The sequence below is a fragment of the Sorex fumeus genome, unplaced genomic scaffold (genome assembly GCF_029834395.1).
Source record: "Sorex fumeus unplaced genomic scaffold, SorFum_2.1 ptg000047l, whole genome shotgun sequence".
Classification (NCBI taxonomy): domain Eukaryota; kingdom Metazoa; phylum Chordata; class Mammalia; order Eulipotyphla; family Soricidae; genus Sorex; species Sorex fumeus.
Window position 1 is genome coordinate 15,285,712 of NW_026606104.1, and position 124,031 is coordinate 15,409,742.

The window sequence follows — 124,031 nt, forward strand, 5'->3', positions numbered from 1 at the left end:
TAGCAATAACGCTCTTAGTAAGCAGATGGCGAAAGACTGTAGGCCAAGCATGTCCGTTGAACTGCCAGGGGTGGTCACCGGGAACTCTCGGGCCGCTTTCCTCCTGTTAGGGGACGCTGACCACAATTCCACCAGCCCTAGGGCTTGAGACTTGCTCTTGCCCTTAATATAGCTTAATGCTACGCGGGAGACGCCGTAGCCGGCGTGGCACAACAGCTTTATTAAATACTTAGCATTATACATTAAGTACTAACTGTTAGATGCCAAAGCTACAATAGGGAAACAATCAGATGTGCTTTCTGTTTTCAAGAAGTTTCATACAAGTGGCATTTAACAAAGTTCTGTGCTATATTTAGAGGAAGCATCTATGTTAAAATCCCATAGTTTCATACCTAATGTACATAGGGTGTCTACCAGAGGAAGTGATCTTTTTCCTTCCTTGTTGTCTGACTGTAAGTGTAAAATAAGAAAAGGAAATCAACTCACAGAATAGAACCAAAATGTCCCCAATAAGATTTTCATTCCACCTTTTCAATATTTTTTGTTGCATCTTTTCAAATGGGAAAAGTCTCTACATATGTACTCTGTAGTGATTCTAAGAAATATAATTGTTTTCTTTCACTTGATGATAGCCTAGGAACACCTACATTAATAAAAGAATCACTTGATCACTTGACTTCCCGTTCATTGTCGATTTGCTCGAGCGGGCACCAGTAACGTCTCCATTTGTCCCTGTCGCGTACTAGTGTAGCCCAATGACGTCTGTTTGTTCTAGGAACACGAAGAGCCTCAAACCAATCATTCATGATCTTGATGAAGAAGTCTGACCATCTGGTAGGAGGGTGGTCACGCGGTCTTTTGACATCCCGTGGAATCCAGTCGGTAACGGCTTTATTCCAGCAGTCGTCTCTAAATCTCATTACATGACCAGCCCATCTGATTTTTGAGGCCTTGGCAAACGAGACAGCGTCCCTGATTCTTGATAGTAGATGGAGGTCGAAACTCCGGGAGAACTTCTTTCTCTCATTTGAGTGAAACTTCATATTCCAAGAATAGCTCTTTCGATTCCCCAGACAAGGTCAGACCTGAACACCTGAAGAACCTGCCGTCAGTACTCATCAATAAAAGAATAAGGAAGGAGAAAAAAGAGGGATAACAGGTATTAGTTTTTAAAATTATACTTTAAAATGTTATGTGACATACAGGCTCAATGATACACAGCCTCAATGAACTGACTCTATCTGATTTCAAATAATTCTACATGTTTCAATTTTAAATTAATTTTTGTTAAGGAACCATGATTTACAAAGTTACTCATAGTTGAATTTCAGACTTACAGTTTTCTAGCAGCAATCCTACCACCAGAGTCAACTTCCCTCCATCAGTGTCCCCAGGTTACCTCCCATCCTGCATTCTACCTCCTTGAAAGGCTCTTTTTAAGTCTAGTTGTTTTAGTTTAGATCTTTGTTGATTCTGTAATTCAGTTTTACATATATATTGTAGCTCTTTCCTCCCGTTGTTCATCGATTTGCTCGAGTGGGCACCAGTAATGTTTCGCAACAAATTGTGAGACTTGTTGTTACTGTTTTTGGCATATTGAATATGTCACGGGTAGCTTGCCAGGCTTTGCTGTGAGGGCAAGATACTCTCGGTAGCTTGCCAGGCTCTACTTTTAAAAAATATCTATAACAATATAGGGAGCTGGAGAAATAATACACCACTTAAGGCATTTACCTAGCAGTGGTTTTGGTCCCAACTCTGATGTGTTTTTTTTTTGGGGGGGGGGGGTCACACCGGCGATGCACCGAGGTTACTCCTAGCTCATGCACTCAGGAATTACTCCTGGTGGTGCTCGGGGAATCATATGGGATGCTGGGAATCAAACCTAGGTTTGAATGCCCTGTCCGCTGTGCTATCGCTCCAGCCCCCAAACTCTGGTTTGAATCTTGGCACCAATAAGGTTCCCCGAGCATCACCAGGTGTGGGGTCTTCCTACTCTCCAAAAGTACTATAAATATTTATCCATTTAATTTTGAAATTTTCCTTCAGTATTAAACTATTGAAGAGACATGAGTTCAATACAATTGTAATTTACACCTAAACAATTCCATTTTAATAAGATTACTGTGGGCTGGAGAAATAGTGCAAAGGCTTAGGTGCTTGCCTTGCATTTGGCTGACTTTTATTTGATCCTCATAATATAAAATATGTATATATATCACAACTTTATACCCCCGATGTGCCTGAGGACCTGACCTCTTCGAACTTCTGCCTCCCCCCACCTCACCCTCTGCCCAATTTGGTTTCAAGTTTTTGAGGAATTGTCAAAATATTTCCAAACAACATGCTTTCTAAGAACGTTTGTTAGAATTAATTGTTAAAAGAATATATGTGAAAAAATGAAGACAAGTCAGTAAAACTATGTTCTAAATGTTTACAGACCTATGCTCCACTACCATAGACATGTAAGCTCATCTAGTAGATGAGCCTTGTTCCAGAGACTCACAAATAAATCTTGAGAGATCAAGTACAAAAAATATTTTTATACAGTCATTCCCATCTGAGAGATCTGGGGTGATCTTGGAGAGAGGTGTGCCAACTGTCCCCCAAACACAGCTCTGACAGTGGCTCCCAAATGCCAAAGTACCCCATGCTTCAGGCAAAGTACCCCATGCCCAGTTAAATATCCTGGATATTCTGGAGGACGTGGCCACATTCACATTGTGCAACATCTCCAAACTCTTCAACACTGACTTCTCAGTAGCAGCACACAAGATTGGATTGGATGTAAGACAGAAGCCAACCAATCTCAACGAACAAAAACATTAACACAGAAGGCTTAACTTGAAACAACAGTTTAGGAAACTCTCAGGCAAGGATCTAATGTCCCCATAATGAGATACAACAATTTTCACAAATTTTCTTCTACAGAAATAATTTTTGCTCATTCTGTTGAGCAAATGAGTTGAAAAGAAAGCAATGACCTTGGTTGAAGCAGTCATCAAATATGAAGTTTATCAAAAAATTGAAAGTCGTGTCTTATCTGTAGGATAACATTGGTTTGTCCTTTCTCCCTTGCTGCAGAGAGTTTAGGTGTATTGGGTTATACTCATCACAGTGCGCCCGAGACACTCCCATACCTGTTTATCTTTAACTTCTATACTCTCTTCCCCTACTAATCACCTAGATTCCCCAAATCAGACTCTGTGACTTGTTAGATCAGATCCTTTTAAGGACTCTGGATTTTGTATCTGTAAGTGAAATATTAGCACAGCGGTAGGGCATTTGCCTTGCGCACAGCCAGCCCAGACGAACCCAGTTCAATTCCTCCACCTTTTGGAGAGCCCACTGATCTACAGAGAGTATCAATATGCCAAACACAGTAACACCAAGTCTCAAAATGGAGACATTGCCTGGCCCGCTGGAGCAAATCAATGAACAACGAGTGGGACAGTGTGACAATATGACAAGTAAAATATTGCTTTTTGTTCTGCCTTATGTCCTTTGCATAGTTTACTTTAGAGCAATGCCCTATTTTATAGGCACAGGAAGACAGTTAATGCTATGCTTTTGTAATTTGAGAGTTAATTGATTCTGAATAATATTCATTCCTGGGCATTTGTCATATTTACTTGACTCAAACTTTAGTTGCCTTTAGTTCATAGCACCCAAAAGCAGGGTCCTGACAAAGGGACTGAATGGACTCAGGGAAAGCTGTAAACTGTCCTGGCATCAAAATGGACAGGCCAAGCACCATAAACCTAATACTTAAGTCATGGACAAATTCTTTCATGATCCAAAGAGAAACAACTGGAGAAGGACCCTGCTGGGGTTAGGTAGGACTATCGGCCTATGCACTGTAGTCTAGAAACTATAGTGAGATGTCTGCAGGAGAGTCACCCTATAAGCTTAATGTATCTCTTACTGTATCCATACAAAAGGATTAATATTATTAAGAAGTAGAATTAAGATGAATGTTTAAATGGTTATTCAACTAAGGGAAGGAGAACTGCACCCCTAGACAGTATTTCACCCTTAGGCAAATCACCTTGCTGGATGAGAATTTGTTCTAGAAGAGCTTCCCCAGAAGGAAAGACTATATATGTTGCTTGTGCTATCTGACCTAGGAGTAGTTGCTACCCCGATGCTGGAAGGTACGGGCTCTAGACTAAGGCGGCAGATGGAGTGAGGAGAGAGTTGCATGGGGACAGGAGGAATACAGGAGCAGGTGAGATTGGAAGGAGGGAGAGAGAGACAAGGTTGGAATAAACTGCCACTGATCACAAACCAGCCTGGTAGTCCTGTTCCCTCCTTCATGAGTTTGTTGGTTGCTGCTGCAGGCTGAGGTGGGGAAGCGGCTCTTGGCCACCAAATGTACATGATGAGAGAGCACACACATCTCGCTTATTTATTAATTAAACAATATCAGTGCTATAGTAAATAAATAACTCAGAGGACAGTGTAGTTAGAACAAATTCTGGATTTTAACATGTCATAAGTAGAAGTGTTTTAGGTCATTACTATTTCTAGATTGTAACCTTGGAAATACTACGTCAAACTATGTGGAATTGATATGATTAGGTACTTTTATAATCCAATATTAAAGTTTAATAGAGATAGGGTCAATATCAAGGAGTTTTGAGGCTAAGATGTTGGCTGACTCACTCCTATAGATTCTGAAATGGGACAAAGTGATTTTAGAAGTTAAAGTATTATGATTCAGGTTGCTTGTCTTGAATCAGGTCAGTAGATGGCATTGAAAGGAAGGAATTAAGAATGGAATATATTAAAAGCATAAAACTGAGACTTAAAACAACAACAACAACAACAACATAAGATTACAAGAGTAATTCCTAATTTGGAAAGTAGGATGGAAATGTAGAAGAATGTCTCCCTACTAGCCCCTGACAACTGGATATTGAGAGAGGGAGTAGCGCTGTAGTGCTGTCCTCCCATTGTTTATCGATTTGCTTGAGCAGGCACCAGTAACATCTCCATTGTGAGACCTGTTGTTACTGGTTTTGGCATATTGAGTATGCCATGGGGAGTTTTCCAGGCTATGCCGTGTGGGCGGGATACTCTCAGTAGCTTGCTGGGCTCTCTGAGAGAGACGGAGGAAACACAAAATTTCTCAAACTGTGGCTCATGGGCCCTTATGTGGTTGTGTAATTTAATGTGGGGATTGCAAACCAAAAAAGTTGGCAATAATAATGATCTCCTCAATGACCAAAATTTAATTAAAATTCAGCCATAAATCTGAGATGTTTCTAACAACTTTTATCCATGAAGTCTTGGTATAACATGTCTAATACACAGAGAAAATGGACATAAGTTGTAGCTCCAGATAAGAAAGAGTTGGCAAAACATAGATATTATTTGAAAGTTCTAAATTACCAATGTCTAAGATATATTCACCAACTCAATCTATTCAATACTAAAATAAACAAATTCAGATTTTTGTGGGGGAAGTAATGGTCTAAAGCAAAATTGTGGTTTAATGTATTATGTATAACAATCTAGATGCAACATGTTCCCCTATAACTAAGTTACCCTGTAACTAAAGAATTGTTTTCTATACTATTCTCTACTTTGTCTTAATCTGCATGATGGAATTTTTTTTTCTGAAATAACATCATAAATCTACTGCAATTCTCCACTGTCTCACTGTATCATTGTAATCCAGTTGTTCATCAATTTACTCGAGCGGGTGCCAGTAATATCTCCATTTGTCCCAGCCCTGATATTTTAGCAGCCTCTCCTTACTCGTCTTTCCCAATGATTGTAGGCTCTTTCAGGGTAAGAAGAATGAGACCTGTTATTGTTACTGTATTTGGCATATCAAATACGTCACAGGGAGCTTTCCAGGGTCTGCCGTGCAGGCAGGATACTTTCAGTAGTTTGCCAGTTTCTTCGAGAGGTGTGCATATATATATATATATATATATATATATATTTCCCGCTATGATTTTATGGAAAATGGGTAGGGAGTGTATTATGATGTCTCCAGGAATATGTTCACTCATGTGTGAGACTTGGCCCGAGCGTGTGGAAAGCAACCTGGAGCTTGGCAGCGGTTGGGTAGTGTAGGTCAGCTGCCAGGGCTAGGTCCCTTGGGGCATTGAGGGCTCTCACCTGCCCCCCTCTGGGGCACCCCGACTGAAACCAGCCTGGCATGGAGTCTGGTGGCATGGTTATGCAGGCCTCATTTTATGCTCCCTTCTGGAGAAGCAGTTGTGAGTTCTGGAGGATTATTAATGAGGAGATTATCTGGCACCTGCAGGGGTGTGACTTTTACAGCACAGCTATCTATACACTCTATATAGCACAGCAGGTTGGACGCTTGCCTTGCACACAGCAGAACAGTGTTCTATTCCTCCACCCCTCTTGGAGAGCCCAGCAAGCTACCGAGAGTATCCCACCTGCATGGCAGAGCCTGGCAAGCTCCCCGTGGCATATTTGATATGCCCAAATCAGTAACAACAAGTCTCACAATGGAGACATTACTGGTGCCCACTCAAGCAAATCGATGAACAACAGGAGGACAGTGCTACAGTGCAGATTTACTATTGGCATGGGATATAGTTGACAGTTGATAACTGATTGCTGAGCAAAGTTTGCGTAAGATAATGATATAATACCTCAATAGATTACATGTTTCAAACTACAGAATAAATATTTCTTAATTACTTTCCCTTTTACTTCCGTTTGAAGTCACAAGAATCTGTGATTTGTCCTTGACATGGAAATACATATATATTTGCATATATATAAAATGTATATGTATATATATAATTCTCCCTTGCATATTCTGCCAAGTTCACCTAAGTAGAAAATTTACATCTCAGAGAGTTATTTCTAAGAAGTTATTAAAGGTTAGATGCATGGAAGTTACATCCTATTGGGCTAAGTTGGAGGCTTCAAATTAATTAGTTCACATGGAGCAGATGAGGGTGTCTCAATCAAACCTGTATCCTAAGTATGTTATCATAACTTTCAGAATACTTTAAGTCTAATCTACTTTTTGCTTATCAAAGCACCTTGATGCACCCTTAATATACAATACTCGTTTTAGGATATTTAAAAATTCTGCTCTTCAGTTATCACAGTTTTTGCAAAAAGAAAAAGGCTTATCATAAGAGTAACCTAAAGAACATGTAATCCATTCACTGCAAATTATTTTTGAGGCAAACTCAAGAGCCAATTGCTAGACTTGTGATATATGGTGTACTTATATAATTGCCTTTTATACAGTTATGTTGGTGTGTTACTCCACTGTATAACTTAGTGAAGTGTAATTACAGTTGTGGATTTTGTGATCAGCGTCCTACTAAGCTTTTGGTTGTTAGATGAGGATGAAATTTTTGATTAGATAGTACCCTAATTTGTTGAATCTATGTAGGTGAAATTTTACATAGGTTTAAACTAGGAAAAGCGAGACACTTCCAAATATATGCTTTTGTTTTACTTTTTTTTTCTATTGTGGACTCTATATTTTGCTATCCTATATGTCTCCTTTATTCTACATGCTTGGAAATTAAAAATGGAATGTGTGACTGGTCTGTAGAAATTATATAGACATTTTATTAAGCAGTGATTGTGCTAAAACTTACTTTATTTTTAATATTCACTCCACTTCTCTCTTAATTTTCTGTTTTCTGTTTATTGTATGAATCTTAGTTTCCCCTAATCCTATTCTGAATTATGGATTATCTAAAAAGAAAAAATTTAGTTTAATATCAATATTTTGTTTAATAGTTTGTTTTTAGTATGGACCCACCCACATATTGGACTTATTATATTAATGAAATGACAACTGGAAGCACCTTTTACAAGAGTATTTTCTTTTGAAGGAGCAAGAATCTGTGATTTGTCCTTGATGAAGAAAACCATACTGCTGGTTGTATTGGACTCATTTATTCTTTTGTTCTTATTTCCCTCTCATTTGCCATGCCCCTAATATCTCTTACTTTAGTGTAATCCTCAAAGACTTTCTTTTCAATCATAATTCTAACATTATCTTCCTCTTGGTATAATTTTTGAAAGATTTTTTGCCATTTGGAAAAATATCAACTCATTCATTTTTTATGATCAGGATTTAGTGTTGGCCTGGGATATAGTTTACAATTGATATATGATTGTTGAGCAAACTTTGTGTAAGATAATCATATAATGCGTCAATAGATTACTTGTTACAAAGCACAGAATAAATATTTCTCAATCACTTTCCCTTTATACTTGTCCTAAACCTTTCCCATGTCATCTTCCACTAATGTAGCTTAAAGAATCACTGACTCTTATAATTTAAGGAATACCACATACATTTCTATGTCTAAAAAACCTTCCTCTATTATTACTTCTCGTGCAATGTCTTTCTTTGAGTACATCATCCTTGCACAAACAAAAGGAAAAAATTCATCTTCCTAGAGATGTTGGTCTGATTTTCCTCTGCAGTAAATTTATACCTTTTATATTTAAGTAGTTTGACCTGATTAGGCATTTATGGAACATCTCATAGGTTCTTACATATTCTTCTTAGCTGAAAAAGCTCCTGAAAAGAAATGAAAACATACTTCCATTTGCTGATACTAGCACCCCTTCTTTCTAATACTCTAAATAGCAATGACTGTTTGAATTTGAATGAATATATATTTTCACATACGTATTCAGATGTTTAGTTTTTTATTTCATTATGTCATACCTATAAGAAGTCTAGGATGTTTTAGAAAATTTTGTAATCAAAAAAAGAATGAAAAGTTTATTATTTATTTTTTGTAAATTTCAGTGCAAATCAACTGAGAGCTGTAATTCTCCTAACCATTTCCACATAACTTTTAAAATATGGATGCCAGGAATGGTGCTATTGATATGAATATCAGGGCAAGGAAGAGGAACAGATGTCTCTGGAGGAACCTCAGGGGGAATATACACAGAAACTTGTGCAATGTTGGATATTTCTGACTTAAGTTCAGCCTTATCAATAGCCTGAACAGCAACGAAAATATTGGTGCCATTTTCAAAAATGATGTTTTCTGGTTTAAACACAAAGACTTCCTTGGAGTTAGCTTCCTGTGGGATGAGATCTGAAGTGTTCACTTGAAGTGATTCATTGAACTTGTCTCTGAGGTCAAGGATATTTGTACTTATTCCAATGATATACTTGTAGGCTAAAAAAAAATCAAATAAACAAAAGAAGGATGTGATTGTAATTCTCAAATTTTAAATTCTCAAGAAGTTCTAACAGTCTATTAAAAACTAAGTCACCATCTCATAAGGTTTTAAAGAATAAATGTAACTGGTAATTCATATTTACAAGGACTTTATCTTTTCATATTATATTTTTGTTTCTTGACACAGTAATAAAGGCAAAGCTGAACCTGAGTGACTTAGGCCTTAGTCAGTACTTCTGAGCTTCATGACTAAGAGAGGAGTTTGTATAATTACTGTCTATTTTATTGTTTATAGAGAAGTATACTTAGTATAGGTGTATCTCAAACTTCAGTGTACATACAAATCACCCAGTAATTGTCAAATTCAGATTCTGGTCTGGGATGGGGCCCAGGGCTTCTCCACATTCTAACAGGAATGCATATCATATCCTTGCTGCAGTTCTCTGACACTTTGAGAAGAAAAACCTGATCAGAACTAAAAGGATGGCTCCATTTCATAAATATCTGTGTTGTGTTTCAGATCCTCTCCAGAGGTTATTACTTAAAAATGGGCTGAATTAAAGAAGAATTTGGCAAGATTTTAGAAAAAAAAATAAAGTACAATTGAGGAGTACCTTTTGATAAACTTTCCAGATCGATAGGTCTCACATCCAAAGTTGTCATATTTCAGATTCTAAATCTGTTATTTAAAAATCTTTACTTTTCCTTTCATTCATGTTCCTGTCTGCCTTCTGCCATCCAGGTTCATCACAGCATACCTGCCTGCCTCACCCCTTCTCTGCTTTTGGTGGTAGGGGGACTTTTACACATTCTGTTTACCTCTTCCATAGTCGTAGTCATCCCCCGGAGCTGTCCAGGTCAGATTAATTTTTTCTCCTTGGATTCTTGCCTTCAGGTCAGTGATTTGACAAGGTGGGAAGAGATCAGGTATGGGATTCTTTGGGACATCAGAAGCCACAAATGAGCCTCCTGAGGATGTCCTGCTGAAACACACTTGTTTACCTTGATGATCTGTATTAATTTCTGGTTTTGGTGGATTCCATTTCACTTCACCTGCATTACAATGCATTATAATACAAAATAAGCATAACAACACCACAAATGAATCGCTATACTTTTTTTTGTTCTTGGAATATCTCCATTACTGTGCCCTTCTTTCCTTTCCTTCACAAAATTTATTTTTACTACTTGTTATAAAGTAGGTCCTCTGGAGCTAAAAACACAAAGAGGGAATTATTGTTCTTAATTTTGTATATATTTTTTAGATATTTAGTGAAATCACTTCCATAAAAGATTTGTATTACATTTATCTTGAAATTGTATTTCATCTTTTTGATTCATGCTTTTACCCATTGACAAGCTCAGCTTAAATGCTTCCTGTTGCTAATCTTGGACTGAGTCAAAAAAGCTCTTATATCTAGATAATACTGTTGAACCTCTTATATCTGCTATTTATTTGCCAATGAGTCATCTGAACCTTAAGGATTAGTCTTGACTACTTTCTCTGTTCTTGTAGCAATCCCAATTTCCCTTACTTTCTTAAACACATTCAACCTAGTGATTTTCAGTTGGGGGTTATTTCTCTTTACGAGACAACCAATGAAGTTTGGATGCATTTTGTTTGTCTGTTTGTTTGTTTTCTTAGTTTGTGAGCCATACACAGCTGTGCTCAGGGTTTATTCCTGGATATGTGCCAGGAGTGACCTGTTGATGCTCAAGGACCATCTGTGGTGTCAGGGATGAAACTGGGTTAGCTTCAAGTAAGGTGAGCACTTTATCCGCTGGTGCTCTCTAGCCCTCGAGACATTTATGACTGTTGTGGCTATGGAGTTGCTTTTAATAGTTAATAGGCAGAGCCCATAGTTGCTGCTAAGTACTCTACAGCATGTTGTGGAAGAACAGAATTCCACAACAAAGCATTATTTGACCCAAATGCCAACAGTGTCAAGACCAAACATTCTGGTTTAATCCTGTACTATCTCTCACCACATCTGCATCATTTTATAAGTTTTCTCTAGCTCCTAAATCTTTCACTCAAGCTTGGTGTGTTATTACGGATCGCTTACCATTCTCAATCCAGCCAGGAATATACATGGCTCCATTCTGCTGGTGCATCACCTTTTGTCTGGCTGTATTTATTCCTCCCATAGCTCGTATTTTCACACTGTACCTACCATTTTCATTATAACTTGTAAAATACCTTGAATATATGCCATCATCTTTGTTAGCATCAGCACCTTGATAGGGAAATGAAAAAATTAATGATTATTCTAAAGGTAACTGTGTATTTTTGTATTTCCAAATCATATGTGCTTTAAAAATGTCAAAGCATGTATAATACAATATTATATTCAAGCTAATGTAGGATTCAATTATGTTTATAGTAAGGTATACTACTTTATTGTATATATGTGAGTGTATGTCTGTGTGTATAGTTGTATGTATTGTCTTCCTGAATTGTCTTTCTTTTTGAAATCAGGAATCATGTGTCTCTGTTATACTTAACATGTGTTATGACTCAGTGTTATGACTCAGTGTTTCAGGTGTACTGAGTTTTACTGTAAGCAATTGGGAGGAAAATTGTTACATTTTTTTGAATTCTCCATTTCTCTCCAGAGTAGCCTTTGGTAGAAAATTTATTCATAGAATTTGTTCTGATGTGGTTAGAAAGCAGATAAGTTTCTCACAAAAAGAATTGTAGAATTTTCTCCCTATTAGAGCTCTTCAATGTAAAAATAACAGCTTGATTTTTTATTAAACTGGGGTGAATTGGTGGGTAGTGGGGGGAGTAATAAATTCTGCAAAGACATTGAGAAGTCATGTAAAACTTTGCATGAATCCATCCTTGCTGCTTTCTAAATTTAGAACCCTATATTTCTCAAATTGCAATTTAAGGATAACAATATCTCAAAAGTACATGGCAAAGATAAAAATGATAGTACTATAAGTATATACATAAGTATATGTATAAGTATATACATATATACTTATATACATATATACATATATATATACATATACATATATACATATATACTTATATACTTATATACTATATAAGTATATACATATAAGTATATGTATATGTATATGTATATGTATAAGTATATGTATAAGTACTATAAGTATATACATAAGTATATGTATAAGTATATACATTTATGAAATCTTCACATACACAAAATACCTAAGAACTATTAATTTTCCAAGCCTTTTTTGTGGGGAGGGGGCAGGTATTTCTCTCTGAGTTTATTCAACTTGAGCCACAAATGAGTTTGAGGCTTTGCCAAGGCTAAAAATAAATTCTTCCTTATGTTTTCCAACATTTTAAAATTTAGGAGTTGAAGAGAAGCAGAGACCTCTTTCAACCAGACTCTCAGAGCTGATCTCCCTACATCCACCTGGTTTTACACACCGTGTACTACTGTTTCCTAGTTATCTCTTGCAAAAGGAAGATATGTTTTTCAGTTTTTTTGGATGGTTACCTGCTCCGTTGTCCAATAATTCCAAGGTAACTGTTTTGCCACTTGCTGATTCTATCAGGGCTATGACACTGGCCCTGAGAATTGGTTTAGCTCCTTGGTGAATCTTTGCATAGACTACCATAGGGCTGGGGAATTTTCCCGTGTCTTTGTTCATTTTAGGGCTGACTGTTATGGGAGGCAAAGTAGCGTTCGCTGCACGGGAGGTAACAGTCAAAGTCACGGTTTGTGAGCTTGCTTGCAGGCTGTAATTCCAAATGCCAACCTTATCAAAAAAATGTGAGGAAGGGAGAAGACAATTCAATTAATATGCAGATGACGCTGACTTGATTTCAAAAACACTTATAGGAATAGCCTGCCACTGTTACTGTCCTCCCATTATTCATCAATTTGCTCGAGTGGGCCCAGTAACGTCTCCATTGGAGACTTTGTTGTTACTGTGTTTGGCATACGGGATCTCGGCAGCTTGCCGGGCTCTCCGAGAGGGGTGGAGGAATCAAACTCGGGTAAGCCATGTTGGCTGCGTGCAAGGAAAACGCCCTACCGCTGTGCTATCGCTCCAGCCCAGAAATAGCCTATGTGGTTCAAATATGTTACAGTCATAGCTAAGAAGATTTATGGTGCTTTAATGGCCATGGAAACTTTTGGTATATTTGGGCTATACTTCTTATCGTCGAGAAAATCATAGTTGAGGAAAATGTGATCTGAAAGCTATGTCCTTATTGGTTTCTCAAGAGCAAGATCAAATTGATGGGCTTCTTAGATAGAGGAAACCATTTTATGAGTTTGAAACTTCAAAAAATAATTTTGTATTTGTCTGTTTGTTTTGGGGCCATACCTGGCAATGCCTAGGGGTTACTTCTGGCTCTGCACTCAGGAATCACCTGGTGGTGTTCATGATACCATATATAATGCCAGAGAATGGAATTAAGGTTGTTTGGGCATGTACATAGCACCTTACCCACTGTACTATCTCTTTGGCCCCATGATTTTGCATCTTGACTGTTAAGCAGTTTGATTGCACTCTTCTAGTATCTGGAGAAACTATCACCCTCTTATTTTTCTTGATTTGCTACCATACTAGTAATATGCACTCTATGGAGTATTGTGCTTGCTTTTTCTCATCCCCTCAACATTGACTCTCCTTTTAGCAATTACTCATTATTGTAAATCATGGTTCCCAAAGTTAAATTTTAAAATATAGAAAAATTTGAGAATACTAAATTAAAAAATTGGTACAACTATGGGCAGTTTCATGGTGATAGTGTGAAGTAGCTGCGTATTAAAACTATAAACTTTAATGCTTTGATAACTATATTAAATAAACTATAATTCAAAAATGGATATGATTATTTTGTGACAACATTTTTTTAAAAAAACGGCATAAATTGTTAAGTGGGAACAGATTGACTTTCCTACCTTGGCATTATCTGGGATCTGAAGGTAAGCCATTTTTGTTTGTGTGTCCACTACAAAGCCTTCTTGTTTCTTTCCACTGGGATCCCAGATAAAGATGTTGGGAGTCTCTGATGTCCAGGTGACAAGAAACAGCGTGTCCTTTCCCACAGTGCTGTCCATAATGACTGTGCCATTCATCCACTGATTATTCTGAAGGGTCAGTCCTTTGCTCTCAAGCTGTTAAGAAAAACACTCTTTAGTTTTCTGGAGAATATTGCCCCTATCACAGAGTATCTTCCATTAAGCTTCTACTACTCTCTAAAAAAAAAGAATTCACAGATGCTTCTGTTCTTAAGTTGATATTTAAGTTCTATCATGATCTAATTATAACTTACTTTTCAAGCTTGGCTTCCAAATATTTATTTGTACACCTAAGTCAGCCTTTCCCCAAATAATCCTCATAAATCCCTCATTCTATGACTTCATCATATTCTGCTTTTTCTAGAAGCTTGTACATTCATCTTCATTTGTTTAAGTATTACCTGTCCATCAAAGTTAAAATTCAATATCACCTTTCCCATAAATCTGTCTGTTGTACATTCTTATGAACTATCATTTGTAAATAATTTCTCTGTTTTGTGCATTCCCAACTAGAATCTTACCTTTGTTTTATTCTTATTTTTACTTTGTATATTCTAGTATATATAGCTCATATCATATACAAGAAAGTAAACTAAGGGTACTTAATGGGGCTAATTTTCACCTACAGTTAGGTTGTGTGAATTGAAAATATCTAATTGTAAGGTCAAGCATTATCACAGTTCCTACCTCAATGCCAAGGATAACTTGTTTGAAAAAGAAGGAAGAAAGGTGGAACAGGGATTAAGGTTATAAAGAACTTTAAAAAGATTTTGTAGAAAGTATAGTTTTAAAGATGATTTTCTAGATAATATAATTCTAGAACTGATAAATTTTAGGGCATTAGGAGACTGGTTATAGTGCTAGATTTTATAATTTTTAGGTAGATTATGATCTCGGACATGGAAAAGGTCAAGGACTCTAAGATATGATTCTTTTGGAAGATGAGTAAATGAATACTGCTCATTTCTCAAGCTATTTTCCTATTTTGTTTCTTAGAAAACAAAAATAATAAACAGAAACTTCCTATAAAATTTTGTCAGCTTTTTTTCTAACACACAGTACTCTCATTTCTAAACTGGCTGCTGTATCTTTCTTTTCTGTCTTAACTAGGATCATCCAAAGAAATATAAGTTTTTACATCTCTGGTTCAATGAATACTACATTGGTAAACAGAAAGTCTACTATTTTAAAATCGATCACTATTTTCCTTTGATGCTAGATTATTCATTTACCTTCAAACTTTCACAGTAAAAGTTCTAGTTAAGTATATATCAGTGTTGCTTATTAACTCTAGTTAAAAATTTTCTGTGTTATTATCATTAAATTATATTTAAATACGTTTGTTCTTTTAAGGAAGTCCCAAGATTTTTGAAATACATTTTTGGTTTCTTTAAATTTTAGAAACAGAAACATTCATAAAACTTTTATGGTTTATATCTGGCAAATAACAAGTTCTTTTCCAAGAAGTAATGGCAGACCCACAACAGGATCCAGATATCTGAACATACAATATTGGCTTTCACCAGTACAAAGTACTTTAAATCTATAACTAGAAAATATTGGCAAATCTCAGGGATCTGAAATAATGGAAAAGTAGGACAAGTAATCCCTGAAGACTTGTCCCCAAAATTGTATTATGATGGTCTATTCTAAACACAACTTTGAGCCAATTACACTGCTATGAGTGCTTATTACCAGATGTTTAAAAAGATTTCTTGAATTCATTACATCTTGCATTGTTGATTTCCTGAGGGCATAACTTACTGTCATTTTCAAACAAGTTAACACTAATTTCCTTGTTTAAATGATTCATATTGCACTTTAGAAATGACGCCTAGTACCAAGCTAGAACCTTTAATTCACTACTAGAAGAGTGTAGAAACATTTTAGCCATTAAACTCTCCATCTTTGCCGTCATTATTTACCAACACAAAAAACGTAAGAAGTAACTCTGACCTGAATGGAACGTTGGGAGACAGCTCCATTTCCTGAAGTAAAGGCGCCAAAAGCATCAATAAGACCATTGTTCTGAGCCTGATCTGAAGCATATGTCTGTATACCACCTAAAATGCAATTACATAAAGATTATCTTCAAGAAAACAAAAGCAATTATTTGCAACATTTGACTCAGTATTAAGATAGCAGAATACATGAAATAAATAATCATTTGTATCATTGAATAGATATATCAAGCATACATTCAGATTAGCTCAGAAGTTGGTACTTTTTTTTTTTTTTGCAGGGTCACTCTTGATGATGTACTTGGCTATGTAGGCTTAGTGGTTAGGAATTCAAACCCAGTAATGTGGTGCTATTGGTCCAGCAGTGCTAAGGCTAGCAGGACTTTCCCAGTGATTCTATGGAGGGACAGAGGAGTACATGGTGTCAGGAATCAAACTCAAAACCTCATGAAATGCAAGGCATGTGCTCCACTTCTTTGCATTATATTACCAGGTCAATGCTACTTTTTAAATCCTGCTAAATAAAAGCTCCATTCTACTTTAAACTCAATTAAATGTGGTATACTACTGTTGGAATCAACTACAGATTTCTACTGTGTTTTTCTCAATAGGATAGAGTCTAAGAAGGGAAATTTTAGGTAAATTTGTGCTTACATATTTGCTGTTTGGTAAATTATGTCAGGCCTACTTCCAGAAATTTATGTTCTAATCAGCTATAAATGAAAGGGCTCGTTCTCCTCACAAGCTTTAAAGTGTTGCATATTTTCATTTCTTGCCAATAAACTGACCAGTAATTTTAATTTGCATGTCGGGATTACTAGTGAAATATGAACAATTTTTCGTGTATTTGTTATTAAAATGCATGGGCTTTTTAACTTTTTTTTCACCTAATGAACAGCTAACTGCTGCTGTTTTGATTCTTTTTTCATCAAACTCTTTCCATTAACTTGAAATCTGTGTGTGTGAGTATACAGGTCGGAAAGAGATATATGTGAGTGACTGTGTGTGTGTTTGAGAGAGACAATGTGTTTCTGGGAATTCTGTCTGGTCTATTATCACTTCCATTCCTATGCCATATATTTTTAATTGCTAATGAGAGCATTCTTCCTGAGCACTTTTCCTTTTTCAGATGATCTGAATTTCAGTTCTGTTTTTAATATCCTTTGGTATTTTTATTTCCACTTGAAAAAGAGAGGTTTTTCACAACATTGGAGCTTTATCCAACAAGTCAGTGTGTTCCTCTGTTACTCTGATCTTTTTATAAAGTTTTTCAATGAAGCATCATTTAGTTTGGTAAACAAAATTATTTAAAAATTTCATTGATATCTATCAACTGACCGATTATCTGCAAAACATCCATAAATGGTGATAGAGTGAAATTATTGTGTTATAAAGGTCATGCATTTGTATGTAAGGCATACAAATCCATCTAGCACTACCTCTAGATCTAGATCTAGTAACTTATTCTTATTTTTGACACAATTCAAGCAAGCTGAAATTTTGAATTTATTCCCACATCAAAAAAGCATGTGTATGAGTGAATCTGCAGAAAAACCCAGGTATGCGGGAGCCGTGACTTAAATCTCCAAGCTTGATCCAAGAGGGATCAAGAGGAGCCTCTTACCCCCATATCCCATGTTTTCCATTAGCTTGGCAGTCACACCCACAAACTGCCTCTGGAGCCATACAATCTCATCAGTGAACTTGATACAGATACTTAGAAATAAAACTCCCCGAAGAGAGCAACATAGGCCTCATCCATGAGTGAATCTGCTGTATTATAAATTTTAGAATTCTTGGAGTGACATCTCATACTCTCCACCACTGATGTACCAAAAGTAGCACACAACACATGACTGGGTTTTACAAACATGTTAGTAATCTCTTATACAAGGGATTACTTGCTACAGGATGAAATATAACAATCTTCACACACTTTCTTCTAAGGAAACTTTACTGAACCATTTTAGCTAATTATTCATAACAAGCAATACAAAATTAACTGGTGTGGTTCTGTTTTGGGGTCATGGTTTGGGATTTTGGGTGGAAACATTCAAAATATGGTGGTAGATTGGTGTTTGAATATTAAATGTAATGCATTATTGTGAACAACTTTATAAAAATAAAATAAAATTTAAAAATGCATGTGTGTACAACATTAGAAAACACATCTGACAAGGAACAATTATACAAAAGAGTAACATATAGTGAAATAAGATTATAAAGCAGACCTAAAAAGTCATAGGCTAAATAGAACAGGTGAAACTAAGATAGTTGATGTGAAAGTACATTTATACCATTGATACCATACATGTCCAAGTAAGTTTTCCCATAATCCAGTCTGTGTAATCTCTGAATGATAGACACAGTTGCACAAAAGCCCATCTCTCTCTCTGCATATCTCTGATTACAGATACAGAGCTCCTGAAGTTATGATTCAGCTAGACTCTGAACAATTTCATACCAATACTTAGTTATTTTCCTGCTCTTCCTCCTTCCCTTCTGCCTAAGAGCTTTCCTTCTGTAAATCACATGCTCTCAACTCCCATTTTCAAGCTTTGCTTTAAAAAACCCAGCCGAAAACAGGTTGTATTTGGAGAAAACAATTTAAACGGTGCAGGAAGAACTTCAACTAATAACTAATATACTAATACTGTTTCTAAAAATTTGAAGTGACTACCTATTCTGTTAAAGGATGCTATGCTTTATTTATCTTCACACTGTCCTAATTCTAGAGCCAAGACTTTCAAATAAATGGGTAGAGTCTGCTCTACTGGTGATTATGAAGGGAGTTGTTTGGGTAGAAAGATTCTGCCTATATCCTATCTTCTACAACTCCCCAGATTACTGGAGCTTCCATTTCAATGCCAGAGAGGAAGCAGTGGGACCCAACAGATCATCCTTTACCTGTCATTTTAGAGAGATCCTCTAGTTCTTTGGCTGCAGAGGGTCCCAAGGCAATAGTGTGGATAATGGCTCCACTATTTTTCACTTCACTGAAGCATCCACTTATAGTGTTGTCCTCTCCATCAGTCAGTAGAACTATTTCAGCCCCATCTGTTGGGAATTTCTTCCTAATCACCTAAGGATATAATGTAGGGCATGAGTTAGAGAAATCATGGTGCTTAAGGGGGAAGATATTTAGGGAATAAGAAAGAAAATTGCAGAAGGTATAAAGATGTCTGAGAAAAGTCAAATGTATCTCTTTAATATATTTTAAGTCAGCAACATTCATGGAATTTGACAGTGTTCTTTAGTCTCTTTTCCTGCAGAAAGTGTAATGCTGGTCAGTCTCAAGGATGGCAGCCCTGGGAGAGCAATTAGGAAAATGTCTACGGTTTTCCTCACACAATGCCTACCTCATAGGCTCCCACAGCTTCTCAGATACCTTGTAAACTAATGGCACCTCAATGCAAAATAAAATTTTATTAAAAATGTAGGTGGTGTCTGTGATAGGTCTTAGCAGAAAAGGTGTGATTTAACATATAAAAGGAGAAAGTACATTGAGAAGCTAGCACAGAAATGAAGAAGAGGAGACAAAATTTAATTAAATATAGGGTGCCTTTAAGAGAGCCCTAAGGAAGGCCTGAAAAGGTATGTAGGGGGTCCATTGTGAATGGATTTTTAATATAAGAGATTTTTATTATTAATTTTGTTAACTATGCAAAGACATTGATATGTGACTTGAAGAATAACATAATTGTATGATAAATGAGATTACAGATACTCCCCCAATGAAACCACAGTTACACCCGGCCAAAGATAAGGTGGAGGCCTTAAATGCAGCTAACCAAGGTTTGATTCCTGGTATTCCACATCATGTTCCAAGAACCACTAAGAGTGATCCCTGAGAGTAGAGCCAGAGTAACCTCTGAGTATCACCAGAAGTGGCCCAAAAACAAATAAAATAAAATCACAGTAACATTTGTAAGTCATCCTTACTTAATAAGTAATCTGTTAAGTTTGTCTGAAGGAGATCCTCTCTACTCAGAAGCTAGGTATATTTTAACTACTTCAAAGGTTAGCCATTTTTCAAAGTTCTTTTTTTCCTTACAAAGGATACTCTTGTATATCCCTAATTGACTTTCCTTTATAGCACTCATTTCATTTTATGATTTCACAATTATTTTTATAACTATGTTATTAAAGTGTTGCAAAACTATGCCCCCCAATAAAATTACAAACTCCATGACGTGAGACATGATGTCTATTTGACCTTAATGGAATATTTATGCCTGACACAGAGCCTGGCATGTAGAAGAGACACCATGAATAAGAATTTGAATGGAAACTTGCAAAAAAAAGAATGAACACAAAGATACAGAAAGGCACACCAATGTGAGTGAATTGTAATAAGAGTTTTGTGAGTAAAGACCTTTGAATCATTCAAACCATTGCTTTACCTTTGATTGTAATTCAACCAGACAATAAACTGGTTGAAATTAGTAGGAAATACTAAAAGGGAGTATTTGGGGGAAACAGACACTGTAACATTGGCAAACATGGCAGTGAAAATTGTCTCACAGTAAATGCTGATCGAAGTCCAGTGCAGATGGATGTTCCTCCTAAAGCCACAGTGGGCAAGCTTTTGATTAGTTTGTCTCTATCAGTGCCACTGTTGATCTGTATGAGCTCACTTCCCACATAGGCAACACTGTCAAATGTGACCATTCCAACCCAGGACCCTTGCTCAATTGTCTGCAGCAGGAAAAGTTTGCCTGCTTGAGTCAGTCGGTTAAGGCGGTTATCAACCTGAATGGAGAAGCAGAAGAAAGTTAGTTAGGTGGGGTTACTACATGGGCAGACTAAACAGAGAGCAGGTTAGAGAACTTTGGGAAGTGGATATCTCAATAATAAGCTACTCAAATCATAACCTTCCATGCAGGTAAATTTCCCCTTTGTATTGCATATTTGGGTAGAATTCTAACGGTCCTAAGATATAAAGTTAGAGTTAGAAATCATTAATACAATACAGTAATTGTTCTACAGACCTACATAATGCCAGTGAAATAAAAATCATTAGGACTGTACTTCATCAGATGTTTACTCAGAATTTGAAAGTAAATTTTATCTGGCTAGTGGGAAAATTGATGGAATTTTTGTTGAAAAAATTGAAATCAACACTTTGATGGCAATGATATTGTCACTTTTCTGGCTTGGGTTGGGTGGGGCTGTTTATTCCCATCCAGTTCCACGCTACAGTCCAGAACTTAGGTTTGCAGTTGTGAGACCAGCCTGCAAACAGCTAAGATTCAGTGAACATACCTTCATGCTTCCAGATTTATCGAGAACCAAGCACACAATTCTTTGCCCAATCTGCAGCAATGAGAAGGTGGGCTTGGGAGGCTGTGTTGTCATAGGAGTGGTTTTCTTAAAGTCCTCAGAATCACGAATCACTTCCCATGTGCTTCGGAGATTGCATTTTTGGTTTTGCTGATTTGGGGCTTCTTTATTGTGGTTTTTTTCTGTACAAAATTCCACCACCTGAAAATTTCAAGAAAAAGACATAAATATAAGCCAGTTACTTGATAAAAATCTTAACTAACTTGCTTAAAATACTGTATATGGCTTTTTAGAAATCCACATTTGAATTAAATTCGTAAATTAAAAAACATAATTTTGGCCTCTTCTTGAAAGTTTCTGAATAAGTTTGGAAATGTCAGAAAAAGCAAGGATGGCTCAGGTTATCCATAGACCTGGCATTTAAATTTATACCACATGGGTATTTATAAGCTCTTGCAAGCTATTTATCTCTATTTCAAAAACTGAAACAACTTTATGCAAGAAGCTGGAAGAGTGGCTTCCTACCATTTAAGTTTGTAAAAATTTGATCAGGTATATATTTAGCAAAGTTCATTTTAGAGAGTTTGTCATTTAAAAAATATTATGATGTACTTTTAAATTCGCAGAGTCTTCTGCCCCCATGCCTGGCTGTTTTCACTGGGGTCCCTCAGAGGAGGTGGGTTGAGTTTCCCTCCCCACCCTGAGCAAAGTCCTGGCAGACGAAGACCTCTAGAACCTAGCCACAGCCATGCTGAAGGCCACTCTCCACAAGCTCAAATGAGCCCCACGCATAAAGGAACCAGCAGAGAAATCCAGGTGTGTGGGACCTGGAACTGAGATCTCCAAGCCTGCTTAGATCAGGACTGGGCCTCCTCCACCCAGATCCCCCATTTTCCAGTATCTAGGCAGTCACACTCACAAACTTCTCTGTCTGCTATGTAATACCATCAACGGCCAAGATCCAGAGACTATAAAACAAATTGAGCTCCCATTTGACCCAGCAATACCACTCCTGGGAATATACCCCAGAAAGGCAAAAAAGTATAGTCGATGTGACATTTGCAATTGTTTGTTCATTGCAGCACTGTTTACAATAGCTAGAATATGGAAAAAAACTGAGTGGACGAGAATAGATGACTAGTTAAAGAAACTTTGGTACATCTACACAATTGAGTACTATGTAGCTGTTAGAAAAAATGAAGTCATGAAATTTACATACAAGTGGTACTACATGGGAAGTATCATGCTAAGCGAAATGAGTCAGAAAGAGAGGGATAGACATAGAAAGATTGCATTCATCTGGGTAACATAAAATAACAAAATAGGAGACTAACACCCAAGAACAGCTGTGATAAATATCAGGAGTTTCACTCCGTGGCTTTGAAGTCAGCCGCGTACTCTAGGGGTAAAGGCAGCTCAGATAGAGAAGGGAGCACCAAATAAAGGGTGCTGGGAAGATCCACCCAGGATGGGAGATGCATGCTGAAAGTGGATTATAGACCAAACATGATTGCCGCCCAATACCTCTTCTGCAAACCACAGCACCCGAAAGGAGACAGAGAACAAAAGGGAATGCCCTGCCACAGAGGCAGGGTGGAATGGGGTATGGGAGGTGGGAGGGATACTGGGATTTGTGGGGGTGGAGAATGGGCAGTGTTGGTGGGATGGGTACTTGATCATTGTATAACTGAAATCCAAGCACAAAAACTTGTAAGTCTACAACAGTACCTCTTGGTGTTTCACTAATAAAAATAAATAAATAAAAATAAATAAATAAATAAATAAATAAATCAAAGCTCCTGGAAGCGAGTGGCCGCATTTGCAGCTGTGTGACATCTTTGAGTCTAGTTCTCCCTCTCAGAGAACCTGGAAAGCTACTGAGAGTATCCTGCCCACACAGCAGAGCCTAGCAAGCTCCCCGTGTCATATTTGATATGCCAAAAACAGTAACAATAATGGGTCTCATTCCCTTGACCCTGAAAGTGTCTCCAATGTGGCACCGTTGGGAAGGACATGTAAGGAAAAGCTGCTAAAATCTCAGGGCTAGGACGAATGGAGATGTTACTGGCATGTGCTTGAGCAAATGATGAACAACAGAATGATAGTGATACTTTTAAATTATTTGAAACTGCTAAACAATGTCCAAACTCCCTAACGGTGCCAGTACTAATGCTATTTAAAAGATAAAAGATATACAATCTCAATGAATAAATAAAAGCATAAGCAGGCCAAAAAGAACTCTGAAAATTAAGCTAAAGTGACTATGCTTTTATTAATCTAGTAATAACCTGAGAAAATTTCCTCACAGCGGGTAGGGCGTTTGCCTTACAAGCGGCCAACATGGCCGACCCGAGTTCGATTCCTCCGCCCCTCTCGGAGAGCCCGGCAAGCTACCGAGAGTATTCGATATGCCAGACACAGTAACAACAAAGTCTCCAATAGAGACGTTACTGGGCCCGCTCGAGCAACTTTAAGGATATTTAAAGTAATTCTAAGTTCTTAGGGTTCTAACTACCTGCAGGTACCAAAATCTTAGAATTATCACTAAAAATAAGCTAAAAATTATTACCAAGCTAAAAATCATGCAGAGAATAGATCATAAAATACAAGAATGAAACTTAAAAAGGACTAAGAGAAAGATCTGACTTTATCCTGATTTTGTACTTCCATACAGCTCTATCCCATAAAAAATCAACTTCTCACTGATAATTTCCTATAATGTGGTCCTCTCATAGTATTGGGGATAAATGCTTCACTACGTACATGTCAACACACATCCAAATAAACATAAGCAACCGGTGTTGGCACGGATGTGGGGAGAAAGGGGCTCTCCTTCACTGCTGGTGGGAATGCTGACTGGTTCAGCCCTTTTGGAGAAAACAGTATGGATGCTTCTCAAAAAATTATAAACTGAGCTCCCATTTGACCCAGAAATACTACTTCTGAGAATACATCCTGGAGATGCAAAAAAGTATAGTAGAAATGACATCTGCACTTGTATGTTCATTGCAGCACTGTTTACAATACCCAGAATCTGGAAAAAACCTGAGTGCCCAAGAACAGATGAAGTTAAAGAAACTTTGATACAACTACACAATGGAACACTATGAAGCTGTTAGAAAAGATGAAGTCATGAAATTTGCATGTAAGTGGATCAACATGGGAAGTATCATATTAAGTGAAATGAGTCCGAAAGAGAGGGACAGATACAGAAAGATTGCACTCTTTTGTGGAATATAAAGTAACAGAATGGGAGACTAACACCCAAGGATAGTAGAGACAAGTACCAGGAGGTTTCCTCCATGGCTTGGAAGTTGGCCTCACATGTTGGGGGAAAAGACAGCTCAGATAGAGAAGGGAATACCAAGTAAAGGGTGTTCAGAGGGTCTGCTCGGGATGGGAGATGCATGCCGAAAGTAGACTATAGACAGAACATGATGGCCATTCAACACTTGCATTGCAGACCACAACACCCTAAAGGAGAGAGGGAGTGAAAGGGAATGTGCCTGTCACAGAGACTGAGGGGGGAAGAGCCAGGGGGATGGATAGGAAGATGGGAAGGATACTGGAAACATTGGTGGTGGAGAATGAGCACTAGTGGAGGGATGGGCACTTGATCATTATATGACTGAAACGTAAGCACGGAAATTTATAAGTCTGTGTCTCTATTCCATGGTGATCCATTAAAATATATATACATGGTAAAAAAAAATAAGTACTTGTCAAGAAAGGAGAAAGAAACAGGGCACTTACAGACATCAGGCTTTGTAAATACATTATGGAAGTCTTATCAGTCTGATCGGCGTGGGGAAGGAAATGGCATTCCTTAGTATATAATCCCGTGACTCTGTCGGGTCTGCATGGTCTGTCAAAACAGCTTCCTCCTGAACATTTTTTTTCTTTATTTTCACCAGTAATAGTTGATGGACATCTGAAAATATAGTCTGGTTAGCTGTTTAGGTGATGTAACTGTTTCAAAGTGTTAGAATTAGAAGACAATATGTCTCAAAATTTCTTTTCATATGTAATCCAAGAAAAAAAGTCTCTTAAATAGGAAAAATAGTCATTAGATTTAATAGACAGCAAAGCCTGGCAAGCTACCCGTGATGTATTCGATATGTCAAACACAGTAACAAGTCTCAAAATGAAGACTTTACTGGACCTGCTTGAGCAAATCGATGAACAACGGGAGGACAGTGACATTGACAGTGACAGACTTAATAGAATCATTTCAGTTTGCCAGAAAGTGCCAAAGACACTCGCAAATGCTGGTGTGATAATTAAGATCAAGGTCCCAAAAGACCACCCATCTAGTTCCCTCAGTCCCACATTAGGAATCAAGTCTCATTTCTCACAAAAAGCTGAGTGGTACTTTCTACCCATTTATATCAAAGAGTATTTTCTTCTTGAATTTTCAGAGTTACTTGAGATTTTACTGTTTTCACTCGGGGCACCCCAGAGGGGGAAAGGCAAGAGCCCTCCCCGCCCCAAGGGACCCAGCCCCGGCAGCCGACCTTCACTACCCAACCGCCGCCGCGCTCCAGGTCGCTTTCCGGACCATCATAAGATACTTCCTACCCATTTTCCATAATTACCACACCATGTTTGATGGAGTTCAGACAGTAGGCAACAAATCATCAAGGAGAGCTGGACAAGTTACCGAGAGTATCCCACCCGCCCAGGCAGAGTCTGGCAAGCTCCCTGTCGCATATTTGATATGCCAAAACCAGTAACTATAACAGGTCTTATTCCCCTGACCCTGAAAGAGCCTCCAATCATTAGGAAAGAAAAGTAAGGAGGGGCTGCTAAAATCTCAGGGCTGGGAGGAATAGAGACGTTACTGACACCTGCTCAAGTAAATCGAATAAACAGGATGACAGTGACAGCTAAATGCTTACAAATTTCAGTGTCTTTTTTTAGTGCAAGGACAGGGTTAGGACATACCTGGCACTGTTCAGGGCTTATTTCTGGCTCTGTGATCATATGTCACTTCTGGTGGTGCTCAGAGGAGCACCATGTCATTTATTCTTCATGTAATTCTTCTCCAGACTCTGATTTTATGTTTTACCATTAATGGGTTTATTCCATTAGGAAAGGGTTTGTTATTTTTTTCCCAAAGAGTTGGGGGAAAATTGCCCAGATATTTTTTTAATTTCAAGCATTTTAGAGACTTTTATTTAATTATAAAAATGAAATTATTACATAATTAATATAGCATTGTAGTATATTTAAAATTCAATGAATAAAATACCCATTATTGTTATTATTTTATAAAGGAAAGTTCTTAGTTGTTATCTACTAAATGAACTTCAGGACTTGTTTATAAGTCAAAAGTCAACATACTGTTATTAAGTTAGCGTTTCATAAAAATTGTATATTTAGGTTAAGTTTACATATCATACTAATTGAAAATCTCCCAATTTATCTGAATTATCATTAGGGTACTTTAAAGGAATTTTATAGTTTTAATCAAATATGATTTCCCATAAAATAGAATTTGTCATTCTATTTTATAACTGCTTTCTGTCTTGAATGGATCATTTTTTCCATTTTTTTGACCAGGTATTTTTAACATATGTAAAGACAATTTGAATCTGGTTACCTATAGCCTTCCTTCCCTTGTCAATTTTAATTTCTATTTATTCCAATGGACTTTGTAAGAACATACACCATTTGTATAAAGCAGTTTTCTTCTCTTATTTTCTAGTAGTCTTCTCCTTTCTTTCTTTCTTTTTTTACTTTTTTTTGTTTTGGGACTCCACCCAGCAGTGCTCAGGGGTTATACCTGGCAGTGCTATGGGACCACAGAGAATGACAGGAATCAAATCTGGCTCAACTCATGCAAGGCAAGTGCCTAACCCTCTTTACTATCTCTCTGACCCTTTCTTAAGCTCCCCAATGGCTTGTTGCAGAGGCTACAACTTTCTAAATAAGATTCAGTAACTGCTAATGTATCCCTCTTTTGCTTATTCCCAAGAATGCCTCTAGTGCTTCACTATTAAATATTATATAGGCTGTTGACACTTTCACTGGATGCGATTTAAGAGGCCAATCTAACATGATCACATTAGGGAAGTGACCCTGGTATATGATCTGTGTTGAACAGAGGAAACAAATAAACCAAGGGAATCGGGGACTTTTGTGTGGCTATGAGGTAATTGGTATCTATTTAACCCTAAAGTGAGGTAACAGTGAGAAAAACATAATGACAGTTGGCCAAGCTCAAAGAGCTTGATTTTAACAAATAGTAGAGGAAATGGAAAACAGTGATTCTCCCATGAGAGAAATCAAACTAAGGCTGGACTATGTAGCCAGAACAGTTCCCCTCGAAAACAATTGTACCAATAGAGACAAAACCAAAACTGAGTTTATCTCTTTAAAGAGCAATGAGTCATGCAGAACTGTAAGAATTCAAAGTAGAGAGATGTGCTGTATCAAATTTCTTTTCTAGAAGTTGTATTTTAAACTCAAATGTACGTGCGCAAAATTATCAAATTCCTTATGATTGCATTTCACAAGTTCAAATTCTTATTTTGAATCTATTGAAATAGTCATTTATTTTTCTTCTTAATAGAGGATCCTAGTTATTTACTATCTGCATTTTCAGATTTCTGGAAGAAGCCTTCACCTTAGTATGTCTGTTATTCCCTTAATTCTGCCAAATAAAATTTTCTCTAATAAAATCTTTTTTTAAAAGTTGTTATCGATAACAAATATACCTCTTTTTCATGTTATTTGTTCAAATTTGAATATATAGTACCCTAAACTCAATAGGAAAGTTCTTTATATTTTATGTTTGTATGAAAGCAGTTTATATTCACTGAAATTGTGGTTTGCAAGAATTTTCTCACAAAATAATAGTGGCCAAGAGGAGTTTCTAAAGCTTAGTTTGCTTTCTACTCACACCATTTAAGGTTTACTTGAAATTGGGAGAGGTTACTATTTTATTTTAATATTCAGACTGTGTTTGTGAAAAATTCCACATTCCCTCCCAGGTACACTTGCACCAAAAAAGTTCATGAAGATGTGATTCCACCTTTAAGGCATCAGAAAATTCCACTTGTTTTATGTCACTTAACGTAATACTGGATTTGAACATCATAAGATATATTTCTTATGATTGTCCTTACTGAAAAGAGGCAAATGATTTATAGTAGTAGTTGAAGCACTTATGAAGTAAACAAAGTTCGTTTTTTCAGGGGTGTGAAAAAAATCACTAAGGAAGAATTAGCAAGTAAGACAGAAGTCTGCTGATTTTAAGTTAATCAAGATTAAATAATTGCAACTTAAAATAGCTTGGGAAGAGTTAAATCAAAATTTACATACGTTACAGGTTTGATTTTTCCTTTAGATAAGTAGAATCTCTGGTTATCATTGTACTCATTAAATACTCCCCATCGTAGATGAGCCCATTCATGGACAAATGCTCTTCCTGTGAGAAAATATTTTAAAACACTTGATTACATGAGAATAAGAAAATTTCTCTCTCACACTGGGAGAAAATAATTCTTTTGAATGTTATTATAGTTTTTAATGAGTTTGTTTTGTTCAGTGCATGCTGTGATAATTGTTAAATTAAATATTTGCTTTCAGTAGTAAGAAAGAATCTAATAGGACAACTGCAAATTTTTGAAAAAATATAGCCACTCTGACTCATCAAATGTGAATGAGGCACTTAGTAAGTGCCAGGCCGTTGTTTATATGGGATGAAAGAGCTACCCTGCCCTTCCACAGTTCATAGCCTGAGGATGACATACATAAACAGGTATCTAAGATTCCTGGCAAACCAAGTGTAATGTTAGTCCACGCCGTTTGCTGTTAGAGTCAGAGCTTAGCAGGTCCTGCCAACCAGTAACTCAGACCTTCTTTATTACTCATAGCTGGGCCAAGTTCAGAGTCTTCCTACTCCACCTCTACCTTTTTACTTTGGCCCTGTTCTCATAGCGGGTAGGGCGTTCGCCTTACAAGCGGCCAACATGGCCGACCCGAGTTCGATTCCTCCTCCCCTCTCGGAGAGCCCAGCAAGCTACCGAGAGTATTCGATATGCCAGACACAGTAACAACAAAGTCTCCAATGGAGACGTTACTGGGCCCGCTCGAGCAAATCGACGATCAACGGGAGGGCCTTTACCTCATGTTTACAGTTCTCATATTTTCACTTAGTATGGAATTGTTGCACTGCTCAACTTGCCTCCATGTCTTCAGCGGTTTCTCTTTGGTACCCAAGATTAAGTCCAAGTTCTCAACACGGAATTCCAAGCTCCTCTGCATCCTTAATTCTGGCCATTCTCCATCTACTTTCAAAACTCTCAAATCACTACAAATTTCTGAACTCCTTTACTTTCTGGAGACTCTTGCTCATCTCTGGTATTTTTTTTCACATAGATTTCTTCATCTTGGAATAGTCCTATCTCTTTCAAAGTCAAGCTTATAACTGCTGAAAGTCATTCTTTGACATCTCCAAATTGATCCAAGTATAACTTTGTATTTTTCATTATTTTTCATTATGATACTTGTCATGCTATATTGTCAGCACTGATAACTTACAGGTCACCTACATTAGATGATTGTTCCTTGTCATGTCTTGATACTAAGTGTCTAGAAACTTAATAGGTTCTCAGTGAGTATTTGTTAAATTTAATGTAGGCAGAACTCTCCATGACATTGAAGCTAAAATCATCTTTAGGGATGAAACAGCACTGACCATTAAAGTGGAAGCAAACATAAACAAATGGGACTACATCAAACTAAGAAGCTTCTGCACTTCAAAAGAAACAGTGACCAAAATACAGAAAGAGCCTACAGAATGGGAAAGAATATTTACCCAATACCTATCAGATAAGGGATTAATGTCCATGATATACAAGACACTAGTAGAATTGTACCAAAAAAAAAATCTCCAAACCCATCAAAAAATGTGGATAAGAAATGAAAAGAAGTTTCCTCAAAAAAGAAATACAAATGGCGAAAAGACACATGAAAAAATGCTCTACATCACTAGCTATCAGGGAGATGCAAATCAAAACAACAATGAGAGACTGGCACACATTCAAAAGAACAAAAGCAATCAGTGCTGGCGTGGATGTGGGGGAAAAGGGACACTATTTCACTGTTTGTGGGAATGCCCACTAGTCCAGCCTTTCTGGAAAACAATATGCACAGTTCTTCAAAAACTAGAAATTGAGCTTCCTTATGACCCCACAATAACACATCTGGGAATATATCCCGAGGATGCAAAAAAACATAGTAGAAATGACATCTGTACCTATATGTTCATTGCAGCACTGTTCACAATAGCCCAAATCTGGAAAAAACCCAAGTGCCCAAGAACAGATGACTGGTTAAAGAAACATTGGTACATCTACACAATGGAATACTATGCAGCTGTCAGGAGAGATGAAGTCATGAACTTTGCTTATAAATGGACAGACATGGAGAGTATCATGCTAAGTGAAATGAGTCAGAAAGAGAGGGACAGACATAGAAGGACTGCACTCATTTGTGGAGTATAAAACAACATAACATGAGACTGATACCTAAGGATAGTAGATACATGGGACAGGTAGATTGCTCCATAACTGGAAGCCTGCCTCATGAGCAAAGGGGAGAAAGCAACTGGAATAGAAAAGGGATCACTAAGAAAATGATGGCTGGAGGAATCGGTCGGGATGGGAGATGTGTGCAGAAAGTAGATAAAGGACCAAGCATGATGACCTTTTAGGGTCTGTATTGCAAACCATAATGCCCAAAAGTAGAGAGAGATTTTGGGGAATTATGTTTGCCATGGAGGCAGGGAGAGAGTGGGAAAGGGGAGGAGCATACCGGGGATATTGCTGGTGTGGAATGTGCACTGGTGGAGGGATGGGTGTTTTATCATTTTGTGCTTGTTACCCAAACATGAAAGCTTGTAACTATCTCACGGTGATTCAATACAATTAATTTTAAAAAATGGATGAATTGTATTGATTTATGCACAGCTAAGAATTTTTGAAATGTATTTGAGGAGGTAGGGTGAATTTGTATCATTAGGTAAAGGGGTATATGCTACAGAAGCCCGACTGATTATTTCATATGAAGAATTTCAACTTTTGTGTAGGTGCTGAGGTAAGGAAGGAGTATAAGGGAGCCGGCTTGGAGTTACAGTATAGAACGGGGAGATTATAAAGGTATTACATATGTAATGACAGTAATGGCTGGGGAAATCAGAGGAGTGGGAAGGGGCATTGTAGAAAGTCCATTCAGTATTACTTATTGAGTCATCTACTGGAAATTATTTGTTTGTTAGAGGTGGGATGGAGGACTGTGAAAGAACAGCGAAGTACGTTTCTTTGACATCCCCTTTTTGATAACCTCTAAACATGTTCTAGTGTTTTGGGAGGGGAATGTGGGGGCACCAGGTTTGCTTTGTCTGTTAGTTTTCTTGCCTTGTTTATTTAAATGGAGAAAATCAGTCGGCTTCTAATCTTCTCAAGACAGTTAAAGAAACCTAATACTAATTATTAATTAACCAAAGTCAAAAACACTAATAACATTTGACTGCTCTTGGAAAGTATATATAACATACACTCCATTGTTTATTTTCATCTTTTCTCTAAAGGTTATTAAAGTATCTCATGTTAGAATGATAAATGATTAGGGAGAGATTAAAACCTCAGTGGCAGAGAACTTATTTCGCAAATATGAGGCCCTGAGTTCAATTCCTGGCACCACACACACACACACACACACACACACACACACACACACTCGCACAATAAAGAGCTTTGGACTTTAATCACAGGACTTTAAGAACTGAATTGTAAGAATAGTTGGTCAAGTACCCAAAGTATGGTCCTTGGTAAGGCAATATCAATACTAAAGGAGAGCTCATTAGAAATGGAGATTTACCTAGTCCCAACTGCCAGTCTCAAAGCTCATTTTAATGATCTGTTCATATTTAAATCAAATCATTGTGTCTCTGCCACCTGGTGACTAATATCTGAACTGCAGGCATGATATTTAATGTGTTTATTTAGGTTCCATAGAAACCAAATATTTCATATTAAACTTATTTTACAATGGCCAGATATGATGTTATATAAAAAAACATTCCTAAAACTAAAATACTATATTGACCACAATATAAGAATAGGAATAAATTTTGTTTTGAACTGAGCAATACACCTTTTTTTTTTTCCTTTTTGGGTCACACCTGGCGATGCACAGGGATTACTCCTGGCTCTGCACTCAGGAGTTACTCCTGGCATTGCTCAGGGAACCATATGGGATGCTGAAATCGAACCTGGGTTGGCCACGTGCAAGGCAAACGCCCTACCCGCTGTGCTATCTCTCCAGCCCCAATAAACCTTATTTTAAGGTACAAAATAGGCTATGATAATCTGAATTATATTTGCTTTCTCTGAAAACTAATGCTATTGTTCCACTTTATAAGAAAATTATTAAAATACTAACACAGAATAGTATTTCATATCTACCCCTACCTTGTGGTCCATGTTCAGTCAACTTTTTCCCCGCTATAAAGTCAGGGGTGAAATAAATTCGCTCGCCCTTTTCTCCACAGTTCCCCATCTGCTCGGTGTAGGGCTCATCATTACCTGGAGTGTTAGGTTCAGTAACAAGAACGTCAGCCTGAAATATGAAAATAGTTCTCATTATAATATTCAAGCAAATGAACTACACTTACATATACTTGAGCTTCCTAAAACAATTTTATTTGATTTTATAATACTTGGGTAAAAATACAAATCACAGAAGAAAATTGAATTTGAAGAATCAACTTGATATTCTCACATTTTTGTAGGTCTCGAGTTTGGGTCTCTTATACTCAGGCTTTGTCTTCCATTTTTCAGGAATCAAAATGGCAACATTTTTGAAATAAAACCTTTTTTCTGTAGCTTCAAACAGATATGGAGAGGCCTCATTCACCATATCCTAAGAAAAATAAAACATTATCACAAGAACAATTATGACACGATAACCATTCACTCATATTTATTTATTTTTAATATCTGTATTTTACACATTTCAATGATTTCTGATTCTACCAATAACTTAGAGGTTATGAATATTATGGAAGTATTTATTTTGAGGATAGTACTACGTGTTAAGTATAAGGAAGTGGCATAATTAGTTCCTCATTTTTCTGAAACCAAAGAGCATAGGATTCTTTCTCTGAAGTAGGGTTCAACTACAAGTGCCTCTGCAGATTCCCTGAAATGTATCAGGAAAGATACTATTAGAGGTTATGGCAAGATTTTATTATAGAAAGAGTCATTGGAAGTTAAGACTGAAAATCACTTAGAGTAATAAAAGTAGTATGAATAGAGGAAGAAGAGGACCAACAACTGAATCTGGATGGGATCCCAGCATATACAGGTGGAAAGAGGATTACTTGGAAAAGGAGAATAACACTGCACTGACTAATGCAGGGAAGAAAAATTAGAAGGTACGGTGGCATTAGAATGTTTCAGGAAAGCAGGAGTGATAATTAGTGCCAAATGCTACTGAATAGTCAAGAAAGATGAGGACTAAAAACTGAACACTGAGCTAACAGCATGGGTTAGCCCTTTTAGTGACATGGAAACAACTTCAAGAGAGTGATGAATTCAGAAGATTGGCAGATGAGAAGCAGAGACAATGAAAACGTTCAAGTCAAGAAAGTTTTCTAAAATTAAAGAGGATTGGGGAGAGAAAGCAAGAATTTTTGTCTTTATGAAAGAGGACTTTAGGACATGGAATTTTTTTGTGTGCTTTTAATAGGTATTATTACAAGAATAAGCTAATGGTGGGGCGTGGGGTGGGGTGTGGGGAAATGCCCTGGTAAAGCAAGGGAAACCAGGATCATTGCAAGAGGAAAGGCTTTGCTGGAGCAAATCAGAGGAACCGGAAACAAGGCTTCCGTTTCTGGTGGGTTTAGCCTTGGGAGCAAAAACTGCTTTTTCTTACCTGCGGGAGCAATATTCCCAAAATAACCCAGGATGAATCCTGCTCTGCTACTTCCTCTCAAATTAAATATGAGAGATTTAGCTCATCTGGGTACCAGTTTACTTTCTTTCACTGAGTGATAACAAGGACTGTCTTGCGATTTTCAAAAATTACCATAATGATTTGTATTTCATTCTTTTTTTTAAAAAAAGTAAGATTTTAAGAAAAAAACTGAACTCAGTGAAAACTGTGGTGGCAAAGGAGAGAGAGAACACAGGGGATTGCCCTGCCACAGAGACGGGGGGATGGGGGGATGGGGGTGGGAGGGATATTATCCATGGTGGTGGAAAATGGGCACTGGTGGAGGGATGGGTATCTGATCATTGTATAATTGAAACCAAAGCACAAAAAATTGTAAATCTACAACTTTAAAAAAAATAAAATAAAATAAAGGGGAAAAAAAAAAAAAAAAAAAGAAAACTGTGGTGGCTCCCAGAGGAAAGGTGAGATGGGAGTATTTCAGTGGCACTGGAACTTTGGTGGTGGCTATGGTGAGTCCTGTAGCAAATATAGAGGTGTTAGGCTATGCCTCTCAAATCTATAGTGTTGTAAACCAATGAGGAATCAATGAAAAATAAAATTCAGAAGTGTAAGTAGACAAAAGCATATCTAACAATTTGTAGGAAAATTTAACTATATTATTCATAAAACACTATCAAAAAGTTGAAAAATAGATATAAATGTACATATTATTGTATTCTAATTTGACTTCTGACTTTCGAATGTCTCCCAGGAAGAATAAACAGTATGAAGCATTCTGATCTTCTGTGTTTTAATAGAAACATTAATAGGGGATCTTTGCTTTGGTGTTATTCCAGATTTTGAGAAGATGATCTATTGGAAAATAGACAAACATTTTAGATTTAGACAAGGTCAGGGATGATCATTTGTAGATGTGCTATCAATTTCTCAAGGACAGGGTTGGAATACTGCTCACTACTGGGTTCTGGCATCTCAATTAATGTAAATGCTTTTAATATTTTTTGGATGGATGGATAGAGGTTGGGAGAATGGAGTGGTTATGATATGTGACAAACTGAGAGTACCAGACAGGAAAACAGGAGGTGTCTGGGTTTTCAGGCAATGTGAAGACCCAAAATTATTACTCCCATTTCGTTCGTTAGAGAGAAATTTCGAGAGAAAGGAGGAGTGGGTAGATTCCTTCCAGCCTCTCAATCCTTCATTTTATGAGTTGTAGGAAGTGTAATCCTGCTACCAAGTATCTTGGATATGCCTGCTACAGTGCCATCTACCTGTCTTGTAGAGAGAGAAATGTTGTTGACTTAGCACTGTCCTCCGGTTGTTCATCGATTTGCTCTAGCAGACCCAGTAATGTCTCCACTGTGAGACTTGTTGTTACTGTGTTTGGCATATCGAATATGTCATGGGGAGCTTGCCAGGCTTTGCATGCGAGGGGCGATACTCTCGGTAGCTTGCTGGGCATTCTGAGATGGACGGAGGAATTGAACCCAGGTCAGCCGCGTGCAAGGCAATTGCCCTACCCGCTGTGCTATTGCTCCATCCTGTTGTTGACACACAGAAATAAAAGTTTAAGAGCTGACTTAGAAGTGTCAGTCGCCACGAGGACATGAGAGAGAGTCTCCCCTGAGAAAGATTACAGTGAGGGATGATCAGGAAAGGCAGTAAAACCCACAGTGCAGTCTCAACTCTATACATTTGAGACATCAAAAAGATATAATCTCACTTTTTTTTATTACTCAAAAACTATAACTTAATCCCATTGGCTTTCAGAGTGTTGCTGAGACAGAAGGAAATGTAGAAACCAACTCATCTCATACTTAACTCATTAAGAGTTGAGTACCTTAAAGTTAGTTGAATAATTTTGGTGGAAAGTAAACTTCTCAGCAGAAGAAATCCCCACTGATAGTGAAGGTCAAATTACTTCTAAAAGCACTTTATCCTTAGAGATAGTATATCCATGTTCCTCATTTATCATATTTCTAAGTTCCAACTAAATCACACCATTTCCTCACCACTCTTTCCTTGTTGCTGCAAGTGGTTACTTCAGTTTTGCTGCTAACACTCTATGTTGAGAGGCATAGAAAGTCCACCCAGTACTTTTGACTATTGAGAAATTTCAAATAGTATGAATTTTCATTTCAGCTAGTATGAAATTTTCTTTCATGAGGAGCAGTAACATCCAACAGTCTTCTCACTAACAACCAACCTTCCTGTCTTCTCTCAACTGATGCATTTCTCAAAATGCAGACACTTTCTAGTGGTAAAGACTGCTTTTTTAAAAAAACTTAATTTTTCTGTTTGCTTCTCCTCAGAGCATGGAGCCATTCTGAGTGATCTGGTGGGTCCCTTGCACTATTACCTTGAGTTCACACTTAGAAACTTTACTTGAGGGGAACGAACACTTCCCTCCTATATGGACTAAAATGAGACACTGGTAACTGAGGGTTATTCACACTATATTTGGTATCTTACTATTTATGGAACTACACATTGATTTTTTTAATTTTGAGAAAAAAATTGAAATTTGAGAAGATGTGAAAAATTTGTGTTGCTTCCTCCTATGAATTCCTGCAGCTTCTCTTATATGCATGAATTGTTAAATTGAATCTTGTGATAAAGATACTTATAATTATTCTCATTTTCTACGCTAGTACATTTGCTCATTGCACAATACTGACTTTGAAAGTACAACACTCAAATTCTAGAATGGTCTTTTATATGACACTTTCATTTTATTTTCAGTTTGCTTTTGTCCACAACCAGTCTAATTCCTGCACGTTTATAACACTTAGATGAACCTGAACAATCTTTTTTCTCTAAATTTCCCTCCCCACTTCAGAAGATATAGCAAGTGGAGTGAAGCTGCTCAGCAGTCCTAGAAAGGTCCACTGTTCTTGGGACTGAAAAATAAAATCAGGAAAATCACAGACTTTTATCCTGGATTCCTATAATAAGATCACAGAGGAGAGTATTATAACTAGAACACAAGAAAACTCTGATATGAGCCAAATATGAAGCCAGGTAAAGGAAATATCAGCTGTACCACTCACAGTATCTGCCAAAAATAGATGGCTCTGCCTTGGTGCAGAATTAAGCAACTCTCAATGAAATTACCTCCAGTTTATAAATATAGACATTGTCTATAAAAATGAATAAAGTCTAAAGTTCAGAGAAGCATGAATTATATTTATCATCTCATCTCTCTCTCAAGAAACCTAATGGTAGTGCTATTGTTTCCATTATACAGTTTTGAAACCAAAACTCACTTATTAACAAAACTTTGACTTATGAATTCTTTACTTTATTACAACTTAAACTTAATATTTCTTTAAGAAGCATGAATAATCACTAATTTTGAACTTACCTGTATTTGGTGAATGAGTGTTTCATCTTCTGGCACATTAGGGTCAATGGCAATAACAATGCCTTCATAGCCATTGTTATTCAACTCAATGAGTGAATTACTTAGGACTCCTCTCAGAAAACAAAGGACCAAAATAAAAACTGAACTCTTAAGCAGTTCCATTACTGCACACCTCCCTTTGACTTTGTTCTCTGGAAAATACCAGTTTTGACGGCCCCCTTTTTACCTCTATATAAATGAATGCAGAATATACATTTTCTTGTTATCATATATGGTTTATTTGACCACACATGATAACAAAATGACCTAAAATTATTATTGCTCTTGTCTGCAATATGAAGAATGACTATGACCTATTCTAAGTTTCTGTGTATCTTCAAGTATTTCACGTTGAAAGGGTCATTAAACTGTTTTCACCTGTGCCAGATGCTGGGATTGAGGGTGGGGAGACCACATCCGGTTCCCTGCAAGAATTCACAGGTGACAAGCAGCTTGGTCATTTGAAAGACTTGTTTACTTCTTATAAATGTTTGCTGATCCAAGAGAACCAACCCACCCACTGCCACCCTCCAGTAGTTCCTATACAGTGGAGGCCTGGCTGTTTTGTGTATTCAATAAGGATTTGTTAAGTGTAAACCAAATATTGAGTTATCCTTTATGTTGATCTTTATTTTTATCTTCTTCAGTATAACCATAACACCTTTAAATATTTCCTAATGGACAGAGAGACATATAATATAATCAGTAGAACTCAAATGAACAACATGAAATTATTTTACTGAAACTGTCTCTCAGAATATGAATTATGAACTTTCTTCAACTGCATAGATTCTTTTAAGTTTTTCAGACCTCAAATGAAGCTCAAAATGGTCTACCACTTTTTTTGTTCAAAATATTTAAAATATATCTTCATATATGACATTTTTCAATGTCTTTCTGGTAGCAAGCATCAACTTTATCTTGTTCATCAAATGTCTTTGATACTAGCTCATAAAAATTAAATTGTACTTACTCATAATGTTTAACACTAATTACTTAGTTATATAACCTTTCAGCAATCAAAACTGAAACATTTAAAATAAGGCAGAGCTGTATCCAATAATAAATTATAGTACAGATGATCCCAATATGCATTGAAATAAGAATATTAAAATGTATTGACTATCTGTATACATTTATTATACATGCAAAATAAAAATTTGCATTCTACAATAAACCATACAACCAAGTATATAGAGAGAAAGTTCATGCCTTTGGATATACCAGTATCTAAAGTAGTACCTCTGGCCTACAGAGGGTGGGTGGTGATAGAGGTAAAAGTGAAGTTAACTGGTAATAAAAAAAATAAAGAGGTGGAAAAAAAATGAACAAAGATCTGTTAGACCTATGGGACTGAGGCTGAATAAAATGAGTCCAGTACAATTCATTCTTTGAACTGCATAGATCTACTCATGTTCATTTGGTCCAATATTAAATATAGCGTCCACTGCATTTTTTGTGACTATAAGCTGTCTCATTTTTGCCTGAGATAAGGTACAAGTCTAATTGTGGGAACCAAGAGCCCTCTCATAGACCCTGGCCATGGTTCCCATGTTAGGAACTGCTTGGGACAGACATTGGTGACAGTCTCCCAGGACTTCCTGATCTCAGCGGATACCTGATCTATAGCCACATAACATCAGGCTGACAGTTATCTTATCTGGCCTTATCTATAGTAACCTCCAGGATGCATCTACTGCCCTAAGACCCTTTGATATACAAATGTAAAGCTCAGGATGCATCTACTGCCAAAGACCCTTTGATATACAAATGTAAAGCTCAGTAAGCACCTACTGCCATAAGACCCTTTGATGTACAAATGTTTACCTTGAATGTTAGGTAAAGCTCTTGTTGCTGACCTTACCATGTATGGTTATATTGCTTCTGCTCTGACTGGGCTGCCCTGGACCCTATATAAATAGCCTGTATCCCTCAATAAAGTCTGTCCCTTTTTCTCTCTGTTTCTAAACTGTACTCTGTCTCTTGTGTCTTGTGTTCATTCGGTCGGTCCTTCCCTGCACCTACAGATCCTACGGCCATCTCCGCTTGCCCGGAGAGTGGTCTGGAGACCCCTTCCCCTGCATCTAATCATTCAAAGCAGAGGCCAACTGCAATCCTCTCAAATATTTGAAAGAAATTGCAGTGTCTGCTGCTATGGCTTATCTCAAAAAATGATCGCTATGTATTATCTCTCATCACCAGTTCCCCTCACTTCTACTGGACACTTTGACTGATCTTGGTTTGCTTGTTGATGAATTCAAGCCCCTCTCTGGAGATATCTGAGCTCTTACGACCCAGGTTCACTTGTATCCGCTTCAGTTACCTATGACAATCAATTTAGGTGTTTTCCCAGATTTTCTTGGCCTTTACTAGGACTTTATTGCTTGTTTAATAGAAAGTCCAAAATGCTACAATGGCTACTCATCTTCTCCAGGGAGAGGATCTATTTTACTTAGAGCAAGACCTCTGCTGGACAGGCCATGGTGACAGTCTCATTCTCTAAGTGTAGCCTAAATTGATCCACAAAATGGTTGCCTTACATAAAGCATGTACCCAGTGTGGGGATCTAGCTTTATCAGAGGCAATCCAGATTGGCCAGATGATGCAAACCAGAGGGGTAGAACATTTACATGATGAGAAACAAATTTTTCCCAAAGATTTAGCATATGTTCAGCATTACAGAGATTTTTTTCTAATGAAAAAACATTGAATGATACTTAGCATTCTGACCTCTTTTACTACAAAGATTATTTTTTTCTGTTTTTAATTTTATTTTAAAAACAGGGTCTTCTCATACCTTGTTCCTTTCTATATGAAATTCAGACATGTTGCACATAGCAGCAACATTATTTTTCCATTGTGCAAATACACTACAATTTATTACCAGTTGCTATTTGTAAACATTTGGATAATTTTCTCGGGGGGTTATTATAATATGGTCATAGATTAAGAGTATTAACTTCAGTTTATTATGCGACAAAAGTGGGATTACTGGGTCACAGGGTGTACATACATGGTGGATTTTTATATGTAAAAGATAATTATAATTACATATGATTTTGTTTCTTTTTGGACCACATTCTGGTGCGGAAAAATTTGTTTCTCTTATATCTGACAAGACTTGGCGGACCACATGCACTGCTAAGGAATAAACTGGGTCAACTTCCTGCAAAGAAAGTGACATTCCTGCTGTACCATCTCTCTTACTTGGCATTTTTGTGAATCTGATTTGCATCTCTTTCTCCTTCCTTCCTTCCTTCCTTCCTTCCTTCCTTCCTTCCTTCCTTCCTTCCTTCCTTCCTTCCTCTTTCTTTCCTTCCTTTTCTTTTTTCTTCTTTCTTTTCATATGACAGACACACAGGCATGTGCTCTACCACTGAACCATATCCCTGTTCCTTAATTTGGGTTTTGAACATTTTACTAATGTTTTGGAATCTTTTCACTCAAATCTTTTTGTCTGATTTTTAATCAGGTAAATAATTTATATGACTTCTTTGTATGTTTTCTCTGTTAAGTTCTTTATCGAATATATGTATTGCAATTTTTTTATAATTTACTCTCATGAAACCCCTGTACAAACAGAGGGACTTAATTTTAATGGAGCAAAACTTGAATCTGTTCATTTACTAGTAGTGTTTCATGGGTCTTATAACTATCCCAAGTTCATGAAGATATTATGCAAAATTCTGTATTAGAAACTTTATTGCTTTCCCTTTTACATTTAGGCCTAGGATCTGTTCTAAAAAATTTTTGTTTTGTAATTAGTGTGAAGTCAAATGTAAGACTTTTAAGAATTTTTAAAATTTCCTTTCTCCCCACCCCTGCTTAAGAATAGCCATTCAACTTAGAGGAGACTACACTTTACTGAAAAATGTAGTCTGACTTCTCTTTTAAAACAGATAATGACAAATGTTCACTCTGTCTCTGTATTTTCTTTTCTGTTTTCTTGGTCTATGGGACTATTTTCATCCCAGCACTCTATCTAACTGTACAAACAGTCCATGCTTCTTTCTCCTTATTATTTTGACTATTTTTACTATTTTGGTTATTTTAATTCTTTTGTGTTTCAAGTGAGTAGAGTTTTCACATACACAAATACAAGACTGCTGAGTTTAATAGGATTGAACTATATTCGTAAATAAGTTTAGAGAAAACTGGAAAATTTGATCTTTTAATTCATGAATCATGTACATCTTTCGGATTTTGAGCTTTGCTAATTTGTCTCAGCTATTAGCTATTTTTCTCATTTTCAGGGCAGAGGTCTTGTGCATATTGAAATAGACTAACTTCTAAGCTCTTTATTTGGTTAGGATTTTTAAATGTCTTTTATATGATTATTGATAATATCATGTGATATTTTCTTTCTATTCTGGCAATGTGGTGACATATTGACTTTTTTCAATGCTAAGTAAAACTAACTATATATTCCTAGAATGACTCTTAGTGATACTGAATTCATATCCTTTCTAGTTTCTAATTTTGTTTAGTATTTTTTATTTGCATTCATGCAAGAGATTGGTATTTACTTTACCTTTCTTATAATGCCCTTTCCAAGTATTCTGTATCAAATGAATCAGAAAACATTTTCTCCTTCTCTCTTCTCTGAATTAGTTTGTTTAAAATTTTCATTATTTCTTCCTGAAATTTTCTTCTCATGATCATTTTATTCATTATAAAAGTTTTGACTTTTATTCTTTTATCCTTTAGTCCCATATATTTTCTAACTTTTGAATTATTTTCTAATATGAGCTATACAGAAATGTGTTGCTTAATTACTAGAAATTTCCGTATTTTCTAGTAAATTATTAATTTCTAGTCCAATTGTACTATAGACAGAAAACATGCTCTAAGATTTAAATCTTTGGAATTATTTATTGTGAATTTTTTTATTAATTTTATTGAATCAGAGTGAGATAGTTACAAGCTTTCATGTTTGGGTTACAATCACAAAATTATCAAACACACATCCCTCCACCAGTGCACATTCCCCACCACCAATATCCCCAGTATAACCCCCTTTCCCACCCTCCCCCTGTCTCCATGGCAGGCATGATTCCCCATAATCTCTCTCTACTTTTGGGCATTATGGTTTGTAATACAGACCCTGAGAGGTATCATGTTTGATCCTTTATCCACTTTCTGCACACCTCTCCTATCCCAACCGATTCCTCCAACCATCTTTTTCTTAGCGATCTCTTCTCTATTCCAGCTGCCTTCTCCCCTTTGCTCATCAGGCACACTTCCAGCTATGAAGCAGTCTATCTGTCCCATGTATCTACTATCCTTAGATGTCAGCCTCATGTTATGTTGTTTTATACACCACAAATGAGTACAGTCCTTCTATGTCTGTCCCTCTCTTTCTGACTCATTTCACTTAGCATGATACTCTCCATATCTATCCATTTATAAGCAAAGTTCATGACTTCATCTCTCCTGACAGCTGCATAGTATTCCATTGTGTAGATGTACTGACATTTCTTTAACCAGTTATCTGTTCTAGGGCACTTGGGTTGTTTCCACATCTAGGCTATTGTGAACAGTGCTGCAATGAACATATAGGTACAGATGTCATTTCTACTGTGCTTTTTTGCATTGTCCAGCCTTTCTGGAAAACAATATGGACAGTCCTTCAAAAACTAGAAACTGAGCTTCCATATGACCCCACAATACCACTTCTGGGAATGTATCCCGAGGATTGTGAATTTTCTAAACCTTTTGGCCCATACCTGGCAGTGCTTGGTGCTATTATTGTTTCAGTGCTCAGGAGTGATTACTGGCAGAGCTGGGAAGGTGGCAAATGCTGTAATGGGAATCAAACCAACACTGATTCGTGGGGTTGACCAGAGCTGGCCATATGTAAAGCAAGCACCTTGAAATGTGCTGATACTTGCTCTTTGATTAAGGTTCTGGTCTAATTTAATAAAGTTTCCAGCCACATTTTGAGAAAAATGTATATTATACAATATATATTGAGCCAAATTGGTTAATATGTTGCTCAAAACTCAGTCAGTTTCTTATCAACTTGTTATTTTAGTTCATAAGCACTGTAGCACTATAGCACTGTCCTCAGGTTGTTCATCTATTTGCTCGAGTGGGCACCAATAACGTCTCCATTGTGAGACTTGTTGCTATTGTTTTTTGCATAACAAATATGCCACAGGGCAGGTAAGGTGTTTGCCTTGCACATGGGCAACCTGGGTTCGATTGCTCCTTCCCTCTCAGAGAGCCCAGCAAGCTACCAAGAGTTTCCCTCCTGCATGGCAGAATTAATAAGACAAATTAAAATATTAAATTATTATTAGAAATTTGTCTTTTTTCCTTTTTCGGGTCTTTTAAGTTTTCTTTCATTTTATTTTAAAGTTATGTTACTTGGTACCCACAAATTTTATTGTCAGAGTGAAAAGTTCATCAGAATTTGAGTGTGTATCATTCAACGTAAAAATTCTGCTCATAAAAAAGTCACTTCACTAATATACAGATACATAAGATTGCATGTAAAAATGGACAAACTTCTGCAGATGCATAAGATTATATGCTGAGCCGGAGAAATTGTACAGTGGGTAAGGCGCTTGCCTTTCATGTAGCATCTCTGGCTTGATCCCCAGCATTACATATGGTCCTTTGAGTACTGACCAATGTAATCTCTGAGAACACGCTAATGTGGTTCTTCCCAAAAGATATATATATATACAGTCTGGGTTTGATGCATTTTTAAAAAACTCAAGATCATATGCACAATAATAACATAAATAAACCTACTTTATAATATCTAGTAACTAATGACCCAAATGTTCATTAATCAGGACATAAATAATAATGGAACTGAAGGAATAAGCTTATTTATTAAATATTTTATTTATAACATATTCTATATAATTCTTATGAAAATAAATGAATATATAAAATTAAATTAATAAACTAAAAGCTAACATCTTGTCTTATTCTACTGTTGATTTCTAATATTTTTTGCTCCTCCCTTTTACTTTCCTCCTTTTAATTTGTCTTTATGCATTTGTTTCCTTTTTTTCTATATTATCATTATGTAAGGTCAAGGAAACTTGGCAACAGTTCCCTGTGGATGTTTGTTATTTTATATTGGATCTTCTCTACAGAGCCAGGGAGACAGAAAGCAATTTCCCACTGTACTGATAGCTTCCTTCTTGTGCCCTGAAGACAACTGTTCTCAGAGAGTACATTTTTGATAAGAAGCCTATAGCTGAGAGGAGTAAAGAAGCATTTGGACACCATCTGTAACATTCTTTACCTAGGGAATAATCCATACTGATAAGAGTTACATATTCTAAATGAAGGATATATTTATGGAGGAAGATATCCTTTTAAGATTTGGGCACAGGTTCTAATTGCCTCCATGGATGTGAGATACAGTATATATCTGTTTCCTTGAGACAAATATAGTGTTTCCTTAATTTTCATATCTTATTTTATCTCTTTTTATGACTAATAAGTGACTTTTTACTTTCCATGATGTATACATCATAAGTAAGGTCTTCCCTCCCTCAGAAATCACCATTTATCTCATTTTCGCTCTCTGTATATTTCTCTAGATTTTATTCACAAATATAAGATTTCATAGATTTCATTAAATTTGTGAATTTCCTCTATATTTTTTACCAGTTGCATTTCTATCAGCATTATGAATTTAGTCCTTTAACATGAGCATCAGCACATCATTTTAAAAAGATTTTTTTTCAGTCTCAAAATGTTCCATTTCAATGATGTTTGAGATCTTCTAGGATTGCACCTCATAATGCTTGGGGAACCATGTTGTTCCAGGGACCAAGGTTACTTAGGTGTCTAACTGTGCCCTGATCACTATACTATTTTCAAGCTCTCAAATATGTCGATTTTATTAGGTTCTTTATTTTTTATAATTTATTGATAATATTTTATATACTTTGGTTATTACTTCTTGCATACATATGCTATAAATACTTTCTTCTACTTTCTAGTTGCCTTTTCATTTATTGGTTGTGCCCTTTGATGAGCAAAAATATTTAGTTTTGATGCAGTACAGCTTACTTTTATTAATTCTTAGTGTTTTTTCTATCCTCAGAAACCTACCTATGCTATAGCCATGAAGATATAATATATGTTCTGTCCTATACATTAAGCTATATTCATATCTCTGACTCACTATTAGTTTATATTTTTGTAAGGTAGAAGTTTTAAAAAGTTCAGAACCATTTCTCTTGTTACAATATCATTTGTTGAAAAGAATCCTTCATTACTTGGTGATATGCACATGCCTGCATGGAAAGCCTAGTGATCATTTGTGTGCAAGTCAGTTTCACACTCTACATTCTGGTAAGTGTTTACAACCTAACACATGATCTAATTTAATGACTGTAACCTAAGTATTTTCAAAGTACAATAACTTGGATGGGATTAAACCTTACATGTTTTCTCCCCAAACTGAGCAGTTGCTGAAACCTCTGTTCATCTCTTTTAACCTCCAAGCTCTTCTTTTCCACTGAGTTCTTTAGCAGTTAAAAGACCTCACATAAGAATTGAAATGATGCATATTTGGGGACTTCCCTATGTGGTTCCTTCCTTTGGGGAATTTTCTCCCTTCATTTTCGACTTCTTTAGTGATGCCTAGCTCTTACTTCTGTCTTATCAACTCAATAAAACTGTTACTTCCTGCTTTAACTCTTATTCAATATTCTGAGAAAACCAGAAATGCATTCGGGGGAATACTTGAAATATGGATCACACTTAGATTGTTTCCCTTTCAAACAGATCATTTCTCCTGGTTTTTAACCTGTTTTTTTTTTCATGCCCAGTGCTTTTAAGAAGTTGCATTTTAAGGCCAGAGAGAAAGTATAGCAGGGAGGGCATTTGCCACGTAACTAATCAACCGAGGTTCAATCTGCAGCACCACATATGTTCCCCCCAAGTATCTCCAGAAATAATCCCTGATCACAGAATCAAAAAAAAGGTCTGAACATCTCTGGATTTGCCTGGCCGCCCCGCCCAACAACAATAAAAAATGTTGCATTTTATATTTTTTCCATTTTCTTAGTAGTAAGAGTATTAGTTTAGTATAAACAATTTAGTGCACTTGAAAACGTCATGTTGGATTTTAAGTGAGTAGACTTATTTGAGAATCATTTTTTACTGGATAAAAGTCTAAAGGCAAAATAAAGTTTGGCATCCTTTTTGTTATTTATATGCAGGTACAAAATTACTCTCTTTCTCTGTCTTTTAAGGGAGGATAATAGGGAATATATAAACAATAGTCAGTTCATAAACTGCATTCAATTTAGTTCCTAAAAATTTATCTCTTGCTTCTGTCTCTTGTGGAGATTTCACCTTTCACTACCTCTAGAAGAATAAGGTAAACATTGGAAAAAACATTGTCAATTTACAGACCATAATAGCAACCAATCTGGTACTTGAAGTTAGTAGTAATATTAATAATAATAATAACAATATATAATCACAACAACAAGAATAATACCCACCTTATATCACTTTCATTTTCTAGGTTTCTTTTTCTCTCCTTATTTCTCTCCTACTCTTGTAATCCCAAAACAAACCAATAATGATGTGATTATTCATGTGCTATTTCACCAGAAAGCAATATTTAACAGTTCCTTTTTCTCCTTGGTCAACTTCTATCTACTTGTTTATTTAGGATACTTTATGATTATGTTATTATATTAATGATTTTTAGAATGCCTTAATACCTTTCCATATTTCCCACATCTTTCTTGATATCTCCTGAACCCACTTACAGCCCCAATGCTCAGTAAGTAAGTAATTGCTCATTGAAACTTCCATTGTCTTGTTCATAAAATCAGGACGATATTAAAAAAAAAACTTGAAACCCATCATATCCGTCTGAGTTTTTTACCAATCCCTTGAAATTATAATGAAGCAACTCCAGATTTAATGACAAGACAGAGTGGAGGAACTGATTGACCTGAGGACTTAAATTTTTTGTCTGTGAAGATTTTGGCACTATGGCCTCAAACAGTTATAGACCAGACCTGGAATTTAGCCTGGCCTGCAAGAAGTCAACCTAGAAAGAAAACCAAGTGGGTTCTTTCCTCAACTCTGACCAGACACTCTTATTATCTGTTTTATTCTCTTTGTCTCATACCTCCACAATTTCTTCTGGAAAAATTTTACCTGACTTTAATCTAAATTGGTCCTGGTTATAAAATTGGTCCTAGTTCCACATAGTTGTTTATATTTCTCAACAGATTTTAAAGTGATTAATAGCACTGTAGCACTGTCCTCCCATTGTCCATCGATTTGCTGGAGCGGGCACCAGTAACGTTTCCATTGTGATACTTGCCACTTTTTGGCATATCGAATACATCACGGTTAGCTTGCCAGGCTTTGCCATGTGGGTGAGATACTCTCCGTAGCTTGCCGGGCTCTCCGAGAGGGCGGAGGAATCAAACCGGGGTCGGCCCAGGTTGGCTGTGTGCAAGGCAAGCGCCATACCGCTGTGCTATATAAAGCAAATGATTCTACTTTTTAGAATAAATAAATAACTCTTAAGTTTCTTTATGGCCTGTGCTTTTTTCTATTTATTCATCTCCTACCCATTTCTCCATCAAGAAGTAATTCTTGATGGAGAAAGGTTCTTAAGGTATTTTTTTTTAAACAATAAAATAGGATCGGTTACTAATTTACAAAAGCCAGCCTATTTTCATGACATTTTATTTGGTTGAAATGCAAAAAAATTCTATGTAACCAGTGTATACTTCAAGCCTGGTGAGGGTTAACCATTTTCATTGAATAATAGAAATAGCAATAAGTTGGAAAGAAGCTTTGAGAAGAATAGTGACTTACAAAGCAATAAATTCAATAGATTTTTGTTACAAATCCAGGTGTCAAGGGATAAGGATGAGCTGTATTTTAAATTTAATTCTCATCAAGAACAAAGATTGCTTGTGAATTGGCAGCAGAATTTGATCTGTAATATACTTAACTAAATGATAATAGTAAATGACTTTATAGTAAGAGCTTTATATTCAAAGTTAAGCTTGATCTTTAATCATAGGAAAGAGACCTGTTCTGATTAGATAAGTAAAAGTGAAAAATTATTCAAAGTCACTAAATAATTACTACAAATAGTTAGTTATACAATCTCTTACAGATCTAACCTTCCTTTCTTGGCTTCGGGATATTTTCCTCTTCATTTAGACAAACCTTTAGTCCCTCTTTCGTTCAGTTTTGTATGAGCCTTTGTCTTTAAATATATTAATTTGGAGAATAACTTTTGCTATTTTATCTAAAGTTCACAGTTTTCCTCAAAAGATTTTTTCTGTTTATTATGTAAAAATATGAACTATGCTATTTAAAAATCAAGGTATTTCAATGGTTCTGATGTTTATTTGACTTTATTAGTATGCTTTATAAAATGCAAATGCCATGAATCTTACATTTAAGATTCTGTATGTTTTGTTCATAGCAATTTTGTTCCATTTTCACTCTTTTCTGCTCTTTTCTTCCTATTTAAAATGCAGTGTATTACAACTATACTCACACAGATTATTCCTATCAAACCCATTGCTATCAAAATTCCTTCCAATATAAGATGATCTTTGGCAAACACAGTAGCAGGTTTGAGGGGAATAAACAGAGATAGCTGGGCAATATTAGATACAGCAGACTTTAAGGAGTTCTTATCGATTGCTCGTATAGCCACATAAACTCTGTGATCTTGTATCTCTCCATCAGGATGATGCTCAGGTTCATTTGTAAAAAGATCTGGTGAAAATGTAAATATCTCCTTGGTACCAGCTTGCTGAGGATTAAGTTTTGATGTATTCACTAAAATACCACTGTTAAAGTTGTCACGAATATTCTGTAGATTTTTGCTCATTCTTACTTCATAGCTATTAGCTGAAATGAAAAAATATAAATTATTTTGATATCATTACTAATTTTAAAGCTGTTACACAGAGAAGTTTTACTAGAGAAACAGTTCCCAGGTTTGTCCAAGCAGGTCCTCTGGGTGTCTGTGACTATTTTTCATAAATAAGCCTCCCTCTGGCCACACAGACACAGAGAGACTGAAGTTGAACGATGCACCGTGCAGCGGCCCCTGGAGCAATTAGGCTCTGCCCGGAGTCGTCCAGGTCACAAGGTGAGGGACACCCTCAAGTGGGACTAGATGTCTTTGAATTTGCTGATGCAGGTCTGGATTGTTTCTGTGGAATCTTTTACAAATAACAACTAATTCCAAAGGCTTTTTTCCTATGAGGTGCTGAGGCTTACCTGAAACAAGAATGCACTGTGAAGTAATATATAAGCATAAGAGGTTATATGAAATTCCAGATCTCTAGCACTTTTAGTCTTTCTCATTAATGTTTGCTAAAAATTACAAATAACCCCCCCCACAACTGGTAGTCTTCTTGTATATTTGTACAATAGGGATTTACACACACACACACACACACACATACACACACACATACACACACTACATCATAATTTTATGATGCTTTAAACATTGTTCATATTGATAGATGGTTTCTTACATTTGGCAGCTGTAGGCTAGTCTCAGTTGATAGGAATTCCTAGGATTTTTAAATTCTGTAAGATTAGGTCCATGCAAGATCCTGGTAGAAGGGACCAAAGCTTCAAACGTGGTAAAACATAGTCTGTTTACACTATTTCTCTTCATCCCTGCGGAATTAGTTAGAAATGCCTCGTGGTCCTCCAGAGCCAGGGGATCACCATGTAAGGCCTTGGTAACTCTCAGACCATTAACTGCTCTGTAATCCTTTATAATATGTTGCAGAGTCCACTTAGTATATTTTCTTGATCCAAATTCTAGAGGGATTTCTGCTAGGTGTTTATTCCTTTCTTTCAAATTCTCTCTGTGTATAATTGTTCTTTCCCTATCACTGTACCTAGCCCTATTATATTCTAGGCTGGCTGGCAGGAGGGGTGGAAGGTGTGGGGAGATGGGTTGCATTCTAGAGAAATAAAAGATGCTAGGGTCAAGATTCAACAGTTACTTTCCTCGATAATGGAGATCACAGACAAAAGGATGGGACATCGTGTACTCTCTTGGAATAAATTAATATTCTGTCAAATTGCACTGGTGCCATTTAACATGCTTTTGTCGAAGTGAACATAATTTTGCTCTCCTTGAATCTAAGTTTTTTCCCCAGGGGTTATTCAGACAGCAGTTCAAACAAAGAAAAAATGTGTCTGCTTGTCCTGGGAAGGATTTAGTAATTATATTACATATAACTTACTCCTGCAATTCTTTTGTAAAGTTAAGGTAAAGGTAAAGGTAAAGGTAAAGGTAAAGGCCCTCCCGTTGATCGTCGATTTGCTCGAGCGGGCCCAGTAACATCTCCATTGGAGACTTTATTGTTACTGTGTCTGGCATATCGAATACTCTCGGTAGCTTGCCGGGCTCTCCGAGAGGGGCGGAGGAATCGAACTCGGGTCGGCCATGTTGGCCGCCCAAAGATGAGAAAAGAACTTGCTAACCAACATAGAGCAGATTTGGCATTGAGTAATTCTAGACACGGGTCGGCTTAAATTGACTAAGGTAAAGAATAAATAGATGCTTGCCAAAGACAGGGCTGGAACGATAGCACAGAGGTAGGGTGTTTGCCTTGTGTATGGCAGGCCTGGCCGAGCCAGGTTCGATTCCTCCACTCCTCTCGGAGAGCCGGGCAAGCTACCTAGAGTATGTCGCCCACACAGCAAAGCCTGGCAAGCTATCTGTGACATATTTGATATGCCAAAAAGAGTAGCAAGTCTCACAATGGAGATATTACTGGTGCCCAGTAGAGCAAATCGATGAACAACGGGAGGACAGTGCTACAGTGCATTAGAAATTGCTAATAAGAACAGCATCAACAGGTCCATGAATAACTAGAATAAAACTATGTATAAAATACAAGTTTAAAACACCATATAAGAATTCATATTAAAACCAGCTGAAGAGGACTCGTTTTTTTAATAGCAAAATTCAGCATAGTAAAAAATGTTATTTTCCTGTTTTTTTTAAGTAAGTTTACATGATTCTAAATGCTTGCAGTTTCTACTTTAACATTCTTACTCTAAACATTAAGTAAAAATATAATCAATGTTGATCAAAGTATTAAAAATAAAAATGTGGAAAGACCCTATCTGGTATAAAAACACTGTTATGTTTCAATAACTATAAAAACTGGTATGCTAGTGCATGGATAAATTAATGTCTTAAGTACTGGACAAAACAGAAATTTAGTTTTTAGTAGAGATTTCAATTTTTCTGTTGAGGTAGCACAGCAGTAGGGCATTTGCCTTGCAAGCGGCCGGCCCGGCCAACCTGGGTCGATTCCTCCACCCTTCTCAGAGAGCCCGGCAAGCTACCGAGAGTATCTCGCCCGCACAGCAAAGCTTGGCAGCTCCCCATGACGTATTCCATATGCCAAACACAGTAACAACAAGTCTCACAATGGAGACTTTACAGGGCCCACTCGAGCAAATCGATGAAAAACAGGAGGACAGTGACAGTAGAGATATAAGATTAATGGGGTATATGCATTAAAATTAATGGAATAAATAGTGTGGCCAATTAGATTAAAAAATGGACTTATACGATAGCACAGCGGGTAGGGCGTTTGCCTTACAAGTGGCCAATATGGCCGACCCGAGTTCGATTCCTCCGCCCCTCTCGGAGAGCCCGGCAAGCTACCGAGAGTATTCGATATGCCAGACACAGTAACAACAAAGTCTCCAATGGAGACGTTACTGGTCCCGCTCAAGCAAATCGACGATCAACGGGAGGGCCTTTACCTTTATAAAAATAAGTAAAAAATTAAATTAGACTTATATCACACACCTTTTCTTTTCAAAAAAATTACCAAATGATAAGTTTACGATTAAAAAAGTGCCTGCCATAGAGTCAGGCTGGTGGGACTGGGGAGGATGGCAGGAAGGAAACTGGAAACATTGATTCTGGGAAATATACACTGGTGGAAGGATGGGTGTTGGAACATTGTATGACCCAACAATAAACAGCTTTGTATCTGTGTATCTTATGGTGATTCAATAATATATTAATTAATTAACTAAAAAATATGTAAATAGATAGACCCTAGGTCAAGAGTAAAATGAACCCTCTTCAAATTCAAGGTGATTTAGGATATCTACCAAAAAGCTGTCAGAGTAGCTGAGAATTGAATGAAGGGGAAAGGTACAGACTCAAGTAAGTAAGTAAAGAGATTTATCACACATAGTTTCATATTTTAAATAAATAAATAAGGAATTCAAGATAACCACATGTGCAACTCTGCTGGGGTAACTCAGCATTGCAAAGACATTATTTTTACGTGTTTACTATGTTCTCTAAGGCAGGATGGTGAGGGATGAGATGGCATCAAGGGATGAAGGGGTGCTTGCACTCTGTAGGTGGGTGTGTGAAGCAATATTGTATACCTGGAGAGTTTATATTAACAGTACTGTAAAACATGGGGATTCCAGAAAAATTCAGTCAATTGATTGTTTTAGAAAGAAGCTATAGCAATTCCTTGTGGAGTTTATAACAAATGTAGAAGTAAACTATGTGAGAAGAATACTGCAAAGTGAGTCAGAAGATTCAGGAGAATTGTGCTTTCAAAGATTTTCTCACTGAAGTTTAGTGGTATAATATTAATTCCAGTAGACTATTATAAGTTAAGAAAATGCATGTTATAAAAATAAGAAATGCATGTTATGAAATAGGGAAGGAATTTTATTCCTCTGATCGTTATATTTTCCTAATAATAATATATTCCTATTAATATATTTTGGGACTGAAGTGATAGAACAGCAGGTAGGGCTTTTGCCTTGCACGTGGCTGATCGGGGTTCAATTCTTCCATTCCTCTCAGACGGCCTGAGAGTATCCCGCTCACACGGCAGAGCCTGGTAAGCTCTTTGTGGCGTATTCAATATGCCAAAAACAGTAACAGCAAGTCTCACAGTGGAGATGTTACTTGTGCCCACTCAAGCAAATCGATGTACAACGGGATGACAGTGCTACAGTGCTACAGATTTTTATATTTTAATTTTTTTAATTAGGATAAAGTACACATAGCAAGATTTATCATTTTAACCACTCTTTAAATGTTTAAATGTACAGTTCTGGAGTGCTAAGTACATTCACATTGTGCTGTTTTGATATTCAACCATGTGAATATATTATCCACTAAAATAGAATTATTAATAAGAAAAATACTAGATAAAATATAACTGCCTATAGTACCAGGGAACTCTAATGGTATCACAATTCTAATTACAAATGGCTGAAAATACATTTGGCAATGAACAGAAAAATTTCAAATAAGTATTTTGTCCGAAGAAATGAAAATCATATGACTCTACATTTTAATTTAAAACATGAAGATATTCTGGTGAGTGTGTGCTGAACATTTTCCAAGCAATAGTAATTTTTTATAGTGAGACTATTTCTGTGTCTGAGTAGTAATTAGAGTAAAGCAGCTTTAACAAGTCTGTCAAAATAAAATAACCCTCATATTTAGGCTTATAAGTAAATTCTTCTCAATAAACCTCCCTGGAGCTGAGTTGCTTCTACTGTGGTTTATTATAGTCTGACAGATATGGGAGAGAATATAAACTGACCATCTGCTCTACACACATAGTGAAACAAACCATTGTTCTTAGGTTCATTTTCTCTACAGAGGAAGCTCTATCCGGTGGGATCTCCCAGTCTTATCCCTCATAAGTAAAATGTACTATTTCATAAACCTTAGAATTTACAAAGAATTCCACATATGTCATTCTTCTGTCAAGTTGATCATTTATTTTAAAACAAAAGGGTTGGCACTCAAGAAGTTAAATATAATGCTGCAGCCCACACTGAGGAAGTTGTCAGTTCACTTCTTACTATGAACAATTATTAAAAATTCGCAGAACTGCTCTGCAGCTGCAAAGGCTAAACACTAACTCTGTTCACGCACTCCTAGACTGTCTCTATCCATTGATTATGTTATTCTTTGCATTTCCTCCTCTCTGATAAAGAGAGTCGGGCTGGTTTCCATATCCTTGACTTCATAGTTATAACTAGAGATATATAACTTCATAGTTATGTACCATAGTTATGTACTATGAAGTGATATATCTCTAGGGATGGTCTCTAGTTCTTCTTTCACAATATCCTATGAAAGATCTATAACCATAGCTAAGACACTTACCCTTTCAGGGTCATTCCATTTTATTTAAACCAGGAATTTAGACTGTCACTGTCACTGTCACTGTCCTCCTGTTGTTCAACCATTTGCTCGAGCGAGCACCAGTAATGTTTTCATTGTGAGACTTGGTGTTACTTTTTTTGGCATATTAAATACTCCACGGGGAGCTGGCCAGGCTTTGCCATGCGGGCGGAATACTCTCAGTAGCTTGCCAGGGTCTCTGAGAGGGGTGGAGGAATCGAATCCGGGTCGGCCGTGTGCAAGGCAAACGCTCTACCCACTGTGCTATCACTCCAACTCAAGGGATTTAGACTACAACATTTAAAAATCCCTTCTGTCCTCACAGTTTTATAAATGCTGATAATCACTGAGAGAAAATAGAATAAACTGCCCATTGCTTTAAGCTTTCTCTCTCTCTCTCTCTCTCTCTCTCTCTCTCTCTCTCTCTCTCTCTCTCTCGGCCTTATCTCATTTGATTCTCATCACAGCCCATATGAGATGAGTATTTGCACTGTACACTTTTTCAGAGAGAAATTAAAATTTTGAGAAATTAAGTAATATGTCTAGTGTTACATAGAGAAAAGACAATTGTTCTGGTTCTAGAGTCCTAACCTTAAATATAGCTTCACACTGGATTATGCTTTCTCTTATTTTTTTATTTCCCCAAAACTGCTACTTTTCTGGTTACCAAAACTTACATTCTAATAGCCTCTTTAAACAACACATTCCTAGTTTGGAAAGCTTCAGGCTTGGACTTTGGACAGAACAAGCAAGTCGAAGACTTGGCCCCATATTCAAAGCGCACTCTCTACCAGTGGGAACAGTTCCCATTTCCTCTCTTCATTTGAAACCCAAGCTATCCTCTAAAGATTATTTTAGGTTTCTCCTGCAATAAATGTTCTTTCAGCTTGAAGCATTACTAAGGGTTGGGTGTGGGGCGGTGGGAAGAACTATTGCTGTCATTGAATAACTCCTATCAGAATCAACAAATTCTCAATAAGTTTTTTTAAAAAATTGCTGAATGGTGGTTATATAAGAACATGATTTTTAAAATGTCAGAGGAAGCATCAGGCAAATCAGGCAGTTTGGTATTAAGGGAGGAAAATCAGTGCAGCGAAAGGGGTCGAGGAAATTTTAGATGTGAAAGTCACAGAAGAATTATTTTCTTTTTTTTTTTTATGGCATCCAAGTTATAGCTGTTTCCACAAAACAAGGGGCAAACCCATGCAGAGTTTCAATTCTTTAATAGTCCCAAACTTTAATTTAAGATAATCCTTAAAACTCAATAAATATTTTTCCTGCATTCTCTGGCAAGTAGAGATAGATTTTGAGAAAAATAATTTGAAAATAGGATTTGAGATTTAGTACAGTACATGAGGTGCCTAACTTGCATGTGGCTGACCCTGGTTCTACCCCTGAGGCATGTGACCCTCAAGTCCCTTCAGAGTGAGCACAGAGTCAGGAGTAAGTTCTGAGCATTGGAGGATGTAGCCCTCAAACCCAAAAGCAAACAAAAATAGTTTGAAGACAAAGCTACAATGTTAGTGCTTTCTTTTCTTCCTTTTTTTTGAGTGGGGGAGTGGAGAAGGGAGAGAAACCTGTCAGTGCTCAGGGCTTACTCCTGATGGTGCTCAGGAAACCATATGTGATACTGAGGACTAAACCCAGGTCAACTGTCTGTAAGGCAAGTACCCACTGTATTTCTCTGGCCCCATGTTCCTCAGCAGTTTCAAATTATTTGTAAATGAGACACTTTTTGATGAGTATAATAAACTCATATAAAATTAATAGACAAAGAAAAAAAGACCCAAGCTAGATGAAAAACAAGCAAAATTCCAAGACGCTAAATTCTAAATACAGAAGATAGGATCCCACAGGAATTTTAGTCAGAGGCATCAGGTTATAAACTATTTAATCTGTAATCATTACTAAATCTGTTTTGGTGATGATGAAATGCCATCATTAGAGAAGACATATTGCATTATTGGGGGGATCAAGAGATAATGGTAGTCACCTGTGTGCTGTCATAGGAAAGAGAAAGAGACTGAAACATCATCAATGTCTGTCCAAACAAAGGTAAAATTTCCCAGTCAGGAGATGAATTCCAGTGTCCCTAACAAAATGATGGCCATAAGTGGAGAAGGAAAACTCACCAAGTTCTGCATGATTTGTGGGAATTATTCACCCAAACATAACTTGTAAATCTTTGAATAATTAGTCATTCTTCAATCATCAGAAAACAAATAACCTCTAGTATTTGGAAGCTCATGCTCTGTAATACACAACTATTAGCATTTCTGCTGTCTAGACCACTGTTTTAGTATTTATTTAGTATTTTATTTTATTTTAGTATTTAGTTTCCAATCAAGTTTTCTGGATGACTAATGTCAGTTTTTTCAGGCGTCTTCAGTTCTGGGGGAGCTGACACATTCTAGACTACAGCCTTGACAATTACTCAAAACTTTCATGGCATCCAGCTGTAGTTTTGTCAGTTCTAAGCCCCGTGACATTATTAGAAATGCTGCCTTATAGAAAAATATGCTGTAAACCAACAAACTTACCCTTCCCCTGGTCAAAGTCTTCTCCGGGTGCTGTCCAAGATAAGGTCACGTCATCTTCCACTCTTATAGCTTCCAAGTCAATTATTTTGCATGGAGGAAACACATCAGGGTAGGGGCCACCTGGAACTCCTCTCACAGTAAAAGAGCCCCCAGAGCTTACTCGGTCAATTTCCCACATTTGTTCCTCTTCACTCATACCCACCGATTTTTGTGGTGCATTCATCTGAATATTACCTGGAACACCAAAGAAAAGAGTAAGCAACCATAAGTCTATTTTTCACTTATTATCTGTGGAATTTGTATAATATCATAGACTAAATGTAAATAATAAAGACAATTTCTAATTAAAAAAAGAGTAACCAACCATATTATTATCTTCCAAATTGCTTATTGTCCATATATTAGAGACATTCAAAAACATTTCTACTATTTCTATTAATTTTATTTATTCAGTAATTTATTAATTCATGACTGGAGTGATAGCACAGTGGGTAGTGTGTTTGCCTTGCACATGGCCAATCTGGGTTCAATTCCTCTGCCCCTCTCGGAGAGCCCGACAAGCTACCGAGAGTATCTCTCCCGCATGGCAAAGCCTGGCAAGCTACCTGTGACATGTTCGATGTGCCAAAAACAGTAACAACATGTCTCACAATTTGTTGTGATACATTACTGGTGCCCACTTGAGCAAATTGATGAACAACGGGAGAACAGTGCTACAGTATTAATTCACTCATTAATTCACTCATATATTCATTCACTCAATGAGCAAATCATTTGGAGGTCATATCCTGTGCCAAAAATCACAGACAGGGGCTGGTGAGACAATGCAGTGGGTAAGGCACTTGCATGGCTTTGTTTCCTGGCACTCCATATGGTTCCCTGAGTACAATCAGGAGTGATCCCTGAGTGCAGGGCCAGGATTGAACCCTGAACACTTCCAGGTACGGTCCCAAGACAAACAACAATCACAGGAAAAATCGTATATTTTATGGAATTTAGTGTCACATAGATAGATAGATAGATAGATAGATAGATAAGTAAAAGTAAAAATAAAGGCCCTCCCATTGATCATCGATTTGCTCTAGTAGGCCCAGTAACGTCTCCATCATGAGACTTGTTGTTACTGTGTTTGGCATATCAAATAAGTCACGGGGAGCTTGCCAGGCTCTGCCGTGCAGGCGAGATACTCTCGGTAGCTTGCCGGGCTCTCTGAGAGGGGCGGAGGAATCGAACTCAGGTCGGCCATGTCGGCTGCATGCAATGCAAACGCCCTACTGCTGTGCTATCGCTCCAGATAGATAGATAGAGAAATTAAAACAAGCTAGTATGCTATGGGTTGGAGAGATAATATAGCAAGTTAAGGTGCTTGCCTTTTGCACATGGCCAATCTAGATTTGATCCCCAGCACTACAAATGGTGCCCTGAACCCAACCAGGAGTGATCCCTAAGCAGTCAGGTATACCCCCAAAAGAAGTTAGGATGCTATGAAAGACAGGTATATAAATTAGAGTATTGATATTATAAATAATTTATTCATATTCTATATATTAATAACATAACATACAGGAGCAAGCCAGGAAGATAACACAAGTGGCTGGAATGCATGTCTTGCATGCAGAAGTCCCAGGTTCAATCCCTGGCACTACAGTCACTTTAGTACCAGTGAATGTAGCTTGGGATGGTCCTAACACCACTGGTAGTGGCCTCCAGGCTCCATAAGCATTTCTTGAGAGACTTCCCTAATACAAACTTAAAATTTTCCTAAGGGGTGTATAGGAGTCTTTAGGGTAAAGAGGTAAGAATATCCCAGGCAGAGGAAACAAGTTGTTTAAGAATTCTGAGGTATAGAAGAGTTTTGGAAGTTAGAAACATTTGAATGGGGAGAACAGTATAAGAGGAGACAAAAGAGAAGTTAACACAGGATATCATGGTAGTTTTAAAGTCTAACTTTATGTGTTGTGTGAAGCAGGAAAACAGGGAAGTGATGTGTTCACATTTGCTCTGTTAAAGGTCACTGGTTGTACTTCGTGGAAAATAGATTCAAGCAGACACCACTAAAACAGTCAGTGCAGTAGTTCATCCAGAACTTGGCAAGTTACGCTAAGTAGAGTTTATAAAGGAAGTCAGCAATTTGTATTTCATAAATAAAGTCAGTATGATGTAGCAATAAATTTGACCAATCTAGGAGAGAAAGTTGTGATGTAAAAAAGTAGAAGGAGGAGGAGGAGGAGGAGGAGGAGGAGGAGGAGGAGGAGGAGGAGGAGGAGGAGGAGGAGGAGGAGGAGGAGGAGGAGGAGAAAAAGAAAGAGAAAGAAGAATAAAAAGCTCAGTTGAACATTATGTTTCTTAACTTAATGTGAATTGAACATTGTTATTAAAATCATGAATTTTTTGAAGAGTCTAAAAGGGTCAGAAGCCTCCACTCTCCTTGAAAGGAATAAGGTCTTGAATTACCTCAAGTTCCTAAAACTATGTTTATCACCTAGGAGAGCTTCAAAGATGTTTGATGTATAAATAAGGGGCATATTTATTTAGGATAATGTGTTCTCTCTATCTCCATCTCTCTCTCTCTCTCTAAATCAGGGCCATATAACATTTTTTGTGGGGGTGAGGGAGACGGCACACTTGACAGTACTCAGGAATCATTCCTGGTGATGCTCAGGGGATCATATGCAGAATTAGAGGTTCTGAACCCAGGTTGGCCAAATGTAAGGCAAGCACCTTAACGCCTGTACTATGACTCTTGCCTACAATGTAACATTTAAAATTGATTTTAAAATTATCTGAGTTATTTAAAGTACAGATGAAAGTAAACTATATTCTAGAAGTTACACGAGCACAGTGGGTAGGGCGCTTGCCTTGCACGTGGTTGAGCCGGGTTCGATTCCCAGCATCCCATATGGTCCCCCAAGCACTTCCAGGAGTAATTCCTGAGTGCAGAGCCAGGAGTAACCCCTGGGCCTCACTGGGTGTGACCCAAAAAGCAAAAAAAAAAAAAAAAAAAAAGAAAGTAAACTATGTTCTAGAAGTTACACTAAAACCACCAGGAGGTGCAAATTTTCTGCATTCTTGATTATTTCTAAGGGCTGGATTGATAGCACAATGGGTAGGGCGTTTGCCTTGCATGAGGCCCATCCGGGTTTGATTCCTCCACCCCTCTCGAAGAGCTCGGCAAGCGACTGAGAGTATCTCGCCCGCATGGCAAAGCCTGGCAAGCTCCCCGTGGCATATTTGATATGCCAAAAACAGTCTAACAAGTCTTACAATGGAGACATTACTGGTGCCCGCTGAGCAAATCAATGAACAACAGGAGGACAGTGCTACAGTGCTACATATAGAACAAAATTTATAATTATGTTATAGAATAATCCAATTATTATCGTTGAAAATACATAAACGTATTCATAAATAATTTTAGTTTTTAAAAAAGTGTATATAAGTGTTTTAGATTGTTTTAAACATTATAGCATAATTCTGTTATCCTATAATCACTGCTTCCTATCAGAAACTCTAAAAATGGTGGTGTTTGAAAAAAAATCTATCTTCTCTCTTTTGTCACTTTTATCTTGAAAAAAGAGAAATATCTTCAAAAGTCATTCAGTTGTCAATAAAGTTCAGACCCATAGTTATTCATAAGTTCATTTGCTGTGTGGCTTATTTGATCTGATTTTATCTTCTTTACACTTCTAACAAGAAAATTTTGCCTTTTCTCTTTACCGTATCTCTGTAGAGGAAATATAGATTTAACTAAAAAAGCTCATTAATCACTTTTTCTGTTAGTAATTATGATGAAACAGTCATAAGTGAGCAGTGAAAATAGTGCATTAAGTAAAAGTAAGAGATACCTGTAAGTTCTACCTATGGTCTTTCTGTCATACATAACCATAAGTCATTGATAAATGAAGAAATAAATTGCAATCAAAATAAATATATTGTTTTGAAATTGCTTCTTATTCTCACCTCTCATACAAATACACACATAGAGATAGGTTCCTCAGAGATGAGTACACTATAAATCATGTTATTCAAATGACAATGCTAATGATTCTTACCATTTTCTATGTAACCTGGTATATACATGGCATGACTCCCTGGAACATAGTTGGCTAGATTGCTTATGCCAGATGAGTGATTGACATGCACTTTCAAGCTATATCTACCATTCTCAGTGAAAGAGAAAAAATATCTTGAATAAATTCCATCATTTTTTATGATATCAGCACCTGTATAGATATATGAAGAAGTTCAAAGTCAATTTAGTTACCATGGTTGATAATATTTAATTAAATCATTTAAGAAAAAGTTTGGGCTGGAGCAATAGCACAGTGGGTAGGGCGTTTGCCTTGCACGTGGCCTACATGGCTGACCCAAGTTTGATTCCTCCACCCCTCTCAGAGAGCCCAGCAAGCTACCGAGAGTATCTTGCCCTCATGGCAAAGCCTGGCAAGCTACCTGTGCCATATTTGATATGCCAAACACAGTAACAAGTTTCACAATGTTACTGGGCCCGCTCGAGCAAATCGATGAACAACAGGAGGATAGTGACAGTGAAGAAAAAGTTTTACAGCTGTCTTCTTCCTATTTCTGATAGACCATCATACCAAAACCATGTTTGATATTATCAAGTGACTGAAAATTAATGGCTCTAGATTTTCTTCCTGTGATTCCTTAACTACTGGGGGCAAAAATCTTTTTCTAGAGTCAAATGATCTTTCCAAATTTACTGACAAAAATAATTGAATAACCACCTTAATGTTCTCAGACAACTATTGAAAATAACAAATTGTATAGAAACCCACATTCTTTTTTTTTTTAACTTTTATTAGTGAAACACCATGAGGTACAGTTGTAGACTTACAAATTTTTGTGCTTGGGTTTCAGTTATACAGTGATCAAGTACCCATCCCTCCACCAGTGCCCATTTTCTACCACCACGGGTCCCAGTATCCCTCCCACCCCCCATGCCCCCCATCCCACTCTGCCTCTGTGGCAGGGCATTCCCTTTTGTTCTCTCTCTCCTTTTGGGTCTTGTGGTTTGCAAAAGAGGCATTGAGTGGCAATCATGTTTGGTCTATTGTCTACTTTCAGTGTGCTTCTCCCATCCTGGGAGGATCCTCCCAACACCCTTTATTTGGTACTCCCCTCTCTAACTGAGCTCCCTTTTCCCCTATAATGTGTGGCTGGCCTCCAAGCCATGCAGCAAAATTTCTGGTACTAATCTCGGCCACTCTTGGGTGTTAGTCTCTTATTTTGTTACTTTATGTTCCCCAGATGAATGCAATCTTTCTACGTCTATCCCTCTATTTCTGACTCATTTCGCTTAGCATGATCCTTCCATGTAGTACCACTTGCATGTAAATTTCATGACTTCATCTTTTCTAACAGCTACATAGTACTCCATTGTGTAAATGTACCAAAGTTTCTTTAACCAGTCATCTGTTCTCAGGCACTCAGGTTTTTTCCAGATTCTGGCTATTGTAAAGAGTGCTGCAATGAACAAACAAGTGCAGATGTCACCTCGACTATACTTTTGTGCCTCTCTGGGATAAATTCCCAGGAGTGGTATTGCTGAAAACCCACATTCCTAAATTCATGGTCACAAGAGATATTGTTACTAGAATACGTAAAAATCACTTTTGGTTTAATGATTAATAAGTTTCTTTATACATAATGAAAAAGATCTTTCCACAACCTAGTGTATTGAGTCTCACACCACAAACACACACACACACACAACACACACACGCACATAAAACCAGGAAAGACCAGAGACTTGGGGAGGAGGGGGTCGGGGACCTTGATTTTTAAGATATTAATCTGTTTCAGTTTCTCATCAATGTTAAGAGAATAATGTCTCACACACAAGCTTGTTGTGGCGATTTCAAAAGAGCATGAGAAAATATGTAATTTATTAGAAGGCATCTTATAACTGTGCATTTTGTTACCATTTACTAATTTTGTTTAGCAGAAAAACATTGTTTCCATTATAAAAATTAGTATTGTACAACTACATATACACTTATATAGCATTGGCAGAAAACAATATATTTGCAATTTAATGTCCATACTACCTTTTTTTCAAATATTTAACAACAGAAATGGCCTATGGGGATAGATAGAAAATCTATTAAGACCATATTTTCAGGAATCATTTCTACAGTTCATTACTATAGAAGTTTCTCTATCAGGTAGAGAACCCCCAAACCATGAAGAGAAGCAGAGCATTCTCTCCTGAGCATAAGGCCTATTCTAGGTGTTGCTTTTACAATTGCCTTTTACCACTGATGCTCATTCTTCTCTTTCTTTGGAAGAATGAGAGGGAGAGGATGTGGCCTAAGTGATTCCAGTTTTAAAAAGAATAAAAGAAAAGAAAGAAAAGCTATTGAACTGACTCAGGTGATCTTTCCTGAGAGAGCAGGAGCTCTTCTCCAGATTAGCTTTAGGAGGAAGCAAAAGAGCAAAAATCCTTGAAGTACCTAGTTAGATGACAAACAAGAATGTAAGATATGGCCCTGGGCAGAAGATCAGATCATGAGGACTTCATTTGGACCCATTCCAACAGATCAAACAGGAGGGCTTCTATGAAATTCCTTTGAGGTGGTTTTGAACAAAATCCTTTAAGTTAATTTTTATTTTATAAATATCATACAAAATCTCCAGAATAAGCATGAGATATAGAGTTCTATCCCTAATGCCACCATACTTGCTAATCTAATCCTGGAAGCTCTACTGTTTGGGAACCCCCACCATGCCAGTGCTGCTACGGAGTGTGCACTTTCTGGAGCACTTCAGCCATAAACAAACACAAAAATTATAATGCAGGACGTCCAGGAAACTCTGTAATTAAAAGTACAACAGTATTGTGAGAGGTGTGTTAGTACCACAACTAAAGTGGCAACCACCAGAGAACACCACAGCCAACCATGTGTGCAACCCTCATCATTGAAACAACAACAGATGGAAGGGAAGGGCCGTGAAAAGTTAAAGTCCAGGTTCTGTTATTTGCCTGATATGTGATGCTCTGCTGCCTTAAGAATGAGCACTTTGAAGTACCACTGTACATCAATCACTTTGTCTTCCTATTGTTAAGAATCTCTAATCTGCTTCCACTAGGTTTGCTGGCCTGGTCTTCTCGTGACCCAAACACAGTCTATGACTTGGTTCTCATCAGCTAGTTGGCTAAAAAAGAATCTAGAGTTGTTGCCTGGCTCACAAGTTTCCAATTTTTTTCTGCACAACTGAATCCGCCTAAGGACACTGCCACTAAGTAACACCTCTTGGGTTTTCACTCTTCAATTTTATTGTAGTTAAATGAGAGAGCTGGTGAATCTTAGAGAAATACAGGCATACCACAAGGCTACATACCATTCATTGAGAACTCACTTGGAGCCAGCACCATAAGGAAATGAAAGCCCAAACCTAAGTATTAGGTGAGTTTCTCCCACTCTTTTACTCAAGTATCACCCCAAGAAGCTTCATGAATGTTCTTCCCAAGTTCAAGTTCACCTTCATTTTCTTTATGTAGCTGCAACCAGAAGCAGCTTTGTCTGTCAAGGATTCCCTGAGGATGTGAGAATCTTATAAAACTAGATGAAAAACATAACTGAAGGGATTTTACAGGTGAGCTTAATATTGACACTGCGGCATAAAAACACAACAGCTCTTCAGACTGAGAGATAGCTCAAAGGGCTAGAGTGTGAGTGCATGCTCTGCATGTTGGAAAACAGGGTTCAATCCCAGCACCTCCTGGTTCCTCTGAGCATGATGCCAGAAGCAACCCTTGAGCATGACCAGGTGTAGCCACAAATCTAATACACACACACACACACACACACACACACACAGAAAATACAAAACGACATCACATCTTTGTGTTACCTGCTCCGTTGTCAAAAAGTCTCAGCATAACAGGATCTGCAGTTTCTGGCTGGATTGTAGCAGTTACAGTGGCATGGAGAAGGGGATGAAAACCCTTTCTCACAGCTGCGTAGATCTTCACAGGATGGGGGAAATGGGTGCTGTCTCTTTCCACAAAGGCTTCCACGGTGGCAGGGGGTTTGGCCGAGTGGGAGGCACGAGAGGACACAGTCACTGTCAGGGATTGGCTAGTAAGGTGGGTATTGTTCAGTGTGTAAGTCCAGAGCCCTGGCTGCAAAACAAATGTCTTTTGTTTATGTCTAGTGCAAAGGGGGAAAATAACACCCTTAACTCTGTGTGTGTGTTTGTTTGTGTGTGTAACAGTGTTGAGGAGAGAATGCACTCAGGCAATGCTAGTGTGAATCTGACCCTTTTACCACCAGGATTAGAACTTTAAGTGATTCTCTTTGGGACTCAAGCTTTTCCTACGTTCAGTGCATATGAAGCCCTGGCTGACAAAACCCTTGTTCTCTATCTGGCTTCATTATTCCTTCCCCCATTTCTTCCCCTCACTATCTCCATACTTATGTGTCACTGTAGTTTAATCTATACTGAACTGTCTGTACATGTATGAAGAGCCATATTTTTTTCTCTGTGCCTTTCTATATGATATTTCATCTACATAGAATGTTACTCAGATTTTTATTCTCCTGATTTCCATTCTGCTATCTTCACTAACAAGAAAGCATTTTCTTTCCCTTCCCTGCACACATATCCTTCATGCATGCTCTGAGTACACTGTTCTGTTTTCAATCGCAGTATGTTTTTGTAAAGCTCTTAGAACAAAAACTAGTGGATAGTAGACCCTAAAAAGCATTTCATTATACAGTCTAGGTATATCTTTCCCTAAGCACAACAGAAAACTAAGTCAATATGGACTTTATAAAGAAATAAGCAAAAAATAAAATTATTTAAGTAGAAGTAAAAACTAATTTCCACCATTAAAGTGAAAAAGTTTTTACTCTCCAGGCCCTTGGTGGTGATGGAACACAATAACTTTGCATGTCAAAATCATAAACGTTAACACTATGGGAACTATATTACCTAAACTATAAAAATAAAATAATTATCAAAAGTATTTGAATAAAGTTTGGAACATCTTAGTTACTCCTCCTAAATTTTTTATATTTATAAAAATGCCTTTTGTCAACTGAAATTAAATTGTGGTATTTTGAAACAGGGTTCCCTTTACACAATATGTTTAACTTACTTGATTCAATGGGAAGTCACATCCTTGAGCAAAAGTCATTACGAACAAGCTCACAGCACTCACCTTAGCAGTTCCCGGAAGCCAGAGGAAAGCAGTATGCAAAGGTAGATTGGTGATAAAATCACTTGTGTAGTATTTTCTTCCATTAGGATCTGAAAGTACAACCTCGGGAGGATCACCCATCTGCCATGTGACTAGGAAGGTTGTATCATTGCCCACACCACTGTCCACACTCACAGTGTTTTTCAGTTGATGGTGAGGTTTGATGTTTTCACCTGTATTTTCAAGCTGTTTGAGAGAACATACATATGTATATGTACAAGGTTTCTACTGTATGCAAGATCCATATGATTTTGTCTTTATATACATAATAAATAATTGACAAAAATAATGGTGACATAATGTGCTATTTTTACATGTCATTTCTCATAAATATGCCTTGCCAAAGCAAAATATGATAGAGGTATAAAGTAGGAATTAAATATTTTTATAGCAATATAAGTATCACTTCATTACTTTTTATCAGGGAATTTTAATTTTACCAGTTTTCATACTTCTCTCTCATCCAAATCAACATTAGCTTCAGATCAACTAATAATAACTGGCTTTAAATTATTTTTATGAATATGCTTAACTTAACTTTTGTATGATCAGATAAAAAAGATACTTTTGTCTATTGTAATAGGAAATATAACACTGGGCTTCAGGAGAAATTTTGCTTTAAATATTTATACGTGTTTAAAGGGGTGGGTTTGGGAGCCATATTTTGCAATACTCAGAGATTCAGGAGTAACCCCTGGCAGCAATCAGGAAATCATAGATAGTGCTGAGGATTGCACCGTTCTCAGTTGTATGTTACATGCAAGGAAGTCCCTTACCTCTCATATTCTCACTCATTTTCTGATTGGTATCATACAAAAACTCCCCTCAAACCAAAAAACATTTAGCTGCTCCCAGTAAGTTGTGTACACGTTTGTCTCTGTGAGTATGTGGTATGTAAAACACAGAATGTGTTTATATGAGTGGCACTGTGTTGAATTTTATGTATATTATTTCATCAAATTCTTATAAAAATTCCCTAAAATATACTCTTGTGGGGCTGTAGCAATAGTACAGTGGGTAGTGTGTTTAACATGCATGCAGCCAACCCAGGTTCGAGCCCAGGAATCCCATGTGGTTCCCTGAGCAGGGCCAGGAGTGATGCCTGAAATATCCTCTTGCTATTCACATTTTATAAATTTAATAACTGAGGCATAGAGAAATAATTTATTAACAGCAAAGATGCAGGACTGGAATCAAACCCAGGTAGGCTGAATCCAGAACCTCTGCCTGCAATTATTTTGTTTGTGAGGGATACAAGTCTGTAAATAATTTTGAGAAATAATACATATTAATGAAATATATTAGTCACACTTTGTAAAACTGTTTAAACTTAGAAACCACACATGTCCAAATTATTTGTATTAATAGCAAAGATATGGTAGATTATTATTCATGTTTCCTCAACAAATGTTTATGGACAATTGATTTCTGTGACACATTCTGTGTCTGACTCTGAGCTATCCAAATGGATTTAGACACAGTTTCTCCCCTTAACCTAGTAAGATTAATGATATACAAACAACTAGAAAGATGTAGCCAAGTTTGGGGACATAAGGCTAATTTGAGCCATATGAATAATACTATGTTAACTATTTAAAACTTTTAAAAAATTTGTTTATTTTTTAGCAATATAAAGAATGTTACAGAATTGAAAGACTTTTCAGAGAGCCTATTGTAATTTAATCTGTAATATATATTTGTAATTCTAATGTCCTTACTGCCTTTACTGTGTACACATAATCCTCATGTTAAATATTTCCTAAGGACCTCATTGTTCACATCATGCTATTAACTTGGCAGGTTCACTTACCATCTGTGAGGAAATGATAGATGAAATTTTGTCAACACATTATTTCGGAGGGAAGGAGGAAGGAGGAGGACTAGAAGTGACAGAAGGATAGTGGTGGAAGATCTTGGGTACTTTGATGGTGATGGGGTGCAGTATTTGTACATTAAACTCTTAATTATTAACACTATTGTAACCATCCTACCTAAACTACAATAATTTAAAAGAAATAAATTTTTTTCAGCGATGTTCAAAACACATTTGAAGAAAAGAGAGATGGTTTGATTAGATGCTTAGAAAAGAAGATGTTTTGATTAGTGGAAAGTTTGTAAGCAAACTCAAGTAGATGATGGGAATTGCAGAAACAATTTACAATTTTTAAATTATAATGAAATAGTAGATACCTTTTATCCAAAGGAGGAATTCCAAAGAAATTCTCAAAGAAATAAAATCAGAAAGAATTTTGTTAGTGGGAAACTATTTTGAAACTGAAACTAGATGCCTAGTTTCTTAGCTTCCTTTCTCCTTAGTGTGAGCCACAAAAAAGGAGCAAACTCTAAATAGCAAAATAACAATTATAGAAAATGACTACAACAGCTAAGAAGCAAACAAGTCAGGTAAGTGTCTCCTGGTTCTGGTGTCATCCTGAAACTCATTAAAATCCTTTCATGCAAAGACTACGGCATATTCAAATAAAGTTAATGAGGCACTGAGTATATTTCATCTCTTTTCCTTGCCTTCCTCTACATCCACCCCAGCATCTGCAAGTATAATATAGAGGAAATTCTGACCTGAATACGTTGTTGAAAAATATCTTCAGTTGCAGAGGAAATTCTACTAAAAACATCAATCAAGCTATTGGAGTTAGATTTATCTGACACAAAGAACTTTAAGCCTCCTGAAATACAAAATTGGGTGAAGGTAGGTTATACATTTAAAATATATCAAATAAACCCAAAAAATATATTATGCCTTTTCCAACATTTCTTTCCTAAAAGGCCTAATCTGGGGAAGCAGGAGCTATGCTTAACTTTGCAAAACATTCCACACAATGAATGCAAGAGGCGTAATGGGAGTAGATTTGTTCTCTTCACAGCTTTTAATATCAGGGTCTAAGCTCCTACTAATTATATGACAAAAACTCAGTAAATATTTTTAATAGTTTTATAATTCACATATCCCTGACAATCTGGGCTAATTGCTATTTATCTGTAATGCTATTTTATTTGCACTTACATTTTTTAAAACATTGTTTTCAAAAATAATTCATTGAGGTGCTGGAGCGATAGCACAGCGGGTAGGGCGTTTGCCCTGCATGTGGCAGACCTGAGTTCGATTCCCAGCATCCCATATGGTTCCCTGAGCACTGCCAGGAGTAATTTCTGAAAGCATGAACCAGGAGTAACCCCTGGGCATCTACAGGTGTGACCCAAAAATCAAAAGCAAATAATAATAATAATAATAATAATAATAATAATAATAATGTCACTGTCACTGTCCTCCCGTTGTTCATTGATTTGCTCGAGCAGGCACAGTAATGTCTCCACTGTGATACTTGTTACTGTGTTTGGCATATTGAATACATCACAGGTAGCTTGCCAGGCTTTGCTGAGCAGGCGAGATACTCTCAGTAGCTTGCCAGGCTCTCTGAGAGGGGTGGAGGAATCGAACCCGGCTCAGTTGGGCTGGCTGTGCACAAGGCAAACACCCCACCGCTGTGCTATCACTCCAGCCCAATAATAACAATAATAATAATAGTAATAATAATAATTCAATGAAGCTTAACTTCCATTTTTAAGTAGACATGCCCAATTTTATTGACTGTAGAGACTATAAGAGAAAATATTATACCCTACTTCATTTAGTACAAAAAAGAGGTTTGTGTTTTACCAAAAAGTGTTTTTCTTTATAATGGAAGTTAGTGTATTTGCTCTTAAACATATTTCTGGTTCCATCATTCTACATGTTAAGGTTGATTTAGCTAAGAAACCATAAAAAATAATATTTTCTTGGTTGCAAAATGGTGACTTCTAAGGAAAATTCTCAGTAAAATTTTGATAGATCTTCATAATAATATCTGTGTGGTATTTTTCTATTAAGTCATTCAGTCTGATGATATCTGAGTTTCATGTTTGTTCCTTTAAAATTTAAGGCAAAAAAAAATTTAAGGCAAAAAAGAGAAATGCTCTGAAACACAAATTTTGAGAAACTCTTTTACCTGTTAGCTGTGCTAATTCTTCCAGGTTTTCTACTACAGATGAACCCAGTGCAATGGAATGAATGGTTGATGCACTGCTGAGCACGGTGTGTAGACAATTACCAATATGCTCGTCATCTCCACTGGTCATTAATATCATCACAGAGCCATGAGCTTTTCCGTTCAGTTTTTCAACCACCTTAAGATATAGTATCAGTCATTTGGAAGGAAACAATTAGTTTAAGATGTCTCACTGAACAAACTTCACTCTCATTCCAAATTTTCTGTCAGTAGGGCATACACTTCTTCATAGTCCTTTGTAGTTGTCTACACTCCATACCCAGTCCCATTCAGTCCTCAGCACCCTATATATCAAGCAGGTCTATTTGTAGAGAGTGAGTCTTCATGTTTCAGTCACCTGGAAATGCCCCCAGGTGGCATCATGGATAATGGCCATCTTAGATGATGTGTGGATATATTGTGTGGGATCCTTACCTCTGAAATCCAATGAGGGATGAAATAAGAGATCCAGATCTTGGTTACATATTGGAATCAGGTGGAATTTTAAAAAATTAGCATCGGCCAAATTCTAGATCAATTGCTCAAAGGATAAATCCCAGGCATCATCATTTTTAAATCCTGAGATTATTTCAATGGGTTGCCTAAACTGAGAGACAGTTTTGTGTAGGAAGCTACTATTGTTGAAAAGTCTTACTTGCTTCCACATTTGATGCTTGGCTGCAATCCCTTAATTTAGGCTGTTTCAAAACTCTGTCAGTCTTAAAATACCTATATCTGGTCATAATTCATTATGACCATAATTCTGGCCACTTCATTTTCTTGAAATTTGTTTTGAACCTAGACAGCAGCCAGTCTTGCATATTTTGATTAGAAAATCAAGAATTACAATGCCAGTAATTGTATTTTAATTGCAATTAATTATAATTCCCAGATATGCAGTTGGTAAGATCCCAGATGAAAAGTTAGGGGTCTTAACCTCAATGACAGCCCTTCATCTCGCTCCTATAACTGAGGCTATTACAATCACACTGTCGCAAATTGTCCAAAATTAGATGCAATCTCAGATACTAAGTGAGGGGAAGTGAACTGATGTTGGTCCAAGCCTTGGGCCTTCATTGTACCTCAAATCCCTTCTTAAGTCCTGAGCAGATGCTGGTTTCTGCTTCAGTTGATACAATAGTAGGTAGATATGAAACCAGTTGCTTTCGGTCATCATCACTGTTGATTTGGTGCAGTGGGGCTCTGATCTCTCCTCTGCTATTGAAAATTACAATGCCCACATAGGTATGAATTTCAACAATCTGCATCAAGTAAAATTCTGCTGCTTGTTGCATTCGAAGGAATCTGTCAGCCTATGTCCCAAAGAGAAATAGAGAGAGTAACTTTTGGTTGGCAGACAAAAGTGTGACTAAGAAACTGATAGAAAATATCTAATAGAATTACTAATAGGAAATATCTCTGCTATCTCTTTAGAAATGTCAAGTTGTTATTTGAAGTTGTAAAGAGTGACACAATGTTAGGATATTATTTGGTTTATTGCAGGCTCAAAAATAAATGCCCTTTTAATGATGGGAAAGTGACATAGAACTCTGAGTTCAATGAATTCTTCATAATTATGACTTCTAAAGAGTGCCATAAATACTCACTATTTCTCTCCAATTCAGAATTTAAGAACTTTAGAACCAAGTATGTGTATCTTGTAACCGTTTCTTCTAAAATTTAGTCTGGGTAAAAGTAAACGTTGAAAAGATACCTTACTGTTCAGAGAAGAAGCAGTCAGAGGTATCTATTCTTTCACTAATCTCAGTTAAAAATACTCATTTAAAATCTCACACTGAGCAAATACCTGATTTGGGATAAAATCTTTCTTCACTTAATAAAGTTACTATGAAGATCAACTGAAATAGGACGTAACAGCATAATTATACTTTGAAGTTCTAACCAAACAAAAGTAATATTAATTAACACATTCAGGCATTCAGCAAGTGATACTAGTAGTGAATTCACGAGGGTGACTTGTTTATTTTTTTCCTTGGAACCACAGCAGGCAATGCTCAGAGTCCTAGGATGACTCTCAGTAGAGTGAAACCTGTCACTGGACACTGCTGCTCTGGTTGGTGGTTTGAAAACTGCCAAAACTATATTATGGAGGTTGGAGTAGACCCAGAGATGCTCAGGGATCACCAAGCCTATACCCTGTGGTGCTGGGCATACAGTGCCAGAGCTCAAACTTAGGACTTACACATTTGAGGCATATATTCTACCATTGTATCTCCCTACTCTGGTACCTTGTTTCCAAGGTGGTGAAAGCACTAATCTGAGAATATGGCCAGTATAATTTTCCTTGAAACAAATTTGAAACCATCACATCCTAGTCAATAACAAATAGGCAAGCCTACAAGATTATGCAGATCCTGAATGTACCTGTGGTGTTCCTGATATTTCATAGGAATGCAAAGGAAAAAAGCCAATGAAAAAACCAAATGAATAAACTCTCCCATTGTCCAAGTATACTATAATAAAATATCAACTAATATATATGAACCATAAATTTCATAATTCAAACCAGGAAGTTCATACATAGTAAACATATATGAACCATAAAGTTCATCTTACTGATTTTCCCTCAACAAAACTCAGAAGTAGATAGGCAGATGGTGGTGTGTTGGAAAATGTTTTAAAATGGAAATTATGTGAATGGAGGAAGGGAGGTACAGAGGAAGAAAGAAATAGATGAGTCTTATTTATGGCAGCTATTTTTGTGGAGTAAATACTCCCAACATGGGTGATCTCCAATAATCAATGTGGCGTCATTGAATGGAGAGCTGGGAAAAGGTGTAGTAGTGGATCTATACAGATGCACGAGACCAGAACTCATCACAACAGCACAGATAAGGAAAAAACAGACAATTTCAATAAAGGACCAGATAGTAAATGTAAGTATTTCAGGCTTGGTGGATACACTCTCTTTTGCAACTACCAATCTCTACTCTTAACATTAATAGTGTAATCATAGATAACATGGGGAAATGATCATTATTTTATTTCAACAAAGTTTATTTTGTGTCACTGACACTTTAATTTCAGATACTTTCATGTGTGTGAAATTCTATTAATCAGTTGACTTTTTTTCTATTTAAAAAATACGCCCATCCTTATGGACTATGAGAGAACAGGCAGTGGATCAAACTTAGCATATTAGCTCTAATATACTGACTCAGTGCACAGATAATAGTAAATAATAAAAAATATTAGGAAATAAGACATCTTGTGCATATATTATATTTATTTTTATTTAATTATATTTCTCTTAATTTCTAATTATGTTTGTGTTTAACTGAAAATTTTCTGAAAAAAAAATTCTAATGATTTTTTTTGTTGTGTTATTTTGTTTATGGACCACACTGGTGGTATTCAGGACTTATTCCTGGTTCTGTGCTGAAGAACAACTCGTGCTTCAGGGACCATATGAAGTGCCAGAGATTGAACTGGGGTGTGGATCATGCTAGGCAAGTATCTTAATTTCTATACTTCCTCTTTGCACCCCCCTCAACCCGTCTCCACCAATTTCCTAAAATTTGAATCCTAACAATTGGCTCCTATGAGATGCTATGAGATCATTTTGTCACATCACTACAAACATGTAACTGTTATTCTGATTTTACTGATGAGGAAACTGAGGTTCAGAGAAATTATTTTTCTTTTTATTACTTAGACAGTAAAGGTAAAGGTAAAGGTAAAGGCCCTCCCGTTGATCATCGATTTGCTCGAGCGGGCCCAGTAACGTCTCCATTGGAGACTTTGTTGTTACTGTGTCTGGCATATCGAATACTCCCGGTAGCTTGCCGGGCTCTCCGAGAGGGGCAGAGGAATCGAACTCGGGTCGGCCATGTTGGCCGCTTGTAAGGCGAACGCCCTACCGCTGTGCTATCCCTGATTTGCCGAGTTTCAGAGATCAAGACTTTAACATTTATCTGATAATTCTGCAGTCTTCACAAAGGGTTTCTAGAAGCTAGTCATGTCAGATGACTGAGATACAGATTTTGGTACTCAGTGACCTAGAAATACGTGCACGACGGTTATGCGCAACCTCTAAAAACTCTGTCTCTTGCCTCAACTAGACAAGTTTGCCTCATGGCATGTTTGCCTGCGAGTAGAACTTGGCCAAGGAGGAGCTTTACATGTTAAAGTTTTGAAAAAGAGTCCTGATTAGAAAAGAGTGCAATTACAAAAAATGAGAGTTGGAAAGTAAGGATGCAGCCATGACAATAATAAACTTCTGGTCTCTCCAACCACACTCTCCCCCCCACACACACACCAACTTCACCCCCACACACACACACCTTGAAATTAAAAAGAACTAAAAACTGATTGGGAAAAAATGATGAGTGACCTGTAACCACTTTAGCTCAATACCTCTGCCATCTTGCTGGACACATCCAACACTAAACAGACCACTTTGTCACCAGCCTGCATGAGTGAGAACGTGGGAGGAGGTGGAAGCTCCGTCCCATTTAAAGGAAAGCTCTGACTGAAGTCAGAGGAATCTGTGATGACATCCCATGTACTTCTAAGGCTGCATATTTGGTTCTGTAGGTTTGGAGCCTCTCGGTTGTGGGTACTTGCATTACAGAATTCAACCACCTAGAAGGAGATCAAAATCTATCAGAAAGCAAAGGCACATCTCTTTCAGAAAGCATGCTTCTCATTCTTAGACAACAAAAGGTATAACCGAAACTTCAAGGTGAGAGAACTAAGAAGCAATATAACAATAACCCTTCTTTCCTTCAAGAATGACACTGAATTAAGCTGTTATTGGAATACTGGCACCTTTTTCAGGTTGCCAAGATCAACCTCAAGGTTTTTTTATACTTAGATAACAAGAGCAGATGATGTATATATATCTTAATCTTGAGCAAATGAAATAATCTCCCATCTCCCTTGCATGCTATTGTGTTAAATAAAACACTCAAGGAGATGTTATCTTGGTCATTCTATTTCTTGAAACCACATATAATAACTGCTGCTTGTTTATTTATTAACCAGTTAACATATACTGATCTAGTTCAAATATTAACTGCTGTAAGAACAAGTTAAGAAGAAAGCCAATTTAAATATAGCTCACTTCGGGTGAGATGGGGGTTGTTGGCAGTCAGCAGTACTTAGGGTCAATATTTGTGCCTCTGTTTCCAGGAGTGACCCATGATAGTGCTGGGGAATCAGAAAAGGAGTGGAGGAGAAGGGAACTAGGAGTCAACCACATATAAGCAGCACCTTACCTTCTACCTTCTGTACTATCTCTTTGGTCCCAAGTATAACTCATTTAATAGAAGTAAATCCATTCACTTAAGCAATATTAAGCAATATTTCCACATCCTCTTTAAAGGTATCATTTGTAATGTAAAGAAATATGTTACCATCTATTCCTAGTGGCTATATGGATACAAAGAATGAATGTAGTCAACTAGCAGAGCCTTGGGTGGTCAGCTTTAGAAGGAAACCTTGACCTAGGTCCATCTCTGATTTCAAAGGAGAGGAAACTGTAGGTTCAAAGGTTAATGATTTCTTAAGGGCATGGGTTTCTTAGTAGCAAGGGAAAACAGGAGTAGAACTGAATTTTTGTTGAATCGTTTTTAGCTCTTTCCTCTCTATATATGACTAATGAATAGGTCTTTCAAAGCATCTCAAAAATGAACCTAGTCACAGACAATGTGGATGAACTATAAATTGAATTAGGTGATCTTCAGATATTAAATATATAAATTAAAAACAATGAATCAGGTAAAAATATAAAAAATCATCAATTAGAAAAAAGATTTTGAGGTCCCCAGGACTCATCTAGTTAAATTATCTTCTTGGAAAACAGATGATCATTTTTCCAAAGGAATAATCATCTCAGAGTACTTTGTTGCTTTTTCTTTTCCTGGACATATGAACACTAAAGTCCCCAGAGATTTAAAACATAGTGAATCTTAATTCTCTTTTTGTTTAAATATTTAAAATACAAATATTTTAAGAGTTGGGACCTTACAGCATTTTGTCATTCCAAAACCATACTTACAGAAGATAAACTTTGCATGAACATTATCGATGCTGTTGCATTTTGGGTGCTATTATATATAAACATGCACCCTTCTTTGAAAAGCTTACTAATAATGCAGTTTTCTTGGGGACAAGGACCTTCTTCACACACAAAAACACCTGTGACATCAGATGAACACCTAAAATGAGGAGAAATTTGGTCTATTTTATAAATATTTGTTTCTTCTCATTGATTTATATAATGATTGTTGCAAGGCTTACAAGTTGCTAGATATATATATATAAACATTAAAAATTGACTCTAATGAACAGATTAATTTTAAAAATATGCTTCATCTTAGTTTAAATAATTTTATTCTGCTATAAGGTTCTGTATTGCCAAGGACTTTCCTAGCTGAATAATAATTAAAAAAGGCAAAAAAAGATGCTGGGAATCAGCTTGAATTTTTCTGAGGCCATGGAAGAGTCTGAGCAGTATTCATATGATAGGAAGAAATAATACACAGGTAATAGTGAAATATAAAAAAGATTTCTTTTCAGGCTTGCTCTTCAAGCACGTGTTCTCCCTTAAACACATATCTAGCTTACTTGTCTCAATTTTTCTTTGCTTGCCTATTTCCACTCTGACTCTGGAGAAACCCATGTTCTCTCTTGAACATACACTTCTCCCTTCCTATCCTGTCACATTTTTCTAAATAAGTTCCATTCTATAAAAATTTTCTTGCTTCACACATACACACAAAAAAGCCTTTTTTAAAACAGTAGCAAAAGATGTTATTGGAAGTGAAAAATAATAATTTAGAACAGGAATAAGTATCTACCAAAATGATGATTAAGGCTTCACTCTCTCTCATTATAAAATGTTTTACTATGGAGTATGATTGGTAATAAAAAATATTGGTAATTACCCAGATAAGCAACTGGGTGACTTGTATATAAATATATGGGACACTGCACTGTTGGTTTTGTTTTATTACCCAGCCGCCACCACGCTACAGGCTGCTTTCCAGACACATCATAGACAATACCCATTTTCCATTATTACCGCACCATATTTGATGGGGTTCAAATATGATGTGAACCATGGAAACACCTGCAAGGGCAATTAGAGGCCACCCTATAAGCCTCTAAAACTCTCGGAGAGCCTGGCAAGCTACCTAGAGTATCCAGCCCTCACGGCAGAGCCTGGCAAGCTATCTGTGGCGTATTCGATATGCCAAAAACAATAAAAACAATGGGTCTCATTCCCCTGACTCTGAAAGAGCCCCCAGTATGGCAGCGTGAAGAAGGATGAGCAAGGAGAGGCTGATAAATATATGTGTTTATACTTTCCCCTAGTAGATCCCCATGGATGTACAGAGATGCTTCGAAGCAGCTTTTGGGAGATTATGGTTGTCTGGACTGGGCCTGTGTATTGTTATATTTGTGTGTGTGTATATGTGGACTGGAGCAATAGCACAGCAGGTAGGGTGTTTGCCTTGCACACAGCCGACCCGGGTTCGATTCCTTCGCCCCATTCGGAGAGCCCGGCAAACTACTGAGAGTATCTTGCCTACACTGCAGAGCCTTGCAAGTTACCCATGACATATTCAATATGCCAAAAACAGTAACAAGTCTCACAATTTGTTATGAAACATTACTGGTGCCCGCTGCAGCAAATTGATGAACAATGGGAAGACAGTGCTACAGTGCAGTGCTATATTTGTCTGAAGAAGAAATATAAAAAAGTATTAGCATGAAACTAATAAAAATAGTTGCTTAGAGAGGATAAGATAAAGGTGAAGATAGCAGTAGAAATACAATATCTAAGAGATATTTAGTTTTGGGTTTATTTTATTTTACTTATTTATTTTTAATTCAATATTTGTATTTAAAATGTTTTTATTAATTTTAAATTTGTTATTGAATCACTGAGATAGACCCTTACAAAGCTGTCCATGATTAGGTTTTAGTCATACAGCATTCCAACACCCATTCCTCCACTAGTGTACATTTCTCAGCACTAGTGTCCCCAGGTTCCCTCCCATAACCCCCCACCTCCCACCCTCCACCCACCAGTCTGCCTCTATGGCATGCACTTTTCTTCTCTCTCTCTCTCTCTCTCTCTCTCTCTCTCTCTCTCTCTCTCTCTCTCTCTTGTCTTTCTCTCTGTCTCTGTCTCTGTCCAAAAGGAGAGAGGGAGGGGGGAGGGAGAGAGAGAAGAGAAAGAGAACTTTTTATATTTTTCTGTTTTTCGAACAACATTGTTGGAGTACAAGGAGCTTAGGTTTATCAGGTTGCATCCATCACAGTGCTCCCGAGTCATTACCATTACTATATTTGTCTGTAACCACTTCTATGCTCTCTTCCCCAACCAATTTATAAGGTCTCATCCTTCTAGGACACTGAACTTGTACTGTAAGTTAATATTGCCTTTCTCCTCTCCTTATGTCTTTTGAATAGTTTACTTTAATGCAATGTCCTTTTTGTATAGATACAAGAAGACAATATTATGCTTTGTGAGAGGGATAGACATAGAAAGATTGCATTCATCTGGGGGACATAAAGTAACAAAATATGAGATTAATACCCAAGAATAGCTGAGATCAGCAGCAGGAGGATTACTCCATAACTTAGTGGCCAGTCGGGCATTCTAGAGGAAAGGGCAGCTCAGATAGAGAAGGGAACACCAAATAAAGGGTGTTTGGAGGATCCTCCCAGGAGGGGAGATGCATGTCGAAAGTGGACTATGGACTGAACATGTTTGCCACTCAATGCCTCTTTTGCAGACCACAACACCCAAAAAGAGAGAGAGAGAGAACACAGGGGATTGCCCTGCCACAGAGGCGGGGGGGATGGGGGGATAGGGGTGGGGGGGATATTATCCATGGTGGTGGAAAATTGGCACTGGTGGAGGGATGGGTATCTGATCATTGTATAATCAAACCCAAGCACAAAAAATTGTAAATCTACAACTGTACCTCATGGTGTTTCACTAATAAAAAAAAATTAAAAAAAAATTATGCTTTGTAACTTAGAGGTTGATTGACTTTGAATATTATTCACTCCCGAGCATCTGCTTTCTCAACTTATGACTCAGTTGCCCTCACTTCCTAGCACCCCAAAAGCAGGGTCCTGACGAGGGACTGGATGGAACCAGGGCAAGCCGGTAAGTTATGTGCTACCCTGGCATCACAATGGGCCAGGCGAAGGTGCCACGATTCTTAACTATAGGTTAAGAGTTTGATCATAGGCAAATGCTGTCGTGATCTAAAAGTAATGAAGAGACTAGGACCCTGCTGCTAAGTATAGGAAAGATATCTGGCCTGAGCACTGCAGTCTGAGATTGAGATGGCCATAGGAAAGCAATTCTATAAGCTCAAAGTATTTCTTACTGTGTCCACACAAAATGATTTATATTCTGTATGCTTATATGTTGGTCGGACAGGAGAGGAGAAACACATCCAGGGAAATCTGGTCTAGGGTGGGTTGACCTGCTAAATGAGAATTTGTCCTAGAAGCAGTTTTCCTGTGTGTCCTGACTAGCTTGGTTGAGACTGAACCTTTCTCCCCTTCAAACTGCCTTCAGTAAATGATTTTAGTATATTGAGGCAGTTTCCCTTATCTGACAGGAATCTAGCTGGTCTTAGGTATGCAGATCCCCGGTGCTAAACCAGGCCTGATCTTGGGGATGTAGATGCCTGGCTCCAGGCAGGCTGATCTTTGAGATCTAGATTCCAAGCTCTAGCAGACTGGTCTTTGATGTACTAATCCAAGTGTTTGTAGCTTGTAAAAGGTGAGGCCAGGATTACTGGCCCACGGATGTAAAGAAACAATGTATGGTTTGCCTCCTCAATGTTCTGTAACTCCTTTTGATGACATCATGTATTGAGCCCTTTAGAGGTACATAATCTATATAAGGGAGATTTTAGGACTCTCTGGGAGACATGTGCGTCAGAGAACCTGGGAAGATGGGGCCGAGGACAGAAGCTGAGAGAACAAAGGGGCACGTGCTTGAGGACTCCTGAGGCCTCCATGACATACATTTCTTCCATGTAATAAACTGCTGCTAAGACCAACCAGCCTGGCCCTCGTTTCCTTCCTCCGCCTGACCATCGCCATCAACCTCCCTGGAGTGGGGAAACGGCCTGAGACTACCAAACGCGGGCGGCAGGAGAGATAGGCCGCTGCCGTCTCTTTGCCTGTCCTTTTTTTGTGTGTTTACACACAACATAAATAAATATATACTAAGCTAAAGGTAAGGTAAAGTAAAGGCCCTCCCGTTGATCGTCGATTTGCTCGAGCGGGCCCAGTAACGTCTCCATTGGAGACTTTGTTGTTACTGTGTTTGGCATATTGAATACTCTCGGTAGCTTGCCAGGCTCTCCGAGAGGGGCGGAGGAATCGAACTCGGGTCGGCCATGTTGGCTGCTTGTAAGGCGAACGCCCTACCGCTGTGCTATCGCTCCAGCCCCAAATATATACTAATTTCTTACTAAATACTTACTAATTACTAAGAATTTACTAATTTAATATCTAATTTTAAAATACAATAAAACTTAGAAACTTAAAAAAACTTTAAATTGCAGGGAGGTGGGCAGGAGAAATAGTATTGCTATAGCAATAGGTAATGTGCTTGCCTCATCCACAGAGCTGAACTAGGTTCAATCCCCAACATGGTTCCCTGAGCCCACCAGGAATGATCCCTGAGCACAGAGCCAGGAGCATTGCTGCATGTGCCCTTTCCCACCACACACCCCCAAAATTTTTTTAATTAATTTTAAAATGTATTCCTTAGATACATTTATTTTTGTAATAAAATGATTTTCATAACGGCATTTTAGGTGCCATTATCAATTTGATTGGGGTGAAGGGTCCTCCTGAGTGATTTTCAGCAGTGTCAGAGATCCCACACAGTTCTCAGTTGGGGGTGGGGAGCAGTGGTGTAGCACAAGGGTCCAGGGATTGTGTGTTGCTCAGGCCCTGCAGTGCTGGAAATCACACTCTGTGGAGCTGGGGATTGCACTTGATACTGTTTGGGGATGTGTGTGGTGTCAGGGATCAATCTTGGATCAGGCTCATGTCAGGCATTGACCTAATAGCTGTGCTATTTCCCAGCACCTCTAGTCACTTTAGTTCTGTATTTGGTTTAGGGGCCACACCTGACAATACTCAGCGTTTACTCCTGGTTCTGTGCTCAGGAACCACTCCCAGTGGGACTCACGAGGTCATATGGGGTGATGGGGATCAAACCTGGATTTACTGTGTGCAAGGGAAGCACGTTACCCATTATCTTATCTCTTCAACATACCTTCCAGCGTAACAGGAAATGGTTTTCTCTAGACGGGGAATCTGTCCCTGCCTTCATTTTAGACTTTCTGCACTCATAACCCCATCTCTAATTCATTTTAAAGTTAAAAAAAAAAAGAAATCATGAATTTTAAAGATAAGATGAAGTACTAACCTTGTTGGTTTAATTTGATTTTTCCCATTTATATAGAAAGGTTTCTCATTGTTATATTCATCAAACACACCCCATCGGAGATGGGCCCATTCATGGGCAAACACTCTGCCTGTGGAAGAAAGACCATCTCTTTTCAGTTTCTCAAAACTCAGCAGTGAACCTTGCTAATGCATGAAGATAAAACATCACTGACAATGTATACAGTGGTAATTAGACAATGGGGATATGTTCTTAGAATTGGGTCTGGGTCTGGATCATAAGGCAATTTTGTGGGAAAATCATCAAATATGATTACACAAAACTAAATGGTATTATCCACTACTTCCTTATAGGCCGTTGGGATTGCTAGCACGATCGTTCATGCATCCATGGTGGATCATTTATAGAAACCCTGTAGCTATTCATTCAGAAGGGTACAGTCTCTCACACTTTCCTCTTCCCTATTCTATTCCCATCTCCCTACTCTCATCAAAGAGGCATTGTGAAAATATGTTTGGTCTTCTAAATGCAAACCAGTGACTCACTCATTGCATGCTTTTATGAAACTAGTAAAAAGTCCCCGCGGCATCTCATATCCTAGGTGAAGCTGCCTAACAGGTTTCCATTTAGCTTCACACAGGTCTATAATTTTAGGATTTGTAGAATGGGAAAGAAGAAAACCTAATTACAGTGAACTGACCATTTTTATATATCCCCTTTCTCATTTTATATTGAAATCCTAATCCATGTGATAGTATTAGGAGGTGGTGGGTGATGTTTTGGAAAAATGGTTGAGTCATGAGGTGGAGATACGATGAATGCAACTAGTCCCAAAGAGCTCCTTTCTTCTTCCTGCTATGTGAAGAAAGATACAACTTGTCAGTGGGACAGGAAGTGGTTATCTCCAGCTGTAGAATCTGCCAGTGCCTTGAGTTCTTTCTTTCTGAGTTCCTAAGTTCCAAAACTGCTAGAAATAAACATAATACAGGGAAATAAGCCTTTCCTATCTTTTAGTTTGTGCTATCCATCCATGCAAGCTTTTTTTTTTTTAAATAACTTTCTTATCTGGAGCAATAAAATGACATAAAACCCTGGCCCCATGGAGGAAAGAAGGAGCAAAAACAAGATCAAATGCCTCCTATAAAGTTCTCACTGTCCTTTCTCTATAATTGTCTTTTCTCTAGAATTTATCCATGATTTTCTATATTTATATTTATATCCAAAGCTTAATGTTTATCTCTATCCTCACAATCAAATTCTTATCTCTGCCTTCAAAAATCTAGCATTTACCTAAAAATGTTGTGACTTCAGATAGGCTAAGTTTCTTTTCCCTTAATTTTCAATTCTGTGATCCAAGAACTTGTTTGCTGTGCTACTCATACTCCAGCAAATTGTGCAATTTTTGGAATATGGCACAAAAGAAGGGAGGGGAACAATCTAGGCTGAAGGTATAAAGGAAAAAATTGTGCTAAGTCATGGAATTTTAAAGGGCTGGTAGGGGTCAGAGCAATAGTACAGCAGGTAGGGCATTTACCTTGCACACAGCTGACCTGGGTTCCATTCCCAACATCTTATATGGTCACCAGGCCTGCCAGGAGTAATTCCAGAGCTCAGAGCCAGTAGTAACCCATGAGTACCACCAGGTGTGAAACCCAAGCCAAAATAAATAAAAGTTCAAGAAAAGTCCCAGTGTGTGTGTGTGTGTGTGTGTGTGTGTGTGTGTGTGTGTGTGTTGTTTTTCCCCACACACCTTGAGGTGCTCACAGCTTAGTCCTGACTCTGCACTCAGGGATAAGTCCTAGAGGACTTGGGGAGACCATAAAGGGTGCCAGGGTTCTAACCCTGGTCATCTGTGTGCAAGGCAAATCCTCTACCTACTGTTTTATTACTCTGTCCCCAAGTCCTATATTTGTGAAGATGTTATCAACACCTCATGGTCAGCAGGACTAAAATATTTTTATAAAATTCTACAAGGTGTTTTATGAAGTGTGTTTATAGTGTGTCGTTCTACGTCCTGCTAGCTGTACAAGGGCTAACAAAATCTATTTAGATTCAAACAAGGATAAAAGGGATAACATCATTTCAAATTCATTATTTAAATATTTTTTTAAAAAAAACTAAGAATGCAATATTAACCCTGTACCTGTTGATTTTTCACTCTCAACAGATTCTGCCTCAGAACTCTTCACTAAGTTCTGTCTCTAATCCTAAAAGCCTGCTCTCAAATTCCACTGTCTATAACCAACCACATATGGGCCTTTCACCAGTAGAGTCTTATGTCTCCTGTTCAGTGTGGCTAAATCCTACTTTGTGAATTTCCCCTTCAAAATGGTCCTGTCAATTTCTAACATTAAAAACTTGTTTAATTCTTTAATGTTGGTTGCCTCCAGTTTGAAATTACACACACACACACACACACACACACACACACACACACACACACCCTTGCATTCCACTCTAGCAGTTCAGATTCTGGCTTTTTGTTTGGGCTTTTGGGTTTTTTTTGTTTGTTTGTTTTGGTTGGGTTTTTTTTTTTTTTTTTGGTTTTTGTGCAGTTTCTTTGGAATCTCTCCCCACTTAGAGCTGTTAAGATTAAGTAAGACACCATTTGAAGAGTTAATAGCAGAGCTATTGGCACATACGAAGTGCTCACAAATTCTTTCCTGTCCTTTATATCTCATTGTCTCGACTTTGTATAGCTTCACACTTAAAGTTCTAGTGTTTCTGATACCCATTTTTTATCTCGTGATCTGAAAGAGTCAGATTATACACACTCCCAGATTCATCTTTCTGAACTACTGCTTTGATAGTGTTGACACCAGCCTCCCAAAAGTTAAGAATTGAATTCAAAATTTAAAAACAAACGCAAGGTCAACAAGATCATCTGGATAGGAGCAGTCATCCTTACCTTGTTCTTCCTCCCAAATAGTAAAATTAAAAACAGGTTGATCCTTTCCTCAAAAACTTAGTTTAGGTGGATGGATGGAATGTGCCTCAGAGGACCCACCCAGGAGGAGATTATTAATTACTCTGGTACCTACACACTTATAACCCACTATCCCCAGAAGTGCATTCACAGGCTGGGATATGGCAAATGCTTTGCATGTGCATAACCTGTTTGATTGCTGCCAATGAAACGTCCCCAGAGCAATACATCCTCTGACCACAAATTGAACAACCTGGTTGGTTACGTTGACTGAGTCCTACAAAGAGTGGTCCCCAGGTCACCTAAACACTACCAGGAGTGCATGGACTCCACTCCCCAAGATCTCTTTGCAGATTTAAAAATTTAAAAAAAACTCTTCTTAGGTTCGTGCAGACAAGATGGGTATTGGGGTCAACAAGCCCCCCATCGTCTAACATTGCTAACACCTAAACAAACCTGTTATTCTGACACCACCGTTTGTCTCTTGAATATTGGTCTTCAGGCAGTGAGCACCTGAAATTGGGTCTGGTAGCAGTGATATACCTGCACTTGTAACTCTTCAGTAGTGACTCACATATTCTCACATGTATTTAAACATTTTGTCCATCTACTTTACTCCCCAAACTGCATGTTTATAGGGTCTACTGCCCCAGTTCTTGATTCACCTAATTTCTTCCTTCGATGGTCACAGTTTTCTTTATATGCTCCCCACTGTCTCTTACTTCATTCTATTGACCAAGAAGCTACTTAACCTTGAAGATAATCTCCTTTGTGGGCCTTTCCTCACCACCATTAACTTAAACTGTTCTCTCCTTGCACTGAGTTCTTATAGCACTGTTTGGGCCACTAATCGAGTGCTAATATCTTTCTAGCTCTTTCTGTCCCTCATCGTTTCTTGAACACATGCTTCTCTCCCCATCTTCATGGTGATGCCCTGGAAGACTTCAGGTTCTCTGAGCTAAATTTAGTCCCAAGGAACCAGAGTATCATCAATAATTATGACCAATATGTATTTCTTGATTGTCTACACTTACCTCGTGATCCGTAGCCAGCTGTTAAATCATCATCTAGTAGAAAGTTTGAGGTGAAATGAATGTATTTTCCCTCTTTTCCACATCCTTGGTATTGTAGGGTGTATGGATCATCTCCATGAGTCCCACTCCAGTCAGTCACTATGACACTTGCCTAAATTAAAAGAAAGGCCTTAAACTGATAAAATACTACACTTGATCTTAGCCAGAAGGAGAAGGACAGACATATAATAATTGCATTTATTTGAGGGATATACATATTTTAAAAAAAGACATAATAAGAGACCAATATCCAAGGATAGTAGAAACAAGGGCCAGAAAGATTGGTCCATGGTAGAAAGCCTACCTCAAATGCTGGTGGAGAAGGAAGACAGTTGGGAAAGAGAACAGATCACAAGTACAAAGACAGTGGGAAATGAGCACTTTGGATAAGAACTGTATGCTGAAAACAGATAAAGGAAAAAACACAATAACCTCTCAGTACCTGTATTACGGGCTGGAGCGATAGCACAGCGGCAGGGCGTTTGCCTTGCACGCAGCCAATATGGCTGACCCAAGTTCGATTCCTCCGCCCCTCTCGGAGAGCCTGGCAAGCTACCGAGAGTATCTCGCCCGCACGGCAGAGCCTGGCAAGCTCCCCTTGACGTATTCGATATGCCAAACACAGTAACAAGTGTCACAATGGAGACGTTACTGGGCCCGCTAGAGCAAATCGATGAACAATGGGAGGACCGTGACCTGTATTACAAACCATAGTGCCTCAAAGGGAGGGAGGGAGGGAGGGAGACAGAGAGAGAGAGAGAGACAGACAGACAGACAGAGAAAGAGAAAGAAAGAAGGAAAGTGCTGCTGTAGAGACAGGCTGGGGAGAGAGTGGTAGGAGAGAAATTGAGGACATTGGTGGCAGAAAATTTACACTGGTGGAGGGATGGGTGTTGGAAAACTGTATGACTGAAACCTTACCATAAGCAGCTTTGTAACTCTGTATCTCAGGTCACTCAAAAAAAAAATAGCACAGCGGGTAGGGCGTTCGCCTTACAAGCGGCCAGCATGGCCGACCCGAGTTCAATTCCTCCGCCCCTCTCGGAGAGCCCGGCAAGCTACCGAGAGTATTCGATATGCCAGACACAGTAACAACAAAGTCTCCAATGGAGACGTTACTGGGCCCGCTCGAGCAAATCGATGATCAACGGGAGGGCCTTATAAAAGAAAAGAAAAGCATTATAATATGTCATATCACATCTGTGATATGATATGCTTACCTACATTTCTTAAAAGACTTTCAACCATATACTTTAAGATATGTACATTTTATGCTGTCTGAATTAGATTTTAATATAATAGCTTCTTTAGAAAAGAAATTCTTATATGGAATTTTAAATCATATTAGATCACAATTAATTATCAACAAAATGATTTGGCACTATCAAAAACGTCTGTATTTTAAGGTAAAAAGGTAAAGGTAAAGGCCCTCCCGTTGATCGTCGATTTGCTCGAGCGGGCCCAGTAACGTCTCCTTTGGAGACTTTGTTGTTACTGTGTCTGGCATATCGAATACTCTCGGTAGTTTGCCGGGCTCTCCAAGAGGGGCGGAGGAATCGAACTTGGGTCGGCCATGTTGGCTGCGTGCAAGGCAGACGCCCTACCCGCTGTGCTATTGCTCCAGCCCTGTATTTTAAAACCTTAACAAATTCCTGTATTGCTTACATTTGACATTCTCCTTTTCCAGATTAAAATTTTCTTAAAAATTAACACTGTGAAGTTCTAAATTATAAATCCTTATATTATGTAATTTAAGTGTGTGGAAATGAACACTTGCACATCACTCAGAACTATACTGTAAAATATTACCATCTTGGATGAATGACTTTCTGGCTGTTACTTCTTTAGTGTAAGACAATAAGATCTTTTAAACCCTATGCTCTTATTCCTAAAACCAATTTGATCAGAAAAACTATCAAACTAATGAAGTGGTAGTTCATCTTGTACCTTGACCAATCAACTAGTGATGCTCAAGCAATATTTTAAGTCTAAAGCTAAAGTAATTATATATTCAAATGACCACGTAGAGAACAGTTTTATATGAAACCGTGTTCCTTCTGTTTTTAAAAAAGAAACATAATATGCTGTCACCACACTTGTCTTTAAAACTTAGTTGTGTCCCTCTTTGTCCCCAACGCTGTGCCCATCTGCTTCCCCTCCCAGGTCAGTTGGCCTGCCAGTATTCAAACCCGGGACTTGGCTTTCGCAGTGCAAGCGCCCCAGGCTTCCTCTAGGAACCTGGGACAAAAGCAGCCCTGAGCCTCTTACTCTTCATCTCCAAGGCTGTGCTGCCGGCATTCTTCCCTTCCAAGCCAGTACTCCCACACACACCAGGTTCTCGTGGGGGCGTGAGTCTTCAGATGTGGGCGTGGCCTTTGTAGGAGTGGGCGTGGCCTAATTTTAGGTGGGCTAAAGCTCACATGGCACAGATAGTTTATTCATGCCAAGAAATCTGCTGTAACATCTCAGTTCCCATACCTACACACCAACATGAAGAAACAATGCAAATCCCCACCACTGGGGATGAAGATGAAAAGAGGCCAGAAGCCTCAGTAAGTGCTACTCACCTAAAAGACCTCTCTGAGAAAGAATTCAGATATGAAGTCATGAAGATGTTCAATGAACTCAATGAAACAGTCAGATAGATATCCAGTAACATGACAGAAACAATCGAGAAATTATGAGAAAAATGAGACCAGATTTCTCATGAATAAAAGATGTCATGAATGAAAAAAAAAATCCATCTGTGCCTCAAGAGAAACAGTGACCAAAATACAAAGACAGTCCACAGAATGGGAAAGGATATTCGCCCAATACACGTCCGACAAGGGTTTGATATCAAGGAAATACAAAGTACTGGTTGAACTCCACAAGAAGAAAACATCCAACCCCATCAAAAAATGGGGTGACAAATTGAGCAGAAACTTTCCCAAAGAAGAAATCTGAATGGCTAAAAGGCACATGAGAAAATGCTCTACATCATTAATCATCAGGGAGATGCAGATCAAAACAACAATGAGATATCATTTCACACCACAGAGACTGGCCCACATCCAAAAGAACAAAAACAACCAGTGTTGGTGTGGATGTGGCGAGAAAGAGACCATCCTTCACTGGTGGTAGGAATGCCGACTGGTTCAGCCCTTTTGGAAAACAGTATGGATGATTCTCCATTTGAGCTCCCATTTGACTCAGCAATCCCACTCCTGGGAATATACCCCGGAGAGGCAAAAAAGTATAGTTGAAGTGACATCTGCACTTGTTTGTTCATTGCAGCACTGTTTACAATAGCTAGAATATAGAAAAAGCCTGAGTGCCCGAGAACAGATGACTGGTTAAAGAAACTTTGGTACATCTACACAATGGAGTACTATGTAGCTGTTAGAAAGGATGAAGTCATGAAATTTACATACAAGTGGTATTATATGGACAGTATCATGCTAAGCGAAATGAGTCAGAAATAGAGGGACAGACATAAAAAGATTGCATTCATCTGGGGAACAGAAAGTAACAAAATAGGAGACTAACACCCAAGAATAGCTGAGATAAATACCAGGAGGTTTACTCCATGGTTTGGAGGCCAGCCGCACACTCTAGGGGTAAAGGCAGCTCAAACAGAGAAGGAAGCACCAAATAAAGGGCGTTGGCAGGATCCTCCCAGAATGGGAGATGCATCCTGAAAGTGGACTATAAACTGAACATGATTGCCACTCAATGCTTCTTTTGCAAACCACAGCATCCAAAAGGAGAGAGAGAACAAAAGGAAATGCCCTGCCACAGAGGCAGGGTGGGATGGAGGGAATGGGGGTGGGAGGGATACTGGGATCAGTGGTGGTGGAGAATGGTCACGGGTGGAGGGATGGGTACTCGATCAATAACTGAAACCCAAGCACAAAAATCTGTAAGACTACAACTGTACTTCATGGTGTTTCACTAATAAAAATTTTTTAAAAAAGAAAAAAACTTAGTGTGTTGGTATTTTAAAGTTCATTTTGCAATAATAGGTATAGCATTATAATATGCATAATTGTCATATGTACTAGGTGTGGTTGTGTATGAATCACAGAGTGGAGGAAGTGAATTTTTTATTATTTTTTATTATTTCTACTTATTCCTACATTATTCATACATATTTGAATTTATTTTACAATGAAGATGTATTACTTTAAAAATACTTATTTTTAAAAAGATAAAAATTTAAGGGCCTTGCAAGGCAGCACTTGAAAGGATAATAGATACCATGTTCTTAGATAGTCCTCACTTGGACCAAATGTCACTCTTGTTTGTTTGGGGGTCACAACTAGTGTTCTCAGGACTTACTCTTGGCAGAGTTTGGGGATCAGATGGGGTAGTGCTTGAAATTAAACTCAGGTTGGGTGCATGCATGGCAAGCTCCTTAACGCTTTACTCTATCTCTCCAGCACCCTAAAATGTCAGTTTTATGTCATGAAACTTTTCCTGAAGCAAAAAAAAAAAAAAAAAAAAAAAAAAGGAAAGAGCACAGTGAATTGAACTGTTCAGACGATTTGTTTGGATGGATGTTCTATGCATGGACAACAGTATTTTCAATTTCTAACTTCTACCGCCTCTGACACTCCTTATCTCCCCCAATCTCCCGATTCCTCCTGCCCCTAATGCGAACACATTTCCTTAATTTCTAATTCTATAAAGAAGTAATTATCAAGGATGGAAGCTGTCTCCTGGTGTTCTCTGCTATATCCAGCACAGCCCCTGTACATAATGATCATTCACTAAATATTTGTTTAATTATTTTATGAGTTAAAGAATGGGCATCTAATAACAGCCTACAATCATTATTCTTTCCTTTAATATGGAAAAAGTTCTATTTTTGTTAGAGTTATTTCTCTTTCTCTAGTAAGTTCAGAAGTCCTACCCGATTTTTGCTGTGATATTCTGCAATATTCTGTGTTCCAATGAAGACCAAGTAGATTGTCATATATAGTTAGAGCTTAATGCAAAGAGCATGGCTTTTAAAAAATAGATATAAAATCCAATTTTGTCTCTAATTTATTAGCTGTTTGACTTAGCATACCTCATTTGAGCCAATATTATTATTTATAACAATATATGTAGACTGCTCAGCACTTAGTTGACACTTAACAAACACCAGCTCTCCTCTCAGTTTATCCCTTTCTTCTCTCTCAGTCCCCAATCATTGTTAAATGGTGCAAGTCCTAAATCAAACGTTTTTAAAGTGCTTAAGGACCTCTTTCAATTCTTCAGGACACTGGGGAGACTAGTACACTGTTCCTTTAGTGAAGGAATGACTTCAAAGAAGAAGGATTTCAAACAATTTTAGGATATATCATGGCAAATAGTACACAAATAAGAGAAAACTGTATCACTTATCCAGCCCTTCTGATTGAGCTCCACTTAGAGATCTTGAACTCTCCATCACTAAAGCCTTGAGCTAACTTCCCATTGCTTCTGAATTTGTCCCTTCTGGTAGTTTCCAGGGCTCTCATTCACAGTAGCTTCAAATATTAGCCAAAATTTATACAACATCTATGTTTCATATGCATATCAGTGTGGGTCAGACATTGTCATACATGCTTACTCTTATCTATAATTTATTTATGAGAGTCCCTCTATGGTAAATTCATTTTTTGGTGAGAGAAGTAAAATTAGTCTCTCTCCTTACCTTTCTTATAGCCATACTCCTCTGAAACATTGTCTGACTAAATGCTCATTTCTGTTTATGCACTGGCAGGAAAACACAGTCATATTTGTATTTGTGTGGGTAGCTTATGTTGCTGTCTGTACTTGCATGTTTACTGGTCCTGACAGAATGGGAAATGAGGACATACGTGATTGGAATTGTTCCCTTCACACATTACACCCAAATGGAGAAAGCTAGTTTGGGTCCTTAGCCAAAAATTTCAGAAATGAAACAAAATAAGTTCCAGATTAAGGAGATCTTTCAAGAGGCTACTTGGACAATGGTATATCACTTATTTTTTATTTCATCATTTGTAATTATTTCTTTATATTTTGACAAAAATGTTTCCAATATCATTATTCCTAAATTAACATCAGTGATTTTTTTTTCATTTAAGTTCTCATGTTTAAAATTTGGACACAGTATATTTTCATTTTTTCCTTGTAAACACATTTGATGAAATTCTGGAATCTTACCTTTTCATATGATTCTTGTTTTACTTTGCTGTAATTATTAGCTTTCCACGTGGTGGGGATTAAAATCTTTATATTTCTGAAAAACACTCTTCTCTTAGTAGCATTGAATAGGTAATAAGAAGCTTCAGTTAGTTACCATCTCCTATACCCAAATAAGAGAAAGTTTATTTCATTAATTATGCTTTATTTTTTTATTTCCCCATTATAGCTCAATAAATAGTAATAAAATACTTTTTAAACTTTTGAAGGATGCCATTTCTTTTAGAGACAGTTTTGAAGCACTCTGGGCAAGCTAAATAGACTTTCAGAAAAATAAATTTCAAATGGCTGACTGAGAGAGATTTCAGAACACTAACGATGGTGTCTGGACTTGCCTGTCCAACTTTCCCAATTTTGTGGAAGACTTACGCTTTTATTGAACAAATCCTTTTCATATTACACCTATGGGGATGTTCAAGGCCACACCTTATGGTAATACTGATTTCACTACAGTCATACCCAAAGAAGGCTCTAAATAAAGAAGCTATGAAACTCCCTGGGCATGTTATAGTGTTAATATTCAATGACATTAAATAAATCACATTGAATCTACTTAAAAGAGTCTTTCTCTTTAGCATTCCATCAGATACTTGCTTTTCATCTAAAAATTCTCAATCTCAGAATGAAATTAAGCAACATAATTTTATTAAGTACAGTCATATGTTTTCACCAAACATCAGGTCTTTGCTGCTACAATTTTCTCCCAAGTTGCTAACTGTTCTCACCCCAATTAATGCAGTTAAATATAAAAGCTAAAATTAGTAGTGACAATTAACAATACTTTAAAGAAGAGTAGGTCAACAGTATGAGTATTACAGAGAGTTAGGTGCACAAACTGGCTTAGGCATAATTATAATTGCTGATGCTGTTTTTGAAGAAATGCTGTTGTCTGAATTGCCCAAATACAACTCAGGAAACAGAGTTAGCTCTTTAAAGAAGACTGAAGTATAGCTCTAGTGGAATAATGGTATTGACTACTTGTCACTCACCTTAATGTTTTGGATAAGGTTCTGATCCTCCGATACCTGGTTATTGATTGCAATGAGCAATCCTTCATATCCATTGTCTTGAAGCTGCACTCTGGCTCCCAGGGAGAGAAATTCTGCATTTAGGAGAACCAGGAGAGTCACAAACTTCAGGCTGCAAATAGGCCATGCAGTGCATCTGCGGGTCATCTTGTGGAGAAGCCCCTGCTTTACTCACATCGGCTCTGCTCAGAGCATTGTGCCAGTTTGTTAATGGGTAGGTAGAGTGTTTCTTTATGAACTTGGAAGGTCTTAGATTCTGTAATAAAGGAGGTGCCTTATTTGAAAAATCTGGGTGGATCTCTCTGAGACTTGCCTCTACAAGTCTCTTCTCTCCAGGCAATCCACACTTGCCTGTTCCAAGGCTGAGCTTCCTCCTAAATCACAGCTGAGCAAGCATTTTTTTCCCCTTTACATTTTCTAATCTTTCAGGAAGAAAAGATGAATAAGACAAAAAGAGTGTGAATGAAGGTTCTGGCTGACTGGTCTGGAAATCAGAGAAGATGAATTGTTCAATCCACTTTCAATAGAAACGCAGCAATCCATGATGGTGCCTCTCTCCTCGCCCTTCACAGCTGCCTCCATCTGTTGGCTCAACTACTTGCATTCAGGTCATTTTTCACTTGTTCTAAGATTTCCTTGTCTACTTGTTTTGAATATTTGGAAATTCATTATGCAACCATGTCCCTCAGGCCCTTGGGTCCGGCAATCTGGGTGAACTCTCAGCTGATACCTCAGGGAAGATATCAGATATCCTCTGGGGAGAGCCAAGTGCCAGAAACTTGGATGCCAGTGCAGTCCACAGAGGCCCTTCCGTCTGCCTTCACTGACCTTTTTCTCAGAACCAGGGAAAAGGACACATTTCTCTTTCAATGACTCTTGACTGAGGGCAAAGCCATCCCTCAATCAGTCTCCTATTTCTCCAGCATCTATACCAGCATGTGGTAAATAAAAGGTTCCAAAAATGTTATGATTGATAATCATCCAATCGTAATATAATATAATTATAACATACAAGAACAATAATTGTGTAATACTTTTTTCTAATTTATTCAGATATTGGGATGGAGTGATAGCACAGCGGTAGGGCGCTTGCCTTGCACGCAGCCTGCCCTGCTGAGCTGGGTTTGATTCCTCCGCCCCTCTCGGAGAGGTGGCAAGCTACCGAGAGTATTCAATATGCCAAACACAGTAACAAGAAGCCTCACAATGGAGACGTTACTGGGCTCGCTCGAGCAAATCGATGAACAATGGGAGGACAGTGTTTGTTTTGTTTTTTATTGAGATATCATTGACCTACCACAGTGTATAAGTTTAAGAAAAGATAAAATGACTACCACAGTAAGTTTAGATAACATCTGTTTTGTAGACTTAAAAACATTTTTCCAGGCTGCAGTGATAGCACAGCGGGTAGGACTTTTGCTTTACATGCGGCTCAACCCGGGTTCAATTCCCAGCATCCCATATGGTTCCCCGAGCATAGCCAGGAGTAATTTCTGAGTGATGAACCAGAAGTAACCCCTGTGCATTGCTGGGTGTGATCCAAAACACAAAAAAGCAAAAAAAAAAAAAATTTTCCCCTGACAGGAGGAATACTGAAGTTTACCCCTCTTAAAAGCTTCATGTGTGCCACACAGAAGTGTAAGCTTTAGTTTCACCTCTAGGAGATGTGCCATGGCAGATCCCTAGTGCTACTGGAATCTTGTGCCTTTTCACTACATTTAATCCAATTCTCCTTTCCCCTTCACAACGTTGATCTCTCTCTGTCTCCGTCTCTCTGTTTCTGTCTCTGTTTCTGTCTCTGTTTCTTTTTCCATTTCTGTCTCCATCTCTGTCTGCCTCTGTATCTCTCTCTCTTTTTCTCTGTCTCTCTCTCTCTCTGTCTGTTTCTCTCTCTCTCACCTTTTAAAGTTTGGATTTTCTTTTACACTGTTTCAAAGTGAGATCAGGGCTAAAGAACAGAGGGTAGGGCATTTGCCTTGCACTCCATGACCTGTTTGATCCCCAGCATTCCATATGCCACCCCAAATACTTCCAGGAGTGATCCCTGAGCTCAGAGGCTGGAGTTAGCCCTGGTCACAGGGTATGTCCCCCCACTCCAAACAAACAAACAAAAAATGAGATCAGATAGCATTTATCTATCTCTTTATGTTTTACTACTGCAGTGTAAAGTCTAGCCATTTTATCATAAATGGTAGGATTCCTTTTACTTTATTCTATTTATTTTTAAAAACTTAAAAAATACTATTTTAGACATGTAAAATAATAAATGCATTAAAATTAATGTGTAAGCAAAGAGTTTGGATCAAAATTCTTAATAACCTAAAAAAAAGCAGTAAGTAAAAGATTCTAAAGGAGAGAGAACTAGTTTGGCATGTTTATAAAAGACCAGTGTGGTTGGTAATTATTTGCAAGTGGAGAACAGAGCAAGATGTGATACGGGAGAGGCTGGTGAGATGTACAGATGGTAGGGCACTTGCCTCTTACGAGGCTGACCTGGGCTTGATCCCTGGCACCACATATGAACCCAAAGCATCCTCAGGAGTGATCCCTGAGTGCAAAACCAGAAGTAAGCACTGAACACTGACATGTGTGGCCCCCAAACAAACAAAGATATGTGGTATGGGAGGTCAACATTGATAGCCCTTATAGTTAGGATAAGGAATGTGTATTTATTTATTTTCATTGTTGAATGGGTTTTACGTTTTGGCCTAGTCATGAAGACCTAGCCACACTAAATTTGTAGGAGCTGAAAGTTCGTGGTTGTCAAACCCTGAATCTGTGCTGTTTCTAGAGTTTTGGCCCCAAATATTTGAATTTTAATTGATATTGCTATTTTTATGGTGAAGTAAGCTTATTTTACATTAGCACTCTTGTAAAGTTTGCAAGTACTTTGGGACAAATGCAGATATAATAACAACTTCTAATTTTCAACAATGCTGTTGCATCTCAGATTATGAAAATTAGCTAATGGAGGAAAGAACTAATATTTATTGAGTGATGGGTTTTATAAATTATTTTATGGGCGACAGAACTAAGGACCTAAGTAGTTTGTTCCATGTTATGTGCTACCTTGGTGTAGAATGAGACTCATTGACTTTGAATTCTGTTCTTTCTTTAGATATACCTATTTTATTCATTGAGTTTCACTTTACTGCACGTCATAGATATTGTGAGTTTATTTCTGGCTTTTTTTTTTGCTTCAGTTTTATAAATTGAAATTTTGTGACAATCTATTTTGTGCAGGTCTATGGGTACCATTTTTCTAATAGCACGTATTTACTTTGTGTCTGTTATATTAGCTTTATAGGTACAACTTGATTTCATACTGAGCAGACTACAATACAATGTACACATGACATATACACACAGAAGATGAATAAACTGTGCAACTCTCTTTGTCACAATATTTACTTTATTGCAGTGATCTGGAGCTGAATTTACACTCTCTCTGAGGTGAGCCTGTATTATGTCCTCTTAGGAATCAAGTTTTCCCAGAAACCCACTATTTTTCCTATTTTTGTACGTAATAATTCATATACATGGTGTATGAGTTTGGGGCCCACCAGAATACTTTTTCCTGCTGTGGTCTTGGTACTGGCTGGTCTGATACTGGCTGGGAAGGGAGTAAGCAGGCAAGAAAGGATCCACTTCTATTCCCAGCAGGGATTTCACCAACATTAAATCTCTCTCTCCTTTTTTTTTCCCCACACTGGCCATCTTCAGGGTCAAGGCGATGTAATTTTTCTCTCAAAGACTGGACTCTTTTCAAACAGAAATTTGGTGCCCTATCTTCCCTGGAAAGCAATCACAATAATAGTATTTAAGTGGCACTTACTGTGCTATATGCATTATAATCCTCGTTTCATAAAGCATGTATTGCTGACACCTTCATCTTACAGATATGGAACTGAGCTTAAGCAGATTCAGTCAAATGGGAAATCATATCACCTCATAGATTAACTCAGAGATTTGCCAACTAATAGTGTTTGGAGTAGTCCTTAGTACATGGTAAATGCCATCTAAATATTAGCTAATCCTATTATTACTATTATCTGATGTGCATATTATAGAACTCTTTTTTTTCTTCGATGAATATTCCATGGGATGTCAAAAGATCGGGTAGCTGCCCACCTACGAGATGGTAAGACTTCTTCGTCAAGACCCTGAACAAATGGTTTGAGGCTTTTCCTGTTCCTGGAGCTAGCAGTCACCACCGGGCTACACTAACACACAACAGGGATGAATGGAGACATTACTGGCACTCACACGAGCAAATCCATGAGTAACAGGATGTCAAGTGATCAAGTGATCAAGTGATGAATATTTCTGGTTCATTAACTCTCTGCTCAAGCGGGCCCAGTAACGTCTCCATTGGAGACTTTGTTGTTACTGTGTCTGGCATGTCGAATACGTCAAGGGGAGCTTGCCAGGCTCTGCCGTGCGGGCGAGATACTCTCGGTAGCTTGCCGGGCTCTCCGAGAGGGGCGGAGGAATCGAACTCGGGTCAGCCATGTTGGCTGCGTGCAAGGTAAACGCCCTACCCGGAGCGATAGCACAGCGGTAGGGCGTTCGCCTTACAAGCGGCCAACATGGCCGACCCGAGTTCGATTCCTCTGCCCCTCTCGGAGAGCCTGGCAAGCTACCGAGAGTATTCGATATGCCAAACACAGTAACAACAAAGTCTCCAATGGAGACGTTACTGGGCCCGCTCGAGCAAATTGACGATCAACGGGAGGGCCTTTACCTTTTACCTTTTTTAACTCTCTGCTCTATGGTAGGTATTAGAGATATCAAGGACTAAGGTTCATGTCCTGCTTCACAGAACTTGCAACAGAACAGGGAAGACAAAGACTAATAAATGATAAATTGCATAATGATTAAACACTAGGGCCATTGTAACCCACTAGGGAACAGGAGGGGCTGCTGGGAAGATTTCCCAAGTATTTTTGTGGGACATCTAAACTGAGGCAAAGAAGATGAGCAGAAGTCAATTAAGAGTGAATATGTAAGAGGAGGTAGCTTTAATAGCAAGGTCTTGGAGTTAAAATTTGCAAAGAATTTAAGAAATGGAAAATGAAGAGATATAACATGGGGTCAAATTTTCTCTTACTATGTGTCTTGCTTTTTCCACTTTTCTTAACTGCTTTTGCTTCAAAACCATATTCTGATCTGGAAACTTGGTTTAACCTTAATTAGAACAAATATCTCTCATTATTTCATAGCATCAGATGTCTTAGCTGTGAGCCATGACTATGGATACAATGTCACATTGATTTATTGTCTGCTTCCTGCTGGAGTAAATATTTATAAGAAGTTTCTGTTTTATGTATGTGTAAGAAAGGAATCTTATTTGTTTTTATCCCTAGCTCCTCAGCACTTAGATCAGAGAGCTGTCAATAAGTACTTGTTTGGGGGGTGGGGGGAGAGGCGGAGTAATAGTACAGCAGGTAAGGCACTTCTTGTCTTGCACGCATGGCCAACCTGGGTTTGATCTCTGGCATCCCATTGGGTCCTCCAAGCCCTGCCAAGAATGATCTGTGAGCACAGAGCCAGGAGTTAGGTCTGAGCACTGTCAAGTGTGACCCCTCCCAAAAAAATAACAAAATGTTCAATGGATGAATGGTGGACAGAAGAATGGATGAATAGAGTTTGAAGGAAAGCCAGATGGCAAAGGGAATAGGCACCAGAGTATGTAGGTGCTTCTCCCTTGCCCTTTTTAATATCTTTTCAAGTAGACTTGCTTCTTTAATGCTCTTTTCAAAAAGACTTACTTTAGAGGCCTAACCAGCCTGGCACCCCTGTGACAGACAGCACTTGGTACTGTGTGAGTTTCAAGAGAAAATCATGGAGGCATGCATGTTTGGTGGCTGGGAAGCATTCCTTAAGCTAGCCCACAGCAACGGATGGACAAAGGACCAGGGAACAGAGAAACAGGGCCTGGGTTCCAGGCTGGTTGGTGGTCAGTTTATTTCTCTCTCCTCCCTAGTGAAATCCAATGTCTCCCCTTACTGCACAATTGTAGTCGTGGTTTTGGTTGTAGTCCCAGTCATCATAGTTCCATCATCCTAGTCTCATAGACCATCAAGTCCTCTCTCCTTCATTATCTCCTGCCTAGTCTAGTCATAGTCTCATAGTCTCCTGCTTTTCCCTTACAGCATGGTTATATAGAAACCATGAAGAGTGGGGTTACACATAGGTGGGGTTGAACATTGTCATAACAACAAACAGAGGTAAAGCCACTCCTTCAGGAGAAGTTCTAGGGTATAAACTCAAGGACAAAATCTCATCTGAGGGTTCAGCAGTCCAGATTACTAGGAAATCTGCTCAAGGTCGGAATTCCATCCAGGGTGGTTTGCTTATCCTTTCCTCACCTAAAACTGCATTTAAACCATCATAGTAAATTTACTTCTTAAAATATTTCTAGTCATTTTGTATGAACGCAGTAAGAGATATATTAAGCTTAAAGGTTGGCTCTTCCTGGGAACATCTCACTATATATCCCAGATTATAGTCTTCAGGCCAGGTTACTCTTTCCTAGCCCAAGCAGGGTCCTTATTAATTACATTTTTTTAGGTCATGACAGAATTTATGCTCTTAACTTAGTATACTTATGGTGCTTAGCTTGCCCTTTTTTGATGGTAGGGTAGCATAGCTCACAGCTTGCTCTGGGTCTATCCAATCCCTTTGTCGGGACCCTACTTTTGGAGAGCTAAGAACTAAGGGCAATTGGGGCTTAAGTCAAGTAAATATGGATGCCCAGGAGTAAATATCATTTAGAATCAATTAACTCCCATGTTACAAAAGCATAACATCAACTGTCTTCCTGTGTCTATGCAAAAAGTACATTGCTAAATAAGCCATGCCAATGGCATAAATCAAAGAGAAAAGCAATAAAAGATTATTAGTGTTTGATGGAATTGGCTGTTCCTCAGGGACACTGTTGTGGGAGTAACTCAATAAACCTAAGATCCTTGCAGGAGAAGCAAGGACAACCCAATGTTATCCAACAGTGTTGGTTGCCCCCCTATGTATGGGGAAGAATGGGCATACTGCTGGTCACCACAAAGCTGCCAAAGCTGTGGACTCTGCAGTTCAGAGACTAACTCTTCTGGCATTGCTTCCAGTCAAAGGAATTCCCCACTCACTCTTCCCTGTGTCTGCAGAGAGGAAGCCCAGAGGGGTGGCCACTCCCAAGATTTTGCCTGAAACTGTCACTCATTGAGAGGAGGCTTAATTTCAATTTTCCATGGCATCTTCTTTTCATATGTCAATCACCTGTGATTGTGATCTTAACACAAACTATTTTTCACCTGCAAAGTAGTATGCTCAAAAATTAAATTTAAAAACCATAATAGTTTTTCACCAACAAATAGGACAGTTATTTCTTGTCTCCATGTAATTTTTTTCTTTTGCTAACTGGGGAAAGTAATAACAACTGAGACCTCCCTTTCTCTCCATTGTTCTTACCACTTGTTATAAGATTCTGTTTTAGGGTTGAAAAATACACATACCTAAAGAATAGCCCAATTGAACACTCATCCAGTTTTACTTGGGCTAGGCCTGAATAAGAACTGTTAGGCTTTGCTTGTCCTGGACTGAGGGTTTAGGCAGGATATTCATTCTGTCAGTCTGCTTTTTGTTCTAAATTTGATTCTAAATTCAGCTCTCAGGTCTGATCACTGAGAGGATTCTGTTTTCTTCTTTTGGCTTTCCTAAAAGCTTGTCATTATACCCCCACTCCCACCACCATCACCCCCACCTTCCTCTGACTATGGCTTAGAAGTGGATTCCACCTCTAAAGGTCTTTTCGCAAGACCTTTCTTCTAACCTATTTTAGAAGCTACTTTTACCTCAGCAACCAGACCTCAGGCCAGGCCAGCTTCAAATCTCCCCAGTCTTCTATCTGACCCAGCTCCCCCAACAGAAGAGAAAACTACAAAGCTAGAAAAAAAATAACAAACTTAAAAGTCATTCCTGAGCAGAATCCACTTCTGATAAATTGCGACATTTGCTGCAAAAAAGAACAAATTGTCCTTTGATTGAAAAACTTTTTGCTGCTCCTATGTATAGATTTTCTGATATCTGAGAAATGCAATAGACTTGAATAAAAAAGGGGGCAATGAAATGTTCAAACATTTACTTCAGTCATAAACTCTAGGAATCTGCTCTACTTTTATCTACTTTCAAGAAAATAAGTGATTCAGTTTCAGTAACTGAAGAATCAAAAGCACATCTTTGTTCATTGTCTGAACCTGCCATTCCACCTGGCCCCAGAAAACCTCTCTGTATAATTCTGTTCATGCAGTCTGCAAGTAGAGCCATGGCCACAATGAGTAAAATATGAGACAGTATCAGAAGATTTGACATCTTGAGAAGAAAGGGACATTTTTTATTTTTTACTCTCAGGACCATCCCTGACTTTGGTTGGGAGACCTATGATGCAGAGGATCATAGATTGGTCCCAACTACTGTACCATCTTCTATCCCTACTTCTGACTTTTCTCATTTCTTCAGCAATCTCCTGTAGAAAAGTGGCCCATGCCATTGTGTGGTTGGCTACAACACAGGTAAGCCACTTCAGTTTTGCAGTGTTTATAATCAAAATAGAAGTGAAATGAATTATAAACACCTAGAATGTAAATTAGCAAGAGTTTACCAAGGATCCAAATGTTACATTGGTATCTCCTTTATCACATTTTCTTCACAATTATACTCTTTTTCAGAACTAAGGAGTTGAGTCAGGGCTGGAAAATGATGAGTGTTTGGGAAGTCAGCCCCAGACCTCAGCAGGGAACTCAGACGTCCTTCCTGCTGTCTGGAGTTCTCTGTGCAATCTTTCAACTACAGGCTTTTGTCATTAATATTAAAACTCTTCTCGTCTCACTGTGGCAATAACTCTGGAGATGAGTTGTGGGCACATTTAGCCCTCCAAAATTTCTAAAGTAATCGTAAAAAAAAAACACTTTAATAGAATCCAAATATAGATGATAGGAGGACAGAATGTCCTTATTTGTAAGCATGCATAATCCAACCTTCTGCAAAAGAGGCTGAGATAATGTGATAATGTGTAGCTAGACATAAGAAATTATCCTTCTTAACACTTGCTATTTTACAGAGGAAAAAAAGGAAACCAGGATATAAGTGTAAACCTTATTCAGATAAATGGCTAGAAGTGCCATTACCGGGTGATATGGAATTTCCATTTTTATTTTGTTAAGGATTTTCCACACTGACTTGCATAAAGGTGACAATGACCAATAGAGAAGGGTTGAATTTTTAAAAATTAAAGCCAACAATGGGGCTGAAGAGGTTGTGAAGTGGTAGTGTGTTTGTTTGCACATAGTAAACCCAGCTTCAATTCCTGCCAATCCATATGGGCCCCCAAGCACTGCCAGAGGTGATTCCTGAATGCAGAACCAGGAGTAATTCCTGAGTACTGATGAGTAATGAGTACTGATAGGTGTACCCCACCAAAAATGAACAAAAAAAATTAAAGCTGGAAAGCCCTTCTGGGCAGGGACACTTATCCTTGTCATTTGCCCCTAAACCCAACTCCTTTTTCTCTAAGGCTTGCAGGTAAATTGGAGTGTGCCTTGTACCAGTCCATGAGATAATATGCTGATCACCCTAGTACTTATTAGTCTGCAACATATGCTTCCTAAAAAATGTTTTCCCTCTTCTCTTTTCTAACTAATTTTTTTGTAACCATGCAGAAAGATAGCTGCTCTGAGGATATTAATAATCATCTTCCAATCGGCCACCTCATGGCCATTTCTAGGCCCTCCAGAAATCATGACACCTGACCTTCAAAGTCACAGAGGCTGCACCAATTTCTGTTCCTACCAGAATTCTTTCCTCCACATTTTCATCAACAATTGTTACTTCTGATATATTTTTTAATTAACTCACTCTCATAGGTGTGAGGTCATATTTCACTATAGTTTTAATTTGCATTTCACTATTTTTCCATTATCTGTAGTCAATCTGCATGTCCTCTTTAGAAAGGATCTATTCATGTCTTTTGCCCATTTTCATACCGATTTACTTGATTTTTGTTATTGTTGTGTATATGTGTATAACTGTATGGGTTTTCTGTATGCTGGATCTCTGTCACTGTCACTGTCCTCCCATTGTTCATTGATTTGCTCGAGCAGGCCCAGTAACATTGTGAGACTTCTTGTTACTGTGTTTGGCATATCGAATACAACATGGGTAGCTTGCCAGACTTTGCCATCCAGGCGAGATACTCTCAGTAGCTTACTGGGCTCTCTGAGAAGGGCAGAGGAATCGAACTCGGATGGGCTGGAGCGATAGCAGGGCTAGAGAGATGGCACAGCAGCAGGGCGTTTGCCTTGCACGCACCCAACATGGCTGACCCGAGTTTGATTCCTCCGCCCCTCTCGGAGAGCCCGGCAAGCTACTGATAGTATCTCGCCCGCACGGCAGAGCCTGGCAAGCTCCCCGTGACGTATTCGATATGCCAAACACAGTAACAACAAAGTCTCCAATGGAGACGTTACTGGGCCCGCTCGAGCAAATTGATGAACAACGGGAGGACAGTGACAGTGACAGTGACTCATGAATTCATTTGAGATCTTCCATCTGGTTATTTTTCTCCCCTTTGTTTTACACAAAAAGTCTAGTCAGCAAATTTACAAATATAATTAGTTTATGAGACTTCAGTGTGATAGCAGACTAGACAAAAGCAAAGCTCCCCACTAAAACCAAAATGAAACCAACTACCTGTCACAGAGAAATCTTAGCCAGTTTTGCCAGAGAGGCATGTATATCTGAAGGTGATGGTCATGGTCCATAAGTAAAGGAGTCAACACTAATCAGTGAAGGGATCCCTGTGTGGCCAACTATCACTACTCTTAAATGACCTGATCCAATCAGAGGAGGGTTGAGACTGTGGAAATAACATCCCATAAAATCAGAGATTCCAGATGGGGAGGAAAGACAGTAGGGCTAGCAGAACAGAGCTCTGTGTGAATGAGTTAGGGGCAGGGATGGGGTGGTGGCAGAAAAACAAAAAAGTGCCCCAGTTCTGGTACTTTAGGCTAAGGACAGCAGGAAAAGACTATGTCTTTCCCATCCGCACTTTAGGGAGTAGCTCCTTCCTATGTTAAGGAGCAAAGAGATGGAGACTAAATACAGACACTAGTAGAGGTCGGGAGTGGCCTCAGAGTAACAAAGGCAACTGGTAATCGTCCCACTGCTTGTTACCTTTCCCCTCTTTCCAAGCCACAATGTGATCAAGGGTGATCTTTTTGCCCAGCTTCAATTTGCCTCCCCCACTGTCAATCATTGATACAAAAAATTCCAACATGAAAGCCACAGCACCACCTGCAGGATAATAAAAGAAGTGAAACTGGATGCATAAACAGAAAAATTCAACAGGCAACCATTATAAAAACAAGTTAAGATTTCTCAAAGAAAATGACAAGTCACCAGAGAGAAAATTTAAAAAAAAAACCAGAGAACTGGAGGAAGTAACAAAAAATGATAAGAATAATCATACTAAAATTGTTCGAAGTTAAACCAATACTCAACTAAAGAGATGACCAGGTAACAAATATATATATATATACATATATATATATATATATGTATATATATATATATTTTAAAAATAACCTTTTAGGGATGGAGCTATAGTACAGCAGGTAGGGCGTTTGTCTTGCATGCAGCTGGCTCGGGTTTGATTCTCAGCATCCCATATGGTCCCCTGAGCACTGCCAGGAATAATTTCTGAGTGCAAAGCCAGGAATAACCCCTGTGCATCGCCGGGTGTGACTCAAAAAGCCAAAAAGAAAAAAATCTTTTAAAGTATTTTTTTAAAGCCCTAGGATTGAGGCTGGAGAGAATGGAGCCACAGCAGGTAAGTCTTTGCCTTGCAAATGGCTGAACTGGTTTCGGTTCTCTGCTCCACAAATGGTCTCTGAGCACTGCCAGGCCTTATTCCTAAGTGCGAAACCAGGAGAAAGCTTGAGCCCCACTGAGGGTGACCCCCAAACAAAACAAAACAAGAGCACAAGGATTTCTTTGTTTCTGCTCCTTCCACCCCAGCATCAGAATTTCTTAACCAAGTAGAGTGAAGATGTTAAAATGATCAAATAAAGGGGCTGAGTATATTAAATAAAAGTCAACCTAATGTGGAAAGCAAAGCAGTAGCCTCATTTTTGTAGAAGAAAGAATATCAGAAAGTAAAGTTATAGCAAGAATACAAATAGAAATGTAGTAAACAAGCTTTAGGAAAAGTGAAGACACCTCTGAAAAAATACCATCCTGTATTAGAAGAATACCATAATGTATTAGTATATGATATATATCATCTGTACGATATATGTTATGTATATGATACATGTAGTATTCTCTTATACATTAAGTACTGGGCTGGAATGATAGCACAGCGGGTAGGGAGTTTGCCTTGCATGAAGCTGACCCGGGTTCGATTCCTCTGTCCCTCTCGGAGAGCCTAACAAGCTACTGAGAGTATCCCGCGTGCATGGCAGAGCCTGGCAAGCTACCCGTGGGTATTCTATATGCCAAAAGCAGTAACACCAAGTCTCACAATGGATACATTACTGGTGCCCACTCCAGCAAATCGATGAACAACAGGAGGACAATGCTACAGTGCTGCATTAAGTGTATGTCATACACCCATGTACATTAAGGTGGACTTAATCACTTAATCACTTAATCCCCGTTATTCATCGATTTATTCGAGCGGGTGCCAGTAACGTCTCCATTCATCCCGGTTGCGTGCTAGTGTAGCCCAATGGTATCTGTTCGTTTTAGGAACATGTAGAGCCTCAAACCGATCATTTAGGATCTTGACGAAGAAGTCTGACCATCTTATAGGTGGGCGTCCACGTGATCTTTTGGTGTCTCGTGGAATCCAATCAGTAATGGCTCTAGTCCAGCGGTTGTCTGTAAACCTCATTACGTGTCCAGCCCATCTGATTTTTGATGTCTTGGCAAATGAGACAGCGTCCCTGATTCTTGAGCGTTGACGAAGATCAGAACTTCGGATTCTATCTCTCATTTGAGTGAATCGTGATATTCCAAGCATAGTTCTTTCGATTCCTCTTTGAGAGACCCGAATAGTGTTCTCATCCTGTTTTCATAGGGTCCAGGTCTCTGAGGCATATGTTAATGCAGGAAGAATAGTGGAATCAAAGAGATGTGCTCGTAGCTGGAGGTTCTTTGTCCTTTTAGTTATTTCTTCAATGCTCTTGAAGGCATTCCAAGCCGCTCTCTTCCTCCTGCGCAACTCAGGTGCCAGGTCATTCATCATGTTGATTTCTCGACCTAGGTATATATAACTGTTGCATTCAGAGATGGTGGTTCCGTTGAGAGCGAATGGAGCGTCAGGAACAAGGCTGTTTCTCATAAACATTGTCTTCGTCTCATGGGAAGGGGGGCGTTCCGGTCCGTCCTTCACGCCCTACCGAGGTCACCAGTTGCCCCCCACGAGCGGCTCTCCAGCACGGCCACAGCCCCAGAAGCACAAGGGCTTAATGCAGAACCCAGCAGCTTGGAGCAGAAAAGTGAAAGGACTATGCGTTAATCCAGGCAATCATTTCTGCCCAGAGGGGAAAGGGTGTTGCTCCCTTCTGCCCTCCTCCCTCTGGAAAGAAAGATGGCGGCCACATGGGAGCCTTGTGGACAGCAGGTATGAGCCAGGGGTGTGGGGGCGACTAAAACCTCATGGGAAGGGGGGCGTTCCAGTCCGTCCTTCACGCCCTACCGAGGTCACCAGTCACCTCCCACGAGCGGCTCTCCAGCACAGCCACGGCCCCAGAAGCACAAGGACTTAATGCAGAACCCAGCAGCTTGGAGCAGAAAAGTGAAAGGACTATGCGTTAATCCAGGCAATCATTTCTGCCCAGAGGGGAAAGGGTGTTGCTCCCTTCCGCCCTCCTCCCTCTGGAAAGAAAGATGGCGGCCACATGGGAGCCTTGTGGACAGCAGGTATGAGTCGGGAGTGTGGGGGCGACTAAAACCTCATGGGAAGGGGGGCGTTTCGGTCCGCCCTTCACGCCCTACCGAGGCCACCAGTTGCCCCCACGAGCGGCTCTCCAGCACGGCCACAGCCCCAGAAGCACAATGACCTAATGCAGAACCCAGCAGCTTGGAGCAGAAAAGTGAAAGGACTATGCGTTAATCCAGGCAATCATTTCTGCCCAGAGGGGAAAGGGTGTTGCTCCCTTCCGCCCTCCTCCCTCTGGAAAGAAAGATGGCGGCCACATGGGAGCCTTGTGGACAGCAGGTATGAGTCGGGAGTGTGGGGGCGACTAAAACCTCATGGGAAGGGGGGCGTTTCGGTCCGCCCTTCACGCCCTACCGAGGCCACCAGTTGCCCCCACGAGCGGCTCTCCAGCACGGCCACAGCCCCAGAAGCACAATGACCTAATGCAGAACCCAGCAGCTTGGAGCAGAAAAGTGAAAGGACTATGCGTTAATCCAGGCAATCATTTCTGCCCAGAGGGGAAAGGGTGTTGCTCCCTTCCGCCCTCCTCCCTCTGGAAAGAAAGATGGCGGCCACATGGGAGCCTTGTGGACAACAGGTATGAGCCGGGGGTGTGGGGGCAACTAAAACCTCATGGGTCAGGGGGCGTTCCGGTCCGTCCTTCACGCCCTACCGAGGTCACCAGTCGCCCCCCACGAGTGGCTCTCCAGCACGGCCATGGCCCCAGAAGCACAAGGACTTAATGCAGAACCCAGCAGCTTGGAGCAGAAAAGTGAACGGACTATGCGTTGATCCAGCCCATCAAGTCTGCCGGAGGGGAAAGGGTGTTGCCCCATTCGCCCTCTCCTCTCTGGAAAGAAAGATGGCGGCCACATGGGAGCCTAGTGGACAGCAGGTATGAGCTGGGAGTGTGGGGGCGACTAAAACCTCATGGGAAGGGGGGCGTTTCGCTCCGCCCTTCACGCCCTACCGAGGCCACCGGTTGCCCCCCGCGAGCGGCTCTCCAGCACGGCCACGACTCCAGAACACAGAAACCAATTTCTTAACTATCTGACTTTCAGTAGAAATACTTCCAGGGTCAATAGGTAAAATAGCAGAAATCCAAAACCAACATTTAATTCTTGAACCCAGCTGTAGAAAGCAAATCACTTCACAATGCTTTTTCAGCATGTCTGATTTGGGGGGGGGGGTAAACTCTAAATAATAGTGGTGAATCTTTTATTGGAACAATGAATCTAATCAAAGCAGATAGAGTGTTAACTAGAATTCATCTGCCTCACAGAGACGGGGAGGGGTGGGGGGTGGGGTTTTATTGGGGTTCTTCATGGCAAAAAATAAGTATTGGTAAAGGGAAATGTGTTTGATATCTGCATGACTGAGACATAAACCTGAAAGCTTTGTAACCTTTCCCACAGTGATTCAATAAATAAATAATATTAAAAAAAAAACATTGTCTTCGTAAGATTCAGCTGTAGTCCGACCTTTCCACATTCACGGTCAAAGTCGTTCAGCATTTGTGCCGCTTGGTTGATGTTTGGTGTTATTAGAACGATGTCATCAGCAAAGCGGAGGTGGTGTAGTTGCCGACCATCTATCTTCACTCCCATGTTTTCCCATTCCAGTCGTCGCATGATGTTCTCGAGGGTGGCACTGAAGAGTTTTGGTGAAATGGTATCACCCTGCCGAACCCCTCTCTTGATATGGATGATTACTTCTTTGTAGAATGGTGAGATCTTGGTAGTGAATCCGCAATAGAGCTCACGAAGTATCCTGATGTATTGAGTTCGTACGCCCTGATTGGCTAGGGCTTCCATGACCGCTTCCATCTCAACAGAATCAAAGGCCTTCTTTAAATCAATGAACGTTAGACAGAGTGGCATCTTGAACTCCCGAGATACCTCAATGAGCTTGGTTATTGTGTGGATATGGTCGATGGTACTGAATCCTTTTCGGAATCCAGCTTGTTCACATGGTTGTCCTTCATCTAGTGTTCTGCTAATCCTATTCAGGATGACTCGAGTGAATAGTTTGTAGATGACAGACAATAGGCAGATTGGGCGATAGTTGCCAATGTCGTGGATGTCTCCTTTCTTGTATAGTAGTACAGTCTTGCTGGTTTTCCATTGGGATGGAACCTTGCATTCAGACAGGTAGCGTGTGAAGAGTCGAGCCAATGTATTGATGAGTACTGATGGTAAGTTCTTCAGGTGTTCAGGTCTGATCTTGTCTGGGCCAGGTGCTCTTTGTTTCTTTACCGACGAGATGGCATGTTGGATTTCGGAAGGGAGAACATTGGGAACGACATATCCATCATGTGGTATGTGGTATGTGGGCAAGTGGATGTGGCTATTAAAGAGATCTGAGTAGAAGTCATGAATAATCTTCTCCATTGCCCTTCTGGAAGATGTATTTATTTATTTATTTATTTACTTTTGTATTTATTTACTTTTCTCTAAATTTTCAGGGTACTTTAAAGGTGGACTTAAACTATACAAAATTTTCCAACTCAAAAGAAGTGCATATAGAACATTTATAAGGATAGATCATATCCAGTGGTGAGGGGACGGATAATGGGAATTCCAGAAGATGAAGGGAGAAAAAAGCAGATTATATTAAAAAAAATAATAGCTAAGAACTCTCTAAACCTAAAGAAAACAATGACCATATACATATCAAAAACGAAGAGAATATCTAAATTTCTGAATTCAAATCAATTCAGGAATAACTGGTATAGATCTATCAGGATTGATCTCAAATTCCATTTGTAAAAGACATTGAAAGATGAACTCAATGAAGGCTCACCTACTTAGAAATGTACAAGATTTTTTTTTATTGGAAGAATCTTATGGAATATGCAAATAAATTCCAGAGATGTTAAACAAGAGATAAAAGAATATAATGTGACAAAATTATTAGTAAGATATACATATGTATTACATAGGTATATAGTATACACATTCTAAATATGGATACACATGTGAGAACAATAGATTCATGTGCTTTCCTGAGAGTTATTTTAGAGATGTGCTCAGTTAATTGGTTAACACCAGGTGGAAACAATGGTGGCTTACACCAAATAAGGTTGAGGTGATAAAATTTCTTTTTTTATGAGTTCTTTTTTGGCTTTTTCAGTTACACCTGGTGATGCTCAGGGGTTACTCTTGGCTCTCCCCCTCAGCAGTGACTCCAGTCCTCATCTCCTGGTTTTTCTGTCCCCTGTCCTTGTGCTTTTCACTTTCTCTCTTCCCTTTTCCTGGAGAGAGCATTTTAAATTACACATCTGTGAGACAGTTGTCCGGTTCTGCTTTCTGGGTCCTTCACCAACTGATGGTTTATTTGATGAATTCTCTGGCCTGCCTCCCTATCCCATTTGTACCTCATTGCACCAGTTTTCTTTACTGAGCTTCCCTGACTGGAACCTCCTCTCCCCGTGTTAGAACTCAGTTCTCTGCCAAGAACGGGGAATAATGGGACTCTTTCCTGGAGTTTCTTCCTTCAAAAGTTTGGCCTTTATTCACTTCCTCATGAAATACTCAGAGAAATATTGTCCTGGGCCTCTGCTTATCTTATTAGAATGGGTGCTCCTCACCATAAAACTAGTCTCTTGGTGGGGACAGGCATACTTTATTCTAGGTAGGGACAAAAAAGATAGTTCACAATCATAGAAGTGCCCAGACACATAGCACTCAATCCTGTGGACAAGGTAAGAGGGACACTATTAACACATCCCAGCAGTAAGTTCAGTAAGTTGGGAGGGTGGGGTACATTAATTGAGATGAATTGTATCCCTAGAAAGTCCCAATGGGGACTATCCCACTTAGCACTCTCTGGTGCTCATCAGGACTTACTGAAACTTTGTTCCCCAGAAGGCAAACATCCCATCCACCCCGGAGGATTCACTCTTGAAGTTCATCCTGGAGAAAGGGTAAGATTGACTCACAAATTCGTAAAAAGAAGTTGCATGTCTTCTCTTTTATCAAGTTGATTTGACTGCAATATAAGCTGGAAGAAGAGAGATCTCACCTGACTACCCCCTTCCCCAGAAGGTAACTTTATTTATAATTATATTGTGCAATTAGATCTCTTCTGCAAATAGAGACACCCTCTTACCCTCCAGATGAGCACCAGAGAGTGCTAAGTGGGATAGTCCCCATTGGGGCTTTCTAGGGATACAATTCATCTCAATTAATGTACCCCACCCTTCCAACTTACTGAACTTACTGCTGGGATGTGTTAATAGTGCCCCTATTACCTGATCCACAGGATTCAGTGCTATGATTCTGATTCAGTCAGAAATACCCTACGCTCAAATGTTCTTTTCTCTCTAAAAAATTTAACCTGTGTACAAATCAGGTAGATAGCTGATTTCTTCTAGCTACAGAAAACAAGTCTAGGAAAATATTCATGCTAAAAGAAAAAAGAGAGAAGGACCACATGGAGGGTGCGGGAACCACAGATCCCGGAGGAAGAAAAAAAAAAAAACAGGTTCCAAAAAGAGCCAAGATCACCGGCAAGTTCCAGATGGAGTAGGTGCCGCATCCCGCCTCCCCCAGATGGAACCCCGGTGACCAGAAGCCTCTACAAACACAGCTCGAGTATGCGGGAACGAGGACTTTTTCTCAAATCTGCCGGACTACACCTCCCAGGTAACCTCTGATTCCAGAAGTCACGCCCACAGCCCGCCCCCCAGCGCCATCTTTGAAGCGTTCAGTCTAAGAGAAGGACCACATGGAGGGTGCGGGAACCACAGATCCCGGAGGGAAAAAAAAAAAAACAGGTTCCAAAAAGAGCCGAGATCACCGGCAAGTTCCAGATGGAGTAGGTGCCGCATCCCGCCTTCCCCAGATAGAACCCCGGTGACCAGAAGCCTCTACAAACACAGCTCGAGTATGCGGGAACGAGGACTTTTTCTCAAAACCGCGCGGCCGCGTAAGCAGCCGCGCGACATCTCTCTATATACAAAGTGATCAATGAGAAGTAAACCAACCAATCTTTCTCCCTGAAAATCAGAGTTAAGTTTGGAGCACGGCCACAGCCCCAGAACACACAAGGACTTAATGCAGAACCCAGCAGCTTAGAGCAGAAAAGTGAATGGACGATGCGTTAACCCAGGCGATCATTTCTGCCCAGAGGGGAAAGGGTGTTGCCCTGTTCGCCCTCTCTTCTCTGGAAAGAAGGATGGCGGCCACATGGGAGCCTTGTGGACAGCAGGTATGAGCCGGGGGTGAGGGGGCGACTAAAACCTCACGAGAAGGGGGGCGTTCCGGTCCGTCCTTCACGCCCTACCGAGGTCACCAGTTGCCCCCCCACGAGCGGCTCCCCAGCATGGCCACAGTCCCAGAAGCACAAGGACTTAATGCAGAACCCGGCAGCTTGGAGCAGAAAAGTGAAAGGACTATGCGTTAATCCAGGCCATCAAGTCTGCCGGAGGGGAAAAGGTGTTGCCCCATTCTCCCTCTCTTCTCTGGAAAGAAGGATGGCGGCCGCATGGGAGCCTTGTGGACAGCAGGTATGAGCCGGGGGTGTGGGGGCGACTAAAACCTCATGGGAAGGGGGGCGTTCCGGTCCGTCCTTCACGCCCTACCGAGGTCACCAGTTGCCCCCCACGAGCGGCTCTCCAGCACGGCCACAGTCCCAGAAGCACAAGGACTTAATGCAGAACCCAGCAGCTTGGAGCAGAAAAGTGAAAGGACTATGCGTTAATCCAGGCAATCATTTCTGCCCAGAGGGGAAAGGGTGTTGCTCCCTTCCGCCCTCCTCCCTCTGGAAAGAAAGATGGCGGCCACATGGGAGCCTTGTGGACAGCAGGTATGAGCCGGGGGTGTGGGGGCGACTAGAACCTCATGGGAAGGGGGGCGTTCCGGTCCGTCCTTCATGCCCTACTGAGGTCACCAGTCGCCCCCCACGAGCGGCTCTCCAGCACAGCCACGGCCCCAGAAGCACAAGGACTTAATGCAGAACCCAGCAGCTTGGAGCAGAAAAGTGAACGGACTATGCGTTGATCCAGGCCATCAAGTCTGCCGGAGGGGAAAGGGTGTTGCCCCATTCGCCCTCTCCTCTCTGGAAAGAAAGATGGCGGCCACATGGGAGCCTTGTGGACAGCAGGTATGAGCCGGGAGTGTGGGGGCGACTAAAACCTCATGGGAAGGGGGGCGTTTCGGACCGCCCTTCACGCCCTACCGAGGCCACCAGTTGCCCCCACTAGCGGCTCTCCAGCACGGCCACAGCCCCAGAAGCACAATGACCTAATGCAGAACCCAGCAGCTTGGAGCAGAAAAGTGAAAGGACTATGCGTTAATCCAGGCAATCATTTCTGCCCAGAGGGGAAAGGGTGTTGCTCCCTTCCGCCCTCCTCCCTCTGGAAAGAAAGATGGCGGCCACATGGGAGCCTTGTGGACAGCAGGTATGAGCCGGGGGAGTGGGGGCGACTAAAACCTCATGGGAAGGGGGGCATTCCGGTCCGTCCTTCACGCCCTACCGAGGTCACCAGTCGCCCCCCACGAGCGGCTCTCCAGCACGGCCATGGCCCCAGAAGCACAAGGACTTAATGCAGAACCCAGCAGCTTGGAGCAGAAAAGTGAAAGGACTATGCGTTAATCCAGGCAATCATTTCTGCCCAGAGGGGAAAGGGTGTTGCCCCATTCGCCCTCTCCTCTCTGGAAAGAAAGATGGCGGCCACATGGTAGCCTTGTGGACAGCAGGTATGAGCCGGGAGTGTGGGGGCGACTAAAACCTCATGGGAAGGGGGGCGTTTCGCTCCGCCCTTCACGCCCTACCGAGGCCACCGGTTGCCCCCCGCGAGCGGCTCTCCAGCACGGCCACGACTCCAGAACACAGAAACCAATTTCTTAACTATCTGACTTTCAGTAGAAATACCTCCAGGGTCAATAAGTAAAATAGCAGAAATCCAAAACCAACATTTAATTCTTGAACCCAGCTGTAGAAAGCAAATCACTTCACAATGCTTTTTCAGCATGTCTGATTTGGGGGGGGGGTAAACTCTAAAAAATAGTGGTGAATCTTTTGTTGAAACAATGAATCTAATCAAAGCAGATAGAGTGTTAACTAGAATTCATCTGCCTCACAGCGACGGGGAGGGGTGGGGGGTGGGGTTTATTGGGGTTCTTCATGGCAAAATATAAGTATTGGTAAAGGGAAATGTGTTTGATATTTGCATGACTGAGACATAAACCTGAAAGCTTTGTAACCTTTCCCACAGTGATTCAATAAATAAATAAAAAAAAAAAAAAGGAAAACAATGGCCAAAGAGGCAAATTTGAGAAAACAGGGAAAGGGGCAAATACAGCTCAAGAAGAGAAAATGATTTTCTTGCTCTTTTCTTCTCTTCTTCATTCCCAGTAATATTCATTATAAATTTTATTATGACCAGAGAATAGCTTAAGGGCAAGGTTTTGTGATGAGCTAAAGGTGTAACAAAGCAGAAAGAGAAACAGGCTAACCACTGTTGGTATTTGCATCTCTCATGATGTCCTATGCAATCTGGATTATAGACATTGGACTTATATTACATTTAATAAAAACTAAATATCCTGGAGAGTCTTGTAAGACACCAAATCCTATTACATTTATGTTTCACCAATGTTTGTGTATATTATATGATTAAAGGATTACAATGCTCTAAAATTATCATTATTTTGCTAAGGAGGAAACTAGAAAGACAAAATTAGTGAAGTTCATTCTATATTTCTCAAAAATTAAGGATTATTGAAAAGATAAACATAACTAACCAGGTAAAATAGTGGTCTTACTTTTTTTGCCAATTACTTAATTTTCTCTGGCACTTTGATTGACTTATATATTGGCAATTTTAGTTCACATATAAGACTACCAGTTCTTAGTTTGGAAGGTATTATAAAAATCACTATTCATTGAATTCCATAAAAATGAAATATTTTTGATTGTCCATACCATATAAAATAAGGAAGGTAAGAACAAGACTTTTTCCTCTGTTCTTCTTATTGAGTGACTGATTACCCAAAGTGTATAAAGAAGGATCTGGAATATTGAAGATGGTCATCCATGATGTGTGAATGTAGTCTTTTGTGATTTAGAGTGTAAGTTGACTAGACTACAGGACATAGACAAAAAAGGAGATGCTTATTTAGAAGAAGTGAGCAAATCAGAATGGAACACATGTTTTTTTAAAAGAAATTAAGAAATGAGCAATTGTGAAAGGAAAATTGGATGACAAAAGTATTGTTTCTATTTTTAGAACAAATAAAAACAATTATTATAAGGATGATTCAATTTACCAAGATGTAATTTAAATATATGTGTCTATAAATATATGTATTTTTTTAATTGGTGAAGTACACCAGGTGGTGCTCAGAAAATACTCTCAGAGTACTCAGGGACCCCAGTACCATGGCCAGGGCTTGACTCCAAGCTCTCTGATCGAAAATCATGTGCATGGCTCAATGATCTATCTTACTTTATGAAACTTAATATTTACTGAAATATTTTAGACTTTGAAGTGAACATTTTGATACTTAAAACATCTTATCAATTCTCAGTTACCCTAATTGAGGATTACCTAAAAGGATTTCTTAGAGCCTAGAATTGCTACAATTGCATAATTATCATTTTCCAGTTTTGAAACACAAATAACATTAAAAGTGTTTTGAATAAAGTATGTAATTGGGATTTTTCAAATAATAAAGAACAATTTTGCTGTTTTAAAAAAAATAAATAAATAAAAGAAAAAAGAAATCAGATTTTTAAATTTTCTTTGCTAAGAGGATAAGAGCAGGGTAAATACTAGTGCCTTTTCACACGATGATTGCAGTCAGTTGAGCTCTTTAAAATTATTTTATATCAGTTTATTATTTGGTCCTTAAATGAAACTTCTCTTGGTTTTTGAAAAGCTAAATTTTAGCCACAGTTTTAAAGTCTTTGCTACTGCGTTTAAATGACTAAGCTAGCATAATTTTCAGTATTTGGGTATTAGGCTTTTAGCGATAGCACAGTGGTAGGGCGTTCGCCTTACACGCAGCCAACATGGCTGACCCGAGTTCGATTCCTCTGACCCTCTCGGAGAGCCTGGCAAGCTACCGAGAGTATTCGATATGCCAAACACAGTAACAACAAAGTCTCCAATGGAGACGTTACTGGGCCCGCTCGAGCAAATCGACAATCAACGGGAGGGCCTTTACCTTTACCTTTACCTTACCTATATAAGATAGTACTTCCCCAAAGTCAAAATTCTAAGAAAAAAGTCTCCATTGATTGTTTAGACAGAAGGTGAATACAAATAAGTCTTAGAAGAACCTTTAATAATTACTTTCTCCCCTACTGAATATCTATCTATGAATCTAAACATAAATTAGGCCTATTCAATATGATGGGGATTCAAGGGCAGCACTTTCACTAAGAAACATTCAACCTTCTTGACAAGTATACATGAATTATACATGTGGCCATCATAAAATTAATTGAAAATACAAGTCATTGATCTGGTTAATTCTGGGGATTTCAGGAAACCGTATGTCACAATTTAATAAATTTACTTGCTAAATATGCTGTAAGGGCATCTTTAATTGTGAATATTTCAAACCTTTTTGCCAATTATAGAATTCTGTAAAGGTACAATTTTAATGCCTTATTTTCAAAGTGGTGTATAGAAAAGGGACTTTAACAAGAACTTTTGTATATAAAATTTGTCATTCGATAAGTGCAGAGCTACAGGAAATAAAGGTTTTCAACATGGAGCTGAATAGACTAAGCATAACATTTTTTCTGTGTAAACTGTATGTTTACCTCTACAAATTTTAACAGCTCCTTTGGACCGATAGCAAAGAGGTAAGTTACATCTTATTATTAATAAAAGAGGAATATTTGGTTTTTTCTCTTTGCAATACCTTTAGAATGTTTTCTTAAAATTACTTCATGGAAAAGTCGAGTTTACACGGACACAGGAAAATCTGATTGTTGCTAAAATGTTGTGAGCTTTCTGCTCTACTACTGGAGCATGGGGTTTACAAAGTAGTCCTTCACTTGGATACTTGGAAACCTTAAAGATGAATTAACCCCCACCTCAATGTGGAAAATCTAAGGGCCTTCACTCTAAGACCAGGGACAAGACAAGGATGCCCACTCTCGCCCCTTCTGCTCAAAATAATACTGGAAGTACTTGCAATAGCAATTAGGCAAGAAAAAGATATTAAGAGCATCCAGATAGGAAAGGAAGAATCAAGCTCTCACTATTTTCAGATGATATGATACTGTATCTAGAGAACCCTAAAGCCTCTACCAAGAAACTCTTAGAAATAATAGACTTGTACAGAAAAGCTGCAGGTTATAAAATCAATACCAAAAATCCAAGGCCTTCTATATGCGAATAATGAGACAGAGGAAACAGACATGAAAAAAAGCAATACCAATCACAACTGTGCCCCAGAAAATCAAGTACCTCAGAATCAGCCTAACTAAGGAAGTAAAGGATCTCTACAAAAAATTACAAATGCTACTCCATGAAATAAAAGAGTACGTGAGGAAATGGAAACAGATACTCTGCTCATGAATAGGAAGAATTTATATTGTCAAAAGGCACTGTAGCACTGTAGCATTGTCTTCCTGTTGTTCATCGATTTGCTCGAGCAGGCCCAGTAAAGTCTCCATTGTGAGACTTTGTTGTTACTGTGTTTGGCATATTGAATACATCAGGGGTAGCTTGCCAGGCTTTGCCGTGAAGGCAAGATACTCTCGGTAGCTTGCTGGGCTCTCCAAGAGGGGCAGAGGAATTGAACTCAGGTTGGCCAGGTCGGCCGCATGCAAGGCAAATGCCCTACCCGCTGTGCTATCACTCCAGCCCCCCAATGCACTATACAGATTCAAAACGATACCTATGAAGATATCCATGAAATTCTTCAAAGAAATGGATCAAGTGCTTCTCAAATTCATTTGGAATAACAAATGCTCACAAAGAGCTAAAACAATCCTTGGGAAAATAATGATGGGAGGCATCACCCTCCCCAACCTCAAACTCTACTACAAAGAGGAAACAATTAAAACAGCATGGTACTGGAAAAAAGGCAGATCTGCTAACCAATGGAACAGGGTTGAATATACTGACATCTCCTGCCCCCAAATATATGATCAGCTAATCTTTGATAAGGGAGCAAGAAATGTGAAGTGGAGCAAGGAAAATTGTGCTGGCAAACTGGACAGCTACATGCAAAATATTAGCTCAGATCTCTACCTTACACCATGTACAAAAGTAAGATCAAAATAGATTAAAGACCTCGAGATCAGACCGGAATCCATAAGGTACAATGAAGACAAGTTTGGCAAAGCCCTCCATGACATTAAAGCTAATGGTATCTTCAAAGACGACAAGCTACTGGCCAAGCAAGTGAAAACAGAGATAGACAAATGGGACTATCTTAAATTAAGAAGCTTCTGTACCTCCAAAGAAACAGTGACCAAAATACAAAGACAGTCTATAGAATGGAAAAGGATATTCACCCAATACCATTGATAAGAGGCTGATATCAAGGATATACAAAGTACTGGTTGAACTCTACAAGAAGAAAACACTGAACCCTATCCAAAAATGGGGTGATGAAATGAACAGAAACTTTCTCAAAGAAGAAATCCGAATGGCTAAGAGGCACATGAGGAAATGCTCTACATCACTAATTATCAGGGAGATGCAGATCAAAACAACAATGAGATATCATCTCATATCACAGAGAATGGCCCACATCAAAAAGAACAAAAGCAACCCGAGTTGGCACGGGTGTGGCAAGAAAGGGACCCTGCTTCACTGCTTTGGAAATGCTGACTGGTTCAGCCCTTTTGGAAAGCAGTATGGATGATTCTCAAAAAATTAGAAATTGAGCTCCCCTTTGATCTACCAATACCACTCCTGGAAATATATTCTGGAGAGGCAAAAAAGTACAGTCGAAATGACATCTGCACTTCTATGTCCATTGCTCCTTGTTCACAATAGCCAAAATTTGGGGAAAAAAACCCAAGTACCTGTGGACAGATGACTGGTTAAAGAAACTTTAAGTACTTCTACACAATGGAAGAATACTATACAGCTGACAGGAGAGATGAAGTCATGAACTTTGCTTATAAATGGATAGGCATGGAGAGTATCATGCTAAGTTAAACGAGTCAGAAAGAGAGGAACAGACATAGAAGGACTGCACTCATTTGTGGAGTATAAAACAACATAACATGAGGCTGACACCTAAGGACAGTAGATAAATGGGGCAGATCGATTGCTCCATAGCTGGAAGACTGCCTCATGAACAAAGGGGAGAATGCAGTTGGAATAGAGAAGGGATCACTAAGAAAAAGAAGGCTGGAGGAATCGGTCAGGATGGGAGATGTGTGCAGAAAGTGGATAAAGGACAAAACATGATAACCTTTCAAGATCTGTATTGCAAACTATAATGCCCAAAAGTAGAGAGAGATTATGGGGAATCATATCTGCCATGGAGGCAGAGGGAGGGTGGGGAAGGGGGGTATACCGGGGATATTGGTGGTGGGAAATGTGCACTGGTGGAGGGATGGGTGTTGATTTTTGTGTGATTGTAACCCAAACATAAAAGCTTATAACTATCTCACGGTGATTCAATAAAATTAATTAAAAAAGAAAAAAGAAAGTGAGACTGGGACCAGCATCACTCCAAAGACACTTTGAAGAAGGGGTCCTCAAGTATGGTTTTGATCCTCTCATTCTTTACACCCATTAAACATAGATTTCCTCTTTTTTTTTCTTTTTTGTGTCATACCTATACCTATACCTAGAGCTGCTTAGAGCTGCTCAGGCCTTTCTCCTGGCTCTGCACCCAAGAATCACTTTTGGTAAGGCTTGGGGGGAACATATGTGCTGCCAAGGATCCAATCCAGGTAAAAAAAATTACAAATTTGCCACATAAATAGTCACCGACATAGAGTAGGAGAAATTCTAGCTTCCTGATTGAGCCTATTAACTAAAAAAACATTGCCCATTATCTTGGAAATTCGATTTCAGCTGCAATCTGGTTTTAACTTGATGCGCAGTACAATTACTGACATCTGAAACTATAACAAAAATCAAAACACATTCCAATTGAACCCTTCTTGAATTTCTGACCAACCCATAAAAACTAATCTTTTTTTTAAAGCTACTACACTCATTCTAGAAGTGACAGAATTCCAAATAAAATATTTTGCATGGAACAGAGCATTTCAGAGAGGGGTTCTGCCATCTCTATGAATTTCCAGTATTCTGGGACATATTAGCTTTACTCAAATGAAAGCTGTTTTACTCTGTATCCCCTTGAATCATGACATTGAGTAAAGCTATTCATTACAGTTACATCAGGCTAGAACATGATGAGCCTTGAAATCAATAGTTAACCAATGTGTTGGCCACTCTACGTGCTCAAAATTGATAGCTTTTTGAAACAGCTGGTAGCTGGCTGGGTTCCACTCAACAGTTGGGAGATTGCAAAACTTAGATATGCACACGACTTCCTAAAAAAGGAAAGAAAAACCTGTTACATGTCTCCAGGTTTGGTTCCAAAACTGGCCTAGTTCAGTACATACTGTTGTTGGGATACACGGGGAAGTAAATTACTTTTATTGTGTAAAGGGATGAGAATTGTTGTGAGGGTATCTTTGGAAATAATTTACATCATCAAATAATATATATATTTTAAATTTTACTAAGTTTTATACCCCCCAAATAACTTTGGCCTATTATTTCATTGTTTGATATTTTTATATTACAGTCCACATTTGTAGCTATCAGAAAATAATTGCTATCTCGAACATTTTATAGTATCCTACACACTATAATCAAGACTATGCAAGCAGAAAATTGAAAATATTTATTATTGACCTTTTACACAAAATGTATACTTGCTTTAAATTATTCAGGAATCCTTGGTATATTGTTTCATGGGTCATGTGCTTAATAGTATTTAGACTTTGGGGTTGGCAGGAATAAATAAAACTCTTTAAGTTTTAAGTTATTTTTTCCTATTTTAAATAATGAAGTAATGGATTATTCTATAAAATAAAACCATTATCAAACCAGATTTAAGGAACAAATTCAAACTGTAAGATAAGGAAAGCCATTAATGTACATGGACAACTCAGCTTAAATTTGAGAAACTTATGTTCTATTTCTAACTTGTTTGGTGGCTTACACCCGGTGGTGTTCAGGGTCTATTCCTGGCTCTGTGCTCAGTAGTAACCCCTTGTGCTCAACGATAACCCTATATGGTTTGATGACTTCAGAGAAGTTGGCGCTGAAGGTAAGGCAAGAGCTTTAACCCCTGGGCTATCACTTAGCCTTTATGCGTTCATTTTAAAGAGATTCTTCTTTTTAAATTACTTTTGTGTTTCCCTTGAATATTTTATAAATGAGGTTATCTCTGGAATCAATGCAGCTTAATTAAATTTATTTTTTTTTAATATGAGGAGCCAAACTTTTGTGTTCAATTAATTTTTTACTTATGACAAGTTAAACCACGTTAGTGAAGATTTTAAATTATAGTGCTGGAAAGGTCCTGGAAATTATGCTCTCTACCCCATCACCACATATCCCCACCTTTTAATTTTACTTTTTATGAGAAAACTGGTCCAAGGCTGGTTAAATTGCCAGTGTCATAATCCTTCGATGACAAAGTAGATACTTCGGTCTTTATTCCTCAGTGCTTTTTAGCGTTTGCATACATAAAACAGTTTCATGTTCATTGTGAATAAGCTTTTAACTATTAGGAACTCGTTGAACAATGGGGGGTGGGGGTGGAGGGTAGCGTTGCTTGGAAACATAAATGATCAACATTCTTTGTTTAAAATGTTGCCTTGTTCTATTTGTGAATTTAGTATGATGACATTCCAGTCGCTATAAACAGAGTTGAGTACAGTTTTTTTCTCCCCAAATAAAATCTTAACCTCACTTATCCAATAGTTCATAAACCAGACTAGCTGCCTGTAGCATAGATAACAAAGAACCAGGTCTCTCAGAGATCACCTATGAGAAACCATATTTAAGGGCCCAAGGAAGGATTTCAGCTACACAGCAACAGGAGACATTTAAAAACGAGTTTCCCGTTGCAGCAATCGTCGCTTTGTCAAACTTCTTGAAAAGGTGGCAAAAGCCGGTTATTTCCAGACCAAGTGCTAGAAATTTTGTAGTCAACTGACCGGCTTTATCCCCTTTCGGTTTGTTCTCAGTTAAAAACCACAGGACAAGCGCTTTTTCGCAATTCAAAAAGGGCTGGAGAAAAAAAAAAAAGTTTACACCGAGAATTAGAGACACAGACAAAGCCCTAACTCCTGGTCCCGCCCCTTCGCTTCAGCCAATAGCAACAAGCGCCAGCGCTGACTTTCGAGAGACCGACCAATGGGCTGCCACCGCGCGTAGGGAAGGGCGGGGCGACCGTTGCCAGAGAAGCCACTCGCCGGTTACTAACTGCTCGGGTCCCACTAGGCGGGCACGCTTCGTCGCGGGGCACTTGCGGGAATATTCGCCTGCGTTCCCTGCCTGCCCTCCTAGCTTTCGTCCACCGCATTGCCCCCAGCATCCACCCTCTTCTAGAGACCCCGGACTGAAGAACCGAGGTATGCCTGCCAGAACGTCCACGCATGTGCGGGGCTTCTAGGCCTCCTGGACTCTCCCAGACTCCTAGGACCCCTTTCTTAGAGGAGGTCTGGTGTGCTGACGTCACGGCGACATGTGACGCAGCGGTGGGGGCGGAGGCGCGTCCTTTGCAGAGGGGGCTCACTTACTGGTGGTGGGGGTGGGGGTTGTCTTCTTGGGCCGGGCTCGGAAGCGTGGGGGTGGGGATACGGAGTGATAGAGGCTCCATCACTCAAACCTATTTGACATATTTCACCTGCGCCCTGTCTATCCCCTACACCGAGTTCCTTCCGGTGGGCTGCAGAAGCTGCTAAACTCCCACTGCTGCGTGGGTATGCACAGATCTGAGCCAAGATGGAAGGTGCTTGGTCATATGCATCCCTCACCTGGGCACTGGGGCTCTTTAGAAATAGTGCTAGATTTTTTTCTTGTACAATTCTGCTAGTGTTTTGTATATCCTGGATATTAATCTCTTATCAGATGGGTATTGGGTAAATATTCCTTATCATTCTGTGGGCTCTTTCTGTATTTTGGTCACTGTTTCTTTTGAAGTGCAGAAGCTTCTTAGTTTGATGTAGTACCATTTGTTTATGTTTGCTTCCACTTCCATGGTCAGTGCTGTTTCATCCTTAAAGATGTTTTTAGCTTCAATGTCATGGAGAATTCTGCCTACATTTTCCTCTGTGTATCTTATGGATTCATGTTTGATATTGAGGTCTTTAATCCACGTTGATCTGACTTTTGTGCCTGGCATTAGACAGAGGCCAGAGTTCATTTTTTTTTTTTTGCAGGTAGCTATCCAGTTGTCCCAGCACCAACTGTCCGGAGAGATGAAATCATGAACTTTGCTTATAAATGGATAGACATAGAGAGTATCATGCTAAGTGAAATGAGTCAGAAAGAGAGGAACAGACATAGAAAGACTGCACTCATTTGTGGAGTATAAAACAACATAACATGAGGCTGACATCTAAGGATAGTAGATA

The 124,031-nt window shown here is 38.7% G+C and overlaps 2 protein-coding genes and 1 non-coding gene across 3 annotated transcripts; 1 reads left to right on the top strand and 2 right to left on the bottom strand.

Moving 5' to 3' along the window:
• Positions 1–8,778: 8,778 nt before the first annotated feature.
• CLCA1 (chloride channel accessory 1) lies at positions 8,779–37,924 on the bottom strand. Its single transcript, XM_056122854.1, has 14 exons — positions 37,763–37,924; positions 33,223–33,363; positions 32,913–33,060; positions 28,759–28,864; positions 25,186–25,363; positions 21,415–21,633; positions 20,674–20,901; positions 19,057–19,231; positions 16,145–16,251; positions 14,069–14,284; positions 12,653–12,914; positions 11,234–11,404; positions 9,987–10,220; positions 8,779–9,164 (listed from the first exon to the last, which is right to left on the bottom strand). The coding sequence occupies exons 1-14, from the start codon at positions 37,922–37,924 to the stop codon at positions 8,779–8,781; spliced, it is 2,733 nt and encodes a 910-aa protein (XP_055978829.1).
• An 11,320-nt stretch (positions 37,925–49,244) lies between these two features.
• On the bottom strand, positions 49,245–93,610 carry LOC130032032 (calcium-activated chloride channel regulator 2-like). Its single transcript, XM_056123614.1, is given in 14 exon segments — positions 49,245–49,684; positions 57,545–57,778; positions 61,597–61,767; positions 65,423–65,693; positions 66,735–66,959; positions 69,351–69,457; positions 70,778–70,955; positions 71,899–72,129; positions 75,194–75,421; positions 76,839–76,998; positions 82,263–82,371; positions 86,202–86,352; positions 92,397–92,535; positions 93,414–93,610. Coding segments are annotated over 14 exon segments (2,841 nt in total).
• On the top strand, positions 63,674–63,886 carry LOC130032272 (small nucleolar RNA U3). The gene has a single exon (XR_008793813.1). It is a non-coding gene; the product is annotated as a small nucleolar RNA U3 (small nucleolar RNA).
• Positions 93,611–124,031: the final 30,421 nt, after the last annotated feature.

Coding starts and splice junctions, on each gene's coding strand:
- CLCA1 (XM_056122854.1), bottom strand. CDS start 37,924: ATGGAACTGCTTAAGAGTTCAGTTTTTATTTTGGTCCTTTGTTTTCTG. Junction 20,902..21,414: donor ATAAATCTGGAAGCATGAAG/GTATGTTCACTG, acceptor TTCTCCATTCAG/GTTGATAACCGCCTTAACCG. Junction 9,165..9,986: donor TGACTACGACTATGGAAGAG/GTAAACAGAATG, acceptor ATTTTTTTTTAG/CCTACAAGTATATCATTGGA.